We start from the raw sequence: 144,179 nt of genomic DNA, 5'->3' as shown, positions 1-144,179 counted from the left end.
AACATTTATTTTTAGAATAAAATCTTAAAACGTTTTATTCCTCCTTGTAACCGGAGGATATAGTGAGACAATTTGTGAGCGCGTCATTTGAAGTGAGGGACGCGGACGTAGCGTCCTTTACATAAATGCTTATATACTTTCACAGATAATGCTATAAGACGGAAAAGTAAGGTTTATGAAAATGTATTATATGATGATATAAATAGTATTGACATCACTCTCATGGCTTTGTTTGAGTAGAATTTGAATAGGCATGTATGAAATTGTATCTCGTTTAGTTTTTGTAATAATAAAATATAACTTAATCCTTAGGCATAGTAGTTGTCAAACTATCACTTGTTTGCTGTAAATAATATAAAAAAATATCATTGTAAATATTGAAGCACCCATAGCCAGTTGCGCTCACCGGTCGGTAAACGATCTGTGGGTGAAGCAACCGTTGGCGCGATCATTCCATAGATGGATGACCGCGTGAAATTTAGTTGGTTAACAATTTAAATCTAATAAAAAAGACAGTCTGATATTATAAACTTACATAGCAATTTATTATAGTATTCGTATTCGTAGAAACGGTTTTAATATAAAATACTAATAAAAGTATGAACGGAATATTTCGTTATCATTCACGGTAGATTAATATTTGTATGATATAAATTCATTTGATATACTATGAGTAGGTACATGTTTATGAAATTTCATAGCAATTGTTGTTTTCTTGGAAACGATAAATTAAACACGTTTTGATAGCGATGAGCGTTTGTAGTTCTTATAGAATGTGTTACTGATAATTAGGAATTGAATTCTATTCCCGGGTCGTGCATAAAGTTGTTGTGTTTGATTTCCGTTAAAGTGGCCAAAGTTTGTCAATACACCTGGTATAATTAATATAATTGGAACTTACATTTGAAACAAGAAACCATGAGTGAACTTCGCATACTCTTGCCCAAACCCTTTTTTGTATAAAATATGTGGTGTTATACCAATAAATAAATTGCCCAACTAATTTAATAAATAAAAGTGCAATTTCAAATAACAATTTAAACTTTTCTTGTTGTACTCGTAAAATATATCTAAAACGGCCACTACATAGAATTGCACATAGTGTATTAAATTATATAGCACTAACATCACTTTCACAATTTTCCGAAAACACTTAAAAAGAATTTGAATGAATTGTCTACTGCAGTTTTTATGTGTACTAGAATTTTCAAAAAAATCGCGGTATATTTGTAGGTACTAAGTAATATACTTGTGTCGCAGAGACTTTTACAAACATACAAACAACGGATACAAATCCAAACTAGAAACCACGACTTGCGAATTTCAAATAATTATATTTGATGTGTGAATCGTACCCGCAACTTCCACATGCAATTGCACCAAATTTTGACAGCTTTTTTAATGCATTTTTTAATTTATCTATCAGATAGGTAAATCGATACATAATTAAAAGTATTAAAACGAGCGATTAATTGAATTATGTCTGGGTATCAAACCAAAAATATGTAAATTCCGCTACCACACTACGCAAGCTCGTTATTATGAACACAATATTTCTCGTGTAAACAACACAATATTTCTACAGCGTGGTGGTGAAACACGCATGTTAACTGGCCCTATAACGATAAATATTGATTACTCTTTGATACGCAATCATCAATGAAGGCAAACTATGCGGCGATTGCCTACCACCATCGACTATCGACAAAATTTGACATGAAAAACAGTTGTGCAATTCGCGCAATTCTCTACAGTTGGTAGATCAAGAATTTAAATGTACCTACTGCCAAAACAGTACCTACGTAGCCCGCTAGAGGCGCTGTTTAGATTTTCGTGCAAAATGTTTTGATAGTCGGTGGTCGGTTGTCGATAGTGGTAGAGAATTCTTTCCAAAGGGTGTAAGGATTCGCTACATCTACACACATATAAATACAATATTTTCCAAGAACACCATAATTTAATCAACACCGTAACCAAAAAAGTTTCCATTTAGAAAATACCTACAACTAAATAGAGCTAAAGAAATGTCGCCGCAAAAAAACATATCATAGTGGTTTACATGAACCCATGTCAGGGTGGAAGGACAGACCGACAGACGGACAGACTGGACAGATTAACGGGAGTGTACTGCCGACAATGAAAACGTATGTCTTCACTGCTCTTTGTGTATTAAAATTTTGTAAGTCTTTTCGGACAGATATCAAGTCTGTTGAAGTTTTGAATTTAATGTTTGTTTTGAAATGGTTGGTTTGAAACAAGTGGTTGAAAATAGATGCTCATAGTCTAGCTTACTAAATAACTAAATTGGTAACTAATCAATGAGGTAAGTATACTGGGATATCAGGTTTAGACGTAAATTTTGTTTCATGATTTATAAAATTTGTAAAGCCTCTTATATTTATATTACCAATAACATAACCTGAAAGTATATCAGGCATTCTAAGGTAAAATGCAAGTTTGGGTCAAATTCCGTATCGTATGTGTATTACAAATGCAACGCGTATGTTTAAAAGTTATGAAAATATATGATAATTCGATATTTTCAATGACACAAGCCTTAATTTAAAAAAAATGTTTTTGTAACAATAAAAAGAAAAGACCAAAATGCTCACCACTTAACGCAACCTCTAGTAAAAGTGGTCAGATTTAATTAAAAGTCCTATGAAAAAGCACTTACAACAAAAAAAACAAAAACCATCCAAATAGAAAGCCAGTCAATTTATCAAAAGCGTGAGCCGAACGTACTGTGAAGTGCAGTGGTTTATTTACCAACACGAGTGCATTAATGAGTGGGTGTGCGACGTATGCGACGTATGCGTTACACTACGTGCAAGGCGCAGTTGACTTGCTTGCAACTTGCAATAAAACTTGCCTCCGGGGAAGGAAGCCTGTGAGGAGGTGGTGGAAGGAGTAACATTATAGCGGGTTTCTGTTCCTTGAAAACATGTTTTTTTCAATCAAGCTGGTCTTCTTCGCAACTAATGAATTTACTAATACTAATAATATTTTTAGAACTAATGAATTATACTAAGCTTTTATTACATTTATAGTATTTCTGTAGTTTTCTTTAATGACAGCATTTAGAAAGTACTGCCAAGGATTAAATTTGACGCTTGAGAAAAGATTATTCTGTCTGCTTCCTACCACTCGAGTGGAAATACAACCTAGTTGCTTTTTCTGAAATTATGGTATGATAAACACAATTATTTAGATTATGAAATATGTTATAGCAATTATGGCCTCTATTTTTATGTTAAAGAATGAAAAAGAACACTGTCTTCTCGCAGTCAAAGCTATATCTGTCCTTTGTATTTAAAATATTTTACGTAGCATTAAACACAGACTCTTGCCTTTCAAATCGCTATCAGCGTATCCCTTGCCGCAAGTAACGGGGACATGAACTCAAAAGCGCTGTGTGCAGGCCCAACTTCATCGGGAAAGTTTTCAGTCGCAAGGCACACCTCCCTAATTGGGTAAATATAGGAGTCGAGCAAAGTGCCCAATTCATAGATAAATTAGTGCTGTCATTGATAGCGATGGAAAAATTGTAAGTGTTATAGTCGTTTTGGTTAAAAAAAGTATATTTTTAACACTTCTGCAAAGCTTACTTTTTTTTCTTAGCCTATTTAAGTGTCCCACTGCTGGGCAAAGGCCTCCCCCCTTCCTTTCCAAATCCCCCATCGGCGGAAAGATCCGACCAGCTGTTTTCAAAAACCTTAACGTTTACTTACTTTTGAATATTGTTTTGTATTATAACGATGTTTTATGATAAAATAATGTTGTTTTTATATTGATATACGATGGAATTATGATATAAATAGACAGTTGGTTACTAATATGTCTTGTAGTTCTTGTATTACGGAATGTATCAATTTTAACCCAGAAATTCCAAGTTTGATGTTTCGCCAAATAATGATTGTAATTCATATTATTTTAATTATGTTGGCACATTCATATATAACATACTTACGCACATAATATCACGCCCTTTTCTCATAGGTATAGACAGAGACCAAAGAACACCATTGCATTGGTAAATCTTTACAAATTACCCTTCCCTAATTCACATAAATACATCTTGCTATATGGGATTGCTTTGTTTATTTAAGAATTACTTAAAGTAGCTTAATATACCTAAAACACTTTCTCAGTTCTATTTCAACACAGTACCCAAAAATACTCATACAAAACAAGCACTTTCTCCAACACAAACTACACAAGCAACTCTATTTCTGAATAAGGCGTGAAACAACAAACCAACAAGTTTATTCGTTAAGTTGAATCAATAAATTGCACGATGTAAAAGCCTATTGTATATTAAACAACTATTTTAGCGTCACAGCGCAGGTAAACGCCGGGGCCAAGCCAACACTTAAAATTCAAACTCTTGGCTCCGAAACAAATCCTTCGACAAGCTTCATTTACTTTCAAACCAAGCGAAAATCGACTTTAACTTTTTAGTAATAAGGTACATTAAGATTGCAAAGCGAACGTTTTAAAGTTTTACAAGCGTTTTTAATAATGTGCGGGACATGTAAATTCGGGTGAAGTTTTCCAATAAAAGTTGCAGTTCTGTTCGAGTGCGCGCCCGCGCCGCCTATTGCGCTACGCCGTAGCACTACGGTATTGCTACGTATGGCGTAGCACTTGTTACGGCTCGTAGCAGATACGTGTACACGTAGTAACAATAAATGAGTCGCTCATTAAAGCCGTGTATGTGTTTTGTTGCAAATGACTCCATTCTCGTTGTTCATCGGATGTTTGAATATTAAACCAGGGGAGCTATTACGTATTTCAGTTGACAACTATTTGAAAGCCACTACGCTTTCCATTGTTTTCTGTCTTAGATTATAATGATTAACACGTTGCAAATTTAATGTAAGCAGCAATGTACTGTGACCATAGATTTAACATACACTAGTTATCTCACTCAACAGGAAAGTTAATAATATGACTCATCACGGCATTTATGATTTAGTGCCGTTAAGACTAACTTCTCAATAATAATAAACATAAATGGTCATTCCAAAACAAACCTACAACTTTATAATTTGCTTTTATATGACTTTGGTAATTAATTTATACATCTCACAAATCTGAAAAAAAAATTACTTAACTGCAATTGCAAGTTTAAATCAATCATATTGTAATTTATCAAGCGCTCTTGACACACATTATCGACTACCTTCATAATCGTTGGCTCTAGCGCCGACAATTTAACATAAATCACCCAAAATAACGTTAAAGAATTTACAAGAAAAGTAAAGGATTTTCTTCTTCAAATTCGTGTACAAATTGTTCTCATAATAGGAAAGTTGTTCGCGATGTTAACTTATTTGCATTTTGTACTGCACCTTTACTTGTGCTTATTTTAAATTACCCGCGTTGTACTACGTTGTACCGCGTTGTAAGGCGTTGTACCGCGTTATAGCGAACTGTTTTAAATAACACTTTTAATACTTTATGTACATTTTGATGTAAGACTTTAAATTAACAGAAAGTTATAAGTTGCTTTTATAATGGATGGTTGCATAATTGAGCTACTCTGTCTTGTTGTTCCACTAGTGTAACTTGATTAGTTATCAGAGACGAAAGTCAATTGACTTTGCTTAGAACTGTAGTGTAACTGAATAAGCAAAAATGATTTAACTCACCAGAGAACGTAAAAATTACCATCCACACTAACATATTTTTTCATAACAGTATTTGGAAATAATTTGCAGGCAGAGTGTTCGAAGAAAGATGAGCTACATACATTATTCCCCGTGTGGCGCGGAATGCAAGGGTTAGTTTTAAAATTTAAACATAAAAGAATTCTAAGCACAACCACACAAATCATTTCAAAATTTTGTAAAAGTACAAGAGACTATAACGTAGAAACATCTATCGCGCAAAAAGCAAGTACATTGACCTAACTCCAACGTAATTCTATGACAATTTCACTCGTGAACACACTGCACAACAAGATTTTCAACAATGAAAATAAAATTTCATTCTGTGTAAGACACATTGCAGTAAAGAAGTAAGTTCCGCGTTTGCACCGCACGTGCCTACTGTACCATGCATCGTTGTAATGCACGCGCTACTTGCACTGCAACGACGCAAAGAGGTTAGTGGCAATCAGTAGGTTTGTTCCCTCCATTGACTAGTTATTTTGTGTATAACTAATACCATTGATAGACATATTGACAAAAACTTTTTTGTCTAGTATTCTGCAATGTTAAACAAAAAAATTGTTTTAAAATTATGTCATTCATATTTTAGGAAAAAAACGTATTTAAATTATAAGTATTTATAAAAAAAAGCAAACAAATAATAGTTTTACCACTAATCTTCAACACTATTTTATTTAAAAATAAAAATTGGGTTATTGTATCGTGTGTGTGGGAAATTGTATTGTGTCCTTAGGTAGTAAGTAAGTTTTTAGTTTGTCTTAAACGAGCTTAAACTTTTACATTGCCTAAAGAAAGGATAAGTCATAATTGTTTTATTATTATATCACCAAATATACATCCACTGCTAGATATAGGCGTCATAGTCAGCACTTACTGGCCAGTAACATACAGCGTTAAGTACATGTGATAGTAAACGCAGCACCGCATCGAGCTCAGAGCGGGACGAACGCGGCGACTGCGTGACTGGAGCCCCTAAGTATTGCTTTGACATTATAGACGTAGATAAAGTGCCTATGTACTTATACATACGTGTTACTAACTAGTACTGTGATAGGTATGTGATATAGAACTAATTTATTAAGTAATTCTATTTCACGGGCTATTGCATTATTTTACCTCGAAAATTATACTCATATTATACATTCGACAGTGTGTTTATGTCGTGTCCGTTAAATTTTACGGCTAAATAGTAGAACCGATTATGATGCTTAATAATTCAAGAAGGAATATACTGAAGAACACATTTTTTTAATCATTAACTCATAAAGTAGTGAAACTTGAAACACATGCAGAAGGAGCGGCACTGGCCAGCAAGATAATAAAAAAAATAACTTAATTAGAAAAAGAAAATGCTTAACGACTAACGATGTATAAGTTTTTGAAAAGATACCTACTCAACTTACTTACTTCTTACTTAAACGTATAAGTTATTTAAGACGCGCTCTAAAATAGTAAAAAAATATGCCGCTGGCACCCTAACCTTGCGTTCCAATTATGTAAATAAACTCTAAAATTACACTCGCTACTGAGAGCGGCACTCAATACACAGTTCTACAAAAACTTGGAAAGTAATCATCATACAAACAACGGCTTATCTACACTCGTACAGAGTAATATGGCTGAAGATCATACAATTATCCGCAAGAAATTGTCTTTAGTTAGGCCGAATTACTCCGCTACACATAAAGATTTAGTATAACGGTGAAAGAAACGTTATCTCGAGTAAAAAACGACTAGAAGCGTGTTGGACTCGCACAAGACGGGTTCTGTACCATTATTTATGAAAACGGCAAAAAGTCACACTTCTTATATGTAAGGCTCCTTAATTATTTATTTTAGTGTTTGTTGGTATAGCGGCAACAGAAATATATCATTTGTGAAAGTTTCTACTATCTAACTATCAAGCGATATACGAGTACAGCCTAGCGACAGACAGACAGACAGACAGACATACAGCACAATCTCAGTAATAGGGTCTCGTTTTTAATATTTAGGTACGAGACCCTAAAAGCAAGATAAAGTGATGTTACAAGTAAACGAATCTTCGTATATGTGATGTTCTACTCGTGTTACGAGATATTTCGAACAAATTTTTTACTTGTTTAAATCGTGTGCTTAGGTTTATCAAGATTATATTAGGTAGTAATTTTCTTACACCTAAGGTGTAGGTTGTATTGTTACAAAATATACGTTTTGCTTTTCACAATCTGGCAGATTTGAATTGCAATTTCATTAGTAACGTGACGATGTAAAGGGTTTTTTCTTAATAGCTAGTGATGTTTAGGGAGGCGATACTGGCTATGTATTTGATCACGATGAAATCAGAAAAATGTATTTTTTTTTGTTGATAAGGTTGTTGATGGCCAGTCCAAACTTGAAAAGTGTGATCCGAAATCATTGTCAGTAATTGACTCTGTTTTCCGGTATAAATTCTATAAGGTTTTTAAGGTTCTAGTATATAATACCAAGCATGCTCTCTTCTAAGTCGGCATTTAATAACTTATAAATTGTCCCTTTTACAACTCTTGGCTATTTTTTAATTCCATCAATTAGTCAGGAGCGGATCTTATGCAAATCACTTGTTAACTGTCAGGTCCTTTCGTTAATTTAAACGGGTCATTTGCGCGATGAAGGGATTCTTACGACTTATACTATCTACTTAGAAAAGTCCGCTGACGAATTGAGAGATTACGTTCTGTTTGTATATTTTAAAACGACCTGTGTTGAAAGGATAGTAGTTTTGAAATAAAAATAACTAATTAACTCGACCCAACGTCTTGACTATCTATCATATATTAAGTAAAGTTGCAGCACCATTGATCTAATGGCCTCTATGTTATGTTGGTCACCACGTCACTACCAGTGCTGGAAAACCGTTTAGGAAGCTGATACTACTCTGTGTCCATTGTTTGTATGTTTGTTAAGTCTGACACATTGGAATAAAGATCCCTCCTTGATAAAAAACGTTTTTTTCAAAATTGGATAACAACATTTGCTACAACATTATACATACAACAACTTTTAAGTTTGTGCATATTTTATCTTAGTCAAATCTAGCCCTTACTTTGTAAAAAGGCTTAATTACCAAAAAAGTGTTAAAAACGTCGCTTAATATAAAATTTGCGTAAGAATTTTGTTCGTAAGAATATATAACTTATTTGCTCATTATTTTATCATTTTTACAATAGATATATACAAGTAGAGCAGCTGAAACGGGCATTATTATAATCCATCCGTCTGTCTGTCCCGCGTGACACGGGTTAAGCCCACAGCAGCTGATGTTTACACCCCGCCATTTCCTTATTAACATTTATACTTTTTCTTTGACGTCACCAACTAAGCAAGATTGTTCACGTACTTGCCGAGCTAGTTACCAATATTCATGGAAACTATGATTCGTTTAAGTATAAAAAAATATCATGTAAACTAGAAAGCACAAGTCTGAGTATTTGAAGTATCATAATTTTCTCTTGTTTTAATGCAGAAGGAAACCATATTAACGAAACATTAATTTTTATCGTCTTTATCATATTTATACCATCGACTACGACAAACATTCTATTTATTTTGAGGCGCTCATAGCCAGTTGCGCTCACCGTTCAATAAACGATCCGTGGACTAAGCAAACCTTTGCGCGGTCATTCTATAGATGGGTGACCGCATAGTGGTATTGAACAGGCCTCTCCGTGCTTCGGAGGGCATGTAAAAAGTCGGTCCCGGTTGTTGTCAATTAAGATAACAGTCGTTAAGCCACGTCAAAGGCCTTCGGGCGGCTTCAAAAATTTTGACACTAGGTTGACCACTAACCACACGATGGAAGAAGATTCTACTTACGTTCTGCCTCCTGCCTCAACTTCTGCCGAACTGTATTGTATGCATTTCCTATAGTCAAGTTTGATCGCAGTTTCATGTATCGGTCTCTAGGCTCAATCGCGTATACCGCCGCCTTTAAGGTCGCTTTAAAAGACCAAGCCTACTATAAAACGGATGTGAACGGGATACAACGTTTTTAATGCGCATTACCCAGTATCTGTAGTTACTCAAGAGCTAGTCACTGTCACATTTCAAGAAAAAAAAAATGTTTTCATTCCATTTATGTATTTAAATGTTACATGTTGTTCACATTTCTGGTGTGCATTTGGTGTCACGTATGCTTGAATTAGTTTAACCACTTTTTTAATTACCAATACCGAAAATGTTTATAAAAGCTTTGATTTTATTATCAAACAATTATAATTAAAAATAAAGTTTGCGATACAGATAACGTTGAGAAGTCTACAGCACTGGTCATATGAAGTCATGATATTTCTAGCATTAATTTGTTTGTTGTGTTTAAAATGTAGTTTTCCATTTATCCTTCGTCCTGTTGATAAACCATCAATCGCAAACAAAATAGAACAATCTAGTCCAAACTCGAATCGGAAGCACCAAGAACTGATCAAGTCTATGGAACCGAAAAAAATTAGCCAAATTGTCTGTGGATTAGATTCTCTTGAAGACAATTACAACGGCTGCAACGATTACGTTATGAAATATGACGGTAAAGGAAATGCATTTTTGTCTAACATCTCACCAAATTATATAAAAGTAGATAGCAGTTCTGACAGTGATTTTTATATTCAAATTAATACTGAAGAAATAGCTTTGCGTCAGGGCACAGGAGATGTACCCTATGAATATACAGAGTATAATTATGATGACTATACCGATCCCACAAATATAATTGATCCGAGTCATACTAAAACGACCGGGAAAAAAACCACAACAACCACGAAAAAGACAACAAAAACCACTAAGAAAACAACCACCACATCCAAGAAAACAACAACCACAACGAAGAAGACAGTGAAAACTACAAAAACTACAACAAAAAAGACTAATCCAGCTACAAAACCGACGAAAAGCACCACGAAAAAGACTGGACCTTCCACTACTGGAGATCCTGACTATGAAGATCCGAATACAGCGGATCCTGATAGTGGCAATCCTGATGATGGAGACAGTACAACTACAAAAAAGACTAGACCCACTACAAAAACCACTACAAAAATTACTAAACCAGCTACAAAATCGACTAAAAGCACCACAAAAAAGACGAAACCTTCCACAACTGGAAGTCCTGACTATGAAGACCCTGACAATGGCAATACAGACGATGGAGACGATACAACTACAAACAAGACTAGACCAACTACAAAAACAACTACAAAAAGGACAAAACCTTCGACTACCGGAGATCCTGACTATGAGGATCCTCATACAGCGGACCCTGGTGGCAGCAATCCAGACGATGGAGATGATACAACTACAAAAAAGACGAGACCAACTACAAAAACCACTACAAAAAAGACTAAACCTTCGACAACTGGAGATCCTGACAATGAAGATCCGAATATAGCGGACCCAGATAGTGGCAATCCTGATGATGGAGATGATTCAACTACAAAAAAGACTAGACCCACTACAAAAAAGACTAAACCTTCGACTACCGGAGATCCCGACTATGAAGACACTGACAATGACAATACAGACGATGGAGACGATACAACTACAAAAAAGACTAGACCAACTACAAAAACAACTACAAAAAAGACTAGACCTACTACGAAAACAACTACAAAAAAGACTAAACCTTCGACTACCGGAGATCCTGACCATGAGGACCCTAATACAGCGGACCCTGATGGCAGCAATCCAGACGATGGAGATGAAACAACTACAAAAAAGACTAGACCTACTACAAAAACAACTACAAAAAAGACTAAACCTTCGACTACCGGAGATCCTGACTATGAGGATCCTCATACAGCGGACCCTGATAGTGGCAATCCTGATGATGGAGACGATACAACTACAAAAAAGACTAGACCAACTACAAAAACAACTACAAAAAAGACAAAACCTTCGACTACCGGAGATCCTGACTATGAGGATCCTCATACAGCGGACCCTGATAGTGGCAATCCTGATGATGGAGACGATACAACTACAAAAAAGACTAGACCTAGTACAAAAACCACTACAAAAAAGACTAAACCATCGACGACCGGAGATCCTGACTATGAGGACCCTAATACAGCGGACCCTGATGGCAGCAATCCAGACGATGGAGATGATACAACTACAAAAAAGACGAGACCAACTAAAAAAACCACTACAAAAAAGACTAGACCTTCGACAACTGGAGATCCTGACAATGAAGATCCGAATATAGCGGACCGAGATAGTGGCAATCCTGATGATGGAGATGATTCAACTACAAAAAAGACTAGACCCACTACAAAAACCACTTCAAAAAATACCAAACCAGCTACGAAACCGACTAAAAGCACCACAAAAAAGACGAAACCTTCCACAACTGGAGAGCCTGACTATGAAGACCCTGACAATGGCAATACAGACGATGGAGACGATACAACTACAAAAAAGACTAGACCAACTACAAAAAAGACTAAACCTTCGACTACCGGAGATCCCGACTATGAAGACACTGACAATGACAATACAGACGATGGAGACGATACAACTACAAAAAAGACTAGACCAACTACAAAAACAACTACAAAAAAGACAAAACCTTCGACTACCGGAGAGCCTGACTATGAGGACCCCAATACAGCGGACCCTGATGGCAGCAATACAGACAATGGAGACGATACGACTACAAAAAAGACTAGACCTACTACGAAAACAACTACAAAAAAGACTAGACCCACTACGAAAACAACTACAAAAAAGACTAAACCTTCGACTACCGGAGATCCTGACCATGAGGACCCTAATACAGCGGACCCTGATGGCAGCAATCCAGACGATGGAGATGAAACAACTACAAAAAAGACTAGACCCACTACAAAAACAACTACAAATAAGACTAGACCTACTACAAAAACAACTACAAAAAAGACTAGACCCTCCACAACTAGAGATCCTGACTATGAAGACCCTGACAATGGCGATACAGACAATGGAGACGATACGACTACAAAAAAGACTAGACCTAATACAAAAACAACTACAAAAAAGACTAAACCTTCGACTACCGGAGATTCTGACAATGAGGACCCTAATACAGCGGACCCTGATGGCAGCAATACAGACGATGGAGATGATACGACTACAAAAAAGACTAGGCCCAATACAAAAACAACTACAAAAAATACTAAACCAGCTACGAAACCGACTAAAAGCACCACAAAAAAGACGAAACCTTCTACAACCGGAGATCATGACTATGAAGACCCTGACAATGGCAATACAGACGATGGTGATGATACAACTACAAAAAAAACTAGACCAACTACAAAAACAACTACAAAAAAGACTAGACCTACTACGAAAACAACTACAAAAAAGACTAAACCTTCGACTACCGGAGATCCTGACCATGAGGACCCTAATACAGCGGACCCTGATGGCAGCAATCCTGATGATGGAGACAATACAACTACAAAAAAGACTAGACCTACTACAAAAACAACTACAAAAAAGACTAGACCTCCCGCAACTGGAGATCCTGACTATGAAGACCCTGACAATGGCAATACAGACGATGGAGACGATACAACTACAAAAAAGACTAGACCTGCTACAAAAACAACTACAAAAAAGACTAGACCTACTACAAAAACAACTACAAAAAAGACTAGACCTCCCACTACTGGAGATCATGACTATGAAGATCCGAATACAGCGGATCCTGATAGTGGCAATCCTGATGATGGAGACGATACAACTACAAAAAAGACTAGACCTACTACAAAAACAACTACAAAAAAGACTAGACCTCCCACTACTGGAGATCATGACTATGAAGATCCGAATACAGCGGATCCTGATAGTGGCAATCCTGATGATGGAGACAATACAACTACAAAAAAGACTAGACCTACTACAAAAACAACTACAAAAAAGACTAGACCTCCCACTACTGGAGATCATGACTATGAAGATCCGAATACAGCGGATCCTGATAGTGGCAATCCTGATGATGGAGACAATACAACTACAAAAAAAACTAGACCTACTACAAAAACAACTACAAAAAAGACTAGACCTCCCACAACTGGAGATCATGACTATGAAGATCCGGATACAGCGGATCCTGATAGTGGCAATCCTGATGATGGAGACGATACAACTACAAAAAAGACTAGACCCACTACAAAAACAACTACTAAAACCACTAAACCAGCTACGAAACCGACTAAAACCACCACAAAAAAGACGAAACCTTCCACAACTGGAGAGCCTGACTATGAAGACCCTGACAATGGCAATACAGATAACGGAGACGATACAACTACAAAAAAGACTAGACCTACTACAAAAACCACTACAAAAAAGACAAAACCTTCGACTACCGGAGATCCTGACTATGAGGACAGTGGCAATACAGACAATGAAGACGATACAACTACAAAAAAGACTAGACCTACTACAAAAACAACTACAAAAAAGACGAAACCTTCTACAACTGGAGATCCAGACTATGAAGATCCTGACAATGGCAATACCGACGATGGTGATGATACAACTACAAAAAAGACTAAACCAGCTACAAAACCGACAAAAAGCACCACGAAAAAGACAAAACCCTCTACGAATGAAGATCCTGACTATGAAGACCCTAATACAATGGACCCTGGCAGTGGCAATCCTGGTGATGGAGATGATACAACTACAAAAAGGACTAGACCTGCTACAAAAACGACAACGAAGAAGACTATACCTTCCACGACTGGAGATCTCGACTATGAGGACCCTGAGGATGGAGATGATACAACAACAAAAAGGACTAGACCTGCTACAAAAACGACAACAAAAAAGACTAAACCTTCCACGACTGGACACCCTGGCAATGGCGATCCCAGTGATGGAGATGATACAACTACAAAAAATACTCGACCTACAAAACCAACAAAAAGCACCACAAAAAAAACGAAACCCTCCACAGCTGTAGGTCCTGACTACGAAGATCCAAATACAGTGGACACTGATGGCGGCAATCCTGATGGTGAAGATGATACGACTACAAAAAGGACTAGACCTGCTACAAAAACGACAACAAAAAAGACTAAACCTGTTACAAAAACGCCTTCAAAAAATACGAAAACTTCCTCTGATATTAAACCTGACTATTATGAAGAAGAAACCAGTACAAAAATTCCTGATAATGAAAAACCTGACGATGAAAATCAGACAAGTACGAAAAAGACTAAGCCAGTTACAAAAACCACTTCAATAAAGACAAAACCTTCCATTACTAGAGATCCTGACTATGAAGATCCGAATACGGTGGACCCTGACAACGGCAATCCCGGCGATGGTGATGATACAACTACAAAAAGGACTCGACCTGCAAAACCAACAGAAGATACAGTTATAACAGAGTCAGACTACTCTAGTACAGATGATCTTCGTACCGACCCTGAAGATGATACTGCAGCAACAGAAGATCCTGACAATGAAGATCCTGAGGATGAAGATTCCGATGACGAAGATTATGACCCAGAGGATCCTGATACGGAGGATCCTATTACAAAAAGTCCAAGCACTGCAAGCGGAGGTTCAACAACTGCTCAACAAGCAACACGAGATTCTACGACAAGGAATAACACACATATCTGTGAAGGTAAATGCTGGACTCGAGTGTTTCCATATACGGTGCCAACAAAAGGGCATGTAATTCCATATTTGACGGCAATTTTGTGGGCAAATGGTCCGCCTTTAACGCAAAAAATACCGAGAGATGCGTCTTGGTTTGAACAAAAAATATCTCCGAAGGACGGTCCCACGTCAAGCACGGCGCCGATTCTAGTTGCGACTGAAGCAACTACAACACAATCTAACGATTTTTGGAGAAGACTGTACAAAAGTAGAAATAGCACAAGACTGCACAGCTTGTCTCAAACAATGTGATCTTTGTAATATACATAATACCACTTTACACAGTAACATTGTATGTATGCTTGCAGAAAGAACTTTATTACGTAGCTTTAAAAAGTATATTATTCTTGAAAATATAATAATATACTTTTGAAAATATGGAACCACGTGGCATTGCTGGGTCTCTGCCCGATGTGAAAAAGGTGTGACATTATGTTTAATATAGTACGTTTATTATTTTTGTTTTAGTAATACTTTTACAATGATTCGATATAAGGTAATGTATAATTGTATAATTAAAAGCATTTCTTCTAATTATATGTACATTTATTATTAATTATTTTAGCCAAAAAAATCCAAGTATATTGTAAATCTAGTATAATATAGTTTCTAGTTGTTATTAATTTGTAATAAAGATGATATTGAATGAACAATGAGACTGGATATTTGATTTAACCTTGAAAAAATGTGTAACACATGGATAAGTTAAAAGATGACAAAGTTTCAAATAGCCTAGGGTATATGTGATATATGGGAAATATTTATTTACCTAGTTTCCTTAAACTTTTATAAGTAGATGAGACAAAAAAATTTAACAGCGAATCATAACTAAAATATTATATTAATACCTTTCTTTTATTAACCCATTACTGTCCCACTGCTCGGCAAGGGTTTCTCCCAATCGAAGGAGGGGTAAGGTCTTCATTCCATCGCGTTTGCCATGTATGGGTTAAGGAATAAAATGCGTTAATTCCTATACTCTAATATTATACAACAACGCGAGAGTTTAAAAGTTATGACCATAAAAAAACATATTATTTATGTGGACGTAATAAAGATGGCAATATAGATGTGATTAAACCGGTTAAAGGCAAAGGTGGTAAAAGATAAAATATATTTATTTCACATCAAATAGGGTACATGCAGGTGTTATTTAGTATCGTCATCAACCATGTCATTCCTTAAGAAAAAACATCTATGTCAAACGTTTCCCGGGTTTAATTTATGTTCGAGACAAACTAACACAAGTTACTTTGGATCAGTAGTGTATACGACTGTTGAACTCAAGGTTTCTGGTTGGATTCCCGGGTCAAGCAAAGTGAAATAGCTCTTTTTTTTAATATTATTTTAGATTATTCTCAGTAGTAGCCCGGAATTTGGTGACATGCCCGTTGTGTAGCCATAGTCTCGCCTGCTATAGCAAGCTTTTAGGGGCAAGTGGCCAAATGTGGGTGTATTTTATACGCCTTATAAATATTAATTCATGTATTAGACTTGCAATTAAAATGTAGAATTGCTTGTAAGTTATTACTTTTGGTGCGCACTGAAAACTACGAAAGAATGACAATATTCTTTTTTTTTTCAATCGGAATACACGTGTTATAAAGATGTTTATTTTTTATCGGTTTTGCCTTTCTTATCAAACGACTTAAATTAAAATAATACTCGTATTCGTACCTAAAATTTCATTGAGAATTAATCTACAGCGTTGATTACACGAAATCATGACATTTGTAATATTATTTTATTTGTTGTGTATAAAATGTAGTTTTACATTTATTCTTCGGAGTATTGATAAACCGTCGATGTTAAACAAAATAGAAGAATCAAGCTCAAACTCGAATCAAAAGTATCAAGAAGTAATCAAGTCCATGGAACCAAAAAAATATGGCCAAATTGTCTGTGGATTAGATTCTCTTGAAGACAATTACAACGGCTGTAACGATTATGTCCTGAAAAATGATAGCACCGGTTATGCGTATTTATCTAGCATCTCGCTAAATAGTTCAGAAGATGACAATTTTGACAATGATCGTGATATTCCAATTTATCCTGGAGGAGGTTCTGTACGCCAAGGGATAGGGGATAAAAATATACTATTGAATCGAAAACAGAGCAAGACAATAACGAAAAAGACGAATGCAAAAATTTCTGTAAAAAACTTTTTTAACGCTAGGAAAGAGACTGCAGTGACTATAAGAAAGAAAGCGGCAGTAGTTAAAAGGCCCCAAACAAATACAAAAAGGCCCGTGGCCCCCTCAAAAAAGCCTGCAGCAACTACAAAAAAGCCTGCAGCAACTACAAAGAAGCCTCCGGTAACTACAAAAAAGCCCGCAGTAACTACAAAGAAGCCTCCATTAACTACAAAAAAGCCTCCTGTTACTACGAAAAAGCCTCCGGTTACTACGAAAAAGCCTCCGGTTACTACCAAAAAGCCCCCAGTTACTACAAAAAAGACACCCGTAACAACAAAAAAGCCTCCGGCTACTACCAAAAAGACTCCAGCAACTACCAAAAAGCCTCCGGTTGCTACCACAAAACCGCCGGTTACTACAAAAAAGACACCGGTAACGACAAAAAAGCCTCCAGTAACTACAAAGAAGACACCAGTAACTACAAAAAAGCCTCCGGTAACTACAAAGAAAACAACGGCCACTACAAAAAAGACACCAGTTACTACAAAGAAGACACCGGTAACTACAAAAAAGCCGCCAGTAACTACAAAGAAGACAACGGTTACTACGAAAAAAACGCCAGTGACTACAAAAAAGACAACGGCAACTACGAAAAAAACGCCAGCAACCACAAAAAAGCCGCCGGTAACAACAAAAAAGACCACAGTAACTACAAAAAAGACAACGCCTACTACCAAAAAAACAACGGCAACAACAAAAAAGACCCCAGTTACTTCAAAGAAAACAACGCCTACCACTAAAAAGACACCGGCAACTACAAAAGCGACAACACCTACCACAAAAAAGACGACAGTGACTACCAAAGCGACAACTACAACAACAGAAAAGACAACAACTACAAAGAAGACGACACCAACAACACAAACGACACCAGTAACTACAGAAATGACAACGTCCACTACAAAAGCGACTACATCAAGTACAACAGAAGATCCCGACTATGAAGATCCTGATGAAACAAAATCAACAACAAAAATAACAAAGCCATCTACTGAATCTACAAGTGAAACTGACAATGGAGATCCTGAGGACCCTCATACAGATGAACCAGATACCGAACATCCTGAAACTGAAAATGATACAACTACAAAACCGGTAAACCAAACTGCTGAAGCTACGAGTGCGACTGAAACTGAAGATGATAATCCAGAGGGGCCTGATCATGATACTCCTGATACTGAAGATCCTGATCATGATAGTCCCGACACTGAAGATCCTGATCACGATAGTCCCGACACTGAAGATCCTGATCACGATAGTCCCGACACTGAAGATCCTGATCACGATAGTCCCGACACTGAAGATCCTGATCACGATAGTCCCGACACTGAAGATCCTGATCACGATAGTCCCAGCACTGGAGATCCTGACCACGAGAGTCCCGACACTGAAGACCCCGATCACGAGAGTCCCGACACTGAAGATCCCGATCACGACAGTCCTGATACTGAAGATCCTGATCACGATAGTCCCAATACTGAGGTTTCTGAAACTGAAGATGTTACAACTACAAATCCGGCAAACCAAACTACTGAAGCTACGAATGCGACCGAAACTCAAGATCCCGATCATGATGAAGATAATCCAGAGGATCCTGATCATGAAAGTCCTGATACGGGAAATCCTGATGACGAAGATCATACAACAGAGGATCCTGATCATGATAGTCCCGATACTGAAGATCCCGATCACGAGAGTCCCGACACTGAAGACCCCGATCACGAGAGTCCCGACACTGAATATCCCGATCACGACAGTCCTGATACTGAAGATCCTGATCACGATAGTCCCAATACTGAGGTTTCTGAAACTGAAGATGTTACAACTACAAAACCGGTAAACCAAACTACGGAAGCTACGAATGCGACTGAAACTGAAGATCCTGATCATGACGAAGATAATCCAGAGGATCCTGATCATGAAAGTCCTGATACTGGAAATCCTGATGACGAAGATCATACAACAGAGGATCCTGATCATGATAGTCCCGATACTGAAGATCCTGATCACGATAGTCCTGACACTGATGATCCGGATCATGATAGTCCCGACACTGAAGATCCCGATCACGATAGTCCCGACACTGAAGATCCCGATCACGAGAGTCCCGACACTGAAGACCCCGATCACGAGAGTCCCGACACTGAAGATCCCGATCACGACAGTCCTGATACTGAAGATCCTGATCACGATAGTCCCAATACTGAGGTTTCTGAAACTGAAGATGTTACAACTACAAATCCGGCAAACCAAACTACTGAAGCTACGAATGCGACTGAAACTCAAGATCCCGATCATGATGAAGATAATCCAGAGGATCCTGATCATGAAAGTCCTGATACGGGAAATCCTGATGACGAAGATCATACAACAGAGGATCCTGATCATGATAGTCCCGATACTGAAGATCCTGATCACGATAGTCCCGACACTGAAGATCCCGATCACGATAGTCCCGACACTGAAGATCCCGATCACGAGAGTCCCGACACTGAAGATCCCGATCACGAGAGTCCCGACACTGAAGATCCCGATCACGAGAGTCCCGACACTGAAGATCCCGATCACGAGAGTCCCGACACTGAAGACCCCGATCACGAGAGTCCCGACACTGAAGATCCCGATCACGATAGTCCCAACACTGAGGTTCCTAAAACTGAAGATGTTACAACTACAAAACCGGCAAACCAAACCAATCACGATGAAGATAATCCAGAAGAGCCTGCCCATGAAAGTCCTGATACTGAAGATCCTGATCACGATAGTCCTGATACTGAAGATCCGGATCACGATAGTCCCGACACTGAAGATCCTGATCACGATAGTCCCGACACTGAAGATCCTGCCCCTGATAGTCCCAATACTGAGGTTTCTGAAACTGAAGATGTTACAACTACAAATCCGGCAAACCAAACTACTGAAGCTACGAATGCGACTGAAACTGAAGATGCCGATCCTGATGAAAATAATACAGAGGATCCTGATCATGAAAGTCCCAACACTGGTGATCCTGATCACGAAAGTCCTGATACGGAAGATCCTGATCACGAAAGTCCTGATACGGAAGATCCTGATCACGAAAGTCCTGATACGGAAGATCCTGATAACGAAGAACTTAACGACGAAGATCCTGACCATGATGATCATAATACTGAGCAGCCTGATCAAGAAGATCATGATACTGAGCAGCCTGATCAAGAAGGTCATGATACTGAGCAGCCTGATCAAGAAGATCATGATACTGAGGAGCCTGATCAAGAAGGTCATGATACTGAGGAGCCTCATCAAGAAGATCATGATACTGAGGAGCCTGATCAAGAAGATCATGATACTGAGCAGCCTGATCAAGAAGGTCATGATATTGAGCAACCTGATCAAGAAGATCATGATACTGAGCAGCCTGATCAAGAGGATCATGATACTGAGGAGCCTGATCAAGAAGATCATGATACTGAGCAGCCTGATCAAGAAGATCATGATACTGAGGAGCCTCATCAAGAAGATCATGATACTGAGGAGCCTGATCAAGAAGGTCATGATACTGAGCAGCCTGATCAAGAAGGTCATGATACTGAGCAACCTGATCAAGAAGATCATGATACTGAGCAGCCTGATCAAGAAGATCACGATACTGAGAAACCTGATCAAGAAGGTCATGATACTGAGCAACCTGATCAAGAAGATCATGATACTGAGCAGCCTGATCAAGAGGATCATGATACTGAGGAGCCTGATCAAGAAGATCATGATACTGAGGAGCCTCATCAAGAAGATCATGATACTGAGGAGCCTGATCAAGAAGGTCATGATACTGAGCAGCCTGATCAAGAAGGTCATGATACTGAGCAACCTGATCAAGAAGATCATGATACTGAGCAGCCTGATCAAGAAGATCACGATACTGAGAAACCTGATCAAGAAGGTCATGATACTGAGCAACCTGATCAAGAAGATCATGATACTGAGCAGCCTGATCAAGAGGATCATGATACTGAGGAGCCTGATCAAGAAAGTCCCGACCCTGAAGATCCTGATCATGTTGATCATAACACAAAGGAGCCTGATCAGGAACCGAAAACTAAATATCGAGCTACTAAAAATCTAAATAAGAAAGGGGATACGATTTCAAAAATAATGGTAGCAAATTCTAAGTTCATAACTGCAAGAACAAAGCAAACACTTTAGTACCAAAATGATCTTCGTGACAACATCACAAAATATTAAACGAATTGTCCGTATTGATGAGAAAAGGGAACTACACAGCAAATACGTACTTTGATATTAAAGTTTTTACAAAACATGTCATTAATGGCAGTTGGTTCTGTTCTGCATTTTGTAAACCCCATTTCTGAGACGACAATATTGTATAAAAACTGACTCTACTCACTACTGAGTAGTGACAGTCAGCTTGCTATCGAAATAATTTCTAAATCTCGTCAGCGCTTCTGAAAAAAATCTGTAGCAATATTTGATAAGCTTTTTGTATTGTGAACTGTATTATAGTACAAAAATAGATAGCCGTACTTTGTAAATAATATAATTAATAATATTGATTTCTAGTCACCAGTAATAAATGATATTGAATAAATAACGAGATTGAATATTTGTTTTTTACCTCTTGAAGGGAATGAAAATATGCATCGTATGAGACACAAGCTTCACATTGCTCAAGGTAATGCTTACGTTCAGGACTCTTGGACTCCTTAAAATATTATGTTAAACCAGTTTGATCATTTTAATACAAGCATACCAAAATAAATTTGCGAAAAAGAGCATTCGTTTTTTATTCTCCCTGGGTGGAAAGTAATAATATATTTGACATTTTTATACAGATTCTTGGCAAATAGTGATCTATTGGTAAACGCAGCCTATGGATGCAACACTAGGAGTATCATAATTATTATGCACGTTGCAAAAACGGATAAAAGATAGATAAGCTCTACTCTTTTGTTCTCTATAAATTATACGTATATTATGGTGCAGAATATAAGAAAAGGTTTATTTGGTTACATAATATATTTAAAGTACGTAGGTCGTTGTCGGTACAGTGAAAATATATCAAGATTTTCAACAATTTCAGTCTCTTATATTATTACGCATGTTCATAATATCAAGAATATGAAACTCAAAAGTGATATAGGTAGTATTTGAAAATGTGCCCACGTATCTATTAACAATATTAGTCCCGTGAAATAGCGGGCGAGCCTATGACTACATAAGTAATGGGCGCGTCACCGCACACTACTGCCACATACGCAAAGATGGCAATAAGAATGAGACTTAACCGAATAAGTAAAAAAGTTTTAAACGAGACTTTAACCAATTTGTGTAGCCTCTAACATTTGCCAGCTTGTGTTTAAATGTGACAATTCTAACAAATTCCTTTGAATCTTAATTTAAACGTTTTTTTTAAACAAGCACGAGTTACTTCATTATTGGAAGGGTTTACAGTAAAAATCTCCATAATTAAATCATATGGTATGATTTTGAAAGCAAAACAACTATGAATTAAATCTACTGATTGATTTTGAAGTATTTTTCTCATTATTTTCCCATACTTCACTTTGAGGACAAGATGAACAAAAACAAAGAGTGCTTTTTTATATTATTATTCACGTATTCTGCATCTTCATTTACCATTGAAAGAAATATTGAGGGATTCTCGTTACAAACGAGAAGAACTGTAAAATTGAGGTACTTTGATCCAAAGTTCAGACCATTGAGAAAACAAGTAGAGAATACTGTAATATGTGGACTAGATTCTTTTGAAGATAATTATAACGGATGCAACGAGTATCTTAAGAAAAGTAAAGTAGAAAAGACGGAACATCAGCGTTTAGATGGTGATGCTCTGGAGGACGATGTGAGTTTAGGAAGTCTTGAAAAATATAGCAATGCAAAGAAAAAACAAACTACGTCTGTCCTTATGGTCTCATGTAAGCAAGATAAAATAACACTTCATCCGCATAATGAAACACTACTTACGAGGACTAGGGAACCGATAAAAACCACTACAAGTGCAACAAGTTCGACAGACACAACCATTACTTCAACAACAACGACCGAACCGCCGGTCACAGAAACTATATCAAGTCAATCTTCTACTAATGTTTCTGTCACTGAACATCCATCAACAAATTCTGAGGATGAATCGGAAACAGAACATCTTCTCGATGAAGAGAGTGAAGAAGAAAAAGAGGAAGGAGGAAGCGAGGAAGTAGGAGAAGAAGATAGTGAAGATGAAAGCGGGGGAGGAAGTGGGCAGGAAGTTGAAGAAGGAAGCAAAGAAGAAGGGGTAGAAAGTGGAGAAGGGGGTGAAGGAGAGGCAGAAGAAGAAGGTGGCAAAGAGAGTGAAGAAGACGACGACCATGAAAGCTTACAAGGTAGTGACGACGATGTTGAAGAAGAAGATGAAGGAGGGGAGGAAGGAGGGGAAGAAGAAGAAGACAACGAAGAGGAAGAAGGAGAGGGAGAAGGTGAGGGAGAAGAAGAGGGCGAGGGAGAGGGCGAAGGAGAGGGCGAAGGAGAGGGCGAAGGAGAGGGAGAAGAAGAGGGTGAAGGAGAGGAAGAAGGAGGGGAGGAAGGAGAAGAAGAGGGAGAGGAAGAAGGAGAGGAAGAAGGAGGGGAGGAAGGAGAAGGCGAAGGAGGGGAAGAAGGTGAAGAAGGTAACGAGGAAGGTAACGAAGAAGAAACTGAACCACAGACTGAAGGGAACGAAGAAAATGTTTCTGAAGATGGGAACGAAACGACAACACAATCTGCAGAGCACGATTTCACAAACACAACGATCTCAACCGAAATAACTAACTCAACAACAGAAGCAAGTAACGCAACAGACGCTCCAACAACGACCACTGAAAGTACAACAACCACAGCTGTAACGTATACGTGTCACGGTAAATGCCGGACGAAAATATTTCCTCAAACAACACCCACTCAAGTCAAACAACACTCACTGTTCTATTATACAGAACAGCATTGGTTTCGTTGCAGAGCGCCTGCGACGCAGACTCTACCGAGGGACGCGTACTGGTTTGGTCGGAGTGTATACCAGTTTACTGGGGAGACGTCTAGTACCCAACCTATAATGGCTTCAACAAACACAGATACTGAGGAGACTACTCTTAAAACTAATTTCTGGTAGAAATTAAGAATGAAAATGGTCTTCTTCTTGTCGTATGGTTAGTGGTCAACCTAGTGTCAAAGTTGTTCAAGCCGCCCAAAGGCCTTTGACGTGGCTTAACGACTGTTATCTTAACTGACAACAACCGGGACCGACTTTTTACGTGCCCTGCGAAGCACGGAGGCGCCTTGTTCAAATACCACTATGCCCACGGTCACCCATCTTTGGAATGACCGTGCCAAGGTTTGCTTAACCCACAGATCGTTTACCGACCGGTGAGTGCAACCGGCTTCGGGCGCCTCAATGAAAATAGTGATGGAGATAAATTCAAGAAGAATAATTATTATAATTTGTAATATAATTGAATTTAAGTAATTACGTTTTTGTATATTTAATATGAAATCCTTACTTTATTATTTACTTTTTACCCCTATCTTCCTGTTTTGTACAGTCTGTCTATAATTGATGATTAAAAAAGTACTTTGCCTATCCAAATATATAAGCCACTGCAGATTGGGTATTAATAAATTATCACTACTAATATTTTGAATGAGGAATTAGTAGTTTGTTTTTTCTACATGTCAAATCACTGAACCGATGTGGATTAAGGTTTGTACAAAGATACTTTGAAAACCGGTAAAGGAAAAGCCTGAGTAGGTTAAAGGAGAGTTGTTGGTATCCCGGAAATATCACGGGAATAGGAACGGGAATGATTAGGTCTATGCAAAGTGAGTCGCAGCCATAAGCTAGGTAACACATAGTTTTCATTACTAGCATTATTATAATAAAATTATGCAATGTTAGATATCACCACTCACAGCTTAATACCGCCATTACAACCGGCTACCATTTCATTATTGTTGATGTGTTAGAACAATTTGCCTATGATATTTTATTGTGACCTTTTATACAAAAAGGGAAAGAGTGTTTGAAGGTTAATCCTATAATGTACGTGTGTACTGCCTCTGTGGCGCGCTCGGTAGTGTATGCGACTGCCGCGCAAAGGTCTCGGGTTCGAACCTTGGGTCGAGTCGAAAAGCCTTTTCTGAGATTTTCTATTGAAGAATTTTTCAGAGATTGCCCGGAGTCAGGAAGTTAAGGTCGTAGACCTCCGTGCCGCGGAGAGAACGAAAAGCCGTCGGACCTGCGCCTGACCCCTCACTGGTCGCGTCGGTATTCCGTCCCACCGGGTTATGAGAGAGAAAGAATAAAGAGTGTATTGTGTATTGTGCACACACTTGGACGCTATAAACAAAGTCCTGCACCCGGAATCGACTAGGAGGACATTATATTAAATAGAAGATATTGCGTTTGATCACTTTTATAAGTATTTTCAAATAAGGTTTTTTTATAAATTTATTACTAAGCAAAGCAGCGATGATATTTTGATAATATTTCTTTTCTACCATTAATGTAATGTAATTATAAAAAAAGTATATATTTTTGCGATATAAGAATTTACGAGTGTTATTGTAATAACAAAATAGTACTGTACAAAAACATATCCACATTACGTCATCTTACCAATCTTAGAAGTAATTATCATGCTATGATTTCAATGTACAAACACATTTTTAATTAACTTTTTTAGATGGAACAAACCATTGCTTGCATATTCCTTGTTTAGTTCACAAAAAAATGTTGGAGATTTTATTTAAGAAGATGGCATTTATAATAATTGTTATACAATTATATTCAGTGATCTCGTTTCCTGTATCAAGAGACAGCGAAAAACCCATAGAAAGAGTAACTGTTAAGATGAATGAATCTAGGAATATCAGGAATGTTACTAGAAATTTGAAACTCGCGAAAAAAGTTAACTTCACAAAATTGGTAGCAAGAAAAAATTTTGGTCAGATTGTCTGTGGATTAGATTCTCTTGAAGACAACTACAACGGTTGCAATGACTACAAAATAGTCATTTACAAAGATGAAAAGGATACTACTGAAGCATATTTTGGTGCTGAAGACGGTCAGGACTATTATATATTGAATGAATATGAAGATTCATCTGTTACCACTGAAGGGACTAGAACCAGCCGACAATTATTACAAGTCACAGTAAATACAACAACAACAGTACAGCAGACAGTACAGCAGACAGTACAGCAGCCTAGCAATAATGCGACAACAACCACTAAGACAACGCAATCAACAACAACAACAACAACAACAACAACAACAACAACAACAACAACAGAACCACCGATATGCGCGGACAAATGTCGAGCTCGAACTTACAATGAGACTTTTCCTACAAAGGGTCCACACATGTCTTACTTTACAACACACCTTTGGGTCCTAGGTACTAAACCGTATACACATAAATTTCACAGAGACGCGTCCTGGTACGGCCAGAAAATTAAGAGATTGACAGGCTCTACGAGAAGTACTATGTACTCTACAACTACAAAAGCAACGGTAAGAAAAACATTGCCTACCGATTTTTGGTGATTTTAAACTAAAATATAAGATTTTTGTTATAATAAAATTGTTTTATCGGATTTAAGACTTTTTATTGTTTTACATAATACATATATCTCTTTTTAGAGCATACTGCCAGTCTATGTACACGTGCGCCCTATGGGTCAAGTATACGCAAGGCTCGTTCAGTGCTCTGCGAGTTCAATATAATAACGCCTTCCGGGTGATGCTGGGGCTACCGCGCTTTTGCAGTGCATCTAGAATGTTTGCAGAAGCAGGCGTTCCAGACTTTTACGCAATAATGCGTTCTCGTACAGCCTCCATCATGCGGCGAGTGCGCGATAGCCCCAACACGCTTATAGCTACTGCAGCTAATAGAACCGACAGCCCTATAATGTGGCATTGGATGACGACCCATAGGGCGTCATACACATATTTGAAGTAGAAAGTAAGTTAGCACGTAAGTTTAACATAGTAACAAAACTGTATGGATATTTTATTCCGAAATAAAGTTTATTATTATATTATATATTATATATGCAAACTTACATAATATCACGCCTTTTTTGTCGGCAGAAGCCATAGTACCATGTACATTCGTACAATCCTTACAAACTTTTCTAGCAACGTGACTTACTGGTCATACTGGACCAATCAATACCATATACCTGTTTTATTATTTTATGTATAATTTGATTGCGTTGTGTAAATTGATAAATAGATAAAGTCTGGGAAATAATGGCGAAAAGTCGGATCGAGTCGCGTGTGGGATATAAGGCAGGGATAATTATAAACAAGTGGTTATTACATTGTCGTACATTAAAATACTGAAAATGTATTGTAAATACACTCTAAGACGATGCAGACTCGTTTTCTTTGGTCTGAACTAGAAAAACAAAAGTTGATTCGAAGCTTGTTGAAAAATATTGAACTCACCTATATGTTTGTATCACAAAGTTACTCAGTTACTTATTTTGAAAATACAGTAAAGTAAGCTAATAATTGTAACAGAATAAGAGAAAAAAGATAAAAAGAGACCTTGCATTCCTTCAAAGTGCTTACAGAAATATTAGACCAAGCACATTCTTATAGTTTCATGTTTACAGCACTCGAGATTTCAGTGCCTTGTTGCCATAGTTCGATTGAATTCTGTTATTTTTTTTAAGACCATGCCCGCACCAACGATTTGTTTTGAGTCGCGGGGACTTTGAAAAAGACACAAACAACGGGCACAAAGCACAACCAGACCCGAAACAATTATTTGTGGATCGCACAAATAATTGCTCCGTGTGGGAATCGAACCCACGACCTCTCGATGCAATGATCTTGGCATGGTAACCTAAACCACTGCGCTAAGGAGGCAGTCTTGTTTGTAGAACGCTGATTTACTCAAAAAACTAGTTCGACATCCAGGTTTTTGAATTGTACTTTAATTTTAACTAATATTATAAATACGAAGGTTTGGATGTTAGAATTTTTAGTGCTCAATAATGCCAAATTTTTTTCACTGATAGTTTGCAACTTTGGTTAACACAAACTACTTTTTTACCCCGGGAATTCTTTACATGCAGACAAAGTCGCCGGTGGAAACAGGAAACCAGTGCATTATAATTTTGTTATAGATACTACGTATACTTCATGCCTTCAAAAATCATTTAATGCTAACTAGAACAAAGGGTGGGCTCGTCTTTTACAGTAAGATTTAATTCTGAGTGCTTTAAAATTATAAAAAAAAAATATAAACTGAACCTTTGTTTTGGATAGAGTTAGGATTATATGAAAATTGAAAATATCGTCCTTTATATTAGTGCGATATAAGGCATAAGGTGCCCGAGCTTCTTGTCGAGGTTACCCTAGATTATAACGGTCACGTTACCGAATTTTAATCTAGCTTACAACAAAATATAAATTTATCAATTTGCGACAAATAAATAATAAATACTTTTTAATAATCTAATGTAAATAAATAAACAATAAATGTAAATAATTCGCGATGTAAAAGAAAATTTGTTTAATTTCAAAACTGTTTTATAGTTCCAGATTAATATTTTTTCATTATATTGTATTGTAATCAAATACCTACATTCTGCTACTATCCCATATCATTTTACAAATATTATAAAACTACTAAAATTTACTGCTTTACGCCATGATTTGAGTATTCAAATAATTTTAATTAGAAATCGTGACTATAAAAGACGGATCAGTATATATATTTTATTCGGCAACAAAAATGAAAGAAGAACACAATTGGCTTTGTAAAAAATAAATTTATTCTGCATCTTCATTTACACTTTCAACAATCACTCATGGAGCAGCAATAGAGAACAAAATTGAAGAAGATGACGGAAGTTTGAAACATGGGTCTGTGAAGATACACTTGAGAGCGTTGAGAAGAAAAATATTCCAATAGTATGTGGATTAGATTCTCTTGAAGATAAAAGTGTATGTGATGAAGTTTTAAGAGTTAACAAAGAAACCCATACACTGAAAGGTCACATCGACGGTGTAAGTCAAGCAACGGCCGGGTAGACTTCACTTTTCCTGTATTGTTTCTCTAGCGGCAACTTGGGTAGAATACACGAAAACTGAAGGCGAAACGACTGATGCTCCTACATTACCGAAGCTTCAAGATCTCCTGAATGAGTGATATTTATCAAACTTTCTGAGTACCTAACAAAATTCTAAATAAAAGGAAGAAAGAACATAGTAAAATTATGATATTTTAGTAAAGATAGTACCAACGACAGCAACAATCGAAGAACGTTAGCAGATAAAAAGAAAACAGCAAACAATTTAGGTTCTAAAACAGCCTTAGCAATTTTGTAGATTGTCGTAGCGCCAAAAATATTCCATACAAAAGAAATAAATACTAAGATCGCAAAAATAGAATATAATATATCAACAAAAAGTTTTAAACAGAAATATAGTATAAACTACGAAATGCTGCTAATGAATGAACCACCAGTATTTAATTTGGCACAAAAGATGAATTTAAAAACTGATGACTACTGTATTTAACCGGTTACGGTAGCAGTCGGTAAATAAGAATATGGTGTTTGAAAATGACTCAAGTAAGGAAGAATATGAACAGGAAATAACAGGTGATAAATGAATACTAATTTTGATATGGAACACAAACCAAACTGAATGACAAGCTTCAGATATTTTAAATAATATAATATATGTAGAGTGCTATCAAAAAAAGATGTTTAAAATAAATACTATTTCATTGGAGTCTATCAGAAAAGAATTTATGATTTAAGATTATATGACAGAAGAAAAGAATCCAAAATATTTGAAGAACATGCATATTAATGAACAATTGATGCATATGAACGCACCTACTAATTAAAATCAGTTACTACATTATTTAAAATGTGTCCGCATTTTTAAAAATAAAAGTTATGTACTAGACTTTACTGGTTTCAATTTAAACTATTATCATTATTCGAATCCATAAAAAATGTAGTATTGGTGATGAGCTGTCCAGATAGGAATCTTCTGACAAACTCATAAGTCCCGACCTCGCAGCATCTTGCGCCGCAATAACCTGTGGAAATAAAGTAAAAAATTACAAATATTTATTAGGTTGGTAAGAGAAAAGCGCTAGTAAAATCTTTTCAAAAGGAACGTCACAGTCGTCGTTTTACTAACAACTCAACGAAAATATAGGACAAGATGTAGACACAATAAACACGTAATATCGAGTACAGTTAAATTAGCAGATACTCAAATACACCAGTGCCTCGATTCTCTACTTCTATCGACTACCGGCAACCGGCTAGCTATCGAGAAAATATACACGAAAATCTGTTTAGCGCCTCTACTAGACTTCGTAAGAACTATTTTGGCAGTACATTTTAAATTTCAAACTAATACCGACTGTAAAGAAATGCGCTACGGAGTATTTCACATACCATCAATCAATCTAATACACATTTTTGTGTGCAAGTAATTGTAGTGTAAATGAGATTTGATACGGCGAGGCGTTAGTCCGTGCATTGGCTCCCAGCATCAGCATTGTATCAAGACACGTTGTTATTGAGTTCCTTTTATCTGGGTTGCTCACGGTTATTACAGCTCCCGTCTCTTGGTTGACAAGGGTAAATCCCCTTTCTTCATATTCCCGCGCACGTTCCGTTCGCCCGACGGTTTTTATGTCTGTAAGAATAAATATAATATAACGTATATGTCGAATATGGACACTGTTTACTAGTTTAAGATGGAATTGTGAAAGTCCGTGGAAGTAATGGACATGAAATATGAGATCTTTACACACCGCTCGTGTCAATAATGCTTATGTTTTTATTTATTTCGTTGTATGTTGATATGTTTTACTGTGTACATTCTTGTGGGAGTGTTCTTTCGTTCCTTTTTTGAAATGTCATAGTCTTGTAATTTACTTGCCTATATTATTGCTATTACTATCTCAACAGTTGTATTACTATTAGCTGACGATATTTTTTTGGGTAGAATATATTAAAAAGGACATCGGAAAGTGAATGTGTAGCTTTTAAAAGAAACAAAGAATCGATTTTTGTCTTTTCATATAATTTGTCAGGTTTTTTATTCTCTTAGTGAAGAACATTCTTCATCATCTTTTTTCAGACACATTTTTAAAGGATTTATAGATTGTAGAGTTGACCAAGCAAATAGCACATAGTTTAGTATTTCAGGTAAACAACATCAACCTACAAAGTTTTATACTATTTATCTTTGGAAGAATGCCAAGTTGTTTCACTTGACCGGCCTTGTGCATACAGAGCTACACACTATAAGATCTCACCTTATGCAGTGGAACATTAACGTAGTGTCTAATGGAGTCTACTTAAAAACGACGACCTGTATGCGTATCACGTATCTCAGTTGATAACTATTTGAAAGCCAGTATACTGTACATTGATTTCTACCTTAGATGATAGTGATTAGCACGTAACGTCAAATCAGCAGTGTATTGCATAGTGGCTGTCAATTTGACGTACACTAGTAAGTTGTCAACTGAGAAAGATGATAAGCCTTCTTGTGTCACAAATGTCAGCGGCTCTTATTTCATGGATATGTAGACGACTTTTGAATTATAACCGTTGACATTACATGTCAGCGGTTTGAGCTTGAGTGTAGAAATGTACGTACCTCTTTTGTTGTCACTTATGTTAGGTTTCTGAGTACTTTTAGCGGTAGTTTATCTATTCAATAGCATCTTTATGTATGAGCTTAAACGCTATTGAATAGATAAACTACAAAATTTTCCTCAAAAAACGGGGGTTAGTCTTACACAGATGTATTATAAATTAGATGTGATACGTCTTCCACTCGTTTAATGAATCTGAATTATACAGCACTAAGGTTTCAATAAATATACTAGTTATCACATTGTTTTGTTTCGCTTTACATTTAATTATAATTGTTTTTTGTTTAGTTGATCAGGATTCTGCAGTAAATGCCGCTTCTAATTATCTAGCTCAATTTTATAAAGATACAAGGAAATGTGTACATTGATGTTACAGTTTTTGTTGATATAGTTGTATTAATGATAGGTATACTTTTGAAGTTTTTGGTTTGTTGTGTGAGAAAGAAATAATTAACAATAAATGTTTTAATAATCATCTGAAGCATTGCATCCCAGAGAGTCTTTTAAATAAGTTATTCAACTATGCAGTTTACAACCTGTATTTGGTTACTCATCCCTCATTTCGGGAGAAGACCCTTAAATGGAAAAGGGATTGTTACAGGTTAAAATTAATATATATTTTATTTAAATATGTAATCAACAATATTAGATTATGTTTTAATTCACTACATGCAATCTAATCAATTTTAATTTACAAAATCATGGCTGGTTACAGTACAATAACATATTCACAGCGAAACATAACACTTTGATTAACAAGTCGTATTCAGTATGTGTTAGTTGCACCGTTGTTGTTACTGTGCATGGTTTATTTACTTCGTACGAATATAATATATGTACATATTACTGTTTGCAGTAGTGTTACTACCTTATACTTAACAATAATTTCCTTGCACTGTCGAATGTCTAGAATCTATCGACATTTTTTTATACGGAAAATTGATCAGTGCTCCATACATATTCCGTAAGAACAACTTTATGTTTTTAAATTTTAGAAGGCGATATTATAGGGATGAGTGTAAAATATTGCGCTTTGGATCTCTTAAAAGTAAAAGTGCGCAAAAAGTTATAGAGGGAGTTGCTGTAATTTGAACCCTCAACCCCTTTATTTAGTGTAATGTTGTCATATAAATTTTATTTTATTTTACCATTTTACATCTGTATAAAGAGTGATCTAGGAAACATTACTTAACACTTCTGGATATCTTCTAAGTATGAAACAGCAAGAAAGAAGTGCCTAGTTTTTGTGCGTCGTGTGGCTCGTACAAGATCATTACTAGCCAACAAAAACTTACACATAAAGATTGAAACATTAGACGGGTCCCGAACAAAACACAGACACTCGTAAAAGTAACAAGAGTGTGCCCGAAGGGGAAAATATGATATTGCTTTTAAATATGAAATATTACGCCAAAAGTGTTCTTGTATTATGAAGAAAAAGGGTTTTTGGGCACGTGACGTTTATGCTCGCACGGGGCCGGCCGTACACCGAGCTGCGTTCACACTTACAGCAACCACTAGTAAGTGGTTCTAGTAAAGCATGCTATTCCTAAATGTATCTGCTGTGAGGGAGTGTCAGTTTCTTAGTCTTGTAGCTGATAACTTATGCTTTTGTGTAAGTTTAATGAGTTCCACTCGGTAATTTTGCTTACGCAAAAAATGTTCACACTATACAGAGTATAACAGAAATGGCTGAGAAAAATATAAATTATAACCGAAATAATTATGCACGATTAACTCAAAGACTATGTTTATAATATGTAAAATAAATAAATAAAAAATTGTATGTATGTACTAGTTTTTAAGATATGCTATATTCTAATTAAACTTACTTTAAAGGCATAATTTTGAGTGAATTTATGCCACGACACCACTGTAATAATTAAGTATCTAAAAATATTAACATTAATACATAGAATTTTTGACTATTTTTAATACTCGAACTAAACCCAAGCCAGTAGGCTAGTAAAATAGGTTTGGAAACTAATAGAGTAGTGTAAACGCACCTCCAATGTGTCTCTATTGTGGGGACAATGAATTGATATTGCCCACATTCTTATTTTATTGTACTTATGCTGCGTACTTTTTACAACTTTTATAGATGTTTTACCAACATTGAGTTTGTGAAGTCGCCTTATCTGTTTGAGTGCACGAGTGCAACTTTAAATTCGGCTATCTATTGAGAGTCTATCTTAAATGATTGGTGAGTAAGCGAATTTCATGGCAACTTCTATGAAATACCTATAAATTTATAGTAATGTACTTATACTATTTATAGCAATGCAAATGGTACCAAAACCTGTCAGTGAGGTTCTATTTAAAATGATTGAAGTAAAAATTTGCTGTAACGTAGCAATATTGCTACATAACCTTATTCTTAATAGAAGCCTTTGCTTCTCGTAGAAATAAGTTCACTTAGCACTGCTTGCAGAGCTAACTGTTGAAACGTAATTTCGAGATGATTGCCATTTTGGCACAAATTACATTAGTTGTTGGTAGTAAGCTGATTAGATGACTCACACAGTCGGTTTCTGAGGCATATTTAGTTAGTTTATCTACGCTATTTACGTTATCTATTAAACGCTATTGAATGGATAAACTACGGCTGAATGTACCTCTGAAATCGTGGGTCAGTCGTCTTTTGACTACGGCTAGACTATCCTACAGTAGTTATAGTTCACGTTCGCGTTTCCTGACTATCATCGTTACTTAATACATACACAAGCATTACACTCGGCCAAGCCAAACACAACGGTCTACAAATTGTAAAGTGCTACAAATCAATGGTAAATTAACAGTAGATCGCAACCTCTCCGAAGCGGCCATTAGATACATTTATACATAACTGTTATAAGCTTTTAGTGAACACGACACGGCGGCGACACGATCATTATTCATTTAAACCTGCTACAGGAATGAGTGAAAGCCGATATCAATTTAGTCTTGACTGCCTTTTAGTAGTATTTTGCGTAAGACTATAACTTCATACCCCATCATTCAAGTTAATTTTATATTTATAATCATAAAGCAAGAACTTGAGCAGCGTGTTAAACTCGAGGTGAACCTTGCCTAGCAGTAGGAGTCGTGGTAAACAAAATCAGAAAATCTGACCAACTGCATTAATTAGAATTTTATTGTCATTATGCAATATTTGACGTTATTTGTTAAAGGTACACTACCATTATCATAGAAATAAGGTAAAGAAACTGTAAAAAATTCTTCTTTCTCCTTCTTTTGTAAAATTCTTTTATGTATCACTCTTTTCATAAACTAATGTTTCAAAACATTCAAAACCAATTTTTTTATAAAGAATCATTACCTTACATTAATCGTGAAGTATAAGTAAGATTGCTAGCGCCCTGCGGTCTCCGAGAATCTGAATATCAGGCGAGTAAATCAGTAAGGAGTGAGGAGTATTGTGCCTTCCTTTAGTTAATTAAACCCACTAGAGCCAGTTCACACTAGCATTCAATTACACGGCCTAATGAATTAGTGGCGACATTCTTTTGAGCCGTTCTAATGTTGAATGAGGAATTTTACCTGAGATTCCTTGGAGACGCTGGCGGTTTTTCCGTCTGCGCTTTTTGTAGGTATTTTTTATACAGTTTTCTGTAGCCTTATTCGTGTCGGTGTGATGGATAAAATAATACATTAATGTTGGTTTAGTACGAGAGACATTCAATGAATACCTTCAAATATTACGTGTGTATGTACTTTAATCTATCGTTATTATTTTTTTGCATGGTTTTCAACGGAGAGTCGGAGAGAATGAGAAAAATATTGTTGATAGGAACTAGTATACTTATTAAAACGTGAACATGGTTAAGTTTATGTTGATAGGGTATACATAATGATGCATAAATTCTAGAAATTGTCACTCATGAAATATTTAGATTATTTTAAAGACCTGTACTCTCTTTCTCAGTAATAACAACCAACATTTATCCAAAATCGAGACAAATAAACCAGCACCTAAATCCCAATTTCAAACAGTAAGTATATCATAAAAATATTCTAGTAGAATCATAACTTAGCCCCGTATCCTGCGAGATAAGGTGTTCAACGGAGCGTGAAATTTTACAAGTGTCGCCGGTCCGGGCTTGTACCCATCCATGCATTATACGGGACCAGCTACACTTAGATAATTTTGGCTTGAGACCGCCTCTTGAAATTGTATTGGATATTTATCTTCGTTTACATAAAGGCTATCGGTTTTCTTGAATATGTTATAGAATTTCTTTGTACCTAAAACTTTTTAGTGGAGAAATATTGATGTAGTCATTGACTAATCGTAAGATCAGGGGATCGAAATCATTTTGGTTTATATTGGTCCACATAAACTGATTTCGGAAATACTCTTAGGTTCCAGTTACAAAATTAGTAGTTATACATGTATGGACGGTACTATAAAATTCGTATTATTATAACTTTATCACGATTTTCACGTCTTTCCTCTACACAAAATGTATAAAAATGTATTTTTAGTATTAGTATTTTTTTGTATAGTGTATCTCATTTTGGAAACCGACAGTAAAATAAATAGAAACCAATAGTAACGCTCTAGTAACTGTTTGGACGTCAGCGCGGTTAAACTGTGCAAAACTAAAGACAACGATAGGGTGACCATCGTGCTTTAAGTTTTGATTATTTGTGGCTTTTGACAATGGAATTTAGTTGTTATGTTGTCTAGAGAAACGACTCCATCTATAAAGGGTGCTCATTGAAAATCCTTATCTCGATAAAGAAACAAATATGACTAAAAAGTATAGTAAAATGTGTAGTCGTTTTAATAGTAACTTTATATGTTAAAGTACACGCATAAAACTACTTATTCTTTAGAACTTATTTAAAAGACACCTAAAAAAAACATTAATGGCTTTAAATTTTTTTCAATTTAGTAATTTCAGTTAAATTCATATAAAGATTATATTATAATACGTAAGTCTGTCCGTCACTTAAATGGCATTTGAATTCGGACTCCATTTGTAACACCATCCTTTAAAGGACGGACTAGGACAGAAAAAACTGAAAATTGTTAAAAAAATCTACTTCAACATCACATATTTAACTATCAAATTAAGCAGTTGACACACCAAGACCAGGTCTTAATTTTTTTACCAACAGTAACCAAAATCCATTGTCTATACATCCTAGAAGTGAACAAGTAGCGCAAGTTAAATTGCCACAAGGCACCGCACTGAGTCGCCTCGTCTGCACTTCGATCAACTAGAGTTTCTCTTTGAGAGCTAATTCTGATGAGCACGCCTCTAGGATTAACTTGCTTTTGTCTTCTGACCTGTTTTGGGTTACGTATTGTTTTTAGGTACTGTAGCTTATTTACTTGTATAATAAGAAATATTGCTTTTTAGGATTCCATACCAAACGGGTATAAATGAAACCCTGTTATTGAGACTTCGCTGTCTGTTTGTCTGTATCTCATGAACTGTCGTACCTAGTTAGAGAGTATTCGTTTTTTACAGATAGGCCAGGTATTTAATATATTTCTGTTGCCGTTATAACAACAAATACTAAAAACCAGTTGCCATAACGCGTTATTTTACTTTCATAATCTGTTCTTCGAATTTCCTATGTTTAATCGTATTAGATTTGGAATCAGTGTATTGATATTACGTAGTATAATTATTCGAGTCGGAAAACATTAGCATCTCTCCGCCACTTTCAGGTTTCAAACCCAAACATTTACGCTAAATATGGGATACATTGAATGTACTAAGTTTTTTGCAAGGGGTCCAAGAAAAATCTTAACCAATCAACCAATTCTCGAAAGATAATCATTTGACAGCACTAGATGTCTTTCTCTTATTTTACCTTCTCACTTAACTATCCTATAAAAACAATACATTTCGTAGGACAATTACATTAATATAATACTGTTTAAAAATAAAAAAGTCCCGAACATAACCAATACCGTGTTGTATAAACATTAGCAATATATTTGTATCGTTACCAACCCCCAACCATTAAGGCTATTTCAACTCCACTTGTTTTCCGAACTGCCAAGAGCCACTTAAACAAACAGTATTTATTTTCCGTTCGTTTTAAGAATTCCCCTACTTCGGGTGAATTTCGATTAGAAAAAGACAAAGAGGCGATTGAAAGTGGGGAATCAATTAAAGGGAACCATCGATTGTCGGCGGCCGATAACGTCTGTCAGTGCGAGATAAGATTGTGTGCGAGCGAGACTCGCTTTTACACTTTTAATTATTTCAAACGGTTATCGCCTTCACGTGTCGCCTTCAATGAACTGCTCTTACGTAATGCTTTGTGTGTCTCCAGCTTTATAAGAGAGTATTTATCTTATTAGTTGATCAGTGTGATCAGGTTTTATTATGGTTGGAAGGTTGTACTATATCAAGTATGCTATGAGTATGTATAGGGTGTGGTGAGTGCAAAATGTGTATTGAAATAAAATATCAAGAACATAATTTTATACTAATTTATTATAATGTATTTATTTACATTTTCAAAATCACACAATCTGTACAATAAAGGTATGCGATATAACCTATAGATATATCTCTTATTTTCAATAAAAGATATATAATTTATACATTAACATATATCTATAATTAGGTCGAATTAACAAATAATATTCAGATACGAAGATTACGTTTAAAATTTTTCATTATTTATTTACTGTGCATTAATTTTTATATTTACATTATGACAAGCGTGAGTAGCAAGCTTGGTTACACTATTACTTAGACAAATAATATCTATAACGATCACCTTCAAGTTGGTCATCGGAGAACAAAAGTGGAAGTTAAACACTACGTTAAAGGTATAAAGAATAATATAAACGGTACAAACAAGTGTGATGATGATCATCTTTGGCACAAGTTCATGAGGAGTCACGAGAGGCTACAGTACGCGAAGCGCTCGATCACGAATATTCGTATGAGGTTAAACTAGTCGCCTGCGGAAGGACAATGCACGTATAATATGTAATGTATAATTTAAAATGGAAATGGGAGTAGGAAACACCGAGGAGGTTAACGAGCTTCATGAATAATTACATACAACTATTGTGAAGATTCACGTTTGAACCGATGAAGGTATCTCAAATAATAGTATTTTCATTCCGCGGAACGTATTCGCAGAAAGGTTCAGTGCGCCGAAATACAGAGTCGGCTTAACAAATCCATCCGTTCCGAACAACTGAGTTTTGCCAATCTGCGTTTTTAATGAGCAAATAGTACAAACGAGCTTCCTATTTCTGTATTTTTGTATGCGTAATGAGTTCAACATTACCGGAAATTTTTGCTTCTGTAGCTATTCGGAACTTTGAAACAAATACAATGGGAGTTATTTCACCGACTTCATTAAGGCCCTTAATTCTAACTCTTACATTTGGAGATGAACTTAACGTTGTACAATTATAAAATTCTCACTCACTAACATTCTTCATTGGGATATGATATTAAGATTTCAGGATGATATGTTTCACTCTTACAATATAAAGATAAATTAAATATTTAATATTAATAGGAAGACTATAAAACAACACAGTTTCAGATAAAACGAAGATGCGAGAGAGATTGATAAAACTAGAATGAAATAAGTAGGAAGTGTTGAAGAGGATAATATAATTTGTGAAAGAAATGAGTTTAAACCAGGAGGTCGACTTGTACTAGAACAATGATCGCCAAGAACGGTTGTCGCCAACAATGCAGCCTTCTTGTGCCTGAAACAAGGAGACAAATAGGTTATTATTGAAATAATTACAACCGTTTATATTATAAATATATGTTTCAATGTAAAAATAAAGATAGTACAAGGAAAAAAACGTAAAAGTCAGTTCGTCGGTATGGTATCCACAAAAAATAAAATCATAACCAGTATCTAAAGCACCGTCGCGGGACGAAAGTAGTGTTTCATTGTATTGGTTTCGAACAGACAATAGAAAAATACTGAATAAAACTAATTCATGGAAACGTGAAAGGAAATGAATGCTAATGGAGAAGAATAAACAAACAAGAGGAAATATAACAAAAACCATTTAAGCCAACAAAAAATATACATCAGAACAATAAATATGAATAAAAGAAGAATCATAATACTTCATTAATTCAATAGCTGTAATAAACCGGACACATTTTTGACAAAAGCAACAAAATATAATCGAAGAAAATATATTGCCGTGTATCGGTATTTTCCATCAGCCAATCAATTCCATTCTAATAAACCAATTTTTGGTGTACATCGCAGTTTATGATATTTATATTCATTTGAGTGGTAAGCCACAAAAAGCAGTGGAGTGTTCACAGGTAGGCGATATCGTCTGCCGCCCGAACGCTTCCTCCGTTTTCTAAATACATTCGTTGGTAAGAGCATTGTCGCTATTTTTGTTTGCTCTCCACTACGATAAGAGCGTTTCACCAGCTTACGGTCTACTTCCAAGCATCGCAAACAATAGGATTTGTTTTGTTTACAAGCCTGATGTGTTTGTATTTGTGCGTAATTTTACATTGATATTGTACACACGATTCCTTTTATACGATTGCCGCCTGAATTACGTTTCAATGTTTATTTAAAATATTGTTTTCCTCTGCTCGATATATTCGCATCAGTTACTGAACTTTGCTAAAGCTTTTTCTTTCTCGCTGACTCCGAAATTCTTAGTAAATATTCTATCAAACGAAGCGGTTCGCCTCAACCTGTTTCACACAATTTACAATTCGTCGGAGGCCAGGCTTTGGCCGGCGATAAATCAATCGCCAATATTCTCACAACAAAGCGAGCATAAAATAAACCCGAATTCAAGATAAAGATATTCAAGTTTCATATCCCCAATATTTATTCAAACGCTAGGCGTCTCTATTTGATATCATATTATTCGGCAGTTCAAACAGTTTTTCCTTAGAGGGCGGGAGAGCTGCAAGAATTGATTGTACGCGGTCTGCACTGAATATTTATGAGGGTTAAGTGTGTATGCGAACTCGTTGAATGTTTAATCTCTATTTGGGTGTAGGGGAAAGCGAGCCGGGTGGATCTCAACCGCAGTAGTCAGAAACCTCGCGGAGACACACCGTCGCACACCGAGCGACCAGCGCGCCTGTGTGAGTGCGGATCTACACCACACGTACACACGCACACAGAGGTGGCCTCACCACAGGACATGGGTCATGTACTGGAGCAACTGCTGGTGCCGGTTGATCTCAACACTATATACGTACTACTGTTTATATACAACTCATTCCGGGTAATCTTTAAACGAATTCACAGAACTCGTCTTTGTTTTGGGACATCTGATTGTTGAAAATAGCACACGACCGGTAAAAAAACAGAAGACCTGTTCACTATATAAATAAATACCGAAATAAAACTACTATTCATTTTTAACTTTTTGAATCATGCCTACTCTGTACCTTTAGGTCATCATTTCTGTAGTTTTTTTAATTCGCACTGACAGTTGTTAAACTGACTATTCCAATTTTTTTTCATTTGGGATGTGAAGCAAATATCTATTCAATAACGTAGCCTATAGACTAAAACACAAACCTATACAACAACACTAAAACCTGCTTACAAATATCACAGCACTAAACGAATCGTTACAAACGACAAGACTATAAAAGAACGAGCACGCAATAAGTCGGAACTAAAGCATCGTACATTCAATAGTGTAGCTATAAATAAACGGAGACGTACCCGAGACATAATGCGACTGAATCCAGAATTCTTCCTGCAGATAAAAGCCAAAATGCTAAGAGCATTTCGAGTCATTCAAACAATTGCAGAAGCCTCTAACATATTCCTCTCAACCCATTCCGTGGCGACGTCTCCCGGCACATTTATTTTTTACCATACGATGGAAGGAGTCGTTTTTAATAATGCAGTATATTGTTACAAAGAATACAAAGAGGTAAGTAAAGCCTCCTGTGACTTGAGACCGGCTTTGTGCACGCTATTATATTAAAGGCTTTATGTATTAAGTTTTGGTTGTTTGATGGCCACGTAATTCTGTTAGGCAGGTAAGTGGTGGAGCGAATATAATAAAAATGGGGGACTAGTGAAATTATGTTTTTTGCTGAACTGTGTCAAGGTGTGTAAGCTGAACCTGCTATACGTAAGTTGTCTCTATTCTGTGCTTCCAATATGAATATGAAAATACAGGACATATGTTTTTTATAGTATAATCCGACTTATTTACTTGGATTCTTTTCAGTGTTTATACGATTCGACTATTTTATTGGCTGCAAACTGAATACTGTTTTAATTTTGTTAGTAGTTAAAAAAGGTGGCAACTTGAACATCTATTATTTAAAATCAAAAAAATGGTTAGCACGCTATACGGAAATACTGAAATTTTATTGGTTGTGTAAAAATTGAGGAGTGCTTTTTTTCAAAAACATCTAGCGTCAACCATATCTAACATTGTACCAACATGAATAGTAATCTAACCACATGAGCTAAAACTAAAAAGGCTCAAACGTATCCAATATGATTTTCCCGTTCGTTGTTAGCGATAAAATAAACATAACGCTGTACATTGATGCGTAAAATGGGTGCTCGTTCGCTGCGACATAAGTTAGACGCGCAACTATGCGTAAAGTTGGGGTGCGATCGTTAGCGGGGAGGTTCATAAACATAGCGAATTTGACGCTACGTGCCTCACAACTTAGGTATAGGTCTAGGACTGTTCATGTAGCGTGAAATTACGCTAGTGTAATCATAGTTTTCTATTTTAAGAATTATTTAGTAAGGTAGGGAAGGGTAATTTTTTTGGTACGGAAGTTGGCTAAGGTAAACTTTGCATGAGGTTTCACATGACTTGAATATGAAATTGGAAATTCATGCATGACTGAAATAAGCAGGTGATTTAAGAAATTTACCAGTAAATAACGAGCATGTTTCAGTAACGAAAATAATTATAAATTAAAATAAAAAATTGAATTGCATGATATGGAAAGAATGGCGATGTTTATGGAAATGCAGTTTTTAATGTATCTAACAGCAATAATTCTAATAAATTGATAATAAATTCTCGTATTATTACATTACTGAAGAACAAACCCGAGAAAAGGAAACAGAAAAAAATACAACAACTAAACATAATTTTTAAAATTTAATTTTAAATAAAATCTTTTGACTATCGAAAAAAAAAACATCTTTTAAGCTCAAATTATTTTCGTTCACAACATAATGTTGTATGTTAATAAAATATCTTTAAAATGAGTATAATGTCTCTCCTATCGTCCACATACCTGAAGGTCTTGGTGGTTGATACACATGGTGCGCGGCGTCTCTGTCCGGGGCGCGGTCGAGCTGCGCGCGGACCACGCTGGGCCGCTCCGTGCCCGCGCCGGGCTCGGCGCGCGCCACCGACCGGCTCACGTTCACCCGTCTCACGCCTGCAACCACACTCGCGTTAGCATGCAACTAGTGATCATGGCTGTGACTAAGCTTATGATATTTTAACATAATATAAATATTTTTTGTTTATGTTTAATTGAGATGTGGTTGTATCTTAAATTCGTCTGTCTTGTTGCATTTCGTCCCCGTAGAGCGAAAAGTCATTAACTCGAAAAACCTTGTTTTGAGATATGGCTGTTCAAAGTTTTTAAAAATATAAAAATTCATAACTTACAATTGCAGTAACCTATCTCTACGTTTATAGTCTTAAATGAAGGAAATTATAACAAAGTTTATTTAATATTGACTACATTAAGAAAATATTGTCTGAACGCTTGGAAATATCAAAATATATAAATTAGTTACTTTTATTTTTTAAATATGTAACATAATTTCGAGTTAGTTAATTTTTGATCAGAGTTAGTGATTTTTAACGCAGTATGAAATGCGTGTACCGATGTGAGAAATAACTAAATGCATTTAGTGATTTTACAATTGCTAATAATAATTTAAATATGCAGAGATAATTCAAGGGAAAAGTAATTAAGTCGTTTTAGGTATTTTTTAAGTATGGGTTAGATACAATCCTAAGAAATGAATATTAATTAACTAAAATTAGTTAATTTGCTCGTTTAATTTTCAGCTCAAAAGGCTGGTTAATTTTCACATTCTATAAAACAAGAACTATAATAGCTACAGGTATGAGGATTAGACAGAAAAATAGAGAAAAATACCGCGATTTCAATGGCGTAATAAAAAAAAATCATTAACTCGAGTTAATGACTTTTCGCTCTACGGGGACGATTTGTTGTTTTGACTCAAATTAAAACGTAAAAATAAATATAGCGCAAATATTTTTTTAAGAAATCTAATTATTTTAATAAAAATACTGGCTGAAATAATGCTAATGCATTATTAGTTTACTTTTTAGTATTTGCACAGAAAAATCTTTAACATATTATGATATCATTTAATGATTTTAAAATGTCTTTTATTTTTAAAAGTAAATTAATGAGAATGTGTACATGAGTGATCTATGCAAAAGAAATATATAATTATGAAAATAATACTTATTACTTTAATAGCTATTTGCGTAAGGTACCAGTTGTTGTAATCACATAATTTAAAGTAAACAATAATTTAATAAAGTTATATACTACTAAACTACCAAAATTGAGTCCTAAAACAAAACCAATAACAGTAATCCGAGATCCAACCTGAAACTTTACACAACAGGCAGATCCAGGCAGCCTAAGCCAACATCCAGATAAGACAGCTAATTATAAAACAACGCGCTCCCTTTGTTCCACATTATCAGCAAATTGCGCAGCTTAATCATTGTTGATCATTCGCTTATTTTAATACGAACATCCACGATCGGTAAACTATCAGGCTAATTAACATTTTAATGGGCTGTTTTATGTTTCGGATGGTAATTACACATACATACATACATCGTTATCTTTGTAACGGTGTTGCGATAGCACGTAAATCGGTATTATGTTGATTATGGAAATCGTTGGTTGGAAAAGTTTTTTTCGTTGTTGGCCATTTGTATAATGGTGGATTGGCCGGTGCAAACCGGATATATGAGAGTTGCCGTGCCGGCTGTAATGTAGCCTGATTGGACTCTTGTTATGGTCATGAATGCGCCACGAGGGCTGACTACTTCTTTTGTTTATTATTTTGTGCGGCGTGTGTAGATGAATTTTTATAGGATTTGTTTTGTGTGTAATTCTTAGGTTGCATCTTTTATTAACTTAGTGACAGTAATACGTTTACAGATCCTGAATTAAAACATTTTTATTGCTATCAAAGAAACCTTAATCCCGTAAAGAGTTTCCAACTTTTTTTTAAATACAGATTTTCATAAAAAAAAATTCTATCCAGAACCTATCTTACAGATATCTTGTCTATCCACCTACACGGTAATTTTTTTTTTAACGTCTAGTAACAATTATAAACAATCTTGAAAACTTCCTACAACATAAATAGTACTAAAAGAAGCAGTCCAACTAACCCACGTTAACAAACAAGTAAAAATTGTTTTATAAACGGGGGAAATTATGACCTATTCTCTCTTTTTTGACAAAAGCGAAGCAGGGCTAGTCAGCTAGTATAATAATAAATCTATCAGCAATAAATATTCAACACTTCCTACAACATAAATTAGTACTAAAAGAAGCAGTCCAACTAAACCACGTTAACAAACAAGCATGGAGCGTGGATATGAAACGGTGAGCCAGTGTACGACACCCTCGAGAAGGCAGCAGGCGTATTCTTGACCGCAACCACATTTCCTAACAGAAACACTACACGTATATTAACCACTACTCTACAATGTACCGAGTACACGCTTTCAACTATCATTGAATAGTTTATTAGAGTATTTTTTGACAAGCCTAGTGAATAGCAATTACCTACTGGTACAAGATTATCTACTTGATACATGTTTTTTTAGTAATATTATAAGTGAAGGATGATGGTTTCGTGTAGGGCACTATATTTAAATCTATCCCCAATGCCCACTTACAGTGTGTTGGACTTAATAATAGCTAGACTCTTATTCTACAAGAAGACCTGTATCCAGCACTACGGTTTAGTTTCCGCACCGAGAACCGAGAAAAACCTGTCATGCGGCCCGATACTTATCTTTTTTAAAATACAGTAGATGCTGATTTTGGAGTATGAAGGAAATGTACAAAAGCAAAATATTGGTCTAAACTAGGTAGTGCAAGGAACGAAAACATTTTTAACCTTAATTTGACCACTAACCTTACAAAGCAAATTTTTATCATAATTTTCGCAAAACAATACAAAAAATCTTTCTTAATTCTACAGTCCGTTTCTAGCAAACAGCAACGAATTACAAACTCATAATCTTGGACTCGCGTTATTACACCCTTGCGTCGCATATAGCGTGTCGCAAGTTTAACTTAACGAATGTAGTGCCTACGACAGATGTCAACGGAAACTTAAATTAGTCATTACACCATGTTTGTGCAGAACATTTAAATGTTGAAGAGTTTACGTTTTAAACTAATTAAAGTAAACAGTTTTATGTTTGATGTATTACTCTTGTTGGGTTCGTGTTTTGCTTGAATATTGTGGAGCTTTAGTTTCTTGTGGGTGAAATATAAATTTATGAAAAGCCAGTTAAGTATATAGGTCTGAATCAGGATATTTTTCTCTGATAGTCGAAACTGGCATAGGGGTGAATGAAGGTATGTAAGTTATAAGGGGAGATTTAAACTTATTATAGGTACTTGTATAAAAAAAAATCTATATTCATTTAAACTATGTGTGTTATTGATTAGTTAGTTAATAGAAGTAAAGTTAGTTTGTATTTTTTTTACAGATTTTTTTCAACAAAACATAAATAAATTTAACCTAAACCTGAAGCCTGAAATTATAATTAGTGTTAATAAGTGTGACTTACTTTCTTTGTTGGCGTTGCTTTTCATTTCCGTGGCCTTCGGTGATGTCGACGGCATCGGGATTTCTAAACCAATTGAGATATAAAGTGGTATTATTTATGGCCGAGTTTAATGTTAATACTAAAAACCAGCATGATAGTTAAATAATTTTACCAAATATTTTAATTCAGAAACTATCAGAAAACTTAACAATATTTTAATATCCAGCTTTTACGTTAAAATCGTCTTACAAACGAGCGTATAAGTTGAATAGTTTCAAGTACTTACCGTAAAGTCGTATGGATCCTTCAGTTTCTCCGAGCGAGTTCTTGGAGATGCACCTGTAGTTGCCAAAGTCACCAGTCTGCAGGTTCCGTACAGTCAACTTCATGTGTGCTCTGTACAACAAAACGTAGAGTTTAAAACACTGTCATTATATAATTCACCTAGAGGCCGCCCGCGTGGAAACCCTTCCCGTGTAAATCCCGATCCTTCGGGAACTCGGGAACTCGGGTTAAAAAAACTGTTTGATTCTGGGCTGGAATTCAGCTACCTATATACCAAATTTCATCGTAATCGTCGAGTATTGCAAGTTTGACATTTAAAATGTCCTGCCAAAATAGTTACTACGACCTCTTATAGAGGCGCTGATTAGATTTTCATACAAAATTTCTCGTTGATTAACTATCGGGATGTCTTAGAGAAATAGTAGTAGAGAATCGAGCTACCGAACCTCCTCACATGCTTCTAATTTAGGTAAAATAAAAATCTCAGCTCTTTAATAAATTATAAACTGTAATGTTATCAAAACCTGAAAACAGACAGGCAGTAAAAATATATGAAATAGTCAAAATTGAAAAGATAAAACCGTTATCCGAAATACAGATTAAGTTAAGTTTATTAAGATTATTAAGTAAAGTTAAAATAAGCTAAATATTGAAATATTAACTATTTCAATATTTAATGTAGCCCCAACAAGGGATCTTCGCAAATGGCGCACTGATCCTTGTACGAACAGGACTGCCCAGGGCACTCTTGTAGTGTCTGTAGCTATCTCAAATATTATAAATGTCTAGGATTTCATCTTACAACAAAGATCTAGTATCAAAACATTGTATATCGTAGTGATCTCTCTATTTTCATACAAATCTGATAAGCAGTTTTTGAGTAATTTCATAATTAGCTCGTAAAGAGACATTTAAAATTTTGTTTCAGGTTTTTTACTCTTCCTGTTTACCCAATGTCATGTACTAACCCCTAATGAAAGACTACTTTTATACATTTACAAAAAGAGCTGAAAAAATATAACCTTATGTAAAATTCAATGCAAATCGTCTCTGCAGAACAAAAAAACATAACATTGTAACAACCTCGATTTTATATGATTTTTTGGATAAATTTTTATTTCATGCCTTGGCATGTATTTATCTATATTTTTCCTATTAATTACAATTATTACCTATCTGTATCGGTTTTGTAAAATAAATTCTACTTTCTTTCTTTTCTGAATGTCCACAATCAATATAAACCCTACCTATAGTTGTATGAATAATTCTTCAATCTTTCGCTTGCAGGGGGAGATAAAATTGCCGAGAAATTATAGTATTTGTCTTTCAATCGAGTCTATTATTGGCAGTTGTTATCAGAGGCTTGCAGTCACTGTTAGACTTCTCTTTATCTCCGACTTCGTTTATTTTCTGAGGATTTTAATAAGTTGCTCTGTTTTATTCTTTTACAAAAAGTTCTATTTGAGACTTTAAGTGACTGTTCAATTGATGTTGGGATTTTGATTAATAGAGTTTGGGGTCTATAGAATGGCAATTGAAAAAGAATAGTTTTTTTTTTCTCTTGAGTTTTTTATTTTTGGGCCTACTTAAAAGGTCTAGGGAAGAAAAAAATGAGTTTGTCGTCTGCATACTTAAGAATTATTTCAGAAGTTGACAACTGGACGAGTGAAAAACAAAACACTGGGACACAAGAGGTCGATTATTTAGTTCTATAGTTTTTAACGTTTTATTACTTTAAATAAAGTAGGATCTCAGTTATTGCTCAATACACCACACCTACACCATAAATAATAATATGTCCTAAATATATTATGAAAGAATAGAGAAACAGAAATAAAAATAATTCCGTTTTTTAAATATTTGAGCGTCAAAACTGACACTAATGTGTGACAAAGTTAATTGGAACTATCAACGCAGACGTTTTGCAGTTCAAATTAATTTTGTAATGGAGTTGTAACAGCTTGGAAGTAACGTTCGTTTTGTCCACAGTTCATATACGAGTTCCGTTTTATATAGCTTGGTTATTTGTGTTTGTAATCTTTCGTGAGGAGTGTTCCCGGGAGCAAAACTATGTATGTGCTAATTGCCTATGTTTTTTTCCTTAACCTGTTTGGTAGGTTTTTCGAGAATAAGTAACAACAAGCTTGATCGTGCTTTTCCCAACGCTGTTATTTTCAGATAGCAAATTAGTTAGAAAAATAGAATGATAATTATAAGGTAATAAATATAAAAGGGATATATTTATCATTCTGCTTTTAGCATTATATACTTATCTAGGAATATGATAGAGTTTGTAAGGTAGTGTACATATATATATTTTTATTATATTGTACCTGTATTGTATATCCATAAGCTATATGATCCTGAAATGTCCAAGTGTATAACATAGTCTAAGCTGATTCTAAATTTGCACTAATTAACTTTGCCATACGAAGCAAATCATTTTGTATATAGGGACAAAACTGGAATATGATTAAAACATGAAATACGGAAATATCATTACTAATATGTAATAATAAATTAAGTTTTTATTACACGAACCTGTAAGAGTTCTCCTCTGTATTGATAGCGTACTTCTTAGTGGGCAGCACCATGACGTTGTCGTACACCCAGTAAGAGATGGCGCGCGGGTGCGCCTCGGTGTGACAGTCCACTGTGACGTCCGTGCCGGCCGGAGCGCCCACCAGCTGGTTCGGCACCCAGATCATTGGAGAAACTGCAATAGAATGTTGGTGTTAGTATTTTAGGGTTTAAGTTTCTTGATACAAGAAGTGAACAAGTGAACGACAACCTAGCCCGGAATAATTCAATATCACATATTACCTTAATATAAACACCAATCCATATAACTGATGGACGGACATATTTTGAATTAGTGTTGAAAATAAACCAGTTTCCTTTTTCTACTTGAAGAAGAAAAAGGAAAGTTTTAATTTTACTAAAAAAGTGATTGATCAAATTTTTTAGTGCCTTATGCGTTTAAGGTTATTCGTTTCAGATAGAATCGTATTGTTCGAGGTAATCCTACTGGCCTATACGTATATTCAGCATTTCATGGGCTAAATGCATTTCCGATGAAAGTTTGCTGCCCGGTGATTTTTGTCATCCAGTATTTGTTATGGGAATGTCTTTGGTGAAAACTTTTTTTTATTTTAATACCACAACAAACAAATAGCTGTTATTAGGGATTTGATCGATAGAGCTTATAATGTGATTTTGTACTTCTGTAACCTACATACACTGTAACAGTACCGGTCGGTAAATAGCAAAAACTACACGCACAATATTCAAGTTAGGTGCTATCATAAATTCTAAGTTTGACAATAGAAGGCTGAAGTTTACTAGTTCTATCATTATTGCGAACTTTTGTATTAACGTGTCTTCCACAGTTAGCGTTTACTCTGTTTTGTTATGTTATTTTTATACCGGGTTATTATAGCGAGTACGATAAGTTTTGATATGGAACTGAATGTTGACGAATAAGTAAAAGAGAATACTTTTTTGTCAAACTCATTAAAACTAGTTATTAGAATAGCATAGGTATATTACAACGGGTCATAAACGCGATTGAAAATTAAAGGTTACGCTAGCTTATTTGTTTACCTGACGATTCGATCGAATTGCATCGACCATCTGACTGTCCGTTGCATTATAATATTATGTGCATAAGTCGCGAGAGTTTTCAATAGTAAAATGGATAAATACATACACAATTTATTATGAATCGATTTTATTTATTACACTTTTATTATTGACTAAACACTAAGTGAAAGGTAAACTACAAACAAAATGCAGTCAAAATTTTACAAAACCGAAATATTCTATAACCATACTAGTCCCACCCTCCCTATTACCACCCTACAGTCCCACTCATTGATAAAGTTACCGCAGGCTCGATCCATGTCGTGTAAAAGTATAATTGGGGTATTTCTTATAGAAAAATCCTCAATCTTAATAGGGATGAAATTGTGTTCGATAAAGGTATGGGTAGGGTCGGGTTCTATCACGGGCCTAATTTGGTCAGTGGCGTGTTTGCCGGATGCCGATATATGGGAATCGCCCTTGTTATAACATTTTTGCCTTCGTGTATTTCGGGTTACGGCGTGCTGTGTGTAGCATTTTTTTTCTGTTTTGAATTTACTTTTAGATTTGGTTTTTGGTTTTTTGATTATTAAAATAATGGATTAGTTTTTTGCATTGTTTGGCAGGTCACTTAAATTTTAAAAGTAAGTAAATAACTTTTGATTTCAATTAAATTTTTTTTATTATTAAACAGTAAAAGTGTTTTCCTAAAAATAGTGGTGCTTTGTCTGTAAAAATTGAATAATCTGATATTATGTTTCAGAAGTCACAAAATTGTATTGCTTTATTTTTTGGAAGTGGAATATAACTACACATTTTCATTTATTACTACAAATCTTCTTTATAGAACAGAAGTTTTTTTGACGATTACTAAAAAATACATATTTACATTGTAACAAAATGTTAAAACCACGCTAAGATTATTTCGTATTATTTCAGTATAATTTTCAAAATAAAGATAAAAGCCAAAAGGCATTTAGAATCTCCAGACGGATCTAAATACAAACTCTATGTTCTTTACTTCAAGTGATAGAAAATCTCATTCACGAAGATTATCATATTTCCATCTTTTAAAGATATTCTCGTCTTAAATAATATTCAAGTTTATATCTACATAAGTTCTTTGTGTTTTAAAATAGAAATCTAAGCGTGGTGGCGATATTCCTTGGTATTTATTTTAGAATATAATACTGACACGTGTTTCACTGAATGTAGGTATAGGCTATATTCTTTAATATTTCAAGCATTAGTATTAGTTTTACCGGTTACTCAAATAAGCATATTTTGTCATACTCACACACAGTCATTTGATTCCAAATTAAGCAGAGCTTGTACTTAATAGAATGTGACATGTATGTATGTGATAGACTGATAAACATGAGATTTGTTCCGGGAAGGATTCGAACCCACCACACAGGGCGTTACGGTTATTCAGACGAGGTGACCAAGGGTAACCACTGCGCCGAACATGCAATTTATTACGGGTGTTTGAGAGTCCACGTTTCTTTATGTTTAACTGACTTAAAAAGGAGAAGGTTATGAATTACGATAATTTTTTTTAAATCCTAGTTTTCTGAAACAACTTCACAAAAATAAATTGTCTACAATTATATTAACCTTTACAAACACACATAAGCAATTTGACCTTAAGCCTAATCGATGTAAGTGGTAGGTAAATGATAAAAATAACACCGCACTCACATTTAAACTGTATGCGATTTTATTGTTAAGACAGGGATAGCGGCTGGGATAGTTCTAAAATTTGTTTGTTATGGATAAACGTAAAGAATAGTTTTTATTGAAGATATTACTTTAAGGTAGACCAGAGGAGAGGCCTTTGCTCAGCAGTGGGACACAGAAAGAGGCTAAATTAAAAAAATTAAAAAAATTCTTTTGTTATGATTATGCAGACTTTTTTTTTGTAAATGTATAAAAACCGCACTTGGCCCGCGTAGTGGTTTCATGGCCTAACCTTCCTGATTTAGGATAAGACCCCTACCCAGCAGTAGAACAAAATTAGTGCCAATGTAACCGTGCCTTCATTATTGCCAAATATTTTTGAGATTAAACCCGAAACAACTATCAAAGCTACATAATATTTTTGATATTTTACTCGGTTATCATAGATTTTACTTGATGGTTTGACACCAAAATCAGTATTGCCTTCGTTAATTCCAAAACCTATAATACTGTAAAATATAAGTTTAACCCATTACTGTCCCACTGTTGGGCAAGGTTCTCCTCCCGTAATGAGGGAGGGGTTAGGCCTTGAGTCCACCACGCTGGCCAAGTGCGGGTTGGGGACTGTAAAAGAACTTGCATTTATTCTAGAGTAAAAATAACTTCACTAGTTTAAAAAAAAACCTTTCAAAAAGTATTTCTATACAAAAGTATAAGACATAAGCGCAGTATTCCTGCAGATACGGGCACTGCCAACTCGTGACTCGATTACGTATCGTTCATCCCCCGAGATAAGTGGAGCTAATTAAAATTAGACCCGCCGTGAATGGAGCCAATACACTGCAGTTCAAAGTGGATTGAGATATTAATAAAAGAAAGATAGTACTTATTTGTGAGAGAGCTAATTATTTTTTGTTATATGATTGTCGAGCCGAACAGTAGCGCGATTCTCTACAGTCGGTACTGTCGAGTATCGAAAGTGTGACATTTAAAATCTACTGTCAAATTAGTTCCTACGATGCCCATTGGACGCGCTGGTAAGATTTTCAAACTAAATTTCTCGTTAGCTAGCCAGTCGTCGGTGGTCGACAGAGGTAGAGAATCGAGCTGCTTAGTCAAAATTGAGAGCCAAAACCTAGATTCGTCGAAGTTGTAATAAATTTCCTGTCAGATATAAATAAATTTCACCATTTACTGTCCCATTGCTGGGGAAAAATCTCTTTTTGGAATAAGGGAGGGGCTAGGTAAGATTTCCACTTTAGTATCTATGCCCAACACCTCTCAGATATTTACATAGAGAAACCAATGGATAAAAAAATCCTTTTAAAATCATTTGCAATAGATACAAACCAATGGACGATGAATAAACTAACAACAAAATGAATTAACCAAATGGAACAGAGCAACAATATGAATGTTCTCGTATAAACGTTGTCTACAAGTAATCTAACTAAAACGTTCGTAAGTCGTTATTAAGTTTAAATGACTCAAGTAAATAGCGAGTAAATACAGTTTGAAACTTTGTTCACTGATACACTGTGTACTGCTTCTTTTATACTTAGATATTTATACTGTAAACGTAATGATACAAATACTTGTATTTTTTTTTTTTATAATTTATAATTTTGTGATGCTCGAGTGCTGTTTATACAGAGAAAATATTTCACATTGTGATCCACGGATACATAGTTGTACATAGTTGTTATTTTTTTTTTATTTCCGCGACGCTAAGTAATATTTTAGTTCGAGGGCTGCGTTTTTAAGTCGAATAAAAAGTACTTATGTGCTAAACTGCGCAAGAATTAAAAGAATTATATATTTATTTGTTAAACAATATTATTATAAAATTTAATAACTTGACTGTCTGTATAAATTAATTTAGAATATTCAGAAATATGAGTATACTTTCACTTAAAACTCCAATCTCATGAACTAATTTACTCGAAACAAACAAGTCTATGAAATATCCTATAAGCTATCAATTCACTATAGTGCTACTACAAACTCGAAGGAAGCAATTTATAAACTTTCAATAATGATGGATAGAGGCGAAGTTTGCCGAGTGGGGCCGAACTCACCCGACGATTTTTCACACTGATATAATAAAATCCACACTTTGAAAAAGGTAATTCAACGCTCTGGGTTTATGGTGGCAATTTCGCTTCAGTAATACTCTTTAATATTATACGACGTTTTAAAATATTTATAAAGTTTGCGTTTTTTTATTATTCTTACGGCTTCATTACGGTACTGTGAATACGTGCGGATGTTTGAATTTTATTCTCTTGTTTTAGTATTGTTCTTTATTGGTGTTCATGAATTAATTTCGAATACCTTTGAATAGCACTCTCTACAATTGAAACCATCGCGTACCGAGAGTTTGACATTTAAAATGTACTGCCAAAATAGTTTCTGCGACGCCCCATGAAACTACTCGCGTTGATGTGATGTCATACAAAATTTTTCGATAGCTAGCCGGTTGTCGACAGTGGTGTTGAATGGTAGTACAGTTGGCTTGAAACAACAACGGTCGATGTAACAAGGATACGTCAGGCTAAAGCTTGCGCGGGGATTAAACAAACATGCATTAACAGGTAAATAGATAATATAGGATCTTGCTCGGCTAATTACATTATACATTAAGATAATCCTCGTACAATATTAGATAATACCTATAATTATTGTTTTAATAACATAAGAATATTATTTTGGACGGCGAAAATTTGTATTTTATTTGGCTTAACTTTATCATAAAAATATGCAATTATGGTGCATACGAGTATGTCTCACTGCATATATGCATAAAATAAATATTAAAATTAAATCATCTTCCGTAACGAAGCTTGTAATATTCCCTGTTTTAATTAATGATGTTTTTTCCCATGTATACTTGAACAGCGTTGAACTTTATGACAAAGAATAAAAGTAACCGGCAGTATAATGTTATTGGCAAAAAAGAGAGAAAAAAAAACATTTTAATGCATGACTTTTTCCCCATAGCGTAGTAAATAAGTAGCCTATGTAATTACTTGTAACGTATCATAATAACTAATTAGATCAAAGTCAGAACCGCTATTTATTGCTGCTATCGAGTACCAACAACCGGGTAACTATTGAATTACTTTGTAAAGTCTAATCAGCGCCTCTAGTGGGCGTTTAAGGAACAATTTTGAAGTACATTTTAAATGTCAAACTCTCGAGGCTCTATAATGCCGACTGTACAGAATCGTGCTACTGGTTCCGTCATTTAGACGCTCAGTAAGTTGTCAATAACGATAAAAAAGAACCACTTTCTTATTAATAGGTTGGATCAAAATGATTCCTTAGTAAAACTGTGGAATAAACTACTTCATTTTTAAATAAATGTGGACGTCTTAAACACACAATGGTATACAAAGCTATCTCTAACAAGATTCGAGTCTAAACTTTGATACAGATCTCGAAAAGACCGCCTTTGTGCTAAACATTTCTTTCATTCACTTTCGTTTTGAAAGCGTTATTCATCACAAAACAAGGTACCAATCATAAACGATCACTAAAGAACACCTGCAACTCAACTTGTCAAAGAAAAACAAGCTCTTTCATGTTTTTAGTCAAAAGCGATTAAACTCCATCACAAGGCTAGGTTTATAGTGAGGATTAGCGTTTTGTAAACGTAGCTGAAAAGCGACGCAGTAAATTGGTGTGTGAAATTTTCCAATGCATGATAACTGGAATATAGATGTTCTATATTTAGAGGTGACGTGACCGTCTAGCGAATTCAGACTTATCCAATCATTACTTTTAGTTTGTGTCTATTTATACTATACAATCATGGGTACAATTTTTCCATGAATATAATAAAGGCGTGATTTTATAAGTACGCTTAGGCAACCATTACATGCATTCCGCACGATACGCGATACGCTTACAAGTTCGAAATTGTGATTATTTCATAGCATTTTGTAGAGATTGTTGTTGACATTCTATAGTAATCGATTCAAAACAGGCTAAAACTAAAACAGCGTTTATGACCAATCGACACAAGCTACAATTTTAAGCGATAAAATCAGAGTGTAATTCCTTTTGTCACACTAATCCCATGATTTTTCGGCAAAAATATAACTTAACAAGACTAATGGGATATACCCAAATTTAAAAAGAACTAACAATTAATGCAAAATTAAGGCAAAAAAATAAATAGAAGAGCTGAATTTTTAGTTTTGCATTTGTGATCCGCGCAATCTAGCGCCACTATCAAACCATCCTTATTTCCATCTGAGATCTTTGAAAAGCGTCGTCACAATCTGCAGCGACAATCTTGTCGGAGCGTGCACCGCGAAAAAATATTATCTTTCAATTACCCTCCATCCCAACGACTGTTTAGACAGCCGGCATCTGTAATAAGAATTGAAAATAAAGAACCCTCTGATTCATATTGAAAGAATGAGCTCCGCTGTATTTAGTTGTGTCCTTCTAAAGGTCGTGATAATATTATTATTGAATACCATTTAATATTGTGTAGATAAATAATTATATGATATCCATTTTACGTAGCAATGCGGTCTTTTGGATACATTTGATTGATAGCGATGTATGAGCCCTCTCCTATCCTATGTTTAAAGTAAGCTCTTTACTTTTTTGTGTAAAATATTTGCTTTAAACTTACTATTGGCAGTTTGAATGTAAAGCGTATAACCAGAAATAAGAACGATTTTTTCATTTATTGTTCCAAATGATTCAAAAGCAAGTACTCAAATTATAATAAAAAGTAGTAACAGTTTGTCCCAACGTGTTTCCGTATTTAAATCAGATATTAAACGAAAGGGAATAATATCTTAGTAGGTAAAAGTATTAGATCCACTTATTTTTCACGAGCTTGTTTTTACGAGCGGCGCAATTGCTTTGATCGTTATGGATCAATCTCACAATGAAACCATCCTGTATTAACAAGAGAGTATTTACACTGAATATATTTTAAATGTGTGTAAGTAGCGCGATTGTCTACCACTATCGACTATCTACCGGCAGCAAAAACTTGTGCATGAATATCTGATTAGCGCCTCTAGCGGACGACGTATGAACTACTTTGTAATCTATACTAATATTATAAAGCTGAAGAGTTTGTGTGTTTGTTTGAACGCGCTAATCACAGGAATTACTGGTCCGATTTAAAAAAAAGTCTTTCAGTGTTAAATAGCCCATCAATCGAGGAAGGCTATATTTCATCACGCTACGACCAATAGGAGCAGAGTACCAGTAAAAAATGTTACAAAAACGGGGAAAAATTTCGCCCATTCACTAATGTGACGCAAGGGAAGTTGTGCGGGTCAGCTAGTACACTTTAAATGTCAAACTTTCTATATTCGATAGTACTGGCTGTATAGATCTGTGCGACACGAGTGCACGCATGTAGGCGTAATTGCACGTGTCGTCAGTGACACATGCTCTTAATATGCATATTAGTAGCTAAAAATAGATGATTTCAGATATATTTGTCACACGCAACCTTTAGATTGATCTGGATCATTGGCTGAATCAAATTTGTACATACATGTCCGCTGAACGTCAGTGGTATAAAATAAGGACAGAGGAATTTAAAACAAAAAAATCTGAAAAAGTTTACCGTGTGTAAAAATACAGTCAGTTTTACTTTCACGAGGCACATGTTAGTTCGGTCGGGGAAAAAGTCTTTTCGCATTATAGTATGTATGAACTTGCAATACAATCTTTTCTCTATATAAAAAAGCTCGATATCTGGGTACCTCACGAGCTCACTGAAAGTAACCTAATGTACTCATTTGTGATTCTTGAAGCCAAAGAGATTTTATTACAAGTTCATACATACTATAATGCGAAAAGACTTTTTCCCCTACCTAATATATTGATAGTTTTACTTAAATTATGAAGTAATACTGCACAATATTGCAGTTATTTTTCTTTGAATTAAATCTACACGTAGTACAATTTTACAATAAGCAGTGGACACAGATGTTAGTTGGACGTGTCTCGAGAGCTCTTTCTAGTTTGTTTAATATTAACTCATTTTTTGCGTCTCAGTGTCTTGCAGAAAATAATTGTTTCTTTCCATCTAGCTAGAATAACGATATGACATTTCTTTTAAAATCTATTTAACCCAAGAAATGGAGGTTACGAATGATCTACTTAGATATTTGAAAGACACATAATAACACGAACGTAAAAAGAAGTTTAGCCTTAAGCCTAGCTAGGCAAATTCAGATTTAGGAGATATTACTTCAGGAAATGCTTAATGTATAAATAGATTTTTGTGCGTAGTATTTATAACCGCGACGGTCCTTTGTCACATGGATGTGAATGGATCAGGGTAACTTTATAAGCATTATTCCAAGTGACGTTACCAAACTACTAAGGGAACAAGGCGTTATTTTTTGTATGTATGTTAAAGACACTGCAGCCCGTAGAAATAACCAGTTAGGGGAAGTGTCTGTTATGAATAATTATCATCAAAACAATGCTTCGTGAGTGTCCGTCAGTGACAACTGAATTTACGTTAACCTTGTTTTTCAGATAAATCTGCATTCTTAAAACAAACTAAACATAATTTAATAATATAATATCTTATATAAACGCTAGAAATCCTCGTATGTATAAGTAAAGTTGCATTACCGCAGTCTCGGAGGATATTAAAACAATGAATACTTGCGAACTTACAAGATGGATGATGGAACTTGTTAACGGACATACGGCGGGCACTCACTGCGATGGGTGAACCAAGTTTCCTTTGTTTGGACAACTTGAAATAAAAGTATTGACTAATGTGGTAAGACTTTATAATAACGTATTGTAATAATGTATCTGACTATTAGTAAATGTAGGTTTTCTTTATGAATGCTATTTTGTATGAAAATGCTTGTAAATGACGTCACATGTACGTTGTTTGATTCTGTATTTTTTAAAATTAACTTGTGTAGTCAAATATCCAATTGTGATAGTTTGTATATTTGTGTTTTAATGAATATTATGATATAATAATATATTAAATTAAGAGATACCTTTACGTTTTGTATTTACTCTACACTCCGGCGTAAATATATATAAAATAGGTAAAAAAATAGACAATAGCTGTGTACTCAATACAAGTTTGAATACCACATTCAGAAACCAATAAAAGTAATTTGAATAAAAAAGTGACTGAATAAATTCTCAATAAAAGCAAATACTGGGATTCATCGCTTGAACCGTTTGCTTCTAGAACATGCCATCTGTTTTACAATAGTTCTTGGCTAATAAAAAGCCTATTTTTCTTTCATGAAATCTTATCAATATAATGTTAAAATTGATTTATGAAAGTTGATGACTTTATCAACGTTGCAAGTGATCTTCGTGTCAATGAGTTTTATATTCTGAAGAATACGTTCAAAGTATTTTCCTAATGTTAACGTCTTATTTACCAGATTACATAGTTCAGCAAAAAAAATCCTCACTAAATACGATAAGCACGAAACATTTTTATATTTCCAGTATCGGCAAACTTATGCTGGTCTTTGTCGCGAGAGGACTAAGTCCTTTGATGCTAATTTGATTACAACTACATAAACAAAATTAGTCTCATGAAAGTAACAGCAATTCCACACGCCTTATTTTCATACATTTCCCTCCCGAGCATTATTATTTCATAAAATAAAAACACAATCTCTTTAAAAGTTTTAAGCGGACTGAAATTTGCATTTAAATGATATAACATTGCGTTTTATATTCTCTAGCGGGGATAAATAAAATAATAACTAGGTGGACGGAGTCGGGGCGAAAACTTGTTATCTCTAAGGCTCTATTCACAAGCAACATATCGCAGCCTTAAAAAGTGGTTATGTGTGAATAGTAGTAATTTTAGGCTTGTTGCAGTTTCATTGCAATTACTGCTAATGTCGAAGTCATATATAGTTTAATTCACGATGCCACTGGTGGTTGCGTCGTGATTGCGTTGCGGTTGCATCGTGGTCGTGTTGTGGTTGCATTGCAATCACTTTCACACGTTCAACGAAAAATTGTGGTCAGTATTATAATACTTACCACGATTAATGACACTTTTTATTATTAACTAGCGGACACCCGCGACTTTATCCGTGCGGTAGTTTTCATCCCCTATTTTCTCTCCTTAGGGAAAGAATTGAACGGAAACCTACATCATAAAATTTCCCGGCATGATAAAATCTGCCAAATTTCAGTCCGATCCTGATTTGAGATATATATGTTACTGTAAAAGCCCGAACTGTGGTATATGCTAAGATTTTCCGGTAAAACCTAAGATTTACCAACTCTCAATGGTATAAGTCCGAACGTTCTTTTATTTCGAACTTTTACCACTATTTAATTGGCAAATCTTAGGATTTACATAACGACACGGTAAAAGTTGATTATCATGTGTTTGAGCCGTAATATAATGATATTACTAGGGATATAATTATATGCCGTAATATAGTTATAATGAGAGTTTGAAGATGTCGCCGGAGCCCCGCTTCGCGGGGCTCCTCCTTCTGGGTGGTTTAAAAAAAAATAACCACGAAGGCTGAGGTGGGAGCGAGCGAAGCGAAGCTCCCACCTCAGCCTTCACCCTTCTAACCTAACCTACCCATGTCGGTTTGCCCAAAACTCCTTCTTTATAACTATAAAATTATTTTATATTAGCTACATTTACCTGCCCTTGAGGTATATCCTAAGATTTACCAAGTGAATAGGGGTAAAAGTTCGAAATAAAAGAATTGTTCGGACTTTTACCATTGAGAGTTGGTAAATCTTAGGTTATACCGGAAAATCTTAGGATTTACCACAGTCCGGGCTTTTACAGTAACATATATATATATTTAGATAAATACTGCTTGGCTACATGTTTTTATAATAGTACGTCTGAATATACCCTAAGTAGATCAGTAGAACCATTTTATGCCACGTACGGGGCAGTGATATCGCTGAACTAGTGCACTATAAAGACCTAGGAACACGACGATTTATGTCAATTTTCTGTGACAGTGAAGGAATTATGTGTGTTGTATAGTAATAGCTGTTTTACTCGTAATAGTTCTGTCTAGTTGAGGCGTTATTGCTGTTCTACTTGTTACGTCATGTTTAGTGTCTTGTATTGGGCACTATTTGGAACTTTGAGCTCCTAAAAAGACGTTAGCAATGCACTTTAACCATTTTTTGATGAGGCAGCCCGAGACCACGGTCGATGCAATTCAATCGAAACGTCGGGTAAATAAATAAGTTATCCTAAACTTTTAATTTTTATTCGCGTTCGAAACCCGTCATAACATAATGTTATAGTGTTTATAGTACTCTCAGCAGTTATGATAGTTAAACGTGTTTTATAATCTATACTAATATTATAAAGCTGAAGAGTTTGTTTGTTTGTTTGTTTGTTTGAACGCGCTAATCTCAGGAACTACTGGTCCGATTTTTTAAATTCTTTCAGTGTTAGATAGCCCATTTATCGAGGAAGGCTATAGGCTATATAACATCACGCTATGGTCATTACGAGCGGAGTAGCAACGAAAAATGTTAAAAAAACGGGAAAATTTTTGACCCATTCTCTTAGGTGACGCAAGCGAAGTTGCGCGGGTCAGCTAGTCAATATAGTATATGATTTTGTTAAATTAAGTTTCACGATACACAAATAGATGCCATTGGGAGGTCTTGGTGGGATACAAAGTTCCCGTAAGCGCTCTTAGCCAGCAGATTTAAGATTATACTCATTTCTAAGAAGATACTCTTGCTCCGTAGTAAGTAGTAATAATATTTTGCTATTTACTACATTACATTGTAATATTTTTAAGGCTCTCAGAATCGTTCTTGTGTCGCGGAGACGTTTACAAACATACAAACAACGGTCACAAAGTATAACCAGACCCGAAACAACTTATTTATTAGTGAATCGCACAAATAATTGTTTCATGGGAATCGAACCTAAAACCTCCCAACGCAATGGTAGCGGCATGGCAACCTAAACCACTGCACCACGAAAGAAGTCTCTCAGTCAGAACGCTTATTTATATCATTAAGAAGATTTTAAGTCTTAAAGACTCAAAATCTTCTTAGTTCTAACAAAAACAATCCAGTAGTCTTTAAAAAATCTGAGCAAACACTCTAAAATCTTCCCATTTGGAAGCAGTTCGTAGAATCGAAGGCTACAGTCTGAGTCGAAATCAATAATGACATAACAATACAGTGAGCTTGTAATGCGGCAATAGACGGAGAACGTGAGCCAGTTGTGGATTACACCCGTTGGGCTTCACCGTTTTACACGCTATTCCACTGATTCAACGCTGGATTGGGGATTTGGGGGACGTGGCTTAATGAAGATGTTTGGATGCTTTTGGTATGGATGTTGGACTTTAAAAGTACTCCACCCACTTTGTGAGGTCTTCGAAAAAACCTTTTTTAGATGAGTAGGTTAGTGCACCTTTTAATTTCCCCAAATTGGGTCAGATATTTAGTTTGTTAAGCGTAGCAGAAAGACCAGTGTCAGTCAGGGTTTTAAGATAATAGATTCGATTCTAGGTTGGAAAGAAACGAACAACCGGAGGGTCTGAAAGTTTATGACAGGTAGCTTTACTATATAATAAAGGTGCGGATGGAACACTTATTGGGAATTGGCCTACAAAAAATATTATTTTAGTCTAACATCAGAAAACCCTCACCTATCCATTTACAAACCTCATCCATAATCACTTAACTTCACTATTCTCGCTTAAACACAGCAATAAATATCGCTTTACCTCAAAAAACTCGTTCACTAGATCACCCATTAGTGAACGATGTTAGACAATTGGGGCTTACCACGGGTTCTCGTGTCGTTTTACACACGATTACACGGATTCAATGTAAGTGAGATGTGCCTTTATCTCGACAATGAATGGGGATATGTCCCGGCGTTTGGTCGAGATTCTATTCAATTTTCCTTCAATTGCTAGTAGTTGATTGGTATTGAAAAACTAGTTTGTAATTGGTACGTTTCAATTTATTTCGGAAATGTAATAAAGGTTCTTGTAAATCAGCTTCGTTTTATTATTGAGGTTTGAACAATATTAAACGGTAAATTAATATTTATTGTAGAATATTACATTCACATAATACACAATACATGTTTGTACGTTTATTTGCTTTTTACAGGTAGTTAACGAACGCCAAATTGGCGCCAAAAGGCTGCTCGGTCAGTCAGTGTGCGGCTAATCACAAACTTTCTTCTATACACCTATTTTTTTAAGAATATCACCAATTTTGTGTGTACTTGTTGGACACAGAAATGATAAAATCGGCTTTTAGTAAAATTAACCATTAGAATAACAATAGTGAACTCACATTCAACATCAACAATGATCCTCTTGGAGACGGAGGGCGGGACCGCGTTGGTCGCGATGCACAGGTACGCGCCCATCTCCGTGCGACTGATGCGCTGCAAGCTCAGCGTGTCTCCTTCATACACCGTCACTGGAACATATAAATTGTGTTAGTTTGGCTTCTTCTTCTTGTCGTATGATTAGTGGTCAACCTAGTGTTAAAGTTGTTCAAGCCGCCCAAAGGCCTTTGACGTGGCTTAACGACTGTTATCTTAATTGACAACAACCGGGACCGACTTTTTTTACGTGCCCTCCGAAGCACGGAGACGCCCTGTTCAAATACCACTAGGCGGTCACCCATCAATGGAATGACCGCGACAAGGTTTGCTTAACCCACAGATCTTTTACCGACCGGTGAGCGCAACTGGCTACGGGCGCCTCAATTTGGCTGTATCATGCTAGTTTATTTGATGTTCTATATCCTGCAAGCGGTCTCATTGGCCCTACCTTCCGAACTGTCTGTAAATTCACTCTCTGTATCATTGACTATCATAAGTGTTAGCATTTGACCTAAATGAATAAATGATTTGATTTTGATTTTTTTTTATAAGAAACCAGGTAGATACCGGGCTCCTGTACCAAGTGCGTGAACAATACGCAGGTATACTCTTCATTCTCTTTATCTCACAGCTCGGCAGGACGGATAACTATCACGGTGAGACGACAAGCGTAAGACCGACAGCTTTAATTCCTTTCCAATACCCGAATGCTTTCAACCTAAACTTCCTAACTCAAGACATATCTTTAATTTCTTAACAAAAAAGATCAGATACGAAAATTTCCCCAAAACGGGAATCCTAGGTGAGAACACTGACCTTGAAATCCCATAATCTATTTATTTATTTAAACTTCTTATACAATTTGTATAAAGGTGGACTTAATGCCTAAGGCATTTTCTGCCAGTCTACCTTGGGGTGATGCAGAGATTAAATGAAGTAGGATATCCATAATCCTACCGATACTACCGATCGCACCAGAAGCATACCAAGAAGTGGTCTCACGTGGGCAGCGAACGAATAATGACATTAATCGATTGTTATAATAAGTGCACGTTTGGCGCAGTGGTTTAAGCGGTCACCTCGCCGTAACAACCGTAGTGCCGCGTGTGGTGGGTTCGAATCCTACCCGGGACAAATCTTTGTGTGATGAGCACGAGTATTTGTTCTGAGCCTGGTTGTCAATTTATCTATATAAGTATGTATTTAGAAGTATATAAGTATGTTTATCAGTTATTTGGTTACCATAGTACAAGCTCTGCTTAGTTTGGAATCAAATGACCGTGTGTGAGTTGTCCAATAATATTTATTTATTTATTATTTATAATGACTATTTAAAAACGAAACGAACAATAGTGCATTTCCATACATACCTACATTCAATTGATAAAACATTTCTATAAATCACAAGCAAACAAATTCCCCTACGCTGGTGAACATGAAACATCGGTACATACAATGTACGGCAGAGTTACAAAAGAATACAATAATAGAAGCTTGGTAAAAGATTAGTAACCAAGCAACCTTTATTTTATTTTCAAATTAATAATTTCTCTTCCGTTGAAAACTGTAAGAATAAAATTTATTTTATTTCAGCAATTTGTTCGTAGGTATCTCTTGAAAGAAAATGTGCAACTTCGCTTCAAGTTTTGTGCCTCAAGGGGAAACTATAAGCGATTTTATCGTACTTTTTATTTAAATAAAATTTAATCATCTTTGTAGCATTTTAATATAACTTGAGTTTTGTATCTATTTAAGAAATAGACTCAACTTTTTCCGTATAAAATTAAAATGTCTATCAACAGATAAAGAACAAAATGTCGTTTTTTGTTTCACGCATGAAGATTTTTTTCGAGGCATATATTCTCCGAGTATTAGTTAACAAACAATGTTACAAATTCAATTACCTAAAAAATCTATTCATATAATCTAGAATCCCCATTTAATTTCCGTAATCATCTCAAAATCTTTTATTCCCATCAAACCCAAAACTACGGACGTTAAGGTCATTTAAAACAATCTAGGTGGGGGTATAAAAATTAAAAATTCCAGCCTCGTATCCGTTGGGTCGGCGTCGACCATCAAGTGGCCAAATGAGTTTGCCTCTATTTACAATTACGGTGTACTTCGTGCTCGTGCGGCGGCCGGCCTTGCAACTGCGCAATGGAAATGAAAGTAATGAGTATCGCCACTCGCTCGCAACTTGAATACATTAAGCAATTAGTGGTACCTCCTGCACTTGTTTTTAATGTTTATTTTATTGTTTAGATTGTTTATTAGGCAGTTAGGTTCGGTAATCAGCTAGCATTACTTAGTTTTGGCTAACGTTAGCTTTTTGTGTCCGGTTTGTGTAATTCAGAAGTTAAAATTAGACTAGTAGTTGTTGGATAGTTGGTTTAGTGTTGATACTGCATTCTGGTACTGATAGAAGTTTCAGTCATGTAGAGTTTAATTTGTACGTAATTACTGCATCGTGTTACTGTACCGCATTTGTATGTAACTTTACGCACGTTATAAACAAAGGTGAAAGTATGAAATTATTTACGCACGTCTTACACAATACACAAATGTTAGTCCTATAAAATATAACGGACACGTCACGAAACTGCGTACTATTATTTAAAAATATACTTTTTTTAATTAGAAAAAAACAGTAAGTAGGTACTTTGATCGTCTTGGCAATTTAGTCTGAGACTTCGCTATCAGCAGCCGTTTATACAAGAGCAGTCTTTGCAAGAAATATTTTTAAAATGTCACAAAATAAATCCTTATATTTTTCATCATCTTTAAAGCCTATGCTAATGGTTCAACCATAATCTCAAAAAAACTATTTTCCCAGTACATTCTAACAATTTAAACGATAGAACCTTTTTTCTAATACCCAGCTGTTACGTCACGCTGAGATGATAACATAACCCTCTTCATTTCATATTTCAACTGTCTGTCTGTTTTTCAATCATAAAATGGTACGCGTTCTTATAAATGTGAATGTACATTAGAGCATTTGGTTATAAAGGAACATTTAATAATTCAGTTTAACTGTAACGAATCGAACATTAGGTATCGTTTTAATATGACACCCATCCGCTGCTATGTGCCGGGACCTGTACCTCGATTCTCTACCACTATCGACTACCGACAACCGGCTAGCTATCGACATTTGACATTTAGAATGTACTGCCAAAAAGTTTTCTACGACACCCGTCAGAGGCGCTGATCAGATTTTCATACAAAATTTCTCGATGACTGGCCGGTTGTCGGTAGTCGATAGTAGTAGAGAATCGAGATACAGTAGCTCGATAGTAGTAGTCGATAGTAGTAGAGAATCGAGCTACAGTAGCTCGATTCTCTACTACTATCGACCACCGACAACCGAACTGTCATCGAGAAATTTTGTATGAAAATCTGGTCAGCGCCTCTAACGGGCGTCGTAGGAACAGTAGTTTTGGCAGTACATTCTAAATGTCCAACTCTCGATATTCGACAGTACAAATTAAACAGAATTGCGCTACCTACTGTAACAGTAATTGGCTTGCTAATTTTGTGCAATACTGCTAGTATGTATAAACATAGCTTTAAGTCTTCCATATTTTAAATAAGTAAATCATTACAACACTACCGTTGCTAGGTTAGATAATTGAAATTGCTTTACATTCAATAATGCTGCAGTATGCGTATTATTTTAGCTTATGAGTCCCTTTTCGCAAGTAAAATTTGCGTTCTTAAGTTTTTTTTAATATCATACAGATCGCTAGGATAAATTTATTGTAAGTTCTCTAATGTATATAAGTCTTAACAATCCAGCATAAAAAACGTCTTGGATATAAAAACAGAAATTCGTTTACATACTCGTAAATATTATAAATATCAATCCATTACATTCAAACACTCATATTAAAGTGTTGTTCAATATTCTGTCTATCTCAATTATATATGTTTATCACATGCGTCACTTATGATCAAAAGAATCTTGCTTTAAAGACGCAACTACTAAAATTATTTTTCAAGAGTTCTGTTTGTCAATAGACATATTTTTTTTACTTAGTACGTAATTCAAATTCAATAGCACGTAAGGCTGAATACATATAAGGATACCTACTTGAAACAAGAGATCCATATTAAAACATAAAATAAGATTTAAGACTGTTATTACGAATATTCAGTTATGAGTGATATAAAATATGACGCACGCTTTCACTATTTATAAATAAATATGAGTTAGCTTATTGATGACATTTTGTCAATATTTTTCATACTTCAGCCGTAAGTTACAGCAGAAGTATGTAAAATATTGATAAGGTTTATTAAGAGAATATGTAATATGATACTTATTCATAAAAAACTGACCTTAAGTCTTTTGTAGGTTCAATACTTAAAGCGTGTCGAACTCTCTTTATACTAATTACCAGAAGTCACTCATAATATCCCGTTAATTGGCTGAACATCGTTTCTTTCAGGCTTTAAACAGCTAATGAAGAGTGGGTGTAACCCTTTAGAAATACAACCTTGTTACAAATGTCAAGTGTGGGTGTTGGTAATTGGAGTAATTAATATTAACACGCACTTATGTATGAAACTAACACTATTCGTTAAAGGATAGATGACAAAGGTCAGTGGGAATGATAGTGAAGAGGAACTTACTTCTCTTAAGCTAGCTTAAGAGAAGTATATGTATTTTTACTTCTCTTAAGCTAGCTTAAGAGAAGTAAAAATACATATATATTTTCACTTTTTCTATATTTTTTAAAAGACAACTCCCGCACTAGGAAATGTTCTTGTGTCGCGGGGTCTTTTACAAACACACAAACAACGGACCCAAAGTACAACCAGACCCGAAACAATAATTTGTGGATCGCAAATAATTGCACCGTGTGGGAATCGAACCCACGTTCTCCCGACACAATCAATGGTATCGGCGTGGCGACCTAAACCAGTGATTTAGCACTCCTTTTTCTTAATAGCAGTAACATGTTATGTAAAGTTATAATATTATTTTGTAAATTTTCACATTTTGAAAGAATAAATTGTAAAGACATTTTCTAGACAATCTACAAAGATTGGATTTAAGACTGTGGTTATGTAATGAAATAGAAAATGGCAGATTTTTGTTGTACAATCAGCAACAAAAATAGGTCGAAGACACATAATAATCTGTAGTGAGAAACCGTTCGCTATATTACACACATAGTTATCGCGTTTGGCTAATGTTTATATACATACATTATGTTTTTAGTAAAACAAACATTTAATGTAGTCATTGATAATTTAGCCCCTGTTTCAGTAAAAGTCCCGTAATCATTTGTGTCGCAAGATTCTGTTATTAAAAAAAAAAAAACAAGCAAAGGAATCTTTCAAACGACTATATTAATTTTTGATTATTAATTTTTATATTATAAGTTAGAAGGCATATTAAACTGTGTGTAAAAATAGCACTTTAAGTGTTGTAGATATTGTGTCAAAATTTAGATATAAGACTAAAAAATACTAAAATATTGATTTTTTGTTGGTAACTGTACTATGCTCTATTTGCCTTCACCAAATTTTATTACAAACTAGGTTCCGTTCAAAATTTAGTCACGTTAACAGTGTTATGACGTCATCGCTTATATTTCTACAACATAACAAAATATCGCCGTATATTTTCAAAAGGTTTGATGGAGCTGTAATTAATGTATTTTCACGTATACTTCTCTCACGTAAAGGACTGTAATGTAGAATTCTGAAAGATAAGGTTTAAATATTTAGAAAAACAGGTTTTTGGAATACTGGTGTATGTTAAATGATAGTGCTTGCTTGTTATGCTGCCATTTCTTCTATGCTTCGGCTCGCGTTAGCACCTCACCGGTTACATGATAAAAATTACTTAATATCCCAGAATTGTATTGTCATATAATTTGCGTATAACCGGAGCAAATTTTTCGTATCAATATATAACTTTGCAAAAAAAAACTTGAACAGTGTTGTATGAATACATTTTCACAGCATACAAATCACCCGCATAGCGACAAACCGAGTTCCAAATACCGACACTTGAGCCCAGATGCTTTAACTAAAAAAACCTCGTCAGAACAACTTTTATTCATCAGCACGGCAGCTCTTCACTTAAAGCCGCGAGTAAAAAGGGTACCGTATTAATCCCAACAAAAGATTAACACGTACAATCGAAAAACCGGAGTTTTTCGATGGTGATGTAATTAAAACATCCTCCATGCAGGGGTCTTTGCTAATACGTATGTGTGTGACAGGAGGGTCACACACAATTAGCAACAAGGGCCCTTCAACCACACGTTAATTTTACTCGGCAGGATATCGAAATTAAACTCAATTTTTGAGGCTTTGTTTGACTGCTTCAGCTTTAATTTGGCAGAACTGGTGTAAAGCTTTTGTAGGATTTCGTCCATTGTGCTTAAACCGGTAAGTAAAATATTTAGACCTGTATTTTACCACGTATAGGTCGATCATGGAGCTGGATGCAATTTACGTCTACAAATGACCTGATAATTGAAGCCCGATATTTGACCACATAAAAGGGGTCATCATCCTCTGAACCAGGTGACGACTTAGCACTCGAAACTACAAAAGCTTTTGGAAACCGTCAAGGGCTTACTACCTCACGGGACTTCTTGATAGCATAAACATATTTTAAAGATTCGCTACCCACGTACTCGTCACCGCACCGTTTGCATCTTCCATTCAGTTCAAGACCTGATAAAAGCCCCCAATTCGCTCTAGGCCAGCGAGGTGGACACAAGGCCTAATCCTTGCCTCATTCCGAGAGGAAAACCTTGTCCAGCGGTGGGGCAGTGATGGTTGTAAATTTTTATTGTATTGTATTATTTCCAGAAATAACCTGACAGTGGCTGCTCTAAAAAAATCGCATGAATCTAATCACATTTGGTTCCTAACCCACTTTTGTTCTGTGGTATATTTTAAACAGTTTTTTCGTAATTTCCTCGGGGAGTGCATATATTTGAAGTGGCACTGGCTGAAGTGTGTTTATTATCATATTTGCGGCATTACTGCGAGTGTGCTCGAGTGCGCGTAATTGGCCTTCTATTTAGGGAAGAAGGGGTTTCAAGTGTTTCGCTTTTGGTTCACCTTACGAGGGTGAGAATGAAATGAGGGTTAAAGTTGATTTTAGCTGAAAAATATTTATATAAGCTAACTTTTAGGTTCATTACTTTATTTGTATGTTATAAAGCTATCAGCAGTAATAATATATTATATTTTGAGGTGCTAGTTATTTAAATAATAGACGATCGATACAATACTCAAAACAAGGCTCTTATTGTGAATTTGCCACCTTGTCAAATAAATATTTTTTTGACATGCGTAAACAGCTAAGTGTCAGTGACAAACACTCACCATACACACGATTTTCAATATTCACGGTCTTTGATGTTATAACAGTAACTTAGTAGTATAACAGATAACAGTTTAACAAACTCACTATATCATAATGTAAATGTCTTTACATAGATAAACCACCATCTAATACAAAATTCTCTTACAAAACGATCAGTACAAACAAAATTGCATCACATTTCTGCAACGACTGTAAAAATCAACATCTTGGCTACAGTTTACGTCCTATTAGATAATGGCTGAACATCGACTGCAGTACTATTAGCTAGTATTGTTCCGTTATTGGACGTAAGGAATGCAAACTAAAGTAATTTTATGACTATTGCTTCTTACGGTAGGATTATTATATGCCTCTAATGTCCTTACTTGACAGTGATACAGTTTAAATGTTCATTTGTATTGTTATGCAGAGATTTGAAGTAATAATATCTATGCTACTATTTCAGACGATATGTCTAAAAAAACACCGTTTAATTACTCATAGGCCAGACAGATGAACTTTATTTGGAAAAAAAAAAATATTTTGACAGATTCTTCATTCGTTATCAGAAAAATTCAAAACTACTCTTCGAATAAAATTACCTTTCGCAACCAAAACAAGCATTCATCGAGGCAGAAGAACTTTAAACTCGCTTTCTACTTTTTACTTCATCGCAACATGTCTTTAATTCCAGCGCATTTTTAAACATTACCCTAAAATAATCATCTACGTATTTACACAACGCGACAGCCCTGTGCAATAGAATTGTGTAGTTGGCTGGCAACAGCTGCGCTTTGCGGATTGTTAAAATATATTATATCCAGCAACATGTACGGCTCTGCGACGCGGTTACCAACTTACACTAAGATTTGTACTACGTCTGTGTGACTGTATCCTCATCACTGCGTCACGTGGCACTTGATGACAGACTATTTACAGGAAACTGTCAGAACACTTTTAAGCAATGACATAATGACTTAACCCGTAACTGTCTCAACTTGTTTGAGTCTACAAAACTGGTCCAGTCTTTATAAAAAATATATCTCATCAAGTCAGTTTAAAGTCCTTATGTTCTTACTTTGCCATCATAGCAAATCAATTTGAATACCATGTAGTATTTTATTAGATTCCAATTTCTTTATCACTGATAGTCTAGAGTTAAGGTTGAAAAGCTGGCAGACACCGAGTCACTTTAGGGTCAAATAGTTTATTGAAGGGAATTGTCAGTGTATATTTATTTAGATCACTAGCTGACCCGCGCAACTTCGCTTGCGTCACATAAGAGAGAAGGGGTCAGAATTTTCCATGTTTTTGTAACACTTTTTACTGTTACCTACTCTGCTCCTATTGGTCGTAGCGTGATGATATAAAATATGCTTTTTTTCACGAAAAATATTCTCAAAATATTTTTATAGTATAACGAAGTCGCGCTAAGGCATATCCGCCATTAAAACAGTTGCCATGGCAACGGAATTTTGTTAATTCAATGTCATTATAATATTGACTGTTCGCGACTTCGTTGAATTTTCTGAATTTTCCCGGGAATTGCGTTATTTTCCCGGGGTAAAAAGTAGCCTATGTCCTTTCTCGGGTATCAAAATATCTCCATACCAAATTTCATGCAAATTGGTTCAGTAGTTTAGGCGTGATTGAGTAGCAGACAGACAGACAGACAGACAGACAGACAGACAGACAGACAGAGTTACTTTCGCATTTATAATATTAGTATGGATATAGTCGATAAGTCATACAGTGACGTTAGGGGGACAATATAGGTTTGAAAAAAATGTTTCATAGAACGAGAGTCCTCTAGAAAGCGCATTGGGTTCAACACACTAGTTCACTGTTGTGATTAAAAAATATCTTTCATCGAGGAGGTATACAGAAGTCACGATCTCCTTTTGTTATTTTCCTTCACCTTATCTTTAGAAGTATTTCTGCATCAGATGTAATGATCTCATTACATAATGATATGATATAAGTACATAATGTTTAAGAGTTAAATTGTACAAGAATTGTAGTTTATTTTACAAGTCGTAGTTAAAAAAAAATTTAAATGGTAATAAAAAACTTTATGAACTGTTATAAAAGAAATAATTGTAAATAGCTGCCATAAAAATATTGTTAATATCGTCGTAGAACAGCTTAATTGTCTCAAAACAATAAACTAAATTAATACTTAACTCATAGAACTTAAAATTTAGTTGAATATTAGAAACGATATTAAAACTACTTTTGCTCAAAATAGTATATTTAAACGTTAGGACTTTTATATGTATTTACAAATAAAACAAATAAATATTAGATTAACAGACCAGCGCTATGGCACGGTCGTAAGTGTATCCGACTGCTGATCATGAGGACTCAAGTTCGAAAGCCGGGTCGGGTAAAGTATGTCTATGGTCTTTTCTCTCTTATCCATATAAGAATATTTCGAAATAGCAGGCCGGAGTTTGAAAACGTGCCCAGTAAATGGCTATAGGCTCGCCCCCAACATAATACATCCCGGTTGAGATTTGAACCTGCCACTCGCGGCACTACAATTATTGTGCCGAGGTGACCACGCTAATCACTGCACCAACAGTTGAACTAAAAAATAAACGTTAGACTAACATTGGTAGTAGCGAAACGTGCTCGAATTTTATACATCTCTGACTAGACTCTTGGTATACAAGACATGGTAAGTATGTAAAACTTTTATTAAAATATTCTTCTCAGTGTTTATACATTTATATTCGTCGATACTGTTCGCAATTGTATAACGCGTTACGTGACGATAAAGGTGAAATAATACTAAGGTACTTGGTTTTAATTCTGTAATAAAAGTAAAGTACTATTATGTACCTATCGTGCTGTACCTTTATGGGAAGGAATTTGAGACGGCGTTAACGTAGATGTCTTTTATAATGATGATCACGACTTTTTGAAAAAATGTTTACGGAACAATGCTTAGGTGTTGAGTGTTTTTGGATATATCTCCAGTTAATTCTAAACGTCTTAATATTGAAACGTAATCATTTTCATATCGATTATTAATTAAATTGTATTTTATTATTGTATTATGACACAGCCTCGGACTGTACATAGATTTTTTTCATATTTTTTTTTATCAGAAACTGTAGTTTTGATATTGCTAATTAATTATATTATTATCAAAATGAGTATATAAAATTATAGTCATTTTGTAGGCCGAATTAAATTTTCTAACTTAAAATAATCTACAACCGACTCGCTTTTGACAAATTTTGTACGAAAACAATCCAAATTCATCAGCACCTCTAATGGGTGCAGTAGCAACTAATTTAAAAAGTATATTTTAAATATCAAACGCCATATGATAATAGCAACCAAAGAAAATTCGTACTACTTCATATAATAATTACCTTTCTTCCTCCTATCAACCGATATAGGCTGTCCATCTTCGCGGCGCCACATGATCTTCGGCGTGGGGAACCCGTCCGCCTTGCACACCAGGCTTATGTTCTGATTCTCCCTCACTGCTACTGCTGACTGCGTGCTCTCCTCGTCTAAGATGTTCGGTGGTACTGAGGACAAGAAGCAGAAGGTGAGTTTCATTTTTTTCAAGAGAACGCAAGAAATATACATTTGTACGTACATAATATATTATATGTTTTATCCAAAGGTGTAGAAAAGTGTATGATACTCCTGCGATTCGCTTTTGAATAATTTTAGTTTCAGGTGATAAGGGGAAAATGCCTTGCGATTTACAGAGGACACGTTATCAAACTCTACTTTAAAGAAATCTTCTAATAAAAATCTAAAAAAAATGATCAATCAATCGAACCCGAGACGTTAGGATCAGCAGTCGGTTAGGTATACTACCAACCGCGTCACAAAGGCAGTCATTTTGTATCAGCAATAAATAAGTCCTGTCACGGGACTCATACATACAGTTAACAAATATAAAACAAAACTCGGAAGCAACAAAAAAAATATTTTTAATAACTCAATTTGTTTTATAAATATGGCATGCTATTAGTTAATAAATAAACATCGTTACACAAAGTGTACACCATTTTAAAACATTCTACACGAATAAATATGTTTACAGAACACGTTATAAAATATTCCATAAATCTTGTATTTCAATTACCGTATATTGATTGAACACGCAACTAGAAAAGCCGCAATTACGTGTAAGTCTATTAATTCACCCTTTCTCAGAGAGTATATTTAGAGCTCGCCACAAGTTGCGCCCTAAGCAATAAAACCGAGATAAAAACAGCGTGCCACGTTTAAAATGCAAACACGAGGAAAAACCACCGTTTTATTTCCACTTAAAAGTTTGTAGGAAACGGCTATATAAAAGACTAACTGTTACTCGTATCGGTGATTTGGGACTACACGCCTATACAGTTAAACAGTTTTGTACATATAACGTTACCGTTGGGCAACTGATACGAATGTTATCTCGAGACTTTGGCCGTGTTCCATATTTGCTTGATTTTCGGGCAGTCGCTGCGAAATTATTTGTTAACGAATTTGAGGTAATGAATATGGAGATAGCAATGTTGGTGACGTTGCCAAGTGTATGATTTGGTGTGGATTTTGATGACTGCAATCGTTTAGATAATACGGTATTTTGTGATAAGTTCACATTTGCCAATTACTATACATAAACGACTATAATGTTTTTTAAACTTGGCTTGCAATTAATTGGATTGATATGGTCATAATTTAAAAATAAAACTGCATTAATATTACCTATAAGGAATCTCGTACAATAATGCCAAGACTGGATTTTCAACAACCAGTAAATTTACTTTCAACATAAACCTATTCATAAGTTTCGCATTGAAGTTGAATCCTATTAAGAACGTACCATTCAGAGGCAGCCAAAGGCAATATTAATACAAAACTGGCACGAAGAACGTAATGAAAACATGTCAGCGTGTGGCTTACATTCTTAGAACAAACTCGCCAACAAATAATTTTGATCCAAAGTAATCATCTTTGTAACGACTAAACAATTTACATCCACGCACAAAACAACAATTAAATTTTCCCAAAGAGTTTATTTCAAAGCGATAAGAACTGAAAGAAGAAGCTATTACCCCTTTCAAAATACTATAGGAAAGTAATTAAAAGTTTCAACGTGGAGACAAGGTGGGGAGAGGGGTAAATAGGGGGTTTTCCCGTCAATATTTTCCCCAATTCTGATTAATAAGTTTCCATTATATCATCGAATAGCTTCAGTTATGAATGAAGGTTCATAACTAGTGTTAATGGATTCAAGAGAAGCGATATGACGGTTTCAAAGATTAATTTGTGTGTTAAGGGTGAGTTTGTTAGGGTATTTTGTTAAACAAATTCGTTTGCTTTAGATTACCTGTTTTGTTTGAATATGATTTAGGTGTTTAAATTTTCGGTTTAGACATTTTTTTCAATTTTCTTTGTTTTTTTTGGACAACCTCATACAAAAATTGATTTCTTTTTCTTTAAAATGTCGCGTTGAGTGAGAATCAATCCATGACCTCACGATAGTTGCGGGCCTACCGCCACCTCAACCACAGCACTACGAAGGTGAGGTATTAAGTTATTTTTTACGAATGCCTGGTAACAAGTGTGGCTAATAAAATTACATATCTTCTTGGTGAAACAGCGCAGAACAATTAAAGTACTGAAAACTGTAAAGAGTGTAAAATACTACACTATACAACATAATTTAAACATTTTCTTAGTAAGAGGCCCTCAATAAATCTCTATGAAAGGCGTAGTAAAATGCATGTAAGTAGAAACATTACTTACTATTTGTCATCTTCGTAAAGATATCTTTATGTTCCCCTATAGAGCAATTTGACCGTCTGAGTGGGTTTTATAAACTTTCAAATAGTGACGATAAAACTATTGTGAACGAATATTCGTGTTTTAATTAACTTATATTAAAACATTCATTTATATAACATGATTATAGTTAATTTTGATAATTAGAATTCTAGTTCTAAAGTATTTTTTTATACTCTCGTAGATGAATCTCACTATAATGTGATGCAATTCAAAACTATATTTGGTATTTAAACTTTTGTTTAATAATTAATTGATCCTTTTAATAGTCTCGAAAGTTAAAATTGTATATTCATAATTATATCCAATTGTACGGTGCACACCAAAAATTCTTGAGCAAAAAAATAAACACTACACCAATTTAAGAGGAGGAGTACATTTTTTAGGTTAGTTTCTATATTGGTTAGGTGGTCTCATATCGTGGAAGTTTTTTAACTTAAAAAATAAATAAAACGTAGATCTGTTTATTTTTTACATAAACCGCTTAGTCGTTGAACAGTGAAAAAACAGAAAACGAATCAAACAGATTTCTATATTGAAGAAAAGCGCAAGAGAAATCACGAAAAAAGCTAGCATATAAACAGAGACAGTAGAAACTCACCCACAACTTGCAGATAACCAACTTGACTGATCATAGGGTTAGTGTTAACTTGGCACATGTAGTAGCCCCGGTCTTCCTGCTGCACTTGGCTCACGTGGAGCAGCCAGGTCATGGCGTTGTCGTGGGACACGCTGAACCGCGCCAGCCGGGTGATCACGTGTCTGTGGATCGTGAGGATCATCTGACGGTCGATGTGGATCCAGGCCACCTGGGAATGAAAAAATATTTTTTTTATTATTTTATATACTGGCACTTTTATATAGATTTAATTTATGTTATGACCGGTGTTCGGTAGTGTTGGTAGCAGCTACATCGTCAATGAAATCATTGATGATGTAGCTGCTACCAACACTACCTAATAGAAATATTGTTTGAAAATATTTGGCGATTAAAAAGAGTGGCCTTCACTCCCTGTATCATTGACTATCATAAGTGTCAGCATTTGAACTATATGAATAAATGATTTGATTTTAGCGTCTCTATGCTTCGGAGGGCACGTAAAAAGTCGGTTGTTGTGAATTAAGATAACAGTCGTTAAGCCATTTCAAAGGCTTTTCGAGCGCCTTGAACAATTTTGACACTAGGTTGACCACTAACCATACGATAAATAAAAACAAAAGTGTTGTGGAGAAATTATAAATGTAAGTAGGTACACACCCACGCAAGTGGTCGACGGTTCGAACTTTAGGCAGCAGACCAATAACTTATGGAAGTAATGTGTGTATTTGAAAAAATGGAAAAATTATAAATATGTGTGTTCTTTCTGCTTATGCGTCAAATCGATTTGGCCACAATTTGGAAAAGTAAATAACTCCCGGGGAAGGTAATTAAAGAAAAATCACCTGTTTTAAATAAAAAATGTATTTGCAAGGTTTAACAGAATTATACTTAATTGATAAATACTTATGATAAAGTCAGGAGTTTAAAAATGTGTATCCAAGACATCCCATTTATATTTCAGAAATTGATTGTTGAAAATAAATTATTCCTCTGTCTTTTCGTTAAAGGTAAACATTAAAGTCGTAAAATTTAGTGTTAAGCTTAAAACAAAAAGCTATTAAATTGTTGTTCAGCATCAAAAAAAAATATCCGTTGAATCCGACTCTGCATGATTTTTCTGTATCATATTATCTTTGACACTATGAATTACCCTAATGAAGAAGAAAAATAATAACATTATGATATTAATTCCCCAACAACTCCAGACTAAAATTTCATAACCTGCACTCAAATGTACACTATCGACCAAAATGCAAATATGAAAATTGAACAAAATTCCCCACATCACATTGAATAAGCGTCCATAAAGTTTTAAAATTCAAGTAGCTTATCACTGGTATGTCCGAACGCTTGATATATTGAGCAAGAGCGAGTTGTTTTACAAATTCCCTACCTGGCAGAGGCAATAAAACTAAAATAGAAAGTTTATTGCGGCTGCTTTTACTATATCCACGTGAAATTTATGCCGCTCCAAGTCAGGTTATTGGTCGGGAATGGATTGAACTGTTGTATAAATTCACCTCTAACTCTAACGGAAATTGAATTCAAACACACCATCCTATTATTTAGTGGTTTATTTTACTCATTGATATCTTATTTATGTTTTGTTTTTGTTTGTGGGTTTATTTGTGTTTGTGTAATATTAGCGAGAGTATCAATTATTATTTATTTATTTACTTATTTATTATTAAAGGCATGTCCACAGTATAAATACGAACATTTAAATAAAACATACAAAATGAAACAAATGGGCGTGTACCTACCAATATACATATAATTATAGTAGAGGTTTTGTTATAAATAAAGAGTCGATCATATCGTTGATGTATTGCAAAAAAGTCAGGTGTGGCAGTCCTGTATGACAAGATGTATGGGTGTGAATGAGGCAAGAGAAGTTTGTAAGGATAGTACCGTTGATTTTGACTTTGACTTTAAGAATCTAATAAGTTCCCGAATGAACATTTCCCAAGTATTTATTTAATCCTTATATTATAAAAATTATGTATTTTTAACACTACAAGTACTTAGTCTCTAACACAATATCGATTGAAATCATATTCAGAAATCTATACTAATATTATAAAGCGGAAGAGTTTGTTTGTTTGTTTGTTTGTTTGTTTGTTTGTTTGAACGCGCTAATCTCAGGAACTACTGGTCCGATTTGAAAAATTATAGGCTATATTTCATCACGCTACGACCAATAGGAGCGGAGTAGCAACGAAAAATGTTGTCAAAAACGGGGAAAGTTTTGACCCATTCTCTCTTATGTGGCGCAAGCGAAGTTGCGCGGGTCAGCTATATTGTATAAAGTCTTAAATACATCTTTTATTGGTGTTTTCTCAGAAGGAAGTAGTTCTATAAGAAAGGTCGCAAGTGTATTAGTACTCGTGTTTTATTGCAGTTCTTGAGCGTCGGCGGTTACGACCATACGTGTCTGAGCTGGTTGAGCAATGACTGACATTTCCTAGCGAGTGAAAATAAATTAGACGAGACTACTTGACAAATAGAAAATACGTAGTTGTTACAGTAATTATATAATTATACTGCTATTAGAAATTATATTACCAGTCGGCATGACTTTCAGTTTTCTAGGACAATCATGTTAAATTATTTATCAATGTATAATTCAATTGTCACTCTATTTTTGTATCGTTTCAAATCTTTAACTACGTATTTATTTCTAAAAGCATCAAAGTTCACAATAGATCCTGTTTTATTCTATCATAAAATACATAAACTATTTTAAGCCCACTAAAGTATTACTCAACAATGAGCTAAAAATGTAAGACGATATAATACAACGCCTACAAGCCGGATTAGATATCACAAAGGGTCTAACACCGAACAAATCAAAGATATCGAACACCAAACAAAGCGGATAAGCCCTACACTTGGAACCCGAACTGCTAAGCTGAAAATCTGTTTCTATAATTCTATAGTTGGTAACACATGAGATAGACAAACAGCTGAGGCCGCAGACAATCCTAAAACCAAACGACAAACTGCGAAAGTGGCTTAACCACGCATCGTTGTTTGCTCTGACGGAGACGGCGACGTGGCGTGGTGAGGCGCTAAAACCGAGGGTCGCGTAGTCGCAGACGCTCGCTTGCCGCACTGCGGAACACTCGATACAGTGCATATTTTACGAGACCTGACTCAGATACCCTCTGACTCGCGATACAATCGGAATTTTAGTTCCGTTGCTTACTTATTTATCTTAATTATCGGACCGGGAACGTTTGTGAGGCGACGATTGCAAGGAACACTGGTGCAATATTGCGCTGAATAATATATGTGTATTCATGAGATTGGAGATTTCTTACCCCTTTTTAGTGGAGATGCCCACTTTAATGTAGAAGTTTTAAAATGGCGAGTAAATTTTGTAGGAACAAAGTCTGGATTTTATCAAGATGGTGTAAGAATGGGTGGTTATACAAGATTAAATGACTCCCCACGTACGCATAGATTTCAATGATAGGTAAAATTTAGGTAGGCACAGTTCCCCTCTAAACAAAGAGTGATGATACATTACTTATTCAGTAGTAAGTCTCCAGGTAAAACCCGTTCGGTTATGTTTATGTGCCGTTTTTCGTGGGGAGATACAGCTTATTTATCCTCTCCCTCAGAGTATCAACATCAAGTACTCGTGTAGAAATAACGAGTTTGTTCCGAACGTTACAGATTCCTCTCGTATCGCCCTTAGGCATATAATTCCTTTAAATATGAACGCCCACGTGAATAAAAGAACAATGTTGTACTCAAAATGTTACCCAATACAAACACGATTATTTCTATGTCAAATATTGAATCACTTCAGTAATAGATATTTCTAGACAACCTTTAAAACAAAAACAATCTATCTAACTTGAAATTTTAGCTCCAGATTATTTGACTTTTAGTTTATAAAACGTTACTGTCCTAAGATTTGAACTCATCAACAATTTAATAACCATTGATAAAATACAGAAGGCTCAATTTACAAACTCGACTGTTAAATTTTGGTCACAAAGCGCCACAGTTAGATAATTCTCGGTCGAATTAGTCTTATTATAAATCAATGCTTTTCGACCTTTGCTGCTATTAAGAGCAATGGCGGATTTGTGATTAAGTGACGTCATAATTTATCTGGCACAGTTCCGGGTATTAATAAAGTGGCACCGGCTGCGAGTTTCCACTCACCTTCACTCTATTAGCTTTCAGCGAGCTGACTTATAGTCTATTCAATATCACTAACAATGTCTTTGTATTATCCCTTACAAGTTTCCTAATTGACATTATTGGTCAATAGTGAGAGAGGTCAAGTTTCAACGAGCACTGACTCCTAATGGGATATCAATAATACATTAGGACTAAACTACACTTTGATAAAGAATCACAGAAAGATGTCATAAAAAAATGAAAACTTTAATTAATACTATTTTTTCATATCGCTATTGAAATCCAAATTGGGTCAATTCTCGATATTTTAAAATGAACTCAACGCGGTATTTTTGGATCAATTTACGTCGGGAATGTGTTGAAGTTTATTTAATTAAGTTTACATGGAAGAAGCGCACGTTATATAAGTTTAGCAGTTTTCTTAATATTGGCGCCCCAGCGTGGGACCGTGGCTATGCACAATGTTCCGGCGCGTACGTTGTCGGGGGCGTGTCGCTATGTAATTGCATTACGCTCAGCTTTCGCGTGTTGCATGCAAAATATTGAAATCGTCGGGTAATTTTCCTTTGAAGCTAAAGTGTTGAGAGACTTTTAATGAGTTTCTTGTTAAACTAATTCTTGGGTTTCTTGTGTAAGTGCGAAAATATTTTTTAGCATACCAAATTTGTGCTAGAAAATGTTTTACTACATTAAATATTCTGTTTCATCGCTGAATAAAAGTTACTTTACAAAAGCGTTCTAAAAACCTGCGCATAAATTTATTTTAATAAAGCTTCACCCCAAAGCGGAGTCTTTACGGCGACAATAGTATTTATTCAAGATTTCATACCTCAACAATTGCGACATTCGCGTCTCAAACTTTATCATACAAAATCCACCACTTAATCACATAGGAAATGGCACGTGAACAAACAAGCTGTAAGGGCATAACTCCGTGAAAACTTGGCACTCGCGAGCCGCGCAAAGCCCTCTAAGCCTCTTTGCCCCCTTTTTATATCCCCACCACATACTTAACGGCAATTTCAAGCGTGCCCCTTCATCCAACGTTACTTTGGCCCGTTTGAGCTCGGCGACGGTTCGAATGTTTTGAATCCGAAATTCGAAACTATTGACTTTTGAAATATTAGTTTTGTTTTGTTTGTTGACGGTACTAAAAGTTTTCTATGCGGTGTGAACGTATGTGTGGGATTGGTCTTTTTATAACTATCGTAGGATCAAATAGCGGGGTGTGTTGTTTTTATACGCGCCGGTTCTCTGGGAAATAGTGGAGCAACAACAAGTTATGTGTTATTGTACGTTGTTTGTCTTTCAGTTCAGCTTTCAGTTTCATGGAAATCTGTCTGGCTTATGAACTTTTGTTTTGACTCGGAGTTGCAAGAATAAGTTGTTGGTAGAGACAACACAATTATAATACAACAGTACATTATTATAATTTTTAATTTTGTTTGTGCTACGAAATAAAGTTGTCCTTTTTTGGCTTCGCTATCATGTAAAATACTAGTACGCTTTGAGACTTATTTCGAGTTCATGAAAAATATTTTAAAGTATACCTACAATGTACATCGTTATAGAACACTTAAAAGTATAAGTAAAATTTTGTTTTGATGTTTGCTTTAACAATCCTGAAAAATCAATCCAGTTTTTTTAACCCATTTCTATCCCACTGTTGGGCAAGGGTCTCCTCCTAAACAAAGGAGCGGTTAGATCTTGAATCCAAAATATAAGAATACTAAATATTATTTAAGACACCTAGAAAATATCATATATCATTAGTTGTTAACACTACAACTGGAACACCGCAATCAAAATAACAATACGACTCACTAATCTGTATACAAAAGATAATCTCCAGACTAACTTGTGTTAATCCCTGTAAGGTCGTAGAACAAGGATGGCAGTTGCCTCCGAAGATAACGAACACAAACAATGATCCTGAATAAATAGTTGTTCTGAACAAACATGTTCGCACTCGATGATGTGGACTGTATCTTATGTGTATGAGAAAATATTGTGATTTTGTGACTTTAAATAGAAGATTTGTTGTTTACTTATAAGTTGAAATTTTGTATGAAAGATTGTTTGGTAAAAAAAAGCAATAGGTTTTCAACTGCTGTACCTCGATTCTCTACCACTATCGACTACCGACAACCGGCTAGCTATCGAAATTTTGACATTTAGAATGTATTGCCAAAATATTTACTACGACACCCGCCAGAGGCGCTGATCAGATTTTCATACAAAATTTCTCGATGACAGTTCGGTTGTCGGTAGTCGATAGTAGTAGAGAATCGAGGCACTGTACAAATGTATATATCTGAATGTAAAATGAATGTCCTCAAAAATCAAAGGTTGTAGTTTTTTTATGTCAGAACAAAGTATTATAATATAGGAAATAAACTTTTATTGACATACAAAATAAATAATACAACATCCATTAAATAAATTGAATTACGCTATATAATTATGTATATTTATTTCACTTTTACCAGGTTTTATCCCCTTTTTACATTGGCAAAATTACAACACGAAAAAAAACCATTTCAATTTTCCTACAGAATCTAAGAAACTGTCGTCGTAAGCGTAGAACAATACATATTCCCTCTGAAAGCTATCATTACACGTATGGAGGCCGAATTTCCGACATGAAATAAGTCGCAGGTGCGATCCAGCAGAAGAATAAAAGTATTTCCAAAAATCACTTAAGGTCCCTACATAATCCGTGCAGGTTATAAACCCGGTTTGCGCCGGCCCGGACTAAGGTATATTTGATTAGGGTCCCTTGGGCCACTTGGCCCTCTCATACTGCTATTTTTATTTGCCTCCTATTAAATCGTTTTTCAACGATGCCTTTTATATGAATTCTATTTAATAATTTTACCCACTTTATTTGGTTTTAATTTGAAAGCGCCTAGATAATGTTTTGGTTTCAATTCTGCGGTTGTACGTATGAAATGTGATGATCCTTAATCTGGTTATTTGTGTTTCATTTGGGAATAATTTAAATTGATTTGTTGCGTGTTACCTACACATATTTTACTTTACACGTGTTTCAGAACATTAAGGCTTATTGTTTGGGGCAATTGTGGAGCTTACGGGTACTCAATTTCAGTATTTATTATACTGTACTATTGTACATTTGTAATATTTCAATTCTGTTTAGTGTTGAAATAATATGAAATCAAATTAGTGTCTGAATATAATACGTGAAAGAATAAATTTCGCAACTAATTTGATTGCTCAATAATCTCGTCGGCTTTGTTAGGTTTAGAAAAACCTTCGTACATTTTCAAAAAATCGCGTTACAGTAGCGTGAGTTTTTAGTCAGTACTGTCGAGTAACGAAAGTTTGACATTTTAAATGTACTGCTAAAATAATTCCTACAGTACCCGTTAGAGACGCTGATCAGATAGATAGATATTCATATAAAATTTCTCGATGACTAGCCGGTTGTCGGTAGTACATATTAGTAGAGAATCGCTCTACAGATATTTTTTTATAAATTGTGACACAACAGCAACTGACGTATGCACGTATTACAAAATTGCGTGCGGTCTGTACATTCAAATGTGAACCACAAGCACGTGCTGCTGTATACAATAAAATGTTACATTTTAACACATAGCCTACATATACCTATATATTGTTATGCGTTTTGATTGGTTATTACCTGCCACATAATAGTCATTTACTTTACTTAAATCGAAAGTAATTGAAGTTCAAATGTTCAAAAGCATTTTTTCCATATGAAGTCGTCAGTGTAGGTTGCGGCTTGTGTCCATTAATATAACCAGTTAATTGGATAGCGAAAGCAAAATATATATAAAGATATTGTTTCTTCACCGATAATGAAAATTTTGCTGTTTAGCATCCCAATTGGTTAAGCCACGAAAGCGTAAAAAACAATATTCTTAGTTTTTTAAATATGCAAAGAGTAACACAAAATAGTTTTCGCCTTGTTTTTGTATCAAAAACTAGGCATTGCTGTTGCCCAGTAACTAAAATAAGATTAACTAAACATAACGAGTTCAATGATATTCCCCACTTTAGTGTTCAAAGGTCAAACAGAGGCTTATTATCATACCCACATATCCCTAGATATAGTTTTAATTCTAAGAAATAGAAGGTGAACTTAACCTTAGCAACCTCAAATAGAGTTTGCTACTGAAAATTTAAGAATTAAAAACAAACATACTTTATAATTTTAAATAATATTATAACTGTGATTTGAAACCTTATTAAGCGTTAAACGTCGAATGCACTGGTAAATATATAGTCACCTTGTTTTTACTATTGCTATAGACAAACAGTCTGTAACTTTACAAATATCAGTTAGTGTATCAAATGGAATATTAACAGACTTTTTCCTATGTTGTCACTCAACCTGTCGCATAGATTACCCGACATTTACAAAAGCCGTGAAATGGCACTGGCAACTAGCACATAAAGTTAAAATAAAACTGATAATTTGGATACGTGATTATAAGTATTGATAACCTGTATTTTCCATCAGCAGTTATAACAAAAACTATGACCGCCATCTCACAGCCAATTAATATTGCGTAATAAATGTGAATGTTTCTTGCGCAACCCATTAAACCTTTACCTTGAATGAAAACTATCAATTTTTTTAGCCCATTACTGTCGGATCTCCTCTTAAAGGGAAGGGTTTAGGTCTTAAACCCACCACGCTGGCCAATTGCGGGTTGGAGACACAAAAATATTGCCCACTGAAAACTCTAAGCTGTAAAGAATATCGTGAAATATGCCATATTGTGCAATATTATTGACCATCCGAGGGCGGCCTAACAACATGAATATGTATTTTCAAAAACCAATAATCGTTCCCGATGCTAATTGATACGCATATCATTGTACGAATAGTTTTATAAATACAAACGTACAGTTGCTAATGAAATTAACAAAATTGATGTTTGTTTTGTAATCCAATATGGACGGACGTGTCAACGATAACTATCGTACTATTAATGAATTGAGTTTTGTGCTATTTTGATCTGGACGGAAATAGTATGGAAAAGTTACATACGCCTGTTACACCCGAGAGTGTAGGCAGAGGTGAAATACATCCACGATTTGCCAATTCATGCTACTTACTGGTCTCGTTTCCAAAGTCCAGGGTACTATTGGGAAGGATTCTAATAGTTATATATATTATAAAGGCCAATAGACAATAGTATTTGGCCTGACCCGGAAACCGAACCTGAGAACTCATGATTAGAGACAGTCCGTTGAAGCCTAGCACAATTACATGGGTAGCTTTATCTGAAAAGGCAGTTGTCATGAAAGGTCAGGAAACCTTATTTTATGCCTGCAAGATCGGACTCGCAGCCATATAAGGTTTCTTTATAACTATACGTAAAAGCCTCAGGTTCCGGCAATATGTTGTTAATTCCGTAAAATTAAGTTAACCGTTAAGTACACGAAAGAAATAAACTTTACCTTTATTCTAACATCTAGTAATAACTAGAGTACTTAGACTACGTGACCTTTCTCCACTACATTGAATATGATTAAAACTAGGCCTAACACCTCAGGTAAAAGTACTTTCAAATAATTAGTTTTAAGATTAAAGCTGTAATTCTGACCCGAGATTAAACTACCATAGATTTTATAGCGTACTTAAAAACAATTTTCTCATTAGTCCCCTAAAATAACCATAAAACAAGTGGCTTAGATTAAACAAATAAAGTAAGAGGAAACGACGGTACACATACATCAAGCGAACGTAACAAATCTACAAGTAATATTTGAAATAAAGCCTTGAGAGTAGAGCCTTTGAAATTACTTCAAAATTCAAAATTACCCTCTCACCGCTCAAGTATTTACGACGCGGGTGTTAGAGGATAATAGGCATCGTAAAATAAAATAAATAATTAGGACTCGAGCACATTCATGAATAAGTTAATTGTAACGCTGCAAGGGAGCTTCGCACACTTAATTACGGACTGAGAAATATGACAGAGGGATATGATTGGATCAAGGAATTGTTACTTTTGAATTTTATCATGAAACGGTCACTTGGAAAAGTAGATGAAGGAATATTCTGAAATTTGGTGTGTGTAAAATTATTTAAAGTTTTTTACTGAAAAAACTTTTTGAAGTTGCATTTGCAGCGAAACGGTTCGTCGGAACTTTACCACCATTATATGGGTGGCGCTGCTTTAGTTCCAACTTAAAGAAAATGGTATGTGATTCGTATACCGCATGCTTAAGATCTTTGGTTAATTTTCTTCTCTGGTTAAAATCCTGAGAGTCATATTACGCCAAAAGAAACAGTCAGAATCAACTAAAGTAGTGTACTTATCGTCAATGCCTCTTGCGCAAACACTCCCTCATTAATATAATTCTCTATTACCACTTGCATTTAGCAATAAGCTCGACGTAGCCTCGTATTTACTCCATAGAATAGTTGAAATATATCACCAGTTAGAGCTAATACAAGCTAGAACATATATCTGCCAGTGACCCTTAATTGTCGCTGACGCAGTTAACCTGCAGCCCCATTGTTGTGGTGCAAGACAATGTGCTTAATGAGAGGTTAGGAGCCATTCGTGAGTGCTGTTTGCTCATCAAATTAATTGGTTGTAGGGTTTCAGGAGATGTGTGCAGTCTTAGAAAAAAAAATATCTATTCATTTTCCGTGGCGAAGATGGCGTGATTTTATGTATGTATAATTTTTTATCTGCTCGGTGTCAAGTCTTTTAGATGTTTTCGTCTGCAGCGCAATTCTCTACAATTAGAACCATCGAGTAAAGAGAGTTTGACATTTAAAATGTACAGCAACACAAAATAGTTTCAACGACGCCCACTTAGCTTTTATAATATTAGTTAGAAAGAAGAAGAAATTGTCGCATGTCTGAATGGTAGTGTATGCAACAGTTAAGCACGGATCAAGTTTCATTGCCAAGTCGGATGAAGTGCTTACCTAGTGGCTTCTTAATTTCTATTAGAATATTCTCTATACTAGGACCATTATGCGTATCACGTATCTTAGTTGACAACAAGTGTACGTCAAATTAACGGTCACTATTCAGTACATTGCTGCTTTGACGTAACGTTTTAATCACTATAATCTAAGGGAGAAAACAATATACATCAAAGTGGCTTTCAAAAAGTTGTCAACTGAGATACGTGATAGCCTCCCAGGAGTTCAGTAACGTGGCTTCCTCACGAATCTAGTCTATAAAGAGAGGACTAATATTAAAATAATTGGAACACATACACTGATTGATATATTTGATCCCACATTTAGCTTCTATACGGGTCGTTGACAGTGAGCATAAAATCCTTTCTAAAAATACATATTAGACGTTTTATCTAATAGCGTTGAGTTGAGGAATCTAATCCTGTATGTGGGTGCGTGACAATGACCTTTGGAAGCCTTCAGAATTACGCCAGTTGATTGTATAAATATGTTCTTGGTCTTAAATAGAAAGGATGGATATGAATTTATTTGTGTTTGGGTGAATTATTTTTGGCGTTTCTATTCTATGATGTTAGGGTGTTATATTTATTACCCTATGCTTCTATGTTTTATAGCGATGTATATATTATAACTTATAAAACTGACTGAGATAAAAATAATATTGCGCATAACTTGAAAATTCTGCCACCTATCGGTAAGAAGAAGAAAAAGTAGTGATTTAGCGATTGAATCAGCTTCAGGCCAAACCAATTTTTGGACAGTGGTTTGTCTTTGGGGTTGACTTTAGAAAGGGGGCTGATTGTAAGCCTTTATCGGGTTGTTTTTGAGAAAGAAAACATGCCATGCCAGCCACACTTAAAAATCAAATCACATTACCAATTTATAAAATTTCCTTCGACTTGAAAGTTGGACTTACTGACATCCAATCAAAGTCACCCTTGGATTAAAGATTTTGTATAAAATAATGATCTTCATTTGTCAATATTGAGATAAGATACCTATTATTATAAAGAGTTAAAGTCCAAAACTCAAGTACAATCCACAAAATATAGGTTAACACGCTTTCTATTTATTCATCCGACGACAAAGTCTTAGCGCAGAAGCTTTACAATCGTCGTACAAAAGAACAGAGGACGTCACAGCGCGATAATTAGTGAAATGGTCTGAATGTACATAATATCTGGATGTTGGCTGCGCTCATCCGAGCCATTCATGAATAAGTTAATTGCACTGCAACTGTTAGCGTTAGGGCCGCTGCAGTTGGTAGCATTGATGATAGGCTTTATTTTTGAACGTTTGAGCTGTAGTTTTTTTTTTGACAGTTTATGCCTTTAGTGCTTTAAAATTGTGGCTGTTATTTTGGTTTATGTGTGATGTGAATCTATTGTCACAGTCGTGACTATTTCATTGATACTTGTTGATGTGGTTCATAAGGTGTAGAATAACAAATCATTATTCAAGAATTGAGTCACAGCTATAAATTAACTCATTGAGTTTAGATTATTGCAGTTTAGTTTGCTAATGGAAGAAAATTTTATGTGATTCCTATGAGTATTCATCATTTGATTTTTAATACGCAGCCGTTAAGAGCAGTGTAGATATTAAGTGTTGACCAATACCTAGTTAACATACTTGAAATCACGACTTCTTTCCATATCGGTATGCTTCGGGTTTCTACTACCCTCTTTACTTATACTATTCACACAATCACACCTAACTTCAAAACTGCTATTAAGTACTTTAAAATGCTTTTGAAACACAAATAATTTACCATTTCACGTATCTTCAAAAGTCACCAGCACTTAACTTTTAGTGTATTCCGAGCACAAACAAAGACAAGGCTTGCAAATATTTCGTGTAAGTGACTGTCCGGTGTATGTTTGCAAAGAGATTTAAAAATCTTTGTGCGCGGCTGTACTCGCAAGCTTTTAGCATACGATGTACGAGAGAGAATATTGCATAGATGCCTCTTGGAGCCGACAGGTACAGTCATATACCTGTATGAGCAGAAAGTCGAGCATTTGAAAGGCTACTTGCTTTAAAGAAAGAATAATAAAAGGAAGGCAAATGGACGAAGGCATAAGTGATACGTTTGTTTCAACAAATATAATCTTAATCGGAAATGAAATGATCTGAATAGGTCTTGTGCATCAACAAGCCGTGTACTACAATTTCATTTGGATTTCAAAACTGGACAGTAGAGTGATTTTTGTTTGCAGACAAAAATCACGAATAACATGCACAAAATGCGGAATTTATGAAGGATAGTTTTTTTTTATTTAAGTGACAGATAACTTATCTGCTAAATAATAAGATGCAAATGTAAGAAAACAATTGTCAAAATCCCACCTAATAAGCTATCTGAAAGATATTTAGAGGTGGTACAACAGCACCTATATGTGTTGTATGCGTTATTTGAGTTATTTAAAACAGAAGCAAAATGTATTATGAAGAACAAAAAAGTATGTTCCTTAGTTTAGGCACACCCTTATGGTAAAAACTTTGCCCTATAATCTGTAGCATAAAACCCATTTAATCCTTTATCTAATACATTTACAAAGCCATGTATGATCCAATTTATAAAACAGGCGACACAGAAATCAGAACCAGTCTATAGTCTACACGTGTATAGACTTCTTTTTGTAGTAGGTATTAAATATTCACTACTATTGTTTTGACCTAGATTTTTTGCTATTTTATCTGTCTCTGTTTTATTTAAAGAGGTGGACAGACAAATAATAAAAATCGATTTTGTTACCACCACAATGCCAGATTTTTGTACTGTGCAATTAGGACGAAACGCCTTAAAACGAAAATTATTGTCAAACGACCTGAGGTAACTGTTTTTGCCACGAAAATAAGTGGCAAAAACAATCATTGCACAGCCGGGAGGTACTAGTGAATTTAATTGTATGAGGAATAATTTACAATGGCATTGAGAGGGTTAAATTACGAGTAGAAGCTTATAATCAACCTAATTTTAAAAATAGAGTTAAGCCACAATAAATTATATTATGTAAGTATATAAAACGTAATAGTATACAAAAATATCCTGAAAAAGACAATAACAATAATTTTCAGCAAAAGGAGTAACGTATTAATACGCACTTTTATTAATCGCAGACAAATGATTAAGAAAATACGCCCAACAGTGCGTTAAATCTCCCAGCTGCGAGTAGCCTAACAGTATACTAGTATACTAGCTACGTACAACACTACCTTTGTACTCACTATGACGTACAACTTAATGAATAACCGAGGCCCGCCTGAAATTACTGCATTAATTCCTTCTACAATTTATTATCGCGTAATAATTAGAGGACTAGGGAGGGGACACGCTAACTTACACCGATCTTTTAAATAAAATATTAGCTATTTTATCATATTAATTAGTATGATTAATGTTTCGAGCTTCGAATAAAAATTCTGGAATAAAATATGAAGTACAAATTTTATTATGTTTGAGTTTTTTTTTTCGCTTTGATTTCGTATATTCTTTTTGATTCTTTGTGGGAAGGAATAGGTTATTTCATTGGATTAAATGGATCTGAAAAAAAGCTTTCATGTTTTGCTACAATATTTTTTTTTACTTTGTACATGATTTTTCGCTTTGAAATAATAATACCGAAAGTAGTTTTTAAAGACCTTTATTGAAAATCATACCTAATTAGTATTCCTATTTTTAAACTGGACCTTGAAACTTATATAATTCTTTCTAAGCGTCTTATTTAAAGTATAAGCCAACGTATTTTTAAACACTTCAAGATTTTCAAATTCTGGGAAATCTAGACGATAGGGAAAAAGTTAGCGACTCTTATATCTACTAGTACTATCTACAAGTCTAAGGTTCAAGGAATTTCTTTACAAACTCATTAACAGATTTCCTCAATTAACAAGGAAGCGTGGTTAAGAGCATTATACTATAGGTTTTTTACAGTTTGCTACAGTATCATATCGTCTGTTTTATACGCTATTATTAAGGTATAATATGCGCTGAAGGTTAATGGTATCTTATTTATTACTCGATGTTTCAGCGGATTTGCACCGATCTTGGTCGCAGGCGACCCGTGACAAAGGCTGGTGCAACTATAGCATAATTGTATTACTTAATAATATAATATTATGTTATATAATGAATCTTAAGGTAACATGAACCAAATTGTTTACGGATTTGTTTAATCAAATTCGAAAAAAAACCAAGATGGTTTCCCTAACCACATTTTTTCACAACTCGGATCATCTCGTTAGAATCGTACAAAACATCAATTTGTATTATAAATACTTAAACATAAAACTTGGAGGAATTAATTCTTGGAATTACAAAATTGGCTTAATAATGGTCGATGTACCCCCGTATAATACAGAATAGGGGTGGAAAGGGGGTGTTCTGAGTAGATAATTACATTATATTTCATTCACTTGAGGGCTCAATGCGGCCGGATCTGTGCTAGAGCGGGCCATTAACATTTTAAAATAATATTACCAGTTCTGTAGATAGGGTTGTAAAGCCTCCGGAGGTCTATTGTTCTTTAAGATACCTATTGAAAAATGTTCACCGACGTTTTTTTATTATAATAGACTTGTTACCTGAAGTATGTACTTTATTAGATGTTTCTTTAACATAATTACTTACAAGGAAATTTTTAAATTTATTATATTTTTAAACTTATTTCTTACTGTGCCAAAGAATATTGTTGTTTTAATCGAATTTGGCACTCAGACCTATATTAGACCTATATTTCTACAATAGTTGAATCCTAGAATGTATTCCAAGTGCAAATCTCACGATATCACAGTTATCACAGACAGTTTTAGAATTGAATCGTTAAAATTTCGTGTTTCGTTGTTCGATAGGTTTTGTGTAAGCGATATATAGACAGTACGCATTTTACTCTATATTAGAAGAAAAATACTGCAAGCATTGAAAATATTACCATCTATACTAATATTATAAAGCTGAAGAGTTTGTTTGTTTGTTTGAACGCGCTAATCTCAGGAACTACTGGTCCGATTTGAAAAATTCTTTCAGTGTTAGATAGCTTATTTATCGAGGAAGGTTATAGGCCATATATCATCATGCTATGACTAATAGGAGCAGAGTACCAGTAAAAAATGTTATAAAAACGGGGAAAATGTTCACTCATTCTTTCTTATGTGACGCAAACGAAGTTGCGCGGGTCAGCTAGTTAAACATAAAATACGGGTATACTGTTCAACCAAAAGACTACTAGACTAACCTTATAGGTGCCGAGGTGTTCGACGACGCACGGCAGGCTCGCATCTCTGCCGAGCGCTACCGTCACGTTGGGAATCGGCTCCGCGAAGCGAGGCTCTTCCGTTAGAACTGAAACAAATACATTATTATATTAAACACCTCTATTTAAACTCATTATATAATAGTTGAACGACACTAATGTTGTATTTTAGCAGTTGCTCAATTCTCTATTACTATCGACCGACAACCGACCTGTCATCGAGAAAGTTTGTATGAAAATCTGATAAGCGCCTCTGACGGGCGTCGTAGAAACTTTTTTGGCAGAAAATTCTAAATGTCAAAATGTCAATAGCTAGCCGGTTGTCGGTAGTCAATAGTAGAAAAATCGATGCAATTAGGATTTTTGAAACAATTTATCTCATTTTAAGCAATCGTTATTTCACACGTCTTTTCCAAATGAAGCATATAAGACATTATTTAAAAACAATTCCCTTCAGTGTTCTTTGGTTAGGTTAAAAAAAAAGTAGAAACAAGGCGTACATTAATTCACGTTTATATTTGATTTAAAAATATCTGGTCAAACAAAAAGTAACGTACCCTTTTACTACATTAAAACATAATATAAAAGATATACAACACAGAAATGATATAAAAACCTCTTCAACGGAGAAAAAGCGCTCACTTAATTTTCTCAGCTGAGCACAAACAAATGCCCCTTATTATACTCCTTATTTAATTTACACAGTGTTCTTCTAAAGACAACCTTCTTCACAATTAACTGTTCATTATGGTAAATAAGTAATTCCATAATCTGACCTAAACCTTATTACAAAACTTGGTTTATCAATTAAACTGAGTTTAACGTAAAACATTCGATAGAATTTTGATCATAATCTCGAGTTTATTCTGTAAAATAAACTTCGTTATAAGTGGGTTATATTTTAGTTGTATTAATCACCATGAAAGTAAAATTACGAACTAAAAACAACCATTTCAAATTCTAATAGTCAAGCTATGAATATGTACGAGTAACCTTCTTAATGTCAAATAAAAACTTTGTTGAAATAAAGAGGTATTTTAGTATAGAATGTAAAAGCGCTTAGATTGATATTTTTAATCAACCACAAAGTTAGCGAAGCCGGGAGCTGTCGGCTCGTTATGACAAGCAAAATATTGTTTATTACAGAACTTTGGCAAATTTCCCCCCCTCCACATCCCCTTCACCCCGCTTCGGAGCCGCGCGTCGCGGATCAAGCCGGTGATAACTGAGCCCTGTGAAGGGTACGACAGAAATTATCATGTGGATTTATAAAATGTTTTTTTTGTAATTATTTGTAATTAGCCTTTATTTATGCTTTAGCTTGACTGCATTTTTTGTAGATGTAATAAAGACTGAATCCTATTAAACGAAAGTTAAACTTCACATACCCAAAAATTATTCAATCGAAATTCTCTCCGTTTGTGCGTAATAGCCGAACAGAATGAAAATTGTAATATGCTATTGAAATAATGTGTTTAAACGCAAGTTACTGAAAATCAATTCAATACAATCACTAAATTGAAACTATTCTAATTCGTTACTTTTCACTGACTTATATAGGTTAGGAAGTTATATGCCATGTCATTATGGACTTAATGGTAATGGCTTCTGTCTACCATCTTCTTAATAAAATCACATAATATAACCCTAAACACATCCACTATCCAATTAACATAAAACAAAAGACCAAATAACCAAAAACAACCTCAATTGAAACTCCTATGAAACTGATAATCAAAACAGCACCTACAGAAGTATGAACCACGCATTACGTAAATCTCAATACACTTTAATCTGGGGATAATACAGGGTAATGCCTATTCGATAAGGATTAACGTTAACTTTATTACATCGGTGAGTAGAACGGCTCTAAACTTCGCTTAATACATAACAGAGAAGGTTTGTAGCACACAACGATACTATAGTAAAAGCGAAAGTTCTATTACGCATTAACTGTTAACTATTATACTAAAGCTGAAATTTCGGAAGGTGATAAAAAGACTACATATTTATTTTTTGTTCAAAAATAGTGGAAAGGGACATTCATTGCATATTTCAGATTAAAATGATTTGATAGCCTAGATATCCATAGTTATTTTTTTAAACGATGGTGTATTACCTTGTATCTAAGCAGCATTGTTCTACATAGTGGATGAAAGTGACGTACACTAGTTAAAAGCAAAGCATTATTTCAGCCAACCATTATTCTAAGTTTCGCATTGCTAGTATCAACAGTTTGATTTACAGATATGCTTCAAACAGCTGTTGAAGGTGTAATTCAACCAATTACTAGTCGGTTGGTTATACCAAAGCTTTCGATGTACTTTGGTTACTTGCATACGTGACGTTAGGCAACAAGCTAAAGGTTATGAAGGCATTATAATTATGTTTTCAACTGGATATGTGTGTTACTAACTTTATACAGAACCCACTTCATTATACGTATGAGAAAACAGAAACATTCACAGCGGCGTCTTATAAAGGAACGAAATAGAATTTGTTGAAGACTCATAACTGGTAATCAGAGTTTGTGTGCGCACAGCCTAATGAGACATACTCCGTCGGGTATGGTAATTAAAAGTATGGACTTGTGTTTATGTCGTTACGAAGGAGAAAACTGCTTCTATGTCTTAAGTACGACTCTCTCTCTCTCTCTCTACTCGCCCCATATGGTAGTGGGGTCAGCCTTGCTTACACTCTTCCTCCACTTTGGCCTATCCTTGACGTAGTCTTCCTCAACCTCACATGCCTTCATGTCTCGCCGCAACATAAAAGTAAAAGTAATATCTAATATATAAAATTCTCGCGTCACAGTTTTCGTTACCATACTCCTCCGATTGCCTCCGAAACGGCTTGACCGATTCTCATGAAATTTTGTAAGCATATTATGTAGGTCTGAGAATCGGCCAACATCTATTTGTCATACCCCTAAGTGACAATTTTTTGCGTTGCAAAACAATGTTTGCCGGGTCACCTAGTAACAATATAATAATACATTTAGTACGAATTAAAACAATAAATATCTGTATACATAATATCACGCCTATTATTACCGAAAGGGCAGAGTTGTATGAAATACACCTACGTTACGCCATTTACCGACAGAGTTGACAGTTACCTATTACTCGAGGATTAACTTTATTGCGTTTAACGTATGTGTTGTACTGTACCGTCAAAGCGTCAGAATTATTCGACAAATATTACGAGTAGCAATATTACGGTGGAAAAGCGCAAAATCTACGAAATGTACAGTTTCCCACAACGATTTCATTGAGTCATCCCTACGGTAATTAAAAGTACGTTACAAAATGATGTTTGTATCATTTTCAAAGTAAAAATACCGCCTTCAGCGACAACGTTAATAAATATTCGTAACGTTTCCTTTGCGACGGAACGGCCATGCTTTTTTTATCAATAGACATTTTTTTGTGTATCGGTTGTACATTATTATTTGGATCTTCTTCGAAAATGATTACTTTTTAGAATTTCGGATTGAGTTCTTATTTACGGATTAATATTGAGAAGTTTCGGTTTGAAGATTTCCTTGTAGGCTTTAAAATAAACGACGCTTTTTTGAGATTAGTATCTCTCTTGTCGTTTTTGTGATTGTTATTTTGATGACTTCTTAATTAAAAGTATGAGTACAAAGTAATCATTTTGTTGTAAATCACAGTAATATTAAGGCTCACAGAAATACCTCAAAATTGAGATAGCTAGGAATGTCGGTAGTAAAATATCATTTTTTTAAATCTAAAAAAGAAATAGAAATCTTATTTTTTTACAGACAAATGAGAATAAGTCAAATTAGTTCAATAATGCAATTTTGTATAGTCTTTACTGTCGAATACTTTTGACATTTAAAATTTACCGCCAAAGTAGTTCTTACAGAGCCCGGTAGAGGCGTTAAACAGATTTCTGTGTAAAATTTCTCGATTGCTAGCCGGTTGTCGGTAGTCGTTAGTAGAAGAAAATCGAGCTACAATAATGAAGATTTAATTGCAGGTAAAAAGCTGGAATGCAGTAAACATTTCAGAATAAACAAAAAATATTTCCACATACGTACATACAAAATCAGAAAGTAATTTTTTCATTGAAATATATTAAGTACAATTCAGACTATCAATCCATATTATTTTTTGTACACATTCTGTAGTTTAAATGAATGGAAATAATTTACAGAGAAATATTAACCGGTTCAAGGAAGAATGGAAAACGGATTAAATGCTATGGAAACGAGTTGTTTGTGTCAATGTCATAATTAATTTTGAAAGAGATTGGCGTAAGACATTCGTTTACAAGGCTTAACAATTCTTATGTTTTAATAATTAAGAATACAAATAGCATTAGGAAATAAGTATGTAGTTTTGGGAATTTAATTTACATTTGCGTTTACGGATTTTTTTGTAGACACCGCTTATCAAATAAACAATCAACTAGTTCATTGAAATAAACAAAGATGCATAGATTTTTCTTACGATGGTCTTGTACTCGTACAGAAATCACTTTCACTTTTGTAGCCAGTATATTTTTTCTTACACATTCTCTCCTAGTTCGAATAAACTGCCCATGAATAAGATTTCTGAAAACCTTGACAAAACTCAGTAAACAGAAACATAAGCACATTATAATAGTCAAATAAAATGCGCTCAATTTAAATACAAGCTATAATAGCTACTTCATTAAAGTAAACCAACCAAAAAACAGTAATAACAAAATTTAAAACGTAAAATAAATACATATTTCAGAATCTACACATGGTTGACTGTTCACCTGCCGTGAACTAACAAGTGGCTATACAGACGCATTCCCGCTGTGCCATTTACCAAACACTCCTACTTTATAAGGCTTGCTACACATATACGGTTCGACATCCATCGGCCTAGCCGAGCGGCAAAACCGAAAATACGTAGTTGAAAAATTACATATTGTGACTATCGCGACCTTAACCACTGCTCTATGGCTAATGCTATATGCATCGGGAGGTCGTGGGTTCGATTCCCCACGGAACAGTTATTTATGTGATTTGCAAATAGTTGTTCCGGGTCTGTTTGTACTTTGGGTCCTTTATTTGTAAAAAGTTGTCGTGACACAACAGAAGTTATAAGTGCGGGAGTCTATTTTTTAAGAAAAAAATAATATTCGGCAAAAATACCACTCGACATCGCCGTGTCTAACTGTTCAAACCAAATTGTCACAAAGCATCTACTCGACCGGCACAAGCCGAACAAGTGCAGAAATCACTTCGATTCGATTATGATGTTCGGTGAATACTGTCGACCCGAGTACGTGTGTAGCAAGCCTTACGTATTATATATTAAACATTGCATGCCATTATGTATGGAGTAATAAAACACAATTTTGCTCTCCAACTCACATTCGTCGTATATTAATTAACTCGTTTGTTCCTCAGGTACGTCTCCATTCATGGCTTTGAGAGATGTTTTTATTTCTTGCCTTATTTTAAGGGTAATGTTGGTTTTAATTTAACGAAGCGGATGTTATTTAGTTTTATGGTCCTTGATTATATTACAAAAGTGTAAGGTAGAATATTTCTGAAAAGGTTTTTAGTAGTGCTTGTAAGTCTATACATATAAATATTTTTTACAGTCGAAAGACTTGACTAAATAGCTAATTGCCACAATGCTAAACTTTGACGAAACAATTTTTTATTTTTGTCTTAACAGGCTTTAAAATGTCACAAAATACTTATAACGTTCTAGAACGTGTGTTGTTTCATCTTTAATGTCTTTCACAACACAATATTAAGTCAAACTACTCATAAAACGTATCAAATTTATTACCATCTCCTTCAAATGTATGCGAACCACTTTGAATACTTGCTCCACAAACTTCTCCAAAACATTTTAATGGTAAATTAGTCTGCCGCAGTAACAGAAGTGAATCTTACCTCAAGTTCAATGCCGCTCTTGATAGGTTTCTCTTTGAATAATTTGCGAGACGAAATGGCAATAAATTTTATATTTTAGACCGAGTTCGTTTCAAAGAAAAGTAATATTGTTTCTTTGCTGTGACATTTTTCAACTTGTTTACTGAAACCAACATCTGCGTGGCATTTATAAAACATTGCTAAATTGAGTACCGAGTTGACGCTTTGTATAAACTTGTCTCGAAATGCTTTTGAATTTCGCCGGGTAATATGTTCTTGTCAAATTAAATAGTTCACCTTACCTCGTGTGTGAACAAATTAAATAATGTATTTTAATTTAAAGGTTACTTTATGATGCTTATTATGCTTAATGATACTCTATGATCAACTGCAAAATTAGATATCTACCTACGTAAAACATTTAAATGAATGAATTGAATGAATAAAACACAAAAGTTTTCTAAATAAATGGACTAAAACTGTGAAATAAATTACAAACCGGGGCCATTCACCCCGGTAGCTGTAATAGTTGCAATAGGCTACAGGAAACCTGATGCGTATGTTGCCGGTCAAAATTCACAAAAGCTTTCAGAATATCCCCAATTTACAATGTACTGTTACAATTTAGTTTCCAACTGGTGGACATTCGACAACTTGATATCTTACCAATAATTACCAATTCTGTTTGGTTTTATACCAAAAACCTGAATGTAATATACAGGGTATTTTTTAATAATCGTATGAGAAAACATTATTCCAAGGGCCCTTCCTTCGAAACTGGCTGTAAATTCACTCTCTGTATCATTGGCTATCATTAGTGTCATGCGGCCTAAAATAATTGAATGATATGATTTTATTTTGATTTTATACATTGTCCAGTTTTCGAGGGTACTTATAATATGATTTTTTTAAATAAAAAAAGACAATCATCACACTACAGTAATGTTGTGTCTATTTTCATCACTTGCAAATTCAAACATTTCTCAAAATATCTCGGTAGACAGTTAACCCCAACAATTCCCTTGATCGCACCTCAATATTCATCAACAACACATTGAAACCCCAAAACTACAATTACGTGGAAACCAATCGACACCGCGACTAATTTAATAACCAATTACTCGTCTGTACCTAGTTATATTCCCTTCGAGATATGAGCCGCGAGATTTAATTACTCGAGTTGAGAGCCCCTCAAAATATTGTCTTCATTAAGGGCTGGAGCCCCTTTGTGACGCGTTTTATTCGAAAAGTTCGCGTGTAATTTTCGTGAACTTAGTTAGGTGGCCTGTTAACGTTCGCGTTTCTGATTCTCATCACATTAAATGTGTTCATGTTTTTGTGCCTTTGATTTGGCTGTTATGATTTTGTTAGTTTTATTTACATCTTTATCTTTTGTAAGTACTTGCTGTTTTGAAAAAGTGTTTTAATTAAAAATCAAAGAAATGATAAATGAAAATCTGGTGTCACCTTATAAGTGTTAGCATTTGACCTAAACAAATAAATGATTTGATTTTAATTTCAATTCAGGAAAAAACGATCTATCGTATCAAACTTTGCACATTTCAGTACCTAAGTGCCTTTGCACATTTCAGTGTCTGAATTTTTATCATGACCAATAGTCATGATAAAAATTCATATTTTTGTACGTGGAACAATATTCTAAAAGTTGATTAAAAAGGTAGTGTTAGTTACCTTGACATATAATAGTGATGATTTGTATGACGCTGATGGCGAAGCTCCTGCAGGGTCCGCGGCGGGTCATGGTGCGTCACGCTCGCATCATCAACCATTAATCTCTCGCGGCCGATGGTGCTCGCTGTTGGCTTCTCGTCACCATCTGTCAACAAAAACAGTATTGTTAAACATTTTCTAAGGTTTTGAGTACGTGGTATATGCTGTCAAAAGCCTAACTAGGTGTGGTCCTAGTGTTATCCCTTGAGGTAGTAGTGCAGATTGAGAGACCACGGCAATATTTAAGAGATGTTTTAGGGAAAAAATGTGCAGCATTTTGGTTGCTTTCGTTGCAAAATGAGATGGGCGGATAGTTATTCTAAGTACATAATTTTTGAATGGTTGAGTAATTAAAATTTGATAGCGTTATATTTTCGTCTTTAAGTGCCATCTGTTAATATCAAAGAATAAGATAAGCTCTTTATATCTTAAAAGATATCATTGGATATTTAGAACACAAACCCAAACTAATTATTTTTAAATTAACAGGCTTTACTTCTAAACGATGAAACTTTCTCGTCGTGGTCAATTGCAGACGTTTTTCTTGGAAATGTTTGAAAAGAAACTTGGAAGTTGTCTTAATCGCTTCGATATTTACATAAAACATTTTCAGTGACACATTAATTTTGTTTTGACTGTTCTAAGTATCGACTGTTGGTTGTCAATTTTTTTTTCTTTCATAAAGTATCTCCCAAATTTGGAAACTTTCGTTTCAGTCCGTGAGTCATCAAAATGTTAAAACAATATTATTAATACTATCAATTCAATTAATTCGTTTGTTTGCATTCCAAACTAAATTATACAGGTTACATAACAGAAATATTATGATAATCACTGTCGATTTGTGGTTGGATTTCAATCATTAATATGACCTTTTCAAATCGATATATACAGGACGGATAAAAAAAATAGGTCAGTGATATTATTTGTCCATCACGAATGGCGCTAAATTCGTACACTTAATACTCTATAAGCAATTATAAATAAACCAGTAGAAAACAAAACGATATTATCATTACACTCAATAAGTTCCGTATTGTCAGAGCACCACAAATTGATAAACGACTGTTGGGCGACCACCCCAAGTAATTAATCACACACTCTCAAACACAACTACGAAACACAGTATTTTATGTTTATCACGTTTTGTGAATAAATCGACAATGAAATGATAACGGTGACCATCATTATTGACGAGTTTCAGTGTTTTATATCTACTCTTGATTAAATACTTTTATTCAGTAATTATGTGATGGATAATAATTCGCCACGGTCGCAATTTTGCGGCCTTTTGCATCAATAACGTTGAATTCTGTGTGAAAATACAAAGTGAATATTGGGAATATTTTAACGATGACACAGATCTTTGGTAGATATTTTCATAGCCTTTTTGAAACAATTTCACCTATACTCGTGTAGAAAAAAATATATATCTAATATTTAAATCTTTTACAAATAAACTTAATCTTTAAGTAGCTTTCTAAAGTGACTGTTATTTAACCAATCGCATCAGTCAAAAATATGTCGCAATACAAGGTAGCAATCGTAATTAATTTGGTTAACAAATTGCCAGTTAAATGAAAACTGTCATATGTATTTTATTACGACAATTAAAATGTTATTTCAATTCCCAAGCGATTAAAACTGATTAATTTTTTGCACATTTATTTTGGGTTCCGAGAACTAACATTTAATTATACTTTAATGTTAAAACTCTATTAATAAATTGATTTAAATGACACATTAATCACACGTACAGTAAAAACGGTAATGGATATGGCACATATGAAAAAAAAATTGTCATAAGTAAGCTTATCCAGTTGCAGTACATTGTTTCGATTAGTGCGTTATGCAACTAGTGGTAAATCAAATCATTTATTTATTTAGGTCAAACATTGACACTTATGATAGTCGTTACAATTACTGAATCTACCAGTACCTCGGAAAGGTAGAGCTTTAAAAGAAGAGCTAGCAGGAAACTCACAGTAAGTACATGATTAGCTGAGATATAAGATGAGCAGTCATCATATTACAGTAGTCCTAATAATAGTCATCGTACCAAAATTTCCAAAAACCTTGGACAAAACAAAAACAAGGAAAGATAACGTACATTTCAAATCGTTTCTACCTTCCTACATTTAGCTTCCTCCAAATTAAAATACCTCGAACCCATTATTCCAAACGTATACCTACTTATGCAAATTAAATGAGATAGCTAGTAAAAACCCGACAATAGCGGACTAACCTCACGTATCTAAATCCGTCTAGAGACTCCACTAAATCAATAATGCTTGAGGAACGCAGAACATTTCAGTTGTATTTAAAACCACGTATCATTGGAAATTGGGAGGCTTTTTTACGGCCAAATGGGCTTGTTTTGGGGTAAATAGAATTTTAAGCGATTTTACGAATTGAGCTCGGTTTGTTGGTAGTGTGACAGTTTGATTTAAGTTATTTTTCGTCCAGTTCAGTTAAGAGTTGAAATGAAAAGTAGTGCTATTACTAATATTGTTTTATTTGCATAAGTTTAAGGATAAATCCCGCTTACTCAGTACATTCACCGGTAGTTTATCCATTTGATAGCGTTTTTTTATATGAGTTTAAACGAAGGTTTGGCTTAATGAATATACAATTTAGACATTTTTGAATATAGTAGTAAGTTTACTATTTCATGTCAATGTACATGAAATTGTAAACTTTCGGCAATGCAATTTATGCAAATTTCTTCAGAGTATTTCAAATAGACATAATTATTATTTTTATATAAATTTATCGCTATGAAAAATATATAGCTAAAAGTCATAAACAATAACGACATTATACCGTTGAATGGATCTCGGTTTTCATCACCAACATTTTTGTACATTCACATCAGTTGTCCAAACGATCTCCCACAAAACTCTATTCGCAATTTTAAATATTCCCTCAGCATCATCACATAGCTGCTAACACAAACAAGGAACTATACATCAGTCTGTTTGTGTTGTCTCAAACGCAAATATATTAGTTGAAACAGTGTTTTGACATGGTAATAGTGTGCTTTCTAGCGCTCGATAAATAACCCCACTACTATTTATTTTAGCAGCTCTTGCGTGTACTCTTGTGTTTTTCTTCAATTTGCAGGTCTAACTGCGTGGGGTATTATTAGGAAAATGTTCGGTTTTATTGGTGTTTTTTGGGATATTGCCTTACTGTATGATGGTCATGGAAGTAAAAATAAAGCTTAGTCATTTACTTTGGTAGTTAATTAAAAAACTATTCAAACAAATTAATTTATGAACATCAGTTTAGAAAAAGTTTAAAAAACACTAAAAAATCGATGTAAAAATTAACAAAAAGATAATGTTAATGTAGCAGATATCAAAACGAAAAATATTAACGTAGTAGGAAAGAAATTGTACCTAAAAAATTAAAAGCCACACTAACCAAGGCAAACAAAGCACGGCTTAACACAATCCATTCCACTCGATTCACAAAACTCAGAGAAGTCGATACATCATTGCATAATAAACAAAGTAACGACACAAAAGCCAATGGGAGTCTGAAATATTCCGCTAAGCCGTCACTCGATTTGCATTAGGGCACAAATGAAGTAAGAATTGTGCGGTACTCGTTAAGTAGCCTCAAACGACTCGACCGAGGTCGCGACCAAGACAAAGGTATTTGAGACACGATTCAAGTTATAATACGGATTATAATAGTTTAATGATGGTATAATTTATAGGTTAAAGTCGTACAAGAGAAGAGTCATAAATGTGAAATATAAAAATAAAAAGTGAGATTATATTGAAGGTGAAGTCACAAGTCATTGTGTAGTAGATAGAAGACAGCATAAAAAGTTTCAAGTCCCTTCCTGAATAACTATCAGATAGATTAATCGGATGAAATTAAGACGGTTGTTTTGTAACATTCGCCGTAATTTTATTCATAAGCTGTGAAAATGAATTATGCAGCATAAGCAAGCTTTTCATTTTTAAGTTACTAATATTATAATTATTCGCAACCAGAAAAAATACGATTGATACTAAAATTAAACATAAAGTCACAGCGCTGCCTTAATCCATTTGACTAAAACCCGTATTAATAGTGACTGCTTCAATCCTAATCATGCAAACTTCGTGACCAACACAAACTATTGATTTCTGATCAACAAAACCGAATACACAAATACAGTGGCGTACATCTCCATTCACGAACTAAAATAGGCGCATGAAGCTACGCCTCCTTGTGGCTAGCCAAAGTTAGAAATAGTCCTTTAGACAGCTCCAACGTTTCGACTCCATTATACTCTGTCATTGCTTCGACCGCAGCGAAGCCTTCGACGGAAGTCACCCTCGCTCGTGCCCAGAAACTTGATTTATCCCGCGATCAAATTCAATTGTGTCAAACGTGAAATTGACTAAAAATTCTACAGTTGCCGCGTCCGCGTGCTGGAGGGAACTGTGTTATGTTGTTAAACCGTTTAGTATTTTGATTTTAATACTTTTTTGATAGTATTTTGTATCATATACGAGTGTTCCGGTATAAGTGTTCAATGATCAATCATATGACATTTAACATAATAATAAAGAAATTGCAGTAAAAAACCTAACTTGGCTCAATTTTGTCTATTGATTACTTTTTAAGAGATAAGCAAGCAGCTCCATTGACGCCTGGTTATTTTTTATTTAATGTTTTTGGTGGGATATCATTTATTAATTAAGCTCCAATAGCTTAATTTAGGTATCGTTTATTTCATTTTAATAATATGATTTCCAATTTATGTACATTAATTATATTATTTGTAAATGAATTTGTTCATTTTATACAATATTGATATAGCATTAATAAAAATAAATTGTGCAAATAGTAATGCTGTAAAGTAATCAAAATAACACCACAGTAAATTTGGTTCAACCTATAAAATTCACTTCATAATTTTCTAGTTTAGCCTGCCAAATAAAAAATATCTTCACAGATAAATCTATTGAGCATTAAACTAGGTCAAATCCTAAAGCAAAGTGACATTAAACGAACACCTCGAGCGCGTACATATTTCAAAGTTTGAGCACAATCCAAATATAAAACGTATAAATCCAAACCAAAAAAACCACATTTAAATAAAACTGGACAAAAATTTCGGCCGATCCCAAAAGTTAAGCGGGGAAAATGGCGGCAAAACGGCAACAATACATCATTACTTTGGCGTTATTTGTTGAGCAAATCCTCACTGCTTACTGACTGACATCATCATCGTTCCATTACAAGCAAATATTACTGATAAAAAGCCTCCAAAGGCCCGTATAATGAAAAAATAACAGCGGCTAATGCCGGGCTTGATCGGCTAATACCCTGTATAAATATCCCACTAACGTACCATTATCGCCGATAAAAGTGTTTTGCCCGTCAATATTATCGCAAATTTTCGTATCCAATACCTGTTGTGTTCGTTGGAAATCAATCGTTGGCGCTTTTGTAATAGAATTGTGAATTGAAACGCGATCGATTGCCGGGTCGTCGGTCGTCGCTGCGGGCGGACATCGTCTGGTTGTGATTCATCTTTGCTTCACTGTCGCTCTGAACGTTTACTCAGGGTTGACACTTGACACTTTTATTCGTCTTTTTTATTAGTGAGATAAGCATATCGTGATTTAAAAATTTAAGAGTATCGTCTGCTTTGAGCTGTATTAAAAAGGTAAAACGTGGTTTTACGAGGCCGTTACGTACTGGAAACTTGATAGCTGTTTTACTATGATTTTATTTTGCTTGAACTTTCTGTAGTACACTTTTATGATTACTTATTTTTTATTTACCTTTACTGAGAGCATCATAGTGTAGTAAAAAAGCTTCAATGTGCGATTTCACCTTTCAATGTTGATGTGAGCTCTAATTGTCTTAAAAGAGTTAATAATATAAAATAACAATTAAGCAAATGTATTGATAGTGTGATCGTAATTAATTACATTTTGTAATTATCAATAGTGTCGAATTACATCGCCGCGAGACTTTAATGATGACATAATATTAATGATTGTTCGCGTGTTTGACATTTAGATATCTGAAAACAATTTGTTAATGGTTACCATTATCCACTAGAACTTAAATTTCTTCGCAAGGCTAAATAGTAGTACAAGACTTTTAAAATCATGGGCTACACCATCATTTAGTTCAAGTTTTATCTTACTAATTTCCGTCAAACATCAATACATTTTAGACATTATGATGTCTTTATGCACTAAATTTACCTAATGTGTAATGTAATACATGATTTGCACGTCGCATTTGTAATAGAAACAATTTTATATTTTACCATTACCAACCCGCGTTTGGCCAACGTGGCAGATTTAAGGCCTAACTCCTTCTTTACTCCGGAAGGAGATTGTCTCTTCTTCATTAATGATCTCCTCCCGTAATGAGAGAGGGATTAGGTCTTTAGTCCACTACGCTGGCCAATACTTTGCATACCTTTAAGAACTGTTCTAAGATTTTTATTTTTAATACACATATAAAGATTAATGGGTTCTATTCATTTATTTAAATAACCATTGCACTTCATTTCATAATTCAATCATTGTATTACCCTCACCAACAGCACATAAACCTACACACTATCTAACTATGTAAATAATATCTCGATCAGCACCTCCACAGTCGTGTGAAATGAACCCGGTAACGATACTCGCGGGTAATTATTCTGCGATCTATTCCTAACTGGGAGTGTTGTAACAGCTGCATGTAATTGTGCTTCCTTGTATATAACGTTATGTGTTTAACTTATATGTGTGAACGAGATATAGTATGATATGTAGTTTAGTTTTATTGGTACTGAATTTAGGTATAATGGTCTACCTACTTAATTTTTTCTTATAGTATCTCATTTGGCCAGTGAGGTGGTTTAATAACTTAATTGTCTCTTATTTCGGAAGCAGACTCTTGTAAGGCTCATTTTGTTATACATTTCTAGTTTTAAACAAATTGTATGCATTTGGCCTTTCTTAACAATAAGATGAGATAAGGTATAATAATTAACTCTCATACACTGTTAAATAACACTTTGGTTATTTATGATGTCCCTCAGAGGACGTACTAGTCCAAGATCGCTAATGTACTTTTTGAAGTATTTAGTTGTTAAACCCAAAATCTTAATTATCAAATAGCATTCACCTACCAGATAGAATACGAAGACACATCATTTATTTCACATCCAAAATCTTAGCATCTTTAAAATCACTAATTAAATAATTAAAGCGAACTGCTGCTAAACCTAAACATCCCCTACAACATTAGCGTGGCTGGAACGGTTAAAAGACTGCATGTTTTTGTTAGCGCCACCCCTGTTTGTGTTACTGAATCAACCGTTGTATCATTACCGTGTAATATTGGTATAATACGCGGGAACTCGGTGACTGTGTGCCTCTTGTACATTCTTTGAGATATTGTCGCGAAGGCGTGCTTTTGGAGTTCATTAATTTATTAATTAGCTGATAATTGATGTAGGTTATTAATGTATCAATTTATATTGGCTAGGTAACTTTTTCTTTTTAAAGACAACTTCCGTATTTAGAATTTATCTATAATAATACATACAATGGATAATAATACATACAACCAGACCAGGAATAACTTTTAAATTTGTGGATCGCAAAAATAATAGTTCCGTGTGGAAATCGAACCAACGATCTCCCGACGAGATGGTAGTGGCGTGGCGACCATCTTAACTACTGCTACGGACGGCACCAGCACCGTACCCTCTTTCAATCATTTCATAAAAAATAAACTTTCCACTTCTGCAAACTAAAGGAGAATGGGCAAAATAGTATGGAGCCTGGGCGATCCGCGGCCAAACTTGATTTAATGTTTTTTTAATGTAGTTTAGTCCTATAATTTCCGTGTAGAAGTTTTATTGCCGCGACGCACTTATATGACGAACAAAAAACATTTTTGTTTTTGAGCACTTTTAATAGTATAAAAACATATTTTTGGCTTATATTCGGAGATTAAATAAAAAGTACTATTTATATTATTGCATACAAATGTAGACATTAATAATATTCGAACAATCATAACATGTAAATATATAAATATCGTAACAAGTAAACATCTTGCTCTTCTATAATATATTCACTGAGACGACTTATCTGTCTTGAATGCTCAGCTTAAAAACCAGGCGTTCATAGCCAGTTGCGCTCACTGGTCGGTAAACGATCTGTTGGTTAAGCAACCGTTGGCGCGGTCATTCTATAGATGGGTGACCGCATTGTGGTATTTGAACTGAGCTTCTCCGTGCTTTCGACGGCACGTAAAAAGTCGGTCCCGGTTGTTGTCAACTAAGATAACATTCGGGCGGCTTGAACAACTTTGAAACTAGGTGAACCATATGATAGATAGATACGAGTTACGATTATTGTTCATTTTGATGGCATTGCAATCGTTATAATAAGATGTAACGTTATTACACAACATTAAATGCATTACAGACACGAAAAAATTGTATTTGTTCTATGAAATTCCATTATATTTACATGTCAATATATTGTTTCCTGAAAGGATTGCAGCGAAACGTTCTTAGTAAAAGTTGTTCCTAGTTATCATTACTTTAATTTGACACTACTTTCATTAATGGCCGCCGACCGCCCAAGAGTGCCCATTCTCCTTTCATCAAATCGGTTCATCTGTTTACAGAACAGACAAACTTTTACGATTTCAGTATCAATATGAAAGATTTCATATAAATAACAGTATAGTTTAACCTACTTATACTTCAAGTTTCAAAGTAACTACCTTTATTTACACCGCTTTACTAGAACTTATCTCTGTATATTATCTCAAAGCATATGAAACACTTACATAACACACTAAAACAAAAGTCAACAAAACAGCTCTTATTCCACGAGAACGATTCTTAAAGCGAGCAAGCTATCCAACATGGTTTTAATAAATTGTTGGCACTAAAACAACGCCATTACGGACGACAAAGTAGAAATTCACTGGCTAAAAGCTGGAACCAAAAACACCCTTGTATTGCTCTGTTCTCTGATTTAGCTAGTTTGGTTAGTAACTTTTAAGCTTGGGCTATGTTTATATTTTGAATATTGTCATGGTTTGTGGCCATCTATTAACGATAATAGACGGTTGTGAATTTATCTATATAAGTATGTATTTAGAAGTATATAAGTATGTTTATCAGTTATTTGGTTACCATAGTACAAGCTCTGCTTAGTTTGGAATCAAATGACCGTGTGTGAATTGTTTCACTATATTTATTTATATTTATTTTATTTAATGTAAGAGCGTAGTGATAAAGAAACATTTTAAGTGCTTTAGTTTTTATAAGATTCTGTAGAATTTTTGTCGTATTTCTTCATACTAGATTTTTCCTATTCTACTTGTACGACATTATTATCTGTTTCAATGCCTTTAAGTTGAACCGTAAACCTTAAAGAGTGTGATCGTTGAAATATAATTTTAGATACAAAAAAAATAACAAAATTTACATGTGTTTGTTTGAATAAGAGCGGTAGATGCTGTTAAAAATTAATATTGTATCTATCTGAACTCATATTGCACAATGTGATAATTTATTATCAGAGTAATATTCTGTTAGAAGATAACTTAAAGTCAATACAAATGACCTATAAAATATATACTTACTAGCCTTCCCTTTGAAGCAGGTGACATGATTAACTACGCTAAAATGTAGCCTTCGTAAACATTTCGTGCCAGACGAGAGACAAACAAATTGAGGTCAAGCGTCAAAATGACACACGGATCAAATATTCACACGAGATTTGGATTCTCTTCTAATACTATTTTATTTATTAATACATTCTAAAAGGAAGAAGTAAAATATTAGAACGCTACCTAGGTTTTGAAATGTCAGATTGGCACACAAATATTAACTAGTACTAGCTTCTCCTGCGTAGATATTTCTCCCCATCGGGAGCGGAATTTCCAAAAATCCTGATTTAGTGCTCCTCTACACTTCCTAAGGAATTTTCATACTGTGCGTTGTCCAACAGTCAGTCCGTCAGTCACTCAGTAACAGATTGATAGTTTTGTACAACTCATAATTAAAGCTGTAAAAACAATATAGTATTATATTCATAACTTAGTTATAAGGTATAGAATTTGCTAAACGAAATGTTTCCTTATAATCTAGACCTGTTTTCTGCGAACAGATAGTCATTTCATAAATAGTATTCACACCAGTTCTGATAGTTATCAGCAAGCTTAAAAAAATATATTTTGATAAATGCTTCCATACATTTACTATTAATAACATTATCTATCAGATATATCTAAAAGCCGTAAAGCTAGTCCTCAGCCCTCAAAACTTACTACACCAGTTTCTTAAACATCATTTAAAGTCCCTACACCTTCAGTATTCTTATATCCTGTAGGTTCACGATAGTCGGTTTAGTGGAGGCGTTCCTCAAGCCACGATTAATCTCGACGTGTGAACGCTAGCCACTCTCCCCCAAATACGATTTAGATTGTAGCCCCGGTTTTATTAGCTTAAAGCCTTCAAACTTTTGTGTGTTCACTTCATCTGTTACACTTATTTTGTGGTACAGTTTGTTTGTTTTACGACTTGTGTGGATTTGGGTGATAGATTTTAAGTTAGGTTTTATCTACTAACACTTATGTTGTAAAGTGAGTTAGTGAGTTAGTGGAGGAGCTCGTGGCTTAGTTTACAACAGCCGCACAGATCGATCTCTGAGGTTAAGCTACGCTTGCCGAGGTTGTTCCGTGGATGGGTGACCATCTTATACATATCGAGTTCTTCCGTGTTTCGGAAGGCACGTTAAATTGTGGGTCCCGGCGGTCATTTTCGAAGATCTTTGACAGTCGTTAACAGTTGTCAGAAGCTTGAAAGTCTGACAACCAGTCTTACCGAAAGGTATCGTGTTAATACCCAAGTAACTGGGTTGTGGAGGTCAGATAGGCAGTCGCTCCATGTAAAACACTGGTATCCAGCTGCATCCGATGAGACTGGAAGCCGACTCCAGCATAGTTTGGAACAAAGGCTAAGCGAACACACTTATGTTGTAATTTTTTATTATATCATAAACGAACAGTACCATACATTTATTTCTGAATATAGTACATAATATATGTCAAAATATATTTTTAACGTCGTATTTTTTCGAGTGCTAAGCAACCATTTGGAAACTAAAGTCCATGTTGTGTTTTATCTGTTTGTTGTCCTTAAAACAGAAACAACAGTTGAATAATTGGAATGTTTACATTTCTAGGACATGCAATTCATGGCAATTTTGAAAGGCAACTTACATTTTTTTGATAATTTTAATTATTATTTTTTTATGTTCATTAATTTATAACGTTTGTGCAATTATCTTTATTTTGGTTATACTAGATTTAATAATTTTCCAAATTTTATATTTCTACCTATAACGTATTACAATATATTAGTTTGTAATAGCTTAATTACTCTAGATAATACGTTAACAACCGGTATCAAACGTAATTATTGGAGCATCATAAGTAATTACATCATTTAATTAATCCCTAACGCGCTTCAAATAACCGTCATGCACATCAATACATTCTATCTCTCGTTTAATATACAGATTAACATCGAAAACTTTATTAACTTCATAAAAATTATAATGATCAGAGATAAGTAAAATTCATCGATATGACCAAACGACCACATTTAAGAACCCATCAATTTTCATCATCTCAAATTCTTTCATGGGCATCTATTGAAAAATTCTAAATCGGAAAATGTTCACGGTGCTCCGCATTTTTTGCGCCAAGATACCAATATTACCAAGGGTTATAGTATAATGCGATTAAATTGAAAATGTTAAACCTTTGGCCCGGTAATAAGGAGCATGACGATCAACATTTTTCCACCGTCTTATATTGAACGGTATTAAGAGGCCCGCAAATGAGTTTGAGAGTTTTATTATGAACGATGTCACGATTGAAGGGAAATAAAAAAATATAATAGGGGATTGAAATGTTTGCGTTAATAAATTGAATTTGTGAATATTTACATCCTTCGTTACGGTTTGTGGTTGCTTTGATTTTGGAATATAAATGGAAATGCAGGCAATTTGACGCGACGTGCAATGTTTACAATGAGCCCCATTTTCTTTTTTTCCGCTTTTGCATTTTCCTGGATCGTGGGTATTATGGTTTTTATTAAACCCTTTTGTTTTGGTTATGTCTTATAGTTCCTTAGCTTTGAATATTTTTTATAGAAGTCGATTTTGTAGAGTTCATTGTTCTGAAAACTAAGGCGCTTTTGTTCTGGTTTCTAAGCAACATGAAGTAGTAATCTCACCCAAATTTCATGTAGGTTGTTTGCCACGTCACGTACCGTGATAATGAGCTCGGTGCCCTAACTTCTACTATGGCTGACAAAATTTTAAACAATATAGTCACGGGATATCATTTTGTCAAGTTTATTTTTAAATATAACGATAAATACTTACATTCATAATATCACGCCTGCTATACCCGTAAGTTAAGACAGTGGTGTATGAATGAATGGGTGGCGAGCCTATCACCATTTAGCGAGTACATTGCCAAACTCAGGGCTAGTAGTAATAGTACTTTTCCCTAACCAGAAATCAAACCTAAGACGTCACGATCAACAGCCGAGAACACTACCAACAGCACTACAGAGGTTTGAAGTGAATAATACCATCTATTTGCCTCATTTTATTAGATTTCAATTCTTTTTAAAGAAATATTTCATTATTCTAATCGCTTTACACTCTTCTATGATATTTTTTATCGCCCTCTATAATTCTCATATGTGATCTAATTAAAAACTTTTTTTCTCTTGTTAGCGGATTCTCGGCTAGCGAAGTGATGAAATAGAAAATTCTTTTCTCTTACAAGAACGTGTATTTAATTCTAGGTATTCCTTAGGAATAGTTTGTTATTTTATTGGGTATTGTGTTGATAGATTAGGGCTTAACGGGCTTAGCAAATACCTCAATGTCTGATCCGATAATATCTTGGAGTAATAAAGGATTTCGAGTACTATTGAGTATTGATCACTTGGCCCACTTGTCATTAGGTTGTACTGTTTAGTCATCATAAAAACATTAGAATGGGCTTTTGTTGGATTATGTTTCTTTTTTGTTACATCGACTGTACAAAATATTTTGAAAAGACTCATGATTTAACAGTATGATTGTAATAACGATAGATTTCAAAATGAAAACTTAAATGAAATTTATGAATTTGTCACAAGATATAAGACGTTTTATGCCTGTCTTTGATTTTGATTGCAGTATATTTTTTTTTAGAGTTATCCCAAAACTTAATTTCAAATTTAAATTACTCGATCCAATTTTAGTTGTCCCAACCCTAGCATCCATCCACGCATAACAATTCTATTATTCATCAGATACATTTAATAAAACTTTTCGTACAAAAAACAGTGAGATACACGGGCACACGTAATCCACATTATTTCCGACCAACATTTAAAGTTTCATTCCGAGTGTCACAGGCAGTACCCACAGCCTCCCCGGAGCCTCGAACAGAGGGGTCTACCTCCCGGCTGAGGAGTAAAATGAAATATAGGCGGGCGCGCGTTCCGTGGAGCGTTTTTATTGCCGCTATGTGTAAAGCTTGTAGAAAAAAATTACTCTCAACTCAGTTTTTTATTTGGGGAACACAGGGACGGATGCAGTTAGGTAGCGTGGGTGCGAAATATTGCAGATGTAGCGTTGTTTAAATATGTTTGGGTGCGTTGGTCCTGAATATAAAGAAGGTAACTCTTGTGAGTTGAGTTTACACGCTACGTGCATCGTGATGTGTATTTTTTTTTGTGGCTTGTCTCACTTTAATTTCAATATCCGGAAAAAATGCAGAGAGGGATTTTAGTTCAGGACCAGACGTATGTCATTATGATACAGCTGCTATACTAATCTTACATGGAGTTTGTGAACAATGGCAAAAGAATTGTATCGCACGCAAAAAAGAACATTTTCTTACTATCACTTGCTACTGTGCTTTCCAAAATATATTACTATTCATCTACGCACCCGTTTTTAATTAATTTAGCACGCACCCGGGCCCCTACTCCGTCCCTGTCCTAACACCCGCGACTCGGGACGAGGTGATGATAATTTTTTTCTTCCAACGCCTTCCTTCCCCTTGAATATTGCTCTCCAAACGTCTTTATTTGCAGCCGCGCGTAATTGTCGAAAAGCGAAATAATGGGTGGATTACAACCGCCCCGGTGCTCTGCAACGCGTTTAATACAACTTTTTTTAAGGTAATGTGAAAAGGTGAATTGAATGTTTATGATTATATTAGGTTCTGTTTACAGTTGATATGTTTTTGACATTGCGTTTTATTTTTGAGCCTGTTTTGGAAACATTTGTACGTTGATTGTGTCCCTTACGTTCCAGAACTATACGGATTCGGAATACAAAAGCAAAAGTGGGGTGCAATATAATGGTTTTATAAATTATATGCGAGGTAGAAATGTAAAACGCAAAAAAAATCCACCTCTAGATTATTTTATGTTCACAATTTGATGGAATATTTCTTACATCCCGGTCACTGTATTTTTTCGATGCAAAACCAGTCCTACTCATAAAAATCACACTCCGTAAGAGCTATAGCTATGTATACGGCATAGCTTCATTTGATTCTCGTCGTTAAGTTACTTGAATGCAAGAGAACGTCGTGTATTATAATGTGTTCGTGTAATAATATTGTGTGTAATAACTTCAGAACTTTCGACTTGCATGTATTTGCATATGCCACGGTTGTTTGTTTAGCCGCTTGTGACCTAAGTCGAAGCGAGCTAGTTGAAACGTCAAACAATTGCAAATAATACACTATTGGTGTAATTAATTTCATATATTGTATTGTATTTACATGAATACAATACAATATATAAAAACTAGTTTTTAACAAAATATTTGTGCTACTAATTTATCATTTTTTAGAATCCATACAAGTTTCTTAGCGAGCTTTGTGTCCTTGCTAGATATTTTGTAAGAGCAAATCTTTGACTTCTATAGCTGAACCCATTATGATAAAGAAAAACTAAGAAAATATATTGTGCTGAACACACACTATTGTTTCAAATTATGTTAGAGCTGTTCTATGGTTCTGTATATTTATATAGATCATAGAAACGATCACCTAACTCGCTACTAAATACGACAATAGAACACAGTCAATAAAATTGTGGAGTTACAAATACAAAATTCACTGTCACTACACTTTGTTATGGATTTCAAAACAAAAACAGTATTTTTTAGTTTTAGCGTTCAGCGGTTTTACGAAACAAAGTATAATCCGTTGGAAATCTGACTATTGTTCGTATTTAGGAATAATAAAATATTCGAAGCTTAGGGATTTGGAAATATTGTTTTGGTGACGCGCTGTGCGGTTTATAATTAAAAATATAGTCCGAACATTCGCGAGTTTGTGTTGTGGAATGTCAATAAATGCTGCCTCCGATGTTTTATACGGTAGTTGGAAAGACAATATGGTGGAATTTTTGTAATGGGTAATGGTGTCTTCATATTTGTTCAAATTTATTAGTAAGTTCTGTACAAATGTATTTTCCGGGGTAAAAGTAGACTAGTATTAATTGTCACACTTCATCTTTCCATTCGATGGCATTTTTGCGAATCAACATATTTTTTGCGTTTTGTGAGGTCTCAAGAATTAACCCTTCCTTCATTACAGTAGCAGTGAAACATCAATAGGTTAAATTTATATTTATTTTTTATTGTGCGGACAGAACGGATTTGTAATGCTTCATTAAGTGCAGATTTTTGCATTATCTAATTACTTTACTCGAAATTTTTCATACATTATTAATTATATTTTTTTACACATTTCTGTTGTTTTATATCACTTAGTTGCAAATTACAAGTATGTACTGTTTTTTTAAAGTAAATTATTTTTTACTCGGTAGGTTTGAAGATGTATGGAGCTTGCCAACCCGCAGTTGGCTGGCACAGTTGATACTCCAGGAATTTAAACGAACAGTAATTGTAAAAAACGTAACGTGCCAAGTAGAACAGTATTATTGAAATAATGTTTATAAATCTTTTGGACTTTTAACCTATGAATGCTCTTCGTTTGAGAATATACTTTCAGGATAAGATCTGTTATGTTTTAAAACCATTTTACCCAATTGGGGCTTTGCATACCTTCTACGGGTTTTTTTATTACAATAAGGTATGGCACTTGTCCCACCGCCGACGACAAAACGACAAACTATCGGCTATTTTCTCGTTCAAGAAACGTATAATAGATATGTATTCCATGTAAACAAAAGAGACACATATACAAACAGTTGATCGCTGACTGTTCAAATTGACGGCGAGCACTCGCTTCACTAGTCTGTTACTAAGCGACCAGAACCATGAAAGATAACACTCGCTCAGCGATACCCGCGCGATTAGAACACACGTCGAGAGAGCAACCAGCTGTCATTTCTCTACGATGATGACAGTGATCCGAGTAATCGCTCGCCTCACTCACGCACTCGCTTGTAGCAGAGCTACACAACTACCGCAACTACGCACTCGCTCCCCGCTGCTCGCCAACTCGTTTCCAATTCTAGCTCTACTCGTTACTCGTTCATCGTTAGCGGTGGGACAAGTGCCTAAGGTATCTTCTGCAACCTCCGTGGGAAAGTGATTACGGTGGTCGCCACGCCGCTACCATTTCGTCGTGGGTTCGATTACCCTACAAAATAATTATTGTTTGTTTCGGGTCTGGTTGTAATCTGGTCTAATGATTGATATAAAAGTCCACGTCAAAGAAAGCCTTTAAAAAAAACCTAAAGAATCGATTTCAATGATCTAACTATTACTGCTTATTATCAAAAATCTATGCATTTTCATCAACTAAATTAGTGGACTTCAAAGTACATTGCTTAACTTTTTTCATGTAGCTATAATAATACCTAGTAAAAAGGTTGTTAAAAAATTAACTGAAGAAACGTAAAGTCTTCCTCAACGACAGTCTCATAATGACACACGTGTGTAATGACGTCACGATGTGAGGTGACGCTCAAACGTATGGAGCTTCATCAAGACGGAGCTTAGAACAGATTACTTACTTGATTATAAACTTGTTCAAGTTTTTTGTTTGGGAATTTGGAGTAACATGTAGGTACAGTAAGAGATTGGTGAGAAGAGAGGTAAGGTTAATTTGGATTTTCAATAAATGTCATGTTTTTAAAATTATGCTTTATTTTGTGTCTCCACCAATATATAGTTAGACACCTTGTAAATCCGTTCTGTAGATTTTGACTTTATCGCGAACAGACAGGAGATGCGGCGAGGGCCTTTATTTTGTTATACATAGGAAGACTTTTAATGATACTTTAATTTTCTAAGATTATAAAAGTAGTTTCAGTAGAGTTTTATTTTAAAAGCTAACTCTCGCACTAAGAATTGCTCTTATGTCGTGGGGACTTTTACAAACATACAAACAACGGATAAAAAGTAAATTATATGTTGAGTTGTTTTTATTTTAGTAGAATAGTCGAACGTGTGTTTAGATTATTGCTATGCGCGCGATATATCAGCCAGACATAAAATTGAAAAATGAGTATCATTTATATTTTTACCAACAATTTTCGCATAGGTAATTATTTTAATTCAAAAACAATTTCCGCATTATAATTTTAATTCAAATATAATAAACACCGTTAAAATAAGCATCCTTTCATACAGGATTCAAAGATACAAAACCATACTCATTAACGTTATTTAAATATAGTCCTCAGGTGGTGGTCCCAAAAGTTTGACAAACACTGTCATCAGTGTACACGTGGCGAAGTAATCATATAATTTATACGGTATTTTCTTTACATCCGCGATGAATAAGTTCCAGTTAATAAAGGAATATGTTAGACTTAAAATCCCTTTGACCCCTTTATAAATAACAGTTTCTAAGAAATTTTTGAGATCGTGTAGGAGTTTTTAGAATTAGGTGTCTTTTTAGTAAAGGTGATAAACAGATTTGTGACAGTGTTTTGTAGTTAAAAACTTATCTCTTTTGTCAAAACATTCGACTATCGACAACCGGCTGGTTATCAAAAGATGTTCTATGATAAACCACACAACGCCTCTAGCGGGCGTCGTAGGAACTATTTTGGCAGTAGATTTTAAATGTCACCGATGACCGTACAAACTTACAAGAAAAAAACAATTGAAACTATTATTTAAACCTATTATATTATAACCTTATAACCTAAACGTATGTATTTATATGTTTATTCTAGAAATAACATAAAATATTATCCCTGAATGACATTAGTGCAATCATGCAAAACAACCACTTCAAATCATTCAACACGCATTTCTTCGAAACGATAAATAATTGATAATCGAATACTAAAATAATTTATTTTGTATAAATGTGTAAACAGAATTGATTGGAACTTCAAAATTAAAAGCTTTTTTAACACAATACAATTATAATAACAGAATGCCTCCAAAATTTTGGTCATACCAGCGAAAGAGGAAAACTTAGGCAAGAGACACAACTTAATCGTTTATCCCTCCTGTCCCACCTTGCACCGGACTCACGGACTATATAAAGGATATCCTTGAGGAAATAGTAGCAGATCTCAAAACAAATACATACAGTGGTTATAGTCTAAGAGCTATTCTCAGAAGAGAACTGTTTGTTCGGATATGTACATCTCTTTGTCTATTTAGTGTCTTGGTTTAGGAATGACGTTTGTTTTCGTTTGAAGATGGGTTGGTTTTGAGTTTGAGTTTATCATACGCTTATTAAGCTAAGCTACTAGAGAATTTTTCATAGTTATGACAGTAACACAAGGTCTTTAAAAAACCTCTCATAATAGAGGAACGATACAATTACATTGTTAATACAATAAACTGGTATAATATAGTTCCGTTTACGATCATATTCAATGGATTAACATGAATACTTCTCATTCTACACAACAAGGTAAAATAAATTATACTACTTCTTAACATAATACTCCTTTATACAAAAGTTGCATCAACATAGGTCCATTCGTTTACGAGCTACGATGTCAAAGACAAACGTATCAAATCCACAACACACATGTATTAACATCAAAGTATAAAAAACAGATGTAAATAAAAAACTATAACGCCTAACTCCATAACCACATTGTCACTCACAGTTATTGTAATAAGTTCAAAATTAAACCAGCTTCACAATGTGGCAAGCATACGTATGCAATGAAGGCATACACTGTACTAATAAGAAACTCTGAGAACTGAGCTAGTGCTGAACAAACTTTCCTCACTTATAACTTTCTCAGAGGATAATGTATTACTCTAGAAGTAATTAGTTTTCCTATCTCGTTTTTCTGTTTTACTAGCTAATTTTGTAGACTTATGTTGTTCAAGGTTTTGTGACTTAGTCTCATCTAATACTGAGCTTTAATAATGTCAATTTTGTCTGAACTATAATTGGTTTGAAAAGGTCAATTATGTTTTTGACTTTTTATATTCTATTGACTAGGCATTTTCCGCAGCCTTTTTCTTTTTAAATTGGCAAACAACTGTTTCACACTAGGAACTAATTCGAGTGGAACTGGACCACCAGTAATCTTAATAACATTAGTTCCAATTACTCCCGCGGGTAAAATACATAATATTACGCTAATATTTTATAGTTTAATTTGTTTGCATAACTCCTATAGTAACATACACGAACAGAAACAAAACAATATTATAATTCTCACAAAATTACGCAGAATCCACGTGCCCGCAAGCCGCGGCTGATCTAATTCATTTGCTAATCTATTCAGATATATTAATGATCCCGGATTCCACATCTCATTAATATACAATCATATTTAAACCCTACGTAACGCTAACACTGTGTTTTATTCAAATTGGCTAAAGACAAACAGTGAGATAGTTCAACCGGTTATAAATCAGAATCAACTCTACGTTCGTGTGTAAAGCGAATGTAGTTCATAATACTAAGGTATTAAAGTCGGATATTGTGTGAGTTGAATAAATTAAAAGAAGTTCGCTCCGTTCCTGTGTAATTTCCTTACAAGGAGCCGCGAGTTACGAGGTGTAGCGGAGTAATATTCGTGCCAATTAATATTTTATGTGCCGAGCTGAGTAGTTACTTGCAAACTTAGGAAATGTGGACAATTAAGAACTTGTTTATGGATTAAAATTCGGAGACGGTGTAAAGGAGAGAGTTTTAATGATTCTGAGTGAAGAGGGTGGGATAAAAAGTGTTGAAGTTAATTATGTGATACTTGTAGTGATTAAGGATGAAGTGTATATTGGTTTGGACGATAAATATTCTTACAATAATACGCCGACAGGTTTGCGGTTAAAAAGTGTGCTAAATTAGAGATAACTAAAAATTTTAGGCCGATTGTTCTAGCCTCAAACCGAAAAAAATCTATGAATGTTAAAAGTAAACCTAGATAATATTAAGATGAATTAAATTATAAATTATGCTAAAAAGTTTGTATTGAAGACATAAAAAACGTTGCTTACGTTAAGTCCAGATTTGTCATAGAAAGATAATGATTTTTGAGAATTTGGAAAGGATGTTATTTTAACTGTGATTACTGACTGTGACTACAATTCTACCCTGAACATATGGTAACACATTTTTTTTTTATTATAGACAATTATGCTCGTGGCTTAGTTTACAACAGCCGCACGGATCGATCTCTGAGGTTAAGCTACGCTTGCCGAGGTTGTTCCGTGGATGGGTGACCATCTTATACATATCGAGTTCCTCCGTGTTTCGGAAGGCACGTTAAATTGTGGGTCCCGGCTGTCATTTTCGAAGATCTTTGACAGTCGTTAACAGTAGTCAGAAGCTTGAAAGTCTGACAACCAGTCTTACCGAAGGGTATCGTGTTAATACCCAAGTAACTGGGTTGTGGAGGTCAGATAGGCAGTCGCTCCATGTAAAACACTGGTATCCAGCTGCATCCGGTGAGACTGGAAGCCGACTCCAACATAGTTTGGAACAAAGGCTAAGCGAATATATATATATGTATATAGACAATTATCTAAAATTTTATTAAAGAAGCGTTTTAAGTATTATGAATATTAAGCTCTAAAAACTCGTCACATGGTATCTTCCATCTGTTTTTACCAACTCTACATTTCAGACCAATAGCTTCATTACATTTTAAATCTTGCACTTTGCAAAAAAACTTCATAAACTTAAACAGCACTTCAAACTTCGTAAATAAATCATCATTGTAATGTTTTACCGCTGTTCGCTCACATCTCGTACCGTCACGCTTCACTCCACACTCCACTGGCTCGGGTAGCCAAGTTTCTCCCCTTTTGTTACTTTTTCATAACAATAACTAATTTCGTTGGTTAATTAAGCAACTGAGAAATGTTTGCTTGAAAATTTTAATGTTTCAATACAGCGTGGCTAACATGAAGTTTTGTGCTTCGGTGCTACATTCGCAACTTGGTTATTGTTAGTCGCGGTTTCGTTTGAGCGATAAACATTATCGTTTCTAGTTTTTATTTGACTTGTTACTTTATAAGTGGTTGTATTTAATGATATTGCTTTATTTGTTTTATCGTTGTCTATTATATTGGGGTTTATAATCGTACTACCTTTTCTGCCTGAAGTATAGCAGGTACAATTTTTAAGCTTTTACAAAGGTTTAATTAATTATTGTCAATATTATGAGTTAACGATAGTAAATTTTGATGAGAACCCGTAAAACATAGTAAAGAGGTCTTGTACAAAAGACCCTAAGCGTTCGGCGGGCAAACGTACAAAAAAGACCTACAAAACTGTAATTATAACATGATTCAGAATATTTACCGTTGGCAGTCTATAAGCCGGCTAGCTTAAAAACCAAACTTGACTGCTCAACTAGTTATCCTACAAGGTTGGTTCAAGCGTCCAAGATATCGTTTATATCTAAGAAGAAAATTTTAAATCCAGCGCCGATGTACACCAAGGGTTTACTAAAGCCGGTATTAGATTTCCGTATGGAAGCAGGTCAGGCTGTTCTCATTTATCGGTTTATTTCCTCGCCTTCGGTTAGCTTTAAAGAAATTTCTTTTCTCACTAAGCTCCGGAATGCTAACGTGCTGAGTTCAGTTATTGAAACGGTAAAAATGTCTTGATAAAGTTAATGGGAGAAGTTCTGTTAAGAACTTAATTATGTTGCAGAAGAATTATAATGTAAGTGGAATGTATGGAGGTCGATAAAACTACGTTTATTTAATTTTTATTTTAGCCCATCACTGTCCCACTATATGCCGAGGGTCTCCTCCCGGAAAGAGGGAGGAGTTAGGCCTTCAGTCCAACACGCTGGTCAAGTGCCGGTTGGGGACTTCGCATACAGTCAAGTATATATTAAACAATTTTTAGGCATGCAAGGTTTCTTCACGATGTTTTGCCTACACCGTTGGATCAAGTGATAATTATTTCTAATACACACATAATTTCAGAAAATCGTAAGACAATGACTGCAGTTATATTACTTTTTACTATTCTCATAATAGTCTTGATCGTTTGTATCGTTTTATCTCCGAAACAACATCGCAAGTGAACTTCATTGGAACTCTTGTTAAGTTGGCTCCCAGTGGCGGTGCATTTATTGCTATTGGTTGCCTCTGCGAGTTCGAGGGGGAAGATAAACTGTGTTTGTGTCTTTTGTTTGAAGATAAGATAAATATTAGACTGCTGCGTGGTGGAAGTTTTTGATGATAGTATTTTGAAGACGGTGGAGGGTTTTATTAAAATTTTCATAGAAACTTATTTATTTATCACGTTCATTGACTAGTATAGTTTAGTAGAATATGAGAATATTAGGACTCATTGAAGGCAAATGTATATTGTTCTGAATGTTTGATTTAATTTCAATAACACATGTATACTTTGAAATGATAATGCTAGAAAAAATAATTGTGATATTATTTTATTTCAAGTAAATCAGATGATGACAAACAGTAAAAATAATACAATGAAAATATTAATCATAAATATTAAACGTAAATGAAACCAGCAATACAAATAAAATACAATCCAGCGCTACTGATCCAGCGAGCTGTAGCTCGATTCTCTACTATTATCGACTACCGACACCCGGCTAGCTATGAGAAATTTTACACGAAAATCTTTTTAGCGCCTCTACCGGACTCCATAGGAACTATTTTGGCAGCACAATTTAAACGTCAAACTCTCGATATTCGTCAGTACAGATTATTGCGCTACTGATGAAAAGCTGGATAAATACTTGACCAGGTCGCACGTGAAATATTCGATATGTTCATTACGAGCGTGTAGTTTGTGCAAATTCTATGCATTGTTTATTAGTGAAACACGATCATTAAAGTTTCATTCGGTGCAATAATCAGCGCGGCTTAGCGTCACTCGGGAATGATTGATAAATCTCATGGAATAACCGCGTGTAAATTTACTCATGGTTTGTTAGAATTTAATGTTTTAATGCTGTTTTGATTCTACGAAAACTGTATGACAGCGAGGTTAACTTTGTTATGATTGCGTATTGTGGAATGGTTGAAAGTAAAATTAAACATTTTTAGTTAAATGTGCTGCTGTACATTTAACTATAATTAAATGTACTGAACCAGGGAAATATTTGTGACTCCTTTAAAAATGAGGATTTAAATGACTTAATGATTTTACGTAGCAGCAAAAAGCAAAGCTTAGTTAGTAGCTACCTTTGTAAAATCCTGATGATGAATTTCGTTGTACCTGCGTAACCAAAACATGAAACTAAACAGCCAATTTGTTTCAACTAAACAAGAGCATGCAAAATTCACAAGAACCAGCCAATCCAATCAGAGCAGACACAATCGCACTAACAACCTGTTTTTATCTAAACAATGGAAAAATCACGGGCCCGGCTAAAGTGCTAGCAAATCGTGTCCCGCGTGACGTTGTCGCAAATTCCCTCGCTTTGTGCCCGTTTGAGCCCAAATAGGGCCCGGTCCCTTGGCACTGTACCCAAGGGAGGACCTGTATTGAAAATAGCGGGTCAACCCTCCGACAAACCGGGTAGTTTTATTTTATTGAAAAGCCTCCGTGTTACTGCAGCGGCGATGAATTTTTCGGGTGCTTGCCTCTGTTTTCGGTTAGTTTTGAGTAATTGTTATTTGTTTGGGTTTTTTATTTGATGTGTCTGTTTGTGTCGTGTGTTTGTGAGTCTTGCGACATAGACATTTTTCGTAGGAACTGCGGTAGATCTAGTTATGACCTTACAATGCAAGAACTGAAGAAGTTTGAAAACTGCTAATGCAACAAGCAATGATAATGATATCAAAAAATATAAGAGAGATAAAAAAAGGGGTTTCACCAGTTGTTTTTTTTATTGTATTATCAATAAGAAAAAAATGTCCAAACATTTACCACACTTTTTGTAGTAAAACTTTCAATATTTTAGGCTTCATAATAGTCACCGACTAATCAAACAGTTGAAGGTAATAAAGTCATATTCTAAAAGCGATATTAATGACTTAGTTCAACTGAATCTGCCAGAGCTAAAATAAAACGTTTAATTTTACTCAAGTCGGTAAAAACGTTATCAGCAAGCGAACGGGAGACTATTTTTAATTAGCTTTTCTTATTACAGTTGATCAAATTACCTTCGCCATTTTTTCTTTTAATTTTATAGAATGGAGATGTATTTTTTATGTCACTTTATAAAGATGTTCAGTATATATTTTTCTATGAGGAAGTGGTGTAGTTTTGAGACAAGGGATTGATTTTAGGATAGTAGATAAAGAAAACGTATTTCATTGCACGATTGTATAATTTGTGCATGTGTTACATTTAAGAGAAATAACATTATTAGTGTAAAATTAGCTGGTATTACTGAAACTGGCCGCCATAGCCCAATATCTACTAGGAGGACATTATTTAGTTAATATCAATTATAAATTAACTGCACAATGAATACTAGATAAACAAGGACCGTGGCAATAAAGAGCACAATTTAAGAAACTACAAAATTAAAAGCCGTTCAAATAAAGTATTGTTTGAAAAAGTTTATATCAATAGTAAAATAACCATAATTTCAACAACGAATTCTTAAACTAGTCATTAAAAAGAACCACATTTTGACCTTTTACGGAAGTATCAAAATATGATATTATCTAATTACTTACCCAATGAGTGCAATAAGTGAACGATGCGCTTGAAGCACAATATTTGCGTGCGCCGTCGACGCAGCGGTCAATATTGACAGGCTCTTCAGATTTAAACGTAATTAATTTTGTATTACTTTGTATGAGGCGCACTTTTTGTGTCAATCTTTACCTTTTTATGATACTCTTTATAAAATGTAAATTGACTGCCTCTGTGGCGCATTGGTAATTGGCGCAAGTAGTTTTCCTCGCAAGAGGTCACGGGTTTGAATCTCGACTAATAAAGATCTGCTGTCTAGAAATACACAGAGATTACCCACAGTTTAGAGTTACAGTTATGATGATCATAGAATTTTCCTGAGTTTGGAGGTTAAAGTCACAGACATTTATGCCTAGAGTTGCACGTGAAACCGTTGGTCCTATGTCTGATTTCTCTGGTCGTGTTGGTAATACATCTCACTATGTTATGAGAGTGATAGAATAAAGAGTGTATCTGAATATTATACATACTCTTGGCTTACTGTAGTACGATTCTCTACCACTATCGACTACCAACAACGGGTAAGCTATCGAAACAAAATGTATGACATACAATTCAGCGCCTCTAGCGGGCGTCGTAGAAACTATTTTGGTTGCACATTTTAAATGTCAAACTCTCGATACTCAATGCTTCCAATTGCGGTACCGAAGACCATAAATAATCGTTTGTTGTTTAGTTTCAATCAAAGCCAGGAAGTAATATCTAAATTGATTTCAATGAGTGCAATCATGATGCATCGGAACAGCGATAACCTTGCAAGTTGCAACGAATTAGCGACTGGAAAAATCCGTTGTGTTATTTCTTTTAAATCAAATTTTTTGGAATGTTTGTATGAAAAAATATAATATCTCTTGGGATTATATTGTACTCAACAAAATTGTGGATATCAACTTTTTAAAATAAAATGTATATATGGGGAAAATAGCTATGTGGTAAAAATTTTACTTGCAGCTTTATTTATATAAATTACTGCTTCGTATTTTAAATGAACAAAAATAACATTGAATCAATCATCAAATCAAAACATGGCGTCGGAAACGTTTGATAAGAAACTAAAAACACGGCACAAATATGATAAAGTATATTTAAAATGTAAACAAGTTTGATATTGCTTATAATATTAATGTAAATGTTGGTCTGTTTCGTTTTTTACATTAAATTAATTAATAGTGGCCGATATTTGGATATGGCGGCCAGTTTCGTTTAAACCAGCCAACTGTGCAGGACCTCTTTATAGTCTCCAAGTGCATGCACAATATACATGGATAAACTTTGTATTCCCTTACTCTCATAGCCCGGTGGAACGGTTAAATCGACACGACCGGTGGTCTAGCTGAAGACCGATGGCTTTAGGTACTCTTCAAGGCACGGAGGTCTACTAACTCAACATCCGAGCAGTCTCTGAGAAATTCTTAAAATTCAGTGGAGGCTTTCTGACTCAACCCTTCGTAGCCCAGATCTTATTAACTCGAGAATACGCTAGAGAGGCAGTCCAAGTCATACATTCATTACTGTCTTATAGGTATTAACAAATTTGAGAGAATAAGACGCCTAGGTAAAAGTTATACATATATAGATCCTATCATCTGATATTATTGTACACTTCAAAAAACCTGCAGTACTCGTTTCCGGCGGGCATGTATCGTGAGATATGAATAAAGCAAAAGAAAGAAATCGTAGCACAAGATGTTCTTGAGTATTTGTTTGTGTTCTGAACAATGTTAAATTATAGCTTGCATTCAAATATAATTTATAAAGCTTTTTTAACTGCACGCCTTCCCAGGGTCTACTTCCAAACGAAGAAGGGTATAGGCCAATGCTAAATATGGTAATCAAAAATGTGTCTTTGTATTTCTTTAATTTGATCATAGTTGAGAATACGCATACAGTTGAATAGAGTTGCCGTTAATACTAAACCGTTTTGATTCACAACTATTTTACGGTTACAATTTTAAATCACAACAGTTTCACCGAAAAATCACAAAAGTAATCTTAGCGGTAAAAATAATCCAGCCCTTTCAATCCACGAGAAAATAGTTCCATCTTCGTACGTATTCATCGGTAACCTGTCACAAAAAATGCCACTGACAAAACGTCCTTCCCAAATCAAACGTCATAACGACAATATCGATCCCATTGTGTGCGGATCTAATTTATAATTCACATACGACGTTATTCAACCATGGAGTAATCCCATAGTATTTCATCAAACGCAAATAAGACCTCATATAGCCTATTGTCTCCGTTGTTCATTGCCTGCAGATGACGTGTATAGAACAATCTGTCGACAAACGAGTTTAGACTTTAGACTCTCAGTAATAAGGTGGGTTTTCCACTGGCTGTTGTTCATGATAAGAAAAGGGGATGTTTTTTTGTTTAAATTATAATTATTCATTTTCGTTTGTCCCGCACTGTGGATGATAAGAGTAATGGAGTTAATCATTTTCTGTTATTTATCTTTCATTATTTACGGTACAGATTGTACGCTTTAAAGATTACAATGAATTCGGTTAATTTTATTTCGATTTGTATTACTGGAAAATACAGCAATTTGAATATTTTTGACATTAATATTAAGGTAAACTTAATTTACATGTTTATTTGTGTTCTAATACTAACAAGTTAGAAGTAAGTGAGTAATAGTAAAATTCCTACATTTGGTAATTGACTATTGAAAGTGCTTGTAGGAAAGTAGCGTAGTTTAAAGTAATAGATATCAATTAATTTCAAATGTCAAGCTTTTAAATACAATTCAATAGTCATAAATAAATAATGAAACTTAAATACGTCAATTTCAAAAAACCCATAGCACTTCAAACTTTAACATTTAGCGAAGTAATGTCAAGGCTTTTACAGTCACCACTTACAATATAATCACTACTGAATATTCCATCAAAAGGTTTTACGTGACGATAAACTGAAAACTTGTAAAACAACCTTTTTACTAAGGTAATGAAGGACTGAACTATTTTTAGTTTAGTAGTAAAGTGTCCAATGCGCACCTGCGGCTCACTTTGTGAAAACTGTTTAGTATTTTATAATAACTTTTCACTTGTTATACTCTTGTTTACTATAGGGGTCGCATAGCTATGCTTACGGGTCTGCAAACGGGTTAAGCAGTCCATGGGGCGGTCATTCTACAGATGGGTGATCACATAGTCGTATTTGAACAAAACGTCTCCATGCTTCAGAATGCACGTAAAAAATCCGCCCCGGTTATTGTCTACTAAGATAATATTAGATAAGCCATGTCAAAGGAATATTGGGAGGCGTTAATGGTCAATCTAGTGTCAAAGTTTAAACAACTTTGACACTAGATTGACCATTAATCATACTACAAAACAAAATAAAAAACCTCTTGTACCCGAGGTGCATGTAAAGGCGTATACACGGAATCACATCTACTTTTAGTAGTTTGTGATTTTCGACAAAGGCAGTTGTCACATAATTTGTATGCAACCAAATTCCGGATAGATAGGTACTATCGAGAATATTTCCGCAGAAATTAAAACGAGTATCGCAACGCCCTACTTGGAAATCGAACTCGAGTACTCGGGGGCTAATATCACATTGCACTAGAAAAGCAATCATCAATATTATTATGTTTTTTGATAATGAAACGATTAAATTATTAGGAATTATATGTGTTATTAGCGAAATAGAATTTAATTTGATGCTGGCAGTTATAATAGTGGCCTCGGGATATTAATCTATTTGCTGATTACTAAATTAAACATATCAGTGTTTAGTCAATATTGTAAATACATAGAGTATTAAAATTTAAAACCACTCTGAGCTACCTGTGCTGAATAACATACTATTACGAGGTTAACGCAAAATAAATGTTACTGCAGAAAAATGAAACATTGAATGTTCATTCTCGGTTTCAATGTCGGGTAGAAAAAGCGCTTTTGTTTCAATAGGGCAAGTTATGAGTCTTATGGCACACACTTAATTTGAACATAAAACAGAAAAAGTTTAATTGAAATAGGGTTAGGTTTGAAGAACCGTAGGGAGCTTTACCCTATTAAGGTTACAGAACATAGTAATTCTTATTTACTTTCAGGCATACAAAAAAAGATTATATTTTCATAAGTTTGAAACAATTTAATTGTATAAGAGCAGTTTTTAAGACTACCGTAAAAACATGCTCCACTAAATTACAAGTACATTTTCATATCCTTCAAGCTATCCTAACAACTACTTCCCAAAATATATCACCCAATACATTTCTACACGAATAGTTTATAATAGTTACTCATAAAGTGTAACGCAGTTGTTGGTACGCGTGCGAGTGACATCCAAACGACGTCACTAACCCTTCTTCTAAAAGATATACGACGGGGGGTTGACGATTTGTTTTTGTATAAATGCTATTATTTATTCAGATTCGTGATAGCTTTATTGTGCGTATTTTTTTGGGTCGTATTTACAGGTGTGTCTCAAAGAAATAATTGTATTAAAAGTTATATTCGAAACCTTGATAATAATATATTATTAAAATTTGTTAAGATATTAAACCAAAACACAGATTCTTATGTTTTAGTAATTAACTTAAGCATTAGCTTAGTTTCAGTATTTAAGATCTACATTTTGCTTAAAAGTTAATTATAATTAAGTTTTAGTCAATATGGCCAAGCTGACAACAAAAATATGTATACAATATTATATTTTCTAAATTACTATTACATATAAAATTGGATACACAAGTATAAAAGTGGTTTCAGATAACCTAGATGCAGTAGCTGTAAGATAACTTTAGAGCCTTCAAATTCCTATAATTCTACACAAATAACAACGAATTTGAAAATCTTCCGTACATATTTCTTTCTCGTAACCAAATTGTTCTTAAAAAGGCTTAAAAAGAGGCTGTACTGTTGAAAATGAGTCGCGTCACCGATCCCCGAGCAAGGAGCGTAGCGAACTTTTACCGTCGTTCTATTGGTGGATAAAACTCCGCCCAGCTCGTCTGTGTTTCATACAACGAGGCTTCGGCTTATTGCCGAGAATTACTTACCAAATAAACAGTATTATGTTTTACCTGGAATTGTCTGAGAGGGTAAAGGTTTTGTACATAATATATTTTTGAATTTAATGGCACGGGTTTGGTAGCAATATGACAATAGGACATTTTTTTTAAACGTAACGACTAGGCGACCAGACTTAACGACAATCATTGGTGCATTACACATAATAATGTGAGTCGGATTCGAATTATTGTGTCAAATAAATCACCTGAATCTGATTTTCACAGGCTGTGTAAGCAATAAGTATCATACCCTAAATTTTACAGACTCTAAAGGCCCATTCTCGTACAACACAGTCACTGAGCGCAATGTTTAGTATTAAATCCCTGGACTCTATTTTTTTGTACGTTATCTCTGACTAAAAATAATTGACTGACCGTGTCCCAATAATACTTTAATCACGTAATATTATTTTGCTTAAAAGACTAACAAACTATCTCTACATTTTTCACAGTGACTGGTAAACCGTAGACCAGGTAAAGAGTCTACAAATAATTCAGACCAGTGATATCCGATCCGTATTGCGATCCGTGTTCCGCACCCGAAAGATGTAGGATTACGTTTCTATCACTTCTTTCCTTATTCTTTTGTAAGTACTCCATCTATTATTTATTAAAGCTCTAAGATTTACTAAACGTGCATTCGGTTCTGGCAAAAATTGTGTTAAAGAGTCTAACTGTTTGGCGTTATGAATGAGAATAAAATTTGGTTCAAGTTTTGTGGAAAAATGATTGAAATTTCTCCAGAAACCAGTAAAGTTCCTCATAAAATCTGTAAATTTCCAACTGAAAAAAATAATTTAGTTAACCTAACTATAAATTATTAGGTTTTAAAAATAGCACATTAAATAACTTCGATTCCACCGTTTAAGGCTAACTGTCGGATAACTAAACCGATAGATAAAGTAATAGCTCATGTTCGCAAATTACTATAAAACGTAGCTTCATTTTTTAAAGCCAAATATTGCTTGTCACGTCGTTAGGTACTTTATTTTTACAGTTATGAAAGTAAAGACAGCTGCAAAAGGTTTTTTATTACCTGAATCTTTATAAAAAGCTTTACCTACAATTTACTTCATGCGCAATCGTATTTTCTCGGAAAATCTTATTATAAATAAATATTATGAGTACAATATTTACTTTGATATCGTGTTTCTATGTACCTAAGTAGTGTTTCCGTCGGCATTCGAAAGCTTATTACTTTAACTATCTTTTGTATAAGACTCCACGTGTAGAGGTTTATCTATCTTAGGTAACTATCTTCGTTTCTATATACTAATCTGTTAAGCCGTAGCTAGGTCATAACCATTCAAATAGACAAAAAAATACCCCTAATCTCTTATATTAAAGTTAGGTTTTTTTCAAGGCTAGATATTTCCTGTGAAAGCTGAGTGGTAAAATGTGGCACCGCCCACGCAAGTGTTCGGCGGTTCGAATCCGAGGCAACACGCCATGATTTTTCGGAGTTATGTGTATTAGAAATAATTATTACTTGCTTTACTGGAGAAGGAAAACATCGTGTTGAAACTTTACATGCCTAAAATGTTGCTTAATATATTTTTTTGAAGGTATGCTAAGTCCCTAACCCGCACTTGGGCAGCGTAGTGGACTCAAATCTTAACCCCTCCCTCGTTCGGAAATAAACATTGCCCAGCAGTGGAATAGTAACGGGTTAAAAAATATCCCATCGTCGAGCAAAGGTCTTTCGCAATCTTCTCAACTGATCACAATTCTTTTAATTATGATCTTTAATAAAAATAATTTTAAATACCAAAAAAACAGCTAATTATTCATGTATTATTTCGTTTTTATTAGCACTCTTTTATCTGAGTAAACAAATAGTACTTTGAAAAAAAACTATTTTACTCTTGATGCCCACCAATTACGAAAATTAAAGTGTGGTAATAGTGGCCCTCCATTAATATTTTACGATGACATAACCCTGTATTTCGCAATAACAATATTAATTAAAATTTCTATTTTGCCATATTTTAATAACCTTTTAATTCAGCTCGCGTTCCAGTAAAATATTAATATTATAATATGTTTTTTAAAATAGACATCTGGAGTGTGGAGTCCGTTCCTTTTAATCTCACAAAAATCGTATTCTGCTAAAAATAGTCAAAAATATATGTAAAGCCATAAAAAAATATTAAAGCACAATTTTTTACCTTAACGGCACTCTCGAATTTCGTCAAAAATAAAAAAAAGTTAATTTTACCAATTACTGGGCACAGGTTTCTCTTTGAAACAACAGAGCTTTAAATATATTCCATTTCTTTTAGATAACTTTCTTTAAAAAAAATGTTCATAGAAAGAATTGCCTATCAACCCCTTTTCCTAGGTAGATTTGTTATAATTAGCGGTCCCAAAAATATTCGCGTCCATTAAAAAATGCTACTTTATAAAAATATAGACCATCACATTTTTAAATATTTATACAGCACAGAAACTTATTTTGCTACAATTTAAACCTGTAAAATACTTGAACATCTCACAAAAACAACGAAACAAACTTACCAATTAATTATTCACAATAGCGCAGAGAAAATCCGCATTAAAAACAATACCCGAAAAACCAAACTCACCTTTTCATTTCTTTATAAAAACACGTTTAAAACTCCAAATAGCTGTCACAGAAATCCGTATGCACTGAAAACAATTCGTTCGTATGAACACTTCGAACGATGTACGGAGACGTAACTTAAAAACTTTTATCGGGGGGGAAAAAGTCGAGTACAGGCTCGCGCGCGCTGCCGACGACGGACGGCGACTCACTGAGCGAGCAAGCCTCCGCTGCTCCACGCTTCTCCTCCACCCGAACGCACCAAAACGATCTACTCGGTTACATAGTAAGATCGAAATTTGATCGCAGTTAGAACGTACTAAGACGGCCCGTTGGCTATTTAGACTGAAAAACGTGATGCACGCATGCGCGCGGTCGTTCAACCCTTGCAGTGATGCTGCAGGGATGATCAGCTACATTAAACTGGGTTGTAAGTTACCTGTTAGCGCCACTTCGAACCCCGCGAGCCGCGGCGGGTTAGTGTTTAAGTGACACGTGATTAATCTTCTTAATTGGATGCTTAATTATTTATAGAAATGTATTGGATTGTTATAACGGGTTATTAAAATAGTGGATTGTAGGTTTGAATGAATTTTGTATCAGCTGCGGTTGCTATCAAACTAATTTGTATGATTACAAAAGCAAATTTCTACTATCAGTTTTATACTGGATTACCAATTTACAATATTTTATAAAGTTTATTTTCATCGAATCAAAAAATGTCTCTATCATGTAAAATATTGCCAGTCTAGTGAGTGCTATTTTTTACTAAATTATCTAGAGTACGAGTAGAGTTATTTATCAAATATGAATCATATTTTAAAATAAGTCATAAGTATAGTAAAACATTTTTTTTAATATTACCACTCACACTTAATCTTGTTTTATTACCAATATAGGTACCGTGTAAGTGTATACTTACCGAATTTATCGTTGCACACGCATTGCGTAGTCCATGCGCATTCCCACGTAGAAGCTCTACGAAATGCGTCTACGGTTTAGCGCTACGTAGACATTCTACGAAGCACGGAAAGGCTTTTGCAGCTTACTTACAATACGACTTCCTATAACATTTTTAGTGGAGATAGACAAGCTTTTTGAATTAAAAAGACTTTTATTTTTGACATTAGATATGATTTTAAATACCTAAATTAGATAAATAGTGAGTATGGGCTTTATTTAAATAGCTGTCAAATATTATTTTTAAACAGCTTTATTACTTTCTTCCATATTAAAGTTTTTCTTTAATATAACGTAACAGTTAACTGTCTTTTTTCAATATTCACAACTTACACGACCTACCAAACAATCAGTCCAAACATTAACAAAATTACCCTACAACCCAAAACCCAAAGGACATAACCGCCAATCTCCAATCAATTACGATCACTCCAAAGAAAACTATCCAACGAAATAAATAAACCAGTTGGGATCTAAGATTGACGTACAAATCAAATCAGGTGATTGTTGGCCTGAGGTTGAATAAAACTGAGTGCTCTCAGATTCCCAGTCAATATTACTGTTTTGACGTTAATTGCCCCTGATTTAGAGGCTGTGCCGCTAAAATGTGCCGCGGGGCTTGTGGAGCGCTGATTGCCGATAAATGTGTCCGGTCGTGGTTGCGTAATGTTTGATTTGAATGTTGTTTAGGATGTAACTGATATGTTATGCTTTATATCCAGGCCGTATACCTATAAGTCTAGATGTAGAGATGTACTAATATTGAGGAGATTCAAAAACGAATTAAATTTATTTGATCTTGCAATCGAACTTTATGATCGGTAGTTGCCAATTTTCAAATTCAAATTCGAATTCAAATTATTTATTTCACTCCACTCAAGCGACAAACTAAGGGAATAAAAATAAAATTAATTACGATTAAGACTTTCTTTTTTTGTGTCATCGCGTCATTAAAATGACAAAATTATTTCTTTGATTTATGTTAATTATTTAAATATTTTTTTGACAGATTTTACCACCATTACATCTGATAGCCTTCGTAAAAAAATACTTCTATTGATAGAAATATTACCCCTTCAAATAAATTATTATTTCATCCAACAAAACTATGAAAGCGTCATTTTAGCAGCCGCGGTGTAGTAATCGGTGGCTGCCAGTGACTTTCATTGACAAATTAGATTGATTCTCAATATTAATGTACAGACCGTTGCCGAGTCCAACACGAGCCGGGTTCGATTCCTGGTAACTGTTTCAATTGCCCATTGAAATTTAAATGTTACATTTATTGGACGGATTATTTCACTATGGACAGTGTAGTTGGTTGAATTGAGTGAAATTTTCTAGTATTTTAGATCTCATTCGGACGGTGTCTAGTGCTTTGCTTGAAGTATAAGTGGTTTTTTGAAGCATCGGCCAGGTTTGGTTGTGAAAGAATAAAGAACAGAATGTACTTGCGTATTGTGCGAATAATACATTATAAACAAAGTATAGCATCGATGGCCGGTTCCAGTCAAATTAGCCACCGTACCCGGATATCAGGACATTTTAAGCGCCAGTGAGTTGAGAACATAGCGTTACAGATTTGATTTAGAATAATTTTGGTTTTATAGGCAAATGTTCGAAAATATTCCAAAATAAAAAATCTATTTGCTTCATCAAGTAAAATTTTTATTATTTTTTCTAGAAGGCACGGAACCGGGGATAAGAGCTAGCGAAATAGTTTTCTTTTCTATCTATTTCAAGTATTACCAAAAGTATATTGACCTCAGCGATCACGTTAAACGCTGTATATAATAATAAAACAGGTATTTTTAACCAAAAGGCTCTATTCACCGTTTAGCTAGAACCGTTCAAAAGGTACTTTCTGCCAGTCATTGTGACAACGATGAGAGGTAAAATATTATGTTATGGTGACGATAGTTCTACGGGTTGTCTGTTTGTTTACGTATAGCTTTTTAAGGGATATTTTTTAAGAAATAGATTGTAGCTATGGATGTACATATATAGAATTACATTATTACTCCGACTCCTATTGATCCGATTTTTGATTTTTTGACTCCTATTGATTTCTTTTTGTACACAAATAGTCAGTGACACATAGGATACTTTTTATCTAGAAGTTAGTATCACATAAGTAGAATGAGCAAGGTTAGCGAGTGAAAAATTGATAAAAAAATGAATTAAGAATGTTGTCAGTTTGTCACTTGCTGAGTTATGCAGAAAACAGTTGCCTATTTGCTACAAGTTCTTTTTATTGGATACGAACTGACTTACTTTCCTGAAATCACGCTTATAAACGTAGTGGTTGGCAGAGATGAATTTTTATATTTTCTACGGACGCGTCATTATTGACTTCAAAAATAAAAGTTAGTAAGTAAATCTTTGATATTTTACCTGCCTAACCCTAAAGGTGTGATTTTATGTTTGTATGTATGTTAGGTGTATGTATGTACTTCAGACTCTTTGCGCATGCTTAATCTCTCTACTAAATTGTTGAACTATACTTGCGACGGGAGATCGCAAAAGTAATATTATTCTAAAGAATCAATATCGCTCGCTAAGTTATAACTTATTGAATAGTAATGGACCAGTGTCCATTAGCCACCGCTAAACTACCGATCAGACCACAAATAAATTCTGGTCTCGGTTTAAATGTTACACCGATAGTTTATTGTAGGGCGTTCGTTTGTAACCTTTGACTGACTTTTACAAGTTATTTGTTTTCGCTTTATAGTTCGGATCGTTGTTTTAAAGTTCTATTTCGGTGTCTATGATTTTGGGCTATTTGTGAAACGATTTGATAACTTTTGACTAAGATTAGAATAAGTTTGGGTATATTATTGTGGCATAGTTGGTATTAAAAAAAATAAAAAAATAAATTTAACCCATTACTGTCCCACTGCTAGGCAAGGGTCTCCTCCCGTAATGAGGGAGGGTTTAGGCCTTGAGTCCACCACGCTGGCCAAGTGCGGGTTGGGGACTTTGCATGCCCTCAATAAATGTATTTAACAAATTTTAGGCATGCAAGGTTTCCTCGCGATGTTTTCCTTCACCGTTGGAGCATGTGATAATTATTTCTAATACAGACATTACTTGGAAAAGTCATTGGTGTGTTGCCTCGGGTTCGAACCTGCGACCACTTGCGTGGGAGGTGTCAACTTATACCACTCGGCTATCACTGCACCTTGCCCCAAAATCGAAAAAATCTAACAATCATTTATCTCATCTAGCATATAACGTCCACTATCCACTGATTGTTTTAGCTAAAATTCGAATGTGTTTTATAGCCAATTTATACTGATACCTTCTTAAAAAGACTTCTTTTATTATGAGTAAATTTGTTACCTAAATTCAAGTGAACCTGCGTTACACTAGTAGTGTAGATATTTTAATAGGTATGCGGCTATTCATTGACGTGGCAGGTAACGCCGATAACCGCTCTATCACCCACAGTGATATATTACAGCCGGCTTATATTAACACATACTACCGATGTGTCTGGCTTTGCTTGTGGAACGTTTGTAGTTAAGTAGATTAAAACTATGTAACTTTTACTTGTATTTTGTACTAAGTTATCTTATTGTTAATCGTTTAAGAGCAAACTCTTAGATAATCATACCGATCACTGGTAAAATAGTATCAAAATAGAGTCTATGACGTAAAGTATACAAAATGTGTCCAATAATAGGATTTAAGTCCTTCAACATTTTATTTTTCTTTCAGAGTATGAGATAAAAACACAGACAAGTAAAATATTTTATTTACACGAAGAATCTGGTGAGAAGTAGCTTTAGGTATTGTAATTGATAGGATTGATACCTCAGTTTATTGTAAGTCTGATACTTAGTCAATGACCAGTGCAAATAGTTATACCATTATAAGTTTATTTTTTGCAAGTTATGAAGTATACACCAATATTGGTAAAAATATTCTCCATTGTGTGGCTTAGAGTCAAAATGTACAGCGTCTATTATGTGCGTGTTTCTAGAAAGCCACTTGATTTCAAGTGTTCAATTTCTCAAGAAACCATGTCAGAGTTAAGCTAAAAACCTTCCCAATAGAATCAAAGTTCTCTGTCCAAGTGCTATAACCAATCGGATACAACTTCGTCATAGGATTGTTGGCTTTTCCTCAGTACAAGTCGATTGAAATAATTAACTTGCTCTCAACACTGCTGTCTTTGGAACTTTCCAGACGATAGATTAACATCTTTTTTTAAACGGAATTTGGTAAAAATATTACAGTAACGTTGAAAATCAATTTTTTTTTATTGTAACATTTCGTCTGTTGTATTCAAAAATCTAGGCAGAAGTGTATGACATTTTCCCACATTTTGTTGCTTACAATATCAATCCCATGTAAGTCTAGCGACACAACTGCGCATCGTTCGGTACCGAACGTTCCATTTAACGCGTTCACGGTGTAATTAAAATCATCTGTGTTATCAATCGAAATTACATAGCGTTAATTACACCATCGAACCTTGCCTCGCCAAACGTTTCACAGGTGTGTCGCTACACTAAGAGAAGATAGCTAAATACCCTATAACCATAAGGTAGGCAACATTATGTCACATTTTTACAGCATATTATAAACTATTGATATGGCTAAGTAAATGATTAAAAATCGCCATAAGTTAAATAACTAAAAATAGCGGACTCTCAGCTTACAACTCTTTAACCCTTACAAAAGACAGTTGCAGTTAAACCTTATACTGAGTTGTTATCAGATAGGAACAAGTGGACGCAACTTGCACACTCGCACGTCTCTTCAACGATGTTGGAGTTAACAACTACTACACACTTTTCACTATTGTTTAGGCGTTAAGACTTTTGTTATCTAGGTCGATTGGAGGTCATTGACCTTTCTATTCTTCCATGGTTTTTCTTTTCGGTAATTTTTTACTATCGATTGAAAATAAACAAAACAAAATTGAATTTCTTTAGTGCTTTATCAAATAACTAGCTGACCCGCGCAACTTCGCTTGCGTTACGTAAGCGTTAAAAATTTTCCCCGTTTTTGTAACATTTTTCACTGGTACTCTGCTCTTATTGGTAGTAACGTGATGATATATAGCCTATAACCTTCCTCGATAAATGGACTATCTGACACTGAAAGAATTTTTCAAATCGGACCAGTAGTTCCTGAGATTAGCGCGTTCAAACAAACAAACAAACAAACAAACAAGCAAACAAACAAACAAACAAACTCTTCAGCTTTATAATATTAGTATAGATATAATTGAATCACAAATACTAAATACAAATTAATGGTAGAATAAAGTAAATTCAACATTCAATGTGAAAACATTTTTTTATAGAACAAACCAAAATTGTGAATGCATTGATGTCTTAACTGTTCAATTGTTAGTTCCATGTAACAAGGAGCGAGCATATTTTTGCCATTTACTGTTACCAAACTACTACTTAGAAACGTAGCTGTGACCTGCATTACTGATTTTGTCTTGTATCTTGCCTTACAAAAGATGAATTAAATTACATTCTAAAATGATAACATTATTGGAGAACAGAAGGACAAACCTTAACTTTAATATTAGTAACCCAATGACAGTGCATATCATTGACCGCGTCGTCTTTATGCTCGGTCGAGATAAGACATCAAAGGTACCGGCTATTCACATCTGTTCACGTGTGTTCCTGTGTTCACATGCGTCTCAATAGATGTAAGGTTTTATATAAAAAAGGGCATTTCTATACGTAAAGACTAATAAAGAACTTTTGATTCCTTAAAATTAATGGATGGGATGTAAAAAGACATACATAAGTAGATCATATCTGTGAAGTCTTTCAAAAGAGTCAGGTACATACTCGTACTAACACGATGTATTGATGTACCAATAGTAAAAATAAATTCGCAACATTCGCTTTGTATTCTGCCTATTTTTTTTTAAATGTCAATTTTTCAACCAGCTTCTGAATTTAAGAAATTACATTTCCTTAATTGATATGTTTTTTAATTAATTTTAGACAATGCCCGCACTAAGAATCACTCTTTTATCGCGGTGTGGGAATCGAACCCACGACCTCCCCACGATGTTAGCCGCGTGGTGGCGTAAACCACTGCGCCACGGAGGTAGAAAACAAGAAAGAATTCCGGCAGGAGATCTTTATAAATCCTAGCAGAACAGAAGTTAATGGGTTACCTAATACTTATTAATCAATACACCAAATTCTATAATAATATTCCCTAGACGCCAACATGTCTGCAACAGACGTTTAATTTGATAAAACAAATATTTTCTTAAAGATTAATGTCCACCTTAATCCGTTGCTTTTTCAATCCTTCGCCCATAAATCTTTGAAATTAATTGCATCGTAAATTATTTAATATTCGAAAGCTGTTGCATGTTACTGATAAAATATAAATATTATCAACCCCTGTATTTGACGAGGGGTCAGGTAGTCCAATATTTTATATAAACCACACACCTGTGATACGATTTTTTACTGTATTTTAAGATAATCTATGGAGAGTTTCGCATATTAAGTCTATTCGAAAAAAATTGTTCCTACAAACATGTCAGACGCGCTGATAAGTTTTCCTTAAATAGATTCGATAGCAAGCAGTAAAAATCACACGTTAAGGGCACTTAACTAATACCAGTATCCATAATAACTAGGCGAAAATACTTTCATATGTTTTTTTTCTCTTGTGGGACAAGTTCATATAATTTCGATTTCTGCCACCCCACCGGTAGAACTATAGGCATTAAATAACTATTCATCAGTTCAAAGGAAACTTCTTCATCAACTACGAAACAGTAACTAAACATAAATTATAATGCCAATACAAAAAACGATACAAACTTTCGAGAAGTCAACTCAACCCTTTACTGACGCCAAATACCTCAAACACATCGCAATGACTATAAAATCAAACAAATATAAACCTTTTTATAAAGGAATAAAATGTAATATCGATTGCACATTATTGGCTTCGCGATTTGTGTGTTAGTGTGTAACAAATAATTTTACACAACATTAAAAATTGAGCTCTATTCGTATGAGGCTAAGGTGTGGTTTTGTTTAGTAGTGATGTGCTAGTGTTGTTCCAATGTGCGGGATTGGAAACTTCTTGCTTAGCTCACTTTTGTTTCGCTGATAGTGGATAAATATTATTCGGAACTAGTTTCGGACGGTTGATTTCAGTTTGAAACAGTCGGTTTTGATTAAAAGTCACTGTAGATGCTTTTGAATCTGTTCCATTCTGCGTTTGGTTACAATTAGTTTTGAAATATGAGCTATTGTTTTGATTTGTACAAATATTTTGATATTCATATTTGTTTATTGTTTAGTGTGGAATGTTTTTGTTGATTTTTTGTGAGTAAGAATTCTCGGGTTTAACTGAAATGAAGAGAGGTTTTCTGTAATTGACTAGTTTGATGTTACCTTTAATATAAGCTGTAACGCTGTACGGTTTTAAGACATTGGCTACTTCTTATTACGTAAAGAATACTATCCAATATAATTTCCGATTATACTTACCCTGTAAAATATTACTATACCTTTTTATAATGAAAAGTAATCATGAGTAAAAGTAATTAGCTAGCGTAATTATAAAACTATCGAAACAATTACCGGAAACCAAAATTTACAACTTTCGAACAATCGTTAACGCGATTATCTAAAGCATACTAAATAACGTTATAATGCACACTGCACACAATATCCCGGTGACGCGAACAATGCAGTCCCGCGGGATCCCGGGCGCCGGGATTGTAAGTTACCGTTATTAATATGGCATAACCGAGATTATAAAGATGCCAATTTTCGCGTCCCGGGATTATTAACGAGGATTGCGCGGTTGTAAAAGCTTTGTTTGGGCTTAGGGGATTTTAAAAACAGTATTGGTAACGTTATTTTTATGTTTGTATACAATATATTACGCGCTTAGAAGTGATAACAACTTTAACTATCTGTAATTATTGAGTTAAAATAAAATAACACAGAAAGTAAGTTATGTAATTAAAGCGGTACTCAATATTGTAAAAGTCATCTTCTTCTTATTTTAATCATCTATAGCTGCGTATACCTGAACATTGCGCATAAAAAACATGAAAAATCGTGGCCTGAGTTAAACCTTAAAAATACCTAAATATAACGATCACGATTTTTATCCGAATAAAAATCTAACCCTCAACCCTTTGTACTTGATAACTGCCTATATTACTACCGTAAACAATCATACATGTACTCAAATCATACACAAAACTAAAACTGACGACTACAAACAAAAATGTTCTTGAAATTGTTGCCATAATCTACATCTTCGAATGATCAGATAGCCAAAGACTTTTCCACATTAAAAGACACATCTGGGACTTTACAAGTGCACTCCATAGTTCCGAGAAGGATCCCGGGTCCGGGATAAGTTTTAAAACGCGTCCCGTGGCGGTTCAGCCGATATCGCCACCTAACATCCAACTCGTTTTAGAATTATTCTCTATTCCTCTAGAGGAATGCTCTTTGATTTTCTTTTCTGCTTCTGTAGTACATTTTATTGAGGCAATCTGAAGTGTTATATGTTGCTGATTTTGAACATTTAGACATATAGGTATTTTTTTACCCGTAATTGTCCCAGTGCTGGGCAAGGGTCTTCTTCCGAACGTGGGAAGACTTGGGTTCACCATGTTAGCTTAGGAAGTTATTTGAATCCTAAATTAAAAAATATGTTCCGACAAACGCTTTATTAAATGCCATCACTAGAAAAACAATGGTGTCTTCGATATTTGATATAATCTTAACATTATACCGTAGAAATCGTTTCTCAACTAGCTTCTTTAATATTAGACGTCAGTTTTAAGGTATGTTGGTTCAATGCATTTCAAAGCAAAAATTTAAGTCCA

General features: G+C 34.7%; 3 protein-coding genes and 1 long non-coding RNA gene across 4 annotated transcripts; 2 read left to right on the top strand and 2 right to left on the bottom strand.

Moving 5' to 3' along the window:
- The first annotated feature begins 9,959 nt into the window (after positions 1-9,959).
- Positions 9,960-18,318, top strand: LOC142973297 (uncharacterized). The gene is made up of 3 exons (XM_076114938.1): positions 9,960-15,592; positions 17,335-17,410; positions 17,569-18,318. Exons 1-3 carry the CDS (start codon positions 9,975-9,977, stop codon positions 18,277-18,279), a joined length of 6,405 nt encoding a protein of 2,134 aa, XP_075971053.1. The 5' UTR covers positions 9,960-9,974; the 3' UTR covers positions 18,280-18,318.
- Positions 18,318-22,036, top strand: LOC142973223 (uncharacterized). The gene has a single exon (XM_076114860.1). The coding sequence runs from the start codon at positions 18,425-18,427 to the stop codon at positions 21,722-21,724; it is 3,300 nt and encodes a 1,099-aa protein (XP_075970975.1). The 5' UTR covers positions 18,318-18,424; the 3' UTR covers positions 21,725-22,036.
- A 7,287-nt stretch (positions 22,037-29,323) lies between these two features.
- On the bottom strand, positions 29,324-32,412 carry LOC142973413 (uncharacterized). The gene is made up of 3 exons (XR_012959500.1): positions 32,223-32,412; positions 31,007-31,250; positions 29,324-30,639 (listed from the first exon to the last, which is right to left on the bottom strand). It is a non-coding gene; the product is annotated as an uncharacterized LOC142973413 (long non-coding RNA).
- Positions 32,413-38,680: 6,268 nt separating this feature from the next.
- Positions 38,681-134,609, bottom strand: LOC142973222 (lachesin-like). Its single transcript, XM_076114859.1, has 11 exons — positions 134,376-134,609; positions 101,598-101,742; positions 94,001-94,107; positions 77,663-77,870; positions 74,640-74,801; positions 63,878-64,006; positions 49,841-50,015; positions 47,301-47,410; positions 47,036-47,098; positions 43,449-43,595; positions 38,681-39,925 (listed from the first exon to the last, which is right to left on the bottom strand). The coding sequence occupies exons 2-11, from the start codon at positions 101,665-101,667 to the stop codon at positions 39,849-39,851; spliced, it is 1,248 nt and encodes a 415-aa protein (XP_075970974.1). The 5' UTR covers positions 101,668-101,742; positions 134,376-134,609; the 3' UTR covers positions 38,681-39,848.
- Positions 134,610-144,179: the final 9,570 nt, after the last annotated feature.

Source organism: Anticarsia gemmatalis, chromosome 5 (assembly GCF_050436995.1).
Source record: "Anticarsia gemmatalis isolate Benzon Research Colony breed Stoneville strain chromosome 5, ilAntGemm2 primary, whole genome shotgun sequence".
In the NCBI taxonomy this organism is placed as follows: domain Eukaryota; kingdom Metazoa; phylum Arthropoda; class Insecta; order Lepidoptera; family Erebidae; genus Anticarsia; species Anticarsia gemmatalis.
The sequence above is the reverse complement of the archived record's forward strand: the minus strand, read 5'-3'. Positions and strand labels throughout refer to the sequence as shown.

Coding starts and splice junctions, on each gene's coding strand:
- LOC142973297 (XM_076114938.1), top strand. CDS start 9,975: ATGATATTTCTAGCATTAATTTGTTTGTTGTGTTTAAAATGTAGTTTT. Junction 15,593..17,334: donor CACAGCTTGTCTCAAACAAT/GTGATCTTTGTA, acceptor GTATTTATCTAG/CATCTCGCTAAATAGTTCAG. Junction 17,411..17,568: donor TTTATCCTGGAGGAGGTTCT/GTACGCCAAGGG, acceptor AGTAGTTAAAAG/GCCCCAAACAAATACAAAAA.
- LOC142973223 (XM_076114860.1), top strand. CDS start 18,425: ATGACAACGTCCACTACAAAAGCGACTACATCAAGTACAACAGAAGAT.
- LOC142973222 (XM_076114859.1), bottom strand. CDS start 101,667: ATGACCCGCCGCGGACCCTGCAGGAGCTTCGCCATCAGCGTCATACAA. Junction 74,802..77,662: donor TGGTTATCTGCAAGTTGTGG/GTGAGTTTCTAC, acceptor TCTTGTCCTCAG/TACCACCGAACATCTTAGAC. Junction 43,596..47,035: donor AAGCAACGCCAACAAAGAAA/GTAAGTCACACT, acceptor GTGTGGTTGCAG/GCGTGAGACGGGTGAACGTG.